At 41.3% G+C, this 125,290-nt stretch overlaps 8 protein-coding genes across 15 annotated transcripts; 5 read left to right on the plus strand and 3 right to left on the minus strand.

Annotated features, from left to right (window-relative positions):
* The first annotated feature begins 3,578 nt into the window (after positions 1 to 3,578).
* LOC138952895 (uncharacterized) lies at positions 3,579 to 8,060 on the plus strand. The gene is made up of 2 exons (XM_070324645.1): positions 3,579 to 6,519; positions 6,987 to 8,060. The coding sequence occupies exon 1, from the start codon at positions 3,843 to 3,845 to the stop codon at positions 6,177 to 6,179; it is 2,337 nt and encodes a 778-aa protein (XP_070180746.1). The 5' UTR covers positions 3,579 to 3,842; the 3' UTR covers positions 6,180 to 6,519; positions 6,987 to 8,060.
* Positions 8,061 to 9,094: 1,034 nt separating this feature from the next.
* LOC138952890 (calmodulin-like) lies at positions 9,095 to 22,545 on the plus strand. The gene is made up of 5 exons (XM_070324640.1): positions 9,095 to 9,238; positions 18,756 to 18,786; positions 20,017 to 20,160; positions 20,621 to 20,863; positions 22,475 to 22,545. The coding sequence occupies exons 1-5, from the start codon at positions 9,236 to 9,238 to the stop codon at positions 22,501 to 22,503; spliced, it is 450 nt and encodes a 149-aa protein (XP_070180741.1). The 5' UTR covers positions 9,095 to 9,235; the 3' UTR covers positions 22,504 to 22,545.
* A 1,361-nt stretch (positions 22,546 to 23,906) lies between these two features.
* On the minus strand, positions 23,907 to 47,385 carry LOC138952888 (NAD-dependent protein deacetylase sirtuin-2-like). Of its 2 annotated transcripts, XR_011451450.1 has the most exons (15): positions 47,194 to 47,385; positions 45,048 to 45,120; positions 42,974 to 43,171; positions 41,408 to 41,514; positions 40,908 to 40,964; positions 37,334 to 37,402; positions 36,327 to 36,450; positions 35,930 to 35,995; positions 35,392 to 35,447; positions 34,740 to 34,816; positions 34,017 to 34,071; positions 32,985 to 33,052; positions 31,566 to 31,632; positions 26,732 to 27,704; positions 23,907 to 26,680 (listed from the first exon to the last, which is right to left on the minus strand). XR_011451450.1 is itself a non-coding variant. In XM_070324638.1 (14 exons), exons 1-14 carry the CDS (start codon positions 47,230 to 47,232, stop codon positions 27,507 to 27,509), a joined length of 1,254 nt encoding a protein of 417 aa, XP_070180739.1. In that variant the 5' UTR covers positions 47,233 to 47,385; the 3' UTR covers positions 23,907 to 27,506. The 2 variants fall into 2 exon arrangements, 1 of the variants encoding a protein (XP_070180739.1); XM_070324638.1 differs by having other exon boundaries at positions 23,907 to 27,704.
* A 151-nt stretch (positions 47,386 to 47,536) lies between these two features.
* On the plus strand, positions 47,537 to 56,983 carry LOC138953781 (thiosulfate sulfurtransferase-like). Its single transcript, XM_070325689.1, has 8 exons — positions 47,537 to 47,651; positions 48,334 to 48,519; positions 48,997 to 49,198; positions 49,779 to 49,874; positions 50,153 to 50,297; positions 53,435 to 53,533; positions 53,921 to 54,045; positions 55,660 to 56,983. The coding sequence occupies exons 2-8, from the start codon at positions 48,362 to 48,364 to the stop codon at positions 55,714 to 55,716; spliced, it is 882 nt and encodes a 293-aa protein (XP_070181790.1). The 5' UTR covers positions 47,537 to 47,651; positions 48,334 to 48,361; the 3' UTR covers positions 55,717 to 56,983.
* A 1,756-nt stretch (positions 56,984 to 58,739) lies between these two features.
* LOC138952767 (uncharacterized) lies at positions 58,740 to 72,928 on the plus strand. 6 transcript variants are annotated; one of them, XM_070324486.1, is made up of 7 exons: positions 59,134 to 59,447; positions 66,736 to 66,928; positions 67,526 to 67,641; positions 68,012 to 68,097; positions 69,294 to 69,527; positions 71,967 to 72,078; positions 72,494 to 72,928. In XM_070324486.1, the coding sequence occupies exons 1-6, from the start codon at positions 59,407 to 59,409 to the stop codon at positions 72,056 to 72,058; spliced, it is 762 nt and encodes a 253-aa protein (XP_070180587.1). In that variant the 5' UTR covers positions 59,134 to 59,406; the 3' UTR covers positions 72,059 to 72,078; positions 72,494 to 72,928. The 6 variants fall into 6 exon arrangements, with proteins under 6 accessions (XP_070180589.1, XP_070180587.1, XP_070180588.1 ...); XM_070324487.1 differs by having other exon boundaries at positions 72,511 to 72,928; XM_070324492.1 differs by lacking the exon at positions 72,494 to 72,928 and adding an exon at positions 70,273 to 70,296.
* Positions 72,929 to 77,511: 4,583 nt separating this feature from the next.
* Positions 77,512 to 82,518, minus strand: LOC138953658 (small nuclear ribonucleoprotein Sm D2). The gene is made up of 3 exons (XM_070325539.1): positions 82,383 to 82,518; positions 81,720 to 81,899; positions 77,512 to 78,477 (listed from the first exon to the last, which is right to left on the minus strand). Exons 1-3 carry the CDS (start codon positions 82,385 to 82,387, stop codon positions 78,303 to 78,305), a joined length of 360 nt encoding a protein of 119 aa, XP_070181640.1. The 5' UTR covers positions 82,388 to 82,518; the 3' UTR covers positions 77,512 to 78,302.
* Positions 82,505 to 89,236, plus strand: LOC138953657 (peptidyl-prolyl cis-trans isomerase FKBP2-like). Its single transcript, XM_070325538.1, has 5 exons — positions 82,505 to 82,598; positions 85,161 to 85,373; positions 86,469 to 86,581; positions 87,030 to 87,112; positions 89,014 to 89,236. The coding sequence occupies exons 2-5, from the start codon at positions 85,212 to 85,214 to the stop codon at positions 89,073 to 89,075; spliced, it is 420 nt and encodes a 139-aa protein (XP_070181639.1). The 5' UTR covers positions 82,505 to 82,598; positions 85,161 to 85,211; the 3' UTR covers positions 89,076 to 89,236.
* A 4,016-nt stretch (positions 89,237 to 93,252) lies between these two features.
* LOC138953656 (AN1-type zinc finger protein 3 homolog) lies at positions 93,253 to 106,890 on the minus strand. Of its 2 annotated transcripts, XM_070325536.1 has the most exons (6): positions 106,739 to 106,890; positions 103,516 to 103,556; positions 101,679 to 101,708; positions 100,813 to 101,386; positions 98,450 to 98,580; positions 93,253 to 96,808 (listed from the first exon to the last, which is right to left on the minus strand). In XM_070325536.1, the coding sequence occupies exons 1-6, from the start codon at positions 106,789 to 106,791 to the stop codon at positions 96,657 to 96,659; spliced, it is 981 nt and encodes a 326-aa protein (XP_070181637.1). In that variant the 5' UTR covers positions 106,792 to 106,890; the 3' UTR covers positions 93,253 to 96,656. The 2 variants fall into 2 exon arrangements, with proteins under 2 accessions (XP_070181637.1, XP_070181638.1); XM_070325537.1 differs by lacking the exon at positions 101,679 to 101,708.
* Between the last annotated feature and the right edge of the window lie 18,400 nt (positions 106,891 to 125,290).

The following is a 125,290-nucleotide window of genomic DNA, read 5'->3' on the forward strand; positions in this document are numbered from 1 at the left end:
TCGGTACAATGACAGGTAAATTATAAAGTGACACCTAATGATACCCTGCAGGTAAATCTGGCCTCATTTACCTTATTACCCCCCTCATGGGGTTCGTTGACATGTTATTAGGGAGGAACATCGTACTGATCGACGTTACAGCAAACGATATACCACGATAGCGAACAACTAAAATTGGACATAGTGTTGATTAGCCTGTTGATAAACATTGTTTGTTTATTTTTTTTTTGTTATCTGTATGCTGTTTTTCATTAAAATTCACAAGAACATAAAAAACCTTTTAAAACAACAACAAAAATTGGCCATAATTATTACAACATGACAAGCAGGACAGCCTAGCTGCCTTCAAAGCGTTTAAAGCTATATGGCTGCCTAAATGGCGGGGGGAAAACGGTCATGCTCACGAAAACGTGGGCGTTTTATCCCAGGAATACAGAAGCAGAAACATAGACTTGTCAAAGCTGTAACGTGGGATAAGAACAAACATCCGTTCGCTAGGGTTCATACCAAGATTCTTCAGTTTGGCTGGTTCCTGTGCGGAGTGGTAATTCTTTTGCTGAAGTAATTATTCAGATTCAGTATTCGTTGCAGTTACGAATTTAATTCAGCAAAACAATACAACATGAAATAAAATAATTGAAAAAAATGACATCCACTCTGCACAGAATGCAACAATGCTGTTAACTTGTACATGTAGTAGGTATTTAAATAGAAGCATGCACTTTTTTTTCGTGTTAAAAAAACACACGCTGCTCCATGGTTGTGCACATATCGCTTTACACGAGAAGAAATATACGTTTAAAACACACACACACACACACACACACTCACACACACACACACACACACACACACTCTCTCTCTCTCTCTCTCTTTCTCGACCAACAAGCCAGCAACACCTCAGTGTAGACCATAATCTGGGTTTGTTTCTGAGAATTTGCTGCAGACTTTGAAAGAGGTCGACCAGTCAAGAAAAACTAACAATGTACAATGCAGATCATTTTAAATGGGGTATGTGGTTAGTCATCCTAGATTACCTGTGTTCCAGTGAAATTCTCAAGTCGGCACGGGTTTCCTGGCATTGCATTTTTATATTACGACCAAGGAAGTCGTGTGTGTGTGTGTGTGTGTGTGTGTGTGTGTGTGTGTGTGTGTGTGTGTGTGTGTGTGTGTGTGTGTATGTATATGTGTGTGTGTGTGTGTGTGTGTGTGTGTACGTATGTGCATGTGTGTGTGCATTTAAATGTGTGTGTGTGTGTGTGTGTGTGTGTGTGTGTGTACGTACGTGCATGTGTGTGTGCATTTGAATGTGTGTGTGTGAGTGTGTGTGTGTGTGTGTGTGTGTGTGTGTGTGTGTGTGCATTCTCTGCACTGACAGACACGCATGCTTCTTTGTGTGTCACCGTTCTATCAAAGCAGGAGGGCCTGAGTAAATGCAGAAAGAAAAATAATACGTATAACAAAATACGGAGCAAAAGAACAAATACATTTCTTTCACTGTGGCTTCCCGGTTCGTTGTGCTTCTTTCTTATCTGTTTACGCTCCTATATATACGCAAATATGCCAAAACCATCTCTCCTCGATGTTACGATCAACACTGAGGGCGACAGTTTCTATACGTTTGAAAAAAGAATAAGTATGAAATATGTGTCACGTAGTGGTGGCAAGTGTTTGACGACTGTTGTCCTTGGTGGCAATGTTGCGTTATTTTCGGCGCGATGTATTATTGTGTGTTTGTTGATGGGTGCATTCCGTGCGATTTCCCTGTGCCAGTTGCTATAACACTGTCAGCGAATTATGCACGCTTAGATGGCGTATTTCGTGCGCTACCTGCGGACCTCGCGTTGCAGCATTTTTGCGCAGGCCTTGGGTTCTGTTTCGTGTGTATGAGTACGACAGAACTGCGAGAGTTCACGGTTGGATGGCAGAGAAGCTGGACAGAGTCTGGACTGTGTGGCGGTGTTGGGGTTTTGTTGGCAACTACCAAGAGCCGCTGGGGTAATTGTGTGTTGGAATGTGTCTTGTTTCGTTTGTTTATTGGTTGTAATTATTGTCGTCTACTGTGGTGTCGTTGTCTCAGTTGTCGTGTGAAATGTTGTGTGAACTAACACTAGTTGACAGTTGTCAGTGGACAGAACGATTAGTGGTCAAGGTGACGTTTAAACCAAGTTCAAAACAACTCCAGCTTTTGTTTGACGACTGTTATTTTATCAAGGGACGTTAACGTGTATTACAATCAAGAATGCTTTCCGTTCTTTGGAAATTGATTATAGCATTCAGGGCTATTGTAAAGATTTATGGTTGTTGTAAATATTGTTGCCGGGTGATTGACAGCTCGCAAGACAATATTTCCTGGGGGTAATATTATTGTACACACCTAGGGCTGGGGGCAGTGGGGGAAAGGATATGTTTCGCCGACTCTGGTACTCAGTGGTTATCGAATGTGTTGCAGCTTCTTTCTTCTTGATGTTCTTCATCAACCCACCTGTTGCCTCGTCCTTGTCACCGGTGTTGTCACCGTGGCAGTATCCTGCAGCGCTACTGTGTCCCACTCTCAGCTTGGGATGTCCGCCCGCCTTCGGAGCTTGATTTGTGCACCGTCGAGGCCGGGTGGGTTCGCCTCCACCGTGCTTCGTCTCCACCGCCGTCCGTCCTCGTTGTCGCCGGCGCTGATGGTGGTGACGTAGGGGGCTATAACTACGCTCTCGCATGAACTGACGCCGAGACCCTGGTTCCTCACCTTCAGGAAGCCCGCGCTGCATGAGCCGAGCTTCAAGTTACCCCGTCGACACTTCCGGGAAGGACCAGCTTACCTGCTTAATTGCAGGCAGTCTATCGTCGTCGTGACGTCACCGTCAAGGAACACTTATCTTCGCCGACAAAGAGCTAAGTCTTCCATCTTTTCCCCTCTCTTGTTCCCGGCCCGACGGTGTCAGTCATTTTTTTGTGTATACCCCACAGAGAGGAGAAACGTGTAAACATATGTATCGAGACAACGCAGGCTCGTCTCAATAACTCTTGATCTTCGGGAGGAGTCCCAAAATATGCATCAGGGAGTAGTCCCTAGACTTTCTTTGAATATTTGTTTCCTGCGTTTTCCCTGTTAAATGTACAGGGTCAGTCTTTATTCTCTTAAATCTTCAATTCATTTTTCCTGTTTCTTGTGAATTTCATGAACGATTACTGTGGCGAAGACCCTTGAATTATTATTGATCGCAATCTATCGCAGGTCCTTTTTCCCGTGTGTTTGATTGCCTAAGGCTGCAGCCGGACGTCTGCCTTGCCTTGTGTATACTTGTATGTTGTCGTGATCTAGCACAGGGGTGCTGAGTAACTATTCCCATTAACCCTTACTAACCGCTTAATAGTTGTGTGCGTGTGCATGTGTTATAAGTGTGCTTGAAGTTGGAAACAGAGTGAATACAAATGTGAATAATAACTTGGAAAAGGATGCAAAACGGGCTTGGTTATTTCTTTTATTAACACCAACAACACAAGTGACGTACATTTCACGCCTTGACGTGACATATTTGGTGGAGATGCAGGGTACAAAACACGGTTGACATATAAAGCTAACTTATACTTGATTTTTTTTTTTTTATAAGTTCATAAGTTGTTAACCCTCTGTTTTACTTGTTCCCGTCCCTATTTGTTCACTTGTGTGGTATATAGCCTTGTCCTCTGTTGTGGGTGTTGGTGGGCTTCCAACACATGGTTGGCTAGTTTGTCAGCAACAACAACCCCATAACTCAGTTTCCGAGCTATTTCATCTTTGCGATTTGATTCACACTCGTTCTTCGTTTCGGGTTTCGGTCTTGTTTTCATGATGTCATGCACAGACGATGTCTAAGGACTCGTCTCCAAGGAAATTACGTTCTTTACCACGTGTTGATTATTCCGAACAAACAGTCACTGACGACGATAATTCTTCTTCCTCTGACGTAGTTGATACTTCGGAGTATTCGCTTTCTGATACCTCTTTTGTTGCCGCTCCTGCTCCTCCGCTGGCTGCTACTCCCTCAGGTAATCCTTCTGCCACCATGGACTACCTTCAGTTAGGTAAGGAGGCCGGTCTTACCGGACGTGATTTGTTGGATTTTGTGGTTGAGGCCGAAGAGAGGAAACGTAATTTTGAACTAGAGGCTGAGGAAAGGAAACGCCGACTCGCCATGGAAGAAGAAAGCCACTCATACGCTTTAGCCAACCCGGAACAAACGCATGCTCACCAGGTTGCTTTGGCGGCCGCCTCAGTCACGTCCAAGAAATCAGACATTGGCATTATTGCCGACAAAATTCGGTTGCCTTATTTGGACGATGGGGATGATGTGGATACGTACCTGGCCAAGTTTGAGCGTATTGCTACGCAGATGAAGTGGGAGGTCTCGACTTGGGCCCTCAGGTTGAGTGGTCACCTCAAGGGCAAAGCTGCCGAGGTTTATACGAAGTTGTCAGTTGAAATAGCTGATGACTATGATGTTTTAAAGGATGCTCTTTTGAAAGCTTTCCATTGCACGGCAAAGACGTACAGAGAGAAGTTCCGCGCTGCCAAGCGTGTTGGTTCCGAGACATACGAGCAGGGGTTGGAGCGCAGCAAGATGTATTTGGACCGTTGGCTTCATCTTGCCAAAGGCAATCGTGATTTTGACAGCCTCTATGACCTCATTCGTCTTGAGCAGTTTATCGACGGTCTGCCCGCTGATGTCAAAGCATTTGTGAAGGAGCGGTCACCCGTATCGGCTGACGCTGCTGCTGCCGCTGCCCAAGCTTATTTAGAAGCCCACGAGCCGGATTGCAAAAACCCGTTCTCTCGTCGTCAGACCGAGTCTGTCAGTGCCGTAAGTACTTCCGGTGCCAAGAAGAAGCATAGACAGCGTCGCCAGGCTGCCAAGTCTGAGGAGAGGGAGAGTCAGGTCAGTTCTCCTGCCTCTCAGGATAATTCTGAATCGGTGGCCACCATTAATGCGCCGCCCGGGGAAAAGAAACATTGTAATTATTGTAATCGGGATGGCCACGAGGCTGATTATTGCTTCAAGCGTGCTCGTGACGTCATAGCTCGCGAAAAGTCGTCGGTTACCGGTTCCGGGCAATCGTCCGCGATTTTTGGATGTGTTCATGTGATCTCCGCTGACGATTCTGTGCCAAAGTTGCGTTCTCGGTTGTGTCCAGATTGTCAGGCTGCTACCGCAGGCGATAACTACATGGTCAAGGTGAAAATTTGTGGCATTGAGACCGAGGCTCTCAGAGACACGGGTTCTAACATATCGCTGGCTCGGCGTGATATCGTCCCTAAATCATGTTTCACAGGCAAGACCCGCGATCTCACCGGTGCGTTCGGCCCGGATAGTCGCGTCGCTCAGATTGCCCACGTGGATGTAGAGACACCTTATTACTCCGGAGTTATCGAGATCAATGTCGTGAATGATCTCAACACTTCTGTTCTCATCGGGAATCACTTCACTCTTCCCTCCGGTGTGGTTGTCGAAGTCCCGACTTACGGCCCGCGCGATTCGTGTGCCGCTGTGACTCGTGCTCAGGCTAAGAAGGACGCCCGCGGCGATCTTCCCCTCGATCCTAAATCACAAGGTCTTCAGAAGACTAGGCAAGAACTGATTGATGCCCAGGAATCTGACCCTTCTCTCAAACGGATGCGTGATTTGGCTCGCGACCAGCACCCGTGGTCCTCCCAAGGTCAAGGCCGTGTGCGGTTCATGTATCGCGCCAACGTTTTGTACCGCGAGTATTGTGGTTCTGATGGAGTGTTCCACCGCCAAGTTTGCGTTCCTCACCCGTTCCGCAGCGAGGTCTTAACTCTAGGCCATTCTTCACCGATGGCCGGCCACCTAGCTGCTAGACGCACGTTGAGCCGGATCTGGTCGGATTTTTATTGGCCGGGCATGTGTGCCGACGTTCGCCGGTTTGTCGCGTCTTGCGAGTCGTGTCAGCGCACGGTTCCCCGTGGCAGTTTGCGCAGGGTTGCTCTCGAGAAAATGCCGCTGGTGGATGTTCCTTTCAAACAGGTAGTGATTGACCTCATCGGGCCCATCCATCCTCCGTCCGGCATGTCCCTAGTGCTTCAGTTATCTCTTTATAGACTTTTCCATGTCATACACTCTGGCATAGCCATCTTCGGTGTCACCTGTCACCCGCGGTTTCCTCTGGGATGGGGGTTTGTCACGTAGTGGTGGCAAGTGTTTGACGACTGTTGTCCTTGGTGGCAATGTTGCGTTATTTTCGGCGCGATGTATTATTGTGTGTTTGTTGATGGGTGCATTCCGTGCGATTTCCCTGTGCCAGTTGCTATAACACTGTCAGCGAATTATGCACGCTTAGATGGCGTATTTCGTGCGCTACCTGCGGACCTCGCGTTGCAGCATTTTTGCGCAGGCCTTGGGTTCTGTTTCGTGTGTATGAGTACGACAGAACTGCGAGAGTTCACGGTTGGATGGCAGAGAAGCTGGACAGAGTCTGGACTGTGTGGCGGTGTTGGGGTTTTGTTGGCAACTACCAAGAGCCGCTGGGGTAATTGTGTGTTGGAATGTGTCTTGTTTCGTTTGTTTATTGGTTGTAATTATTGTCGTCTACTGTGGTGTCGTTGTCTCAGTTGTCGTGTGAAATGTTGTGTGAACTAACACTAGTTGACAGTTGTCAGTGGACAGAACGATTAGTGGTCAAGGTGACGTTTAAACCAAGTTCAAAACAACTCCAGCTTTTGTTTGACGACTGTTATTTTATCAAGGGACGTTAACGTGTATTACAATCAAGAATGCCAAGCCTGGGCTGCTTTCCGTTCTTTGGAAATTGATTATAGCATTCATGGCTATTGTAAAGATTTATGGTTGTTGTAAATATTGTTGCCGGGTGATTGACAGCTCGCAAGACAATATTTCCTGGGGGTAATATTATTGTACACACCTAGGGCTGGGGGCAGTGGGGGATAGGATATGTTTCGCCGACTCTGGGACTCAGTGGTTTCGAATGTGTTGCAGCTTCTTTCTTCTTGATGTTCTTCATCAACCCACCTGTTGCCTCGTCCTTGTCACCGGTGTTGTCACCGTGGCAGTATCCTGCAGCGCTACTGTGTCCCACTCTCAGCTTGGGATGTCCGCCCGCCTTCGGAGCTTGATTTGTGCACCGTCGAGGCCGGGTGGGTTCGCCTCCACCGTGCTTCGTCTCCACCGCCGTCCGTCCTCGTTGTCGCCGGCGCTGATGGTGGTGACGTAGGGGGCTATAACTACGCTCTCGCATGAACTGACGCCGAGACCCTGGCTCCTCACCTTCAGGAAGCCCGCGCTGCATGAGCCGAGCTTCAAGTTACCCCGTCGACACTTCCGGGAAGGACCAGCTTACCTGCTTAATTGCAGGCAGTCTATCGTCGTCGTGACGTCACCGTCAAGGAACACTTATCTTCGCCGACAAAGAGCTAAGTCTTCCATCTTTTCCCCTCTCTTGTTCCCGGCCCGACGGTGTCAGTCATTTTTTTGTGTATACCCCACAGAGAGGAGAAACGTGTAAACATATGTATCGAGACAACGCAGGCTCGTCTCAATAACTCTTGATCTTCGGGAGGAGTCCCAAAATATGCATCAGGGAGTAGTCCCTAGACTTTCTTTGAATATTTGTTTCCTGCGTTTTCCCTGTTAAATGTACAGGGTCAGTCTTTATTCTCTTAAATCTTCAATTCATTTTTCCTGTTTCTTGTGAATTTCATGAACGATTACTGTGGCGAAGACCCTTGAATTATTATTGATCGCAACCTATCGCAGGTCCTTTTTCCCGTGTGTTTGATTGCCTAAGGCTGCAGCCGGACGTCTGCCTTGCCTTGTGCATACTTGTATGTTGTCGTGATCTAGCACAGGGGTGCTGAGTAACTATTCCCATTAACCCTTACTAACCGCTTAATAGTTGTGTGCGTGTGCATGTGTTATAAGTGTGCTTGAAGTTGGAAACAGAGTGAATACAAATGTGAATAATAACTTGGAAAAGGATGCAAAACGGGCTTGGTTATTTCTTTTATTAACACCAACAACACAAGTGACGTACATTTCACGCCTTGACGTGACAATATGTTTCTGTCCGCAGACCATGATGTTTGCATGCAGCTTAAATGTAACGGCAGAGTACGTATTGAAACCTGAAATTAGGCCTACTTCAGAAGTGTTTACAAGAAAAGAATAATAAATCCCGGTGACGAGTGACGCACAACACACATACACACACACGCGCGTGTACGCAGACGCGCGTACGCGCACGCATACACACAGACAAACGCATGCACGTGTACACTCACACACACACACACACATACTGCACGCACGCACGCAAACACACACTGACACACACTGACACACACACACACACACACACACACACACACACACACACACTCATAAGCACACACATAAACGTACACTTACACATACACACACACACACACACACACACACACAGTGACACACGCGCGCGTGCGCACTCACACGCATGCCTGCATGCCAAGCATGAACGCAAAGCATGCACAAACGCGCAAACCGGCCAGCACGTTGGTGACAAAGTTGATGACATGATTTTCGATGAAGACTGAAAAGAAATGAAAACTGCAATGTTTCAGAGAGACTGAGTAATTAAAAGAGGAATACGACGAAGTAGTAAAGCGTTTGAGATAAAACTGAGAACGAACAACAAATCAGATCACAAAAGCAACCACCGCCAAGCAGCTAAACCTGTATATATGTATACGAATAAGTACAGTGCCAGGACGCAATTAACCTGTTCAATATACCTGGCACTTGGGCGTAAAGGTGATCAAGCGGAAGATACAACAGGAGAGGGGGGGGGGGGGGGGGGGGGGGGTCGCGTGGTCGAGTGTGGAAAGTTGGCACGGAGGAGGTGGGGGGGGGGGGGGGCAAATGCGCAGGGGCTAAATCCTCGTAAAGATATGGGGTGTCCCCTTTATCCACTCGAATATTTTCTACCTGTTAGGTCAGATTGATACTGAAGTGTTCCCTTTCGTCTGCCCCCTCAGGTTTCCCGCCGACCCCCCAAAAGGGCCGAGTGTCGCATTGCGACAAACTTGACTAGCCGAGTGTGTTCCCAGTGACGACAATTGTAAACTATAAATAGACCGCCTACCTTTCCGCGCGTCACCTTCAACAACCACTATCACTTCACTCCACGTTTTCTGCTCTCACCGTTCGTTTCATCCATACGACGCTCCCCCGCGGCTACTTTACAATCCAACATGGTAAGTCTGTCAAAGTTTACCATCCGTTCTTCAAAAGTTGGTCTGATGAAAGTCCGATTGTTGAAGATGTTTACCTTGTTGATATTTTTGTTCAGTAAGTGTCTTTTGACGATCATAATGATGATGTTTTGAAAGGCTAAGGATAGGGGTTTTCGTCTATTCTTGCGCGCTATTCTACCTGTCAAACCTGACCTACTGGAGAAAGTGTAGTGAAAAGTAGGTCTCTCAGTCGCAATCATTTATCGGTAGAATTTTGTATCGTCTGCTATGCAACTTATTTTGTCTTAGTGTGTATGCAAATGAATACACATGTATAGGGTATTAACAAAAGCAAAACTGTAACTAAGAATGCCAAACAAAACAAATAAAAGTTCTGTGAATTGTTGCGAAGTGACATCACTTAAAAACTTTTATGCAGGCAGCATAATTATAATAGGCTTGTAATGGATCAGTCGCATTTTCTAGTTTGTGTCAGCTTTCAGTTTTCTTTCATAATTTTTTTGAGATTGTCCTTGAATGTGTGGGAATGCAAGCTTATCTTTGCGTCACACGCACAATCGCCACAGGTATTACAATCTTGTCAAGAATCTGATATGAAATAGTCATTCTTCTTTGCACGATTATAATAATAATAATAAATGAGCATTTATAAGCGCAATATCATAACTTTACAATTATGCTCTTTGCGCTTGACACATTTAAAATTAAAACACAGTTATACAAGCATTTACATCTACATTCATAGTCAACAACGCTTAATTAAAAGCATACACCATCAAACATACATTACGAAAAATTCTTCCACTAACTAAGTAATAAAAACATGAATAAAATAGGTAGTGAAAACAAGGAAAGATTACGATAAAGTAAGCCTATAACTCCCGACTGCATTGCTATTGGCTTTTTTGAAACTTCCTTTCCTGTGAATGAGAAAGAACCACCCTAACAATTGCATAACGTCTGATAGTCACTTGATAGTCACTTGCGCTGTCAGCAGTCATTGACAACGTGAACCGTTGGAAATGAAACGGACTAAATCAATACTATCTCGTCTTTCGAACTGCGTAACGTTTTGATTTTTCCATTATCATTATTGACAAAGGAAGCCGCTGGGAATGATTTGCGGCATTATAAATCTTTCGTTGGAGCAACTTTGCCAGCAATGTAATGTGTAAACAAGTCGTCTGCTGAAACAGGAAAGCGCGCAGCAACCCCACCCAATGTAAGCACGCGCGCTCTTTTCAAACCGTCTTTGGCACACTTTCAGCTCGAGGATAGTTTTGCTGCTGCAACGGGAAGGAAAGATATCGATTTTTCACAAGGAAAGACAAAACTCTGATGCTTCCATTGTCTTGGTGCGTGTTGAACCGGTTTGGAAACACTTCAGCTCTCGTGAATTTTTCAGGAAAAATGATTGTGAGCCTCGCAGGTCGATCACGGTAAACTACGCGAGATGTTAGTAAACGTGCGTAGGAAGGTCGAAACTCATTTACCGTTTGTATCTTTTGATGCCCATCCTTTACTTTATCGGTTTTCCTGTACGAGAGGTGGTGGTGTTTAAATACTGATGTATGAAGTTATCAGTAATTAGGCCTACTTGTTTTAGAGCAAACTGACGTTATCGTGATTGCTTTCCACCCAAGCCTGTAATATTTTTTTTTTAAAGAAATGTACGGGCATTCTAAACGCAGCAGGAGTAAGTGGGATAGATCAAGTTTTTATCTCCCAAAGAAATTGTTAACGTGGTAAATCCTGTGACTTGATCCTTCCGCAAGCCCGCACACGCACGATAGCTTCACACAAACATGGACACATTCCCAGGGCAAAAGGCGGCCGGGTGATTGTCATCAAACTTACATAGCCATACCTTTACTAAGTAACAATAACATCAGTACTGCATAGAAATACAGAAACAAGGCATATATATAGCCTACTCTCTATATAACGCAATCCACAGCCAAATTGCCAGTAGCTTACAGGTTATCCAGACAAAATATTGATACAGGTTGTTTGAGAAGACACAGGGGTTGTGACGGTTGCTGACTAATAGTGTGGCATTCAGTATGTATGACGGCTTACTAGTGCCAAAACCTCATAATTGTAATTATCAAGGGAAGATAATTACCGTTTTCACGTGTTTATTACTAATTTTCCCGGGAAAATTACTAACTTTCACCTGTTAATTACTATTTTTTAGTTTGGGCTCACTTCCTGACGGATTGCTAGTGCCAAAACTAAAAATTAGTCATTTACCCTTGAAAATTACTAATTATTCCGTGAAAATGAGTAACTAACGAGTGAAAACAGTAACTGACAGCGTTAATTAGTAATTATCACGTGATAATGGGTAACCCCAGGTTTTGGCACTAGTAAGCCGTCATAAGTATGCCCCGAGCAACATCTCTCTGATCTCTCTGCTCACTGTTGACGTTGCCACACAAAAAGTCCCGGGCACAGGCACTTAAAAACAAAATTTATTCAAAAAAAATTCGTTCAAACCAAAGACTGTGTATATATATATATATACGACTAGTGTCTGTCTGTCTGTCTGTCTGTCTGTCTGTCTGTTCGCGATGCACGGCCAAAGTTCTCGGTGGATCTTTTTCAAATGTGGACACCGTATTCAGCTACACCCCGGACACAACCTCATCGATGAGATATTTCAACACGTGCTCTCAGCGCGCGCGCTGAACCGATTTTTGTTGTTGTTGTTTTTGTTGTTGTCGGGATCCACTACAAGTAACTCTTCCTTATCTTCTCCAGTGTTTTCAGCCGCGATTATCTCCCTTCCCCCGTGTAGCGTCAATCCATATTCCAGTTACTACGTTACTATTTTTAGAAGGTCACTGCACGTTACTATTTTTAGAAGGTCTTCAGTGTTTTGCGCGTTTATCTCCTTTCCTTCGTGCGCCGGCCAAGCCGGCGTACACCCGGCAGAGCCGGGTCCCAGGCGCAGCCTGGTATTCGGCTCTATTTCTTCCCGGCCAAGCGGGTAATCATCTAGTATATCTATATCTATATACGGCTTGTGTGTGTCTGTCTGTGTGTTCGCTATGCACGGCCAAAGTTCTCGATGGATCTGCTTAAAATTTGGTGGGCATATTCAGGTAGACCCCGGACACAATCTGGTCGATGAAAATTTTCAACACGTGCTCCCAGCGCGCAGCGCTGAACCAATTTTGGTTTTTATGTTTTTTTCTGTACATTCATTCCCAGTAACTCTTCCTTATCTTCTCCAGTGTTTTGCGCGTTTATCTCCCTTCCTTCGTGTGGCGTCAATCGCGTACGGTGCGCCACTCACCCCGGCGAAGCCGGCGTACAGTGCGCCACTGCGTACTGTGCGCCATTCACCCGGCTCTACTTCTTCCCGGCGAAGCCGGTACCCGGCGAAGCGGGTAATCATCTAGTTGTTATATTATATATGACGTGTGCTAAACTCACTGAAACGTCACATAGTGACCACCAAAGCTTTTCAAAATTCAGGTATGTTGGTGAGATTGATTTTATGACAGTTTGGGCAATTTTCGTACGTTTTTTTCAGTCTTTGGCGTCACATTTGGACAAATTCGGCTTACGTCTGCCACAATGCATATGGCGGGGAAGTTTTCAACGATCCAAAATAAGTTTTAGGGTTTCGCCGACTGCAGAGGACAAGCGACATCCGTGCATTTTCATAGGCGCTTGAACTGAACGTTTTAACAAAATTGCTTTAGGGCCAGAAAAAAGGTGTGTTTGCTGCAACATTCCAACAGGCAGTGATATGTCATAGTTGCCACTCAAGTCTCGCACTGCTACAGGCGCTTGGGCTGAACGTTTTCAACATACTCCTTTTCGTTTACTTTTTATACCAGAACTGACCTGAAGATGTGCTTTCTGCAATTATCCGACACCCTGCAGTCGATATGTCATAGTTGCCAATCGACGTCTCTCAAAATCTCAGGTGCTAGGACTTATCATTTTCAACAAAATCCTTTTGGGCAAGTGAAAGTATGTTTACTGCAGCGTTCCAACAATGAGTGATGTGTCAATAGGTCATGGTTGCCACTCAAGTTTCTCCCACCTATCGTGAGCTTTTGAAAGCGAATTCAAATAAATTCTCCTGCAGGCAAAAAAATACATGAATGTTAAAGCCCCATAGGTGATTGAAAAAATGCAGGCAGGCTGGGGGATAAGTTTGGGTCCGAAGTTTATGTATTTGTTTGTTCTTCAATCAATCAATCAATCAATCAATATGAGGCTTATATCGCGCGTATTCCGTGGGTACAGTTCTAAGCGCTGGGATTTTTTTAATTTTTTTTTTATGCAATTTATATCGCGCACATATTTAAGTGGGGATATGGACGTTTAGGGTTGGTGTATAAAAAAAACTAAAACTAAAAGCGGTCGCGTTGTGGAATAGTCTGTGGTTTTCTCTCTAACTTCTCCTTTCCGTTTCTTTTCTTTCTAGTTCTTCCTTTAATTTTTCTTTTCAAGATCCCTTTTCTCAATGTTATTCACCAGCAATGTTTTCAACACCTGCTTGCTGAAATCACAGCTGAATTGAAAACCAATCTTCTGTCTCAGTTGCGTCCTTTCATTCTCTCACATTCAATGATTCATTTGCTTGTCACATCCAAGCGATCCGACTTGAATGGAAGCTGCGTTTACCGATGCATTCAGCGCGCGGTGCGGAATCAGATGTCGTCACAACTACACAGTGACTAGGATGACTGAGGAGTTTTCTGCATTGTTTCAATTTATGTCACTTGGCTTGTGTCATTCTTCCTCCTCCATCAACTGTTCCGTGTCTTTTTTGCATTCTTGCGGCATTATCGGATTGTAATGGTAATTCCAGGGCCAGTAATGATTTACGCTCGCAAGCACATGACTGTGCACTAACACACGCGCACACACACACACACAGGCGCACGCACGCGTGCACGCAGACACAGACACACACACACACACACACACACACACGCGCGCATGCACAAGTGTGCGTGTACAGCGATATCAAGATATATATTGTCTTCTTTTTTCAAGTAAAGCTGGGCCCATGGGATAGGCCAAATATCAGATTAACTTGACTTGGAAAGTCTATCACTCTGTGATAGCTCACAGGATTAGTGTTTTTACATTTAGTCAAGTTATGACTAAATGTTTTAACATAGAGGGGGGAATCGAGACGAGGGTCGTGGTGTATGTGTGTGTGTGTGCGTGCGTGCGTGCGTGTAGAGCGATTCAGACCAAACTACTGGACCGATCTTTATGAAATTTGACATGAGAGTTCCTGGGTATGATATCCCCATACGTTTTTTTCATTTTTTTGATAAATGTCTTTGATGACGTCATATCCGGCTTTTCGTGAAAGTTGAGGCGGCACTGTCACGCCCTCATTTTTCAACCAAATTGGTTGAAATTTTGGTCAGGTAATGTTCGACGAAGCCCGGACTTCGGTATTGCATTTCAGCGTGGTGGCTTAAAAATTAATTAATGACTTTGGTCATTAAAAATCTGAAAATTGTAAAAAAAAATATGTTTTTTATAAAACGATCCAAATTTACGTTTATCTTATTCTCCATCATTTGCTGATTCCAGAAACATATAAATATGTTATATTCGGATTAAAAACAAGCTCTGAAAATTAAATATATAAAAATTATTATCAAAATTAAATTTTCCAAATCAATTTAAAAACACTTTCATCTTATTCCTTGTCGGTTCCTGATTCCAAAAACATATAGATATGATATGTTTGGATTAAAAACACGCTCAGAAAGTTAAAACGAAGAGAGGTACAGAAAAGCGTGCTATCCTTCCCAGCGCAACTACTACCCCGCTCTTCTTGTCAATTTCACTGCCTATGCCGTGAGCGGTGGACTGACGATGCTACGAGTATACGGTCTTGCTGCGTTGCATTGCGTTTCATTCTGTGAGTTCGACAGCTACTTGACTAAATGTTGTATTTTCGCCTTACGCGACTTGTTTAAACTTTAATAATTATTTTCTATTGACTCAAAATTAAACGCAGTCGGTTTGCTTTTCTTTAACACTGGTCGTGTGAAATCTAAAGTAAAACATGCCACTGAGTCACAAACACCGCAGTTGTGTATACAATGATAAAATTGTGTGGGCGGATGACTGACTGCCTGGTGAAACACCTGAGTGTGCAACAGGGTTGTCACAGCAAAGAATTCATGGCAGGTATGTTGTCATGTCTGTCTCGGCAGCCTTTTACACCATATACGCATGAATCGGAATTTTAGTGCGACTTGTTTTAAAAAAAAACCTTTTTTTTAGAATAGCCTTGCGATATCATAATAAAAAGAAAACGTACCGAATCTTTCGTTTGTCATCTCTCTCTCTCTCTCTCTCTCTCTCTCTCTCTCTCTCTCTCTCTCTCTCTCTCTCTCTCTCTCTCTCTCTCTCTCCCCCCCCCCCCCCCCCACTATACTATACATTACACTGCCGGAAACAGCAGTACCCTACTGGTTTATGGACAGTTTCGTGGTCTCTTTTCTATCACTCAAAATGTTCCTTTCAAAGGAAGCATTTACTTTATCCTGCAGTGAGGTTTTGATTGTGTCAATGTATATGGCGCTTGGTTTGCAGTTCCGTCTTTTTATAAGTTTTCTTTTCAAGCTTTCAAATGCGTAAACTTCACAGGAGCTGAATAGTGAATGTGCCTACATGGTCCGTTGCTAGGTTGTTTCTGCATGGTTTCAGTTACGGTTCGCCGGTTTTGTCGCTTGCGGTGAAAATATTCCGCCATTGCTATATGATCCGTAAAAGTCCTCTTCACACACAGTGGAAACCCCATTTTAAGACCCTCCAATTTAATAATCACTCCCTTTTAAGATCCTGTTTGCTCAGACTTTCTGTTCATAAACCTTTGTAAATTTACCCCGATTTTAAGAGTCCCTCCTTTTTAAGACATGATTTTCTCAGATTTTTGGAGTTCTTAAAAAAGGGGGTTCCACGTCTGTACTGCTTGTGGTGAGACTGACTGTTCTGAAAAGGGCCTCCAGTTCAGCCATGCCTTTTCCCGTATTGACTTGCAGTGGAACTCTTCTGAGAAGGGCTTCGAGTTCATACTGCTTACACTGACACTGTACTAAAAAGGGACCATGGTTGACCTATGTAAAACATGATTTTAGAGAGACTTTGCCTGCACTGTCTTGACATTGACCTGTTAATTGAACTCCCACCCCCTTCCCGGTTTGGATTTCCCAACCTTGTGCAGTCACCCAAACAGGTATATGACGCTGGTTTTGAGAAGGGGAAAAAGGGTGGGGGTGGGGCCGGGGTGGTATGACGACTGTTCATCTTGAGAAGGTTCCTCAGTCATACTCCATTTTTACATTTAGTCAAGTTTTGACTAAATGTTTTAACATAGACTGATAGAGGGGGAATCGAGACGAGGCTCGTGGTGTATGTGTGTGTGTGTGTGTGTGTGTGTCTGTGCGTGTGTGTGTGTAGAGCGATTCAGACCAAACTACTGGACCGATCTTTATGACATTTGACATGAGAGTTCCTGGGAATGATATCCCCGGACATTTTTTCTTTTTTTCGATAAATACTTTTGATGACGTCATATCCGGCTTTTTGTAAAAGTTGAGGCGGCACTGTCACACCCTCATTTTTCAATCAAATTGATTGAAAGTTTTGTAAAGCAATCTTCGACGAAGGCCGGACTTCGGTATTGCATTTCAGCTTGGTGGCTTAAAAATTAATTAATGACTTTGGCCATTAAAAATCTGAAAATTGTAATAAATTTGTTTTATATAAAACGATCCAAATTTACGTTCATCTTATTCTACATCATTTTCTGATTCCAAAAACATATAAATATGTTATATTTGGATTAAAAACAAGCTCTGAAAATTAAAAATATAAAAATTATGATCAAAATTAAATTTCCGAAATCGATTTAAAAACAATTTCATCTTATTCCTTGTCGGTTCCTGATTCCAAAAACATATAGATATGATATGTTTGGATTAAAAACACGCTCAGAAAGTTAAAACGAAGAGAGGTACAGAAAAGCGTGCTATGCAGCACAGCGAAACCACTACCGCGCTGAACAGGCTCGTCAGTTTCACTCCGTTATGCACAAGCGGCGGACTACGGTCATTGTGAAAAAAATGCAGTGCTTGACTAAATGTAGTATTTTCGCCTTACGCGACTTGTTTCTCTGTTCCGAACTAGTGTTATGTGCCTGTGTTGTTTCTCTCCGTCTGTAAAGGGGGATCTGACGACTACCGGTCGTGAGAAGAATTATTCCCCTTTCCCAAAATGCGTGTCATGTGCCTATGCTTTTCCCTCTCTCTTTGCGAATTATTCGATCTGTCTTTTCAAATTATGGAACTTTTGGAATGTAACCCTACTGCATGGCTGACTTTTTCTGAAACACTGGCAAACCACTTTTGAACGAAGAAAAAAACAAGTCGCGTAAGGCGAAAATACAATATTTAGTCAAGTAGCTGTCGAACTCACAGAATGAAACTGAACGCAATGCCATTTTACTCGTAGCATCGTCAGGCCACCGCTCATGGCAAAGGCTGTGAAATTGACAAGAAGAGCGGGGTAGTAGTTGCGCTAAGAAGGATAGCACGCTTTTCTGTACCTCTCTTTGTTTTAACTTTCTGAGCGTGTTTTTAATCCAAACATATCATATCTATATGTTTTTGGAATCAGGAACCGACAAGGAATAAGATGAAAGTGTTTTTAAATTGATTTGGACAATTTAATTTTGATAATAATTTTTATATATTTAATTTTCAGAGCTTGTTTTTAATCCGAATATAACATATTTATATGTTTTTGGAATCAGCAAATGATGGAGAATAAGATAAACGTAAATTTGAATCGTTTTATAAATTTTTATTTTTTTTTACAATTTTCCGATTTTTAATGACCAAAGTCATTAATTAATTTTTATGCCACCAAGCTGAAATGCAATACCGAACCCCGGGCTTCGTCGAAGATTACTTGACCAAAATTTGAACCAATTTGGTTGAAAAATGAGGGCGTGACAGTGCCGCCTCAACTTTCACGAAAAGCCGGATATGACGTCATCAAAGACATTTATCAAAAAAATGAAAAAAACGTTCGGGGATTTCATACCCAGGAACTCTCATGTCAAATTTCATAAAGATCGGTCCAGTAGTTTAGTCTGAATCGCTCTACACACACACACAGACACACACACACACACACACACACACACACACACACACACACACACACACACACATACACCACGACCCTCGTCTCGATTCCCCCCTCTACGTTAAAATATTTAGTCAAAACTTGACTAAATATAAAAAAGGCTTTACGATCCTACTTATTGCTTCACCACCTCCACAAAGCGCATTCATGACCGCTCACTGACACACCGCAAACGCACGCACACACACACAAACGCGCACACACACAGAAAAAAAGGGGGGGGGGGAGGAAATTGAACCAGTTGACCTTGTGACGATAGCAGGCCAAATCAAACTAAAGACTTTGTTGTTTTTGTTTTTGTTTACAGGCAGATTCACTCACAGAAGAACAGATCGCTGGTAAGTACACTTCAAGGGGGTGGGGGGGGGGGGGGGGGGGGGGGGGGGGGTGGGGGGTTCTGGGGTTTCCGGGCCCCCCCCCCCCCCCCCCCCCCCCCCCCAGCCAAAAAAAATATTTTTTTTTTTGTTTTTTTGGGTTGAGTTTCAACTTTTGGGGTATTAATCAGTGACAAAATCTTCTGCCTGAAACTGGTAATGATCATCCTCAGAATGCACCAGATTGCACTATTTTGCATCCTTTTTTTCAAAATTTTCCGGGGGGGCATGCCCCCGGACCCCCCTAGCAAGCTGGGCGCTTCGCGCCTTCACACCTATATCTTCACAATATACTTTTGGAACCCCCCCCCCATAAAATGAACTGATCCGCCCCTGCACTGCGTAATCGTCACGAGCATGTCACTCAAACTCTCGAGCTTTCTTAAGTTTTAAACGTCTCCTCATTAGCGCACGCACGCACACTTACATGAACAAACACTCCATTTCTGTTCATAAGCTAAGAAAATATACGTCCATTTAAAATGTAAGACTACCACCTGATTTTCTCAGAGTTGAGGTCTAAAAAGCGGTTGGGGTTGGGGGCACTTACAGGACCCCCCTCCCCAGCAATGGACCACCTCCAGCTTCTCGGCATTCGCACTCCCTTCAAATCAACGCCAGGGTAATGATGATGAAGGATGGGATTATGTAAGGCGAAGGGTTTAGGTTGGTTAATGAAGGTGTGGATCCATGATTCGTACCGAGGTATATTGGCACGGTGCTCTGATGACATAGTTATGCCATTTACGGGGGTGTTAGAGACACGCAGTGTACATAGATGAAAGTTGCCATCAGGAAACCAGGGGTACGATGTGAAAGATTACTTCCTGACACGTTTCCTGAAAGTTCACAAATGCTAGAAGGGAAAGTGTTACCCCTCCTCCTGCTGCCTCCCCCCTCCTTCTTAGTTAGCTTTTTTCCATTTCTACCCCAGTCCTGTCCCTGTACGTGGGAAAATACATGTGTGAAATATATAAGAGCCACGCTTGATACCAAACTAATCGCTTAACTCTGTATTATCTACACATACACAAATCAATGTACTCACGTGTGAACGAAGAATACGGAACAAACAACAGCAACGTTTCAACCCTAGGATCTTCTTCAGGCACACAAACAAAGTAGAACAAAGAAGACAGACAATAGAAGAGAAAGAAGAACTATAGATGTAACTATTTCTTTCTCTACCCGCAGAGTTCAAGGAGGCGTTCTCGCTGTTTGACAAAGACGGGGACGGCACCATCACCACCAAGGAGCTGGGCACAGTCATGAGGTCGCTGGGACAGAACCCCACGGAGGCCGAGCTCCAGGACATGATCAACGAGGTGGACGCTGACGGTGAGTGACAATCGAGAAGATGTTCGAAAAGTACTCTGTCTAGATTTGTAATGGGTACAGAATTAGGTAAACTAATGTCACTAATAAATTGTGTAAAGCGATTATAAGTGTGTCACAGTTAAAAATGAGCTTCGATGTACTTTTTGTAAAACGTCCGCTCGATTTGACTCCATTGACTCCCACAATACGTGCACCAGACCTCACAATCACTGCCACCACAATCGCTTGCCTGCCGACTGTACTGTCAGTCCATGGGGGAATTACACTGTAATCCAAGAAGAAAATTGCACAGACCATTTTTCCTTGGGACTGAGTTTCAATTGTCTTTACCATGTTTGATAATTGATCGATGTCTTGGGGTTTTAGATTTTGGTATATTAATCAATCCCTTAGGACATCAGTTTTGTATTGGCTCTGCCATGTTCGATTCTAAACCAGTTTCTTGCATCACCATCTGCAGGCAACGGGACGATCGACTTCCCCGAGTTCCTGACGATGATGGCGCGCAAGATGAAGGACACGGACAGCGAGGAGGAGATCCGCGAGGCCTTCAGGGTCTTCGACAAGGACGGCAATGGCTTCATCAGCGCCGCCGAGCTGCGTCACGTGATGACCAACCTGGGCGAGAAGCTGACGGACGAGGAGGTGGACGAGATGATCCGAGAGGCCGACATTGATGGCGACGGTCAGGTCAACTACGAAGGTTAGTTAGTTAGTTAGTTAACTGTTGCTTAATGGGTCCAGCGGACCATTTAGGCCAAATCAGGACCCCAACTACGAAGGTAAGAGAGATGCTGCCGTGTGTATGCTTAATAGGCGAATTCCAGAAATAACAAGTCGGAGATAGCACTCAAGACCGAGTCCCTTCTACAACAGCTAAAGACAGCAAGGTTCCAAATAGACAATGTTTGAAAGTAACTCTGTCGGCTTTGTATGTGTTGTGAAAGAGTGAATTCTCTTTCTTTTAGTGAGGCAAGCTTTCTACACATGCTGCTTGTCCTTGTGTTTCAGACGCACCCATAGCTGGTGACTGGCCTATATTGTCACATGGGAAAGTTTGACTCACTAAAAGCAAGAGTATTCACTCTTTCACAACCCATACAAAGCCGACAGAGTTACTTTCAAACATTGTCTATTTGGAACCTTGCTGTCTTTAACCGTTGTTGGAGGGACTCAGGGATGGTGCTCTCTTTTCAAGCTTGGACATGTTGTGACATCTTCTGGCATGAGATTTTTACGTACATTTAGATTTTCTATAAATTTCAAAGCCCCAGCTGAAGAGTAACTGTGATTTTTTCGTTCAAAGTCAACAATAGAAAGTTCGTACGAAACTAAGCTTTTGCTGCACACTAGTCATAATTTTAGTTAAAATGGAGGTTTCAGAGTCCATGTCTGAGAGTCCTTCCTAAAACCATTATTCTCTTGATAAATGTTTGCTTAGACATGTGCTATTTGTGTGCAAAGCGTGTATTACACTAAACTGCAGATCATTTAACCAACACTCACTTCAAAATCAATCAATCAATCAATCAATCAATATGAAGCTTATATAGCGCGTATTCCGTGGGTACAGTTCTAAGCGCTTGTCGAAGAGTTGTCAACACAGGACTAACAAAGAAACTAACATCTACAGACGGACACGAACCCTATCACACACTAGCAAACCCTGATAAACATACAACAAACAACAGTTTAACAACAATGTACACATCAATAGCTAGGTCCAAACAAAATAATATTAAACACAAAGAAAACACCTCTCACAGAGCACAGCATAAGAATGTCTTTTGGGGCACAACACATCACGTCGAACATGAAAGTCGCAGCCAGCTACGGGAAGAACTGAGTCATAGCCAGTTGGGTCAATCATATGGGCGTTAAATGCAATAAAGGAATTAAACTCTTTGCTTCCCAGTTGAGAAATAAATATAACTGCAAAATAGGCCAATACCTCTCCCTGAAAGTGCCTCTTTGTTTGCCTGTTTTCCCCTGAAATAGTGTGCCAATCTAAATCGTGCAAAACAAAGTTATCTGCTTTGTTTGTGTGTACAGTGGAACCCATGTTTTAAGACACCTCCCCCCCCCCCCCCCCCCCTTTTAAATGTAAGACTTTCTTCTGTATTAAGACCATACTGTTTCGAATTCTCTGTTCATAACCTCATTAAATTTACCTCCATTTTAAGACTCCCTTTGTTTTAAGATCTGATTTTCTTAGATGTGTCGAGATCTTAAAAAAGGGGTTACCACTGTACCTTAACTATCACAGATCATGGTGTACATGCAGGTCAACTCATATTGAATGTTCATGTTGCAGAGTTTGTCAAGATGATGACGACTAAGTGAGGCGCTGACACAACCCACAGCCAGCAGTCCGTCAGTTTGCAGGTTTGTTGACTTCGTTACTCTCAGGTTGTTGGGTTTTTTGGGTGTTTTTTTTTTTTTTGGGGGGGGGGGGGGGGCGGGGAGAGGGGGGAGGGGTGGTCCATTTAAAAAAAAATGTAATCCCACAAACTCTAGCAAATTAAAACATAATCTCGTTTTTAAAAAGAAATTAAATCCTGCATGTCTGTGTGCACTGCAGAGAATGTGCAATCAAGTACACACACTTTCAGAAGGCAGTTTATTCACGCCTAGAAAACTTTTGCAGAATTGATGTGTAGTTTGATATTTTGTTAAAGTCAGGAGTAGTTTGAGTTGTTAGTTTGTCTTTTTTTCAGCTCTTCCATTGTTGCTGATTTGGTGATGTGATTAGTACCCACAGGATGAAAAGGGATTTGTTTAATCACACATTTTCTTTGCATTTCAGAACACACAAGGGCAGCAACTCCCAAGGACACCAGAAATGAAGCAGACGCACAAACCAGTCAAGCCTTTCAACGAATCAAAACATGCAACTGTGTGGATTTTTGTGCCTTTGTTTTTTGTGCTGAAGGAACTGTTTGGACTGAAACTAGAAATCTCAGTGCCTGCTACTCAACTATGCATTCCAGGAACCATCCATCATATCCTCATTCCAACGTCACCATCCATTCCGACCCATCGCCATTGGCAACCAACATCCAATGCCAGTTCTTGCAATGTCTCTGAGGAGGTGGAAGGTGTTAAAGACTTGGGTGATATTTGTCTACTGTAGATTTTGACAGGGGAAGGATTGTCCACCAGACGTCAAGAGTGTCTTAAACACGTATAAAAAAAAACCTTAGGGCTGACAAAATTAGGGCTGTTCTGAGATAGGTTTGAGTCCTTTTGAAGATTTCCCACTTTCAAGCTATGAAGAATTTAAAATTAGAGTAAGTTTTCCTATCAAGGGCGTGCCATGGTTGAATCAAGGGTTGCACTGATCTCAGAAAAAGGAGAAAAAAACGCCTAAGCAAAAGAAAAAAAGTCTACTCTGTTGTTCAATTTCTTCTTTGTTAGAAGCATCCCACACAAAAGACTTAATTCAGGAAATAACCATAGTTTCAAGCAAACCTTTCCTCCGTATCATGATTTACCTATCTCTTAATTGTTAAGTAAAAATTGTTAATTCTATTTAAACTGTTTATTTGTTATTTGTTTTTATAAAAAAAGAAATGGGAAGAAGAAAAAACTTGTTTTTGTGTGTGTGTGTGTGTGTGTGTGTGTGTGTGTGTGTGTGTGTGTGTGTGTGTGTGCTAGAAAGCCTATATTTGCATATTTGCACAAATTAACACATGATTGTGCTATCATACACACACATCCAAGGTAATTGAAAAATAAACAAACTATTCACACTTGGCAATTTAATTGCTCCGACAGAAGATGTAAACTTTGGTTGTAGACTTTCCTTGAATTGCGTATAAATTCATGCATATAAGTTCATTGTGGGAACACAAGAAAACAAACTAGTGAAAGTTCCTCTACATTTACAAACACATAATCATTAATGCTACAATAAAGGTCCTGTGGTAAACATCAAACAGGAACCTTGATGGTTAAGGGGGGGGGGGGGGGGGGGTCAACCTGCCTAAATGTGAAATAGAAATGCTCATGTCCCAGCATGAACAATAATAAACAAACACAAAACTATGTACTATTACCTTAAATAAGTTATGTTGTTAACAAACCCTCAAATCATATGAGTTTGGAAACAAGTCACGTGAAGCACAATTAATACATGTAGTCAAACTGTCGAACTCACAGAATGAAACTGAAAGCACTTCATTTGACAAGGACAACAGCTTTTTTGATACACTACCCCGAGAGAGCCCGGACACATTCACGTAAAAAGCGCACCGGTCCATTGATCGCTTGAAGTGACAAGACAGTATACTTACTGAGCTTGTTTTTTTAATTTTTTTAAGACGAGTCGCATTATACTTGTTCGAGTCTAAATATCGGACCCTATTGCTACGATGAAAACACAATAGCGTTTATATAGCTATTCTGACATTACATTCTGTGTTAAAATCGTGTTTTTGTCAGCAACAAGTACCAGAATGGTCCATGTCGTTGATTGCAGACGACGGTTCCCTTTCCGCATGAAGCCACGGAAATAACCGAACATTGAAAAACCCACAGACATGTATTACGGAGAAAACTCGAGATAACCGGATGTTTAGCATTACGTCAATATGCTAGGAATCATATGACGTCATGACGTATCATGCTTGCCTACGTATATTGTATGTTCGAAAGTCTGACTTCTGTTGGGAATTCGCGTGGTGAAGACTGCGGTAAATCTGTAGATGATAAGAGAACAAGGATTGTCTCAGAAGAAACGACTAAATGTTTCAGACCGGTAACTTCATTTCAACATTGCACTATACAATGGACGTTCTATGTGACAGGAGAGTTTGCTGATTTTTTGTTAAACATTGGAGAGATCGTCTGCTAGAATCAGAGATAGGTCGCTTCAGATAGCAGCTTCTGGAAATTTGCAAGGTTTGTTGCCTGTTAAAGAACTGGATTTTACACGTAATGTATGTCATGTACAGTAAGCAACAACAAAAACACACACAAAGCAAATGGCATCATCTGTCGACTAGTCACAGAAACAAACCTGGCGAGGTATGCGTGTACTTTATACACGTGGAAGAAACCGGAACCATGCGTCTTTGTTATTGACAATATGCTTTTGGATATTGAGAAAAATGGCCGACTTTCGCAGCATTATGCTTTGATGATCGGAAGAGACCATCCAATCACAGCCCCCGAATTCCCCCACGTGTTCATCAGAATAGCTATATATCTATATCTTTTTGGATTCAGGAAATGATAGAGAATAAGGTCGGATCATTTTTTGATCAATCACTGAAATTTTAATTTAAACTAAAATGTTTAGATTGTATATGTCCAACTCACTAATTAATTTTTAAGCTTCCAAGCTGACATCCAGTTTGATAGCCAGGACTTCGTCGAAGATTACATGACCAAATGTCAATCAATTTGATCAAAATATGAAGGCGTGACAGTGCCGCCTCATCTTTCACTAAAAGCCGGATATGACGTTCTCAAAGACATTTATCAGAAAAAGGTAAAAACAGTCTGGGGATATCATCTGGAAGAATTTGTACGTAAAATTTCACGAAGATCGGTCCATTGGTCTTTTCTGAATCGCTCTACACACACACACACACTCACCACCACCCTCGTCTCGATTCCCAGTCTGTGTTAAAACATTTAGTCAAAACTTGACTAAATGTAAAAAGTAAACAAGGTTTACATCCCTTTTCATCTGACATCAAACACGAGATCATTCAATTTGGTTGTGCTGTTCATTTACTAAATAAAGACTGTCTACTCCAAAAGCAATAATCATTCAAATACAAGCAAATTATCAGGGCTCCAACAGAAGAAAAAGCAAACATTCTTGAAAAGTAAGGGGGTGCAGAAAAAAGTTGCAATTGCATACAAACCTGAGCACATTTATAGGTTTCTCATTGTAACATTTCTCGGAAAGTGGCAAATTCACAGAAAAGTAGGAGCCCTGCATAATGAGTAGCAGGAGGTCACGTTCATTTTGAATTTATTTTTTGTCTGCAGTAAGAACAGAAATATTGAAACCAAAGCAGATACAGTCACACAAAAATCTCCAAACCTAGAATCACTGGATCAAGATATTTTTGACGGAACTGCAGAATCAACACAGCTTTTACATGAAAGATGTCATTTGTATGGCCATTTGTAAAGTCTGCAATCTCTCCCCAAAGCTTCAGTTAAAATAACTTACAGGTTAAAAACAAACTTCATAAATTATTGCCTGAAAAATATACATGCACGCTCATCCAGTTTTCTAAATTTAAGCCCTGGGCTTTTCCATATTCACATGAGTAATGCTCAAAATCACTCAAACTTGTGGAGCGTACCCGCGCTTCACACTTACAGGGCCACTTGCTACAGAAAATGTGACCATCATCCAAATGGAGGCGTTTTGTGCACGACCATTTTCTAATCGCCCCACCACATCGGCAGCCTTTTCCGTCTTTGGAGGCATTCTAACTTAAAGAAGGAGAAACAATCAACAAAAGCGAAATGCAGTCCAAACTCCCCATGCAGCCACCTCTCACAAGCAGCCACCTCTCACAAGCAGCCACCTCTCACAAGCAGCCACCTCTCACAAGCAGCCACCTCTCACAAGCAGCCACCTCTCACAAGCAAGCACCTGTCCACAAGGACCACTCCCAGGGATCCCAGACATTGGTTTCTATATAGTTCACCTTTGCATAGCAAGCACTTTTATTGGGTCCCTTGGGTGGTGGTGATAGCCAGGTACGCCTGTACAAAGTTGGCCTCTTCGCTGGAAGCCTTCCAATCACAGATGAGAGGGACCCATCAGCACAACAATTCCCAGTCTCCACAAATGCAACTTGAACAGTTAAAGGACAAAAGCAACGACTACCTGCACAATTAAAACACTTGCACAGCAAGATCAAATTTCAATTTTGGACATTTCATTCACTCCCTGATGTGTTATGTCATCAATCAGCAAGTGATTATTGTCTTAATTCTTCAGTTCAAACATAAAGTTCAAACTAATCACAGAGCAATTGCAATGGCATACATACAAAGATTTCATTTGTTTCTCAGTCCTCATCAACTTGTTAGAATGTAGGTGTGTGAAAAAGAGTAGGATAAGATAGAGGCAGTGGAAACGATGATAGGAATATTTGCTATAAAAAAAAAAGCCAATTAATTCACAAATTTAAAAAAAATTGATAAAATATGGGACTTTCATATTCTGCTGCTCTAAGTCAAAAACATAAAGAATTGCGTAAGATAAAAGAGTGCACTGACCAATATTGCCATTAAGGTAGATTCACTTCATGATCAACAAGGAGAAAGAGAGTAACAAATCACAACCTCCACCGACTTGCGCACAATCCTGTTCATAGCTTTTGCTCTGGGGACTTTGAACTTGGGGATTTGCTGCCATCTCTGGTCGGGGAGGTGCTGTTTTTCCTTGGTTTTCCCGCAGGGGAAGGTGAACGTCTTTTATTCTTATGTGAAGAAGCTGCATCCTTTTTCGCCTCCATTTCTTTGTCAATTCGCGCATGTTCCTTTTCTACAAGCTCTCGCAGTTCATCCTAAGTGTAAAAGTAAGAAAGGAAACAATTATAAACATGTTAACTACAAGATAGTTGAATTATATATCCAAAAAGTGTCACACTAAAGTTGCTTTCAGTGAATGTCCCTCCTAACCACCACATTGTCACAAGTATAAAACAGTCATTGTCATAATTAGAAAACAGTCATTGTCACAAGTATAAAACAGTCATTGTCACAAGTATAAAACAGTCATTGTCACAAGTATAAAACAGTCATTGTCACAAGTATAAAACAGTCATTGTCATAATTAGAAAACAGTCATTGTCACAAGTATAAAACAGTCATTGTCACAAGTATAAAACAGTCATTGTCACAAGTAGACAACAGTCATTGTCACAAGTGGAAAACAGTCATTGTTACAAGTAGAAAACAGTCATTGTCACAAGTGGAAAACAGTCATTGTTACAAGTAGAAAACAGTCATCGTTACAAGTAGAAAACAGTCATTGTCACAAGTAGAAAACAGTCATTGTTACAAGTAGAAAACAGTCATTGTTACAAGTAGAAAACAGTCATTGTTACAAGTATAAAACAGTCATTGTTACAAGTAGAAAACAGTCATTGTTACAAGTAGAAAACAGTCATTGTCACAAGTAGAAAACAGTCATTGTCACAAGTAGAAAACAGTCATTGTCACAAGTAGAAAACAGTCATTGTCACAAGTATAAAACAGTCATTGTTACAAGTGGAAAACAGTCATTGTCACAAGTATAAAACAGTCATTGTCACAAGTATAAAACAGTCATTGTCACAAGTAGAAAACAGTCATTGTTAAAAGTATAAAACAGTCATTGTTACAAGTGGAAAACAGTCTTTGTTACAAGTATAAAACAGTCATTGTTACAAGTATAAAACAGTCATTGTCACAAGTATAAAACAGTCATCGTTACAAGTGGAAAACAGTCATTGTCACAAGTGGAAAACAGTCATCGTTACAAGTAGAAAACAGTCATCGTTACAAGTGGAAAACAGTCATTGTCACAAGTAGAAAACAGTCATTGTCACAAGTAGAAAACAGTCATTGTCACAAGTAGAAAACAGTCATTGTTACAAGTAGAAAACAGTCATTGTTACAAGTAGAAAACAGTCATTGTTACAAGTAGAAAACAGTCATTGTCACAAGTAGAAAACAGTCATTGTCACAAGTAGAAAACAGTCATTGTTACAAGTAGAAAACAGTCATTGTTACAAGTAGAAAACAGTCATTGTCACAAGTAGAAAACAGTCATTGTTACAAGTGGAAAACAGTCATTGTCACAAGTAGAAAACAGTCATTGTCACAAGTAGAAAACAGTCATTGTCACAAGTATAAAACAGTCATTGTCACAAGTAGAAAACAGTCATTGTCACAAGTAGAAAACAGTCATTGTCACAAGTAGAAAACAGTCATTGTCACAAGTAGAAAACAGTCATTGTCACAAGTAGAAAACAGTCATTGTCACAAGTATAAAACAGTCATCGTTACAAGTGGACAACAGTCATCGTTACAAGTAGAAAACAGTCATTGTCACAAGTAGAAAACAGTCATTGTCACAAGTATAAAACAGTCATTGTTACAAGTAGAAAACAGTCATTGTTACAAGTAGAAAACAGTCATTGTCACAAGTAGAAAACAGTCATTGTTACAAGTAGAAAACAGTCATTGTCACAAGTAGAAAACAGTCATTGTTACAAGTAGAAAACAGTCATTGTTACAAGTAGAAAACAGTCATTGTCACAAGTAGAAAACAGTCATTGTTACAAGTAGAAAACAGTCATTGTTACAAGTAGAAAACAGTCATTGTCACAAGTAGAAAACAGTCATTGTTACAAGTAGAAAACAGTCATTGTCACAAGTAGAAAAGTCATTGTTACAAGTAGAAAACAGTCATTGTCACAAGTAGAAAACAGTCATTGTCACAAGTAGAAAACAGTCATTGTCACAAGTAGAAAACAGTCATTGTTACAAGTAGAAAACAGTCATTGTTACAAGTAGAAAACAGTCATTGTCACAAGTAGAAAACAGTCATTGTCACAAGTAGAAAACAGTCATTGTCACAAGTAGAAAACAGTCATTGTCACAAGTATAAAAGTCATTGTCACAAGTAGAAAACAGTCATTGTCACAAGTAGAAAACAGTCATTGTCACAAGTAGAAAACAGTCATTGTCACAAGTAGAAAACAGTCATTGTCACAAGTAGAAAACAGTCATTGTTACAAGTATAAAACAGTCATTGTCACAAGTAGAAAACAGTCATTGTCACAAGTAGAAAACAGTCATTGTCACAAGTAGAAAACAGTCATTGTCACAAGTAGAAAACAGTCATTGTCACAAGTAGAAAACAGTCATTTTTTTCATTTTTTTTCATTTCATTTTCATTACTTTATTGTCCCATCGCTGGGAAATTCGGGTCGCTTCCTCCCAGTGGAAAGCTAGCAGCAACGGAGTCGCGCTAGCCAGGTGTCTGCGTGTTTAGGTGTATTCAGCCACCTGCACTTATGGCAGAATGACCAAGGTCTTTTACGTGCCATTGTGATGACACGGGGGTGGGACATGGCTTCCGTCTCTGGGTCTGTACATAAAGTTGACCCGTGTCCGTCCCGGCCCGAATTCGATCCTGCGACCTTCCGATCACAAGTCCAGTGCTCTACCAACTGAGCTACCGGGCCATTGTCACAAGTATAAAACAGTCATTGTCACAAGTATAAAACAGTCATTGTCACAAGTAGAAAACAGTCATTGTCATAATTAGAAAACAGTCATTGTCACAAGTATAAAACAGTCATTGTCACAAGTATAAAACAGTCATTGTCACAAGTAGAAAACAGTCATTGTCACAAGTAGAAAACAGTCATTGTCACAAGTATAAAACAGTCATTGTCACAAGTATAAAACAGTCATTGTTACAAGTGGAAAACAGTCATTGTCACAAGTAGAAAACAGTCATTGTCATAATTAGAAAACAGTCATTGTCACAAGTATAAAACAGTCATTGTCACAAGTATAAAACAGTCATTGTCACAAGTATAAAACAGTCATTGTCACAAGTAGACAACAGTCATTGTCACAAGTGGAAAACAGTCATTGTTACAAGTATAAAACAGTCATTGTTACAAGTGGAAAACAGTCATTGTCACAAGTATAAAACAGTCATTGTCACAAGTATAAAACAGTCATTGTCACAAGTATAAAACAGTCATTGTCACAAGTGGAAAACAGTCATTGTTACAAGTAGAAAACAGTCATTGTTACAAGTGGAAAACAGTCTTTGTCACAAGTGGAAAACAGTCATTGTTACAAGTAGAAAACAGTCATTGTCACAAGTGGAAAACAGTCATTGTCACAAGTATAAAACAGTCATTGTTACAAGTAGAAAACAGTCATTGTCACAAGTAGAAAACAGTCATTGTCACAAGCAAAAAACAGTCTTTGTCACAAGTACAAAACAGTCATTGTCCCCAGTACAAAACAGTATAATTGTCACAAGTACAAAACAGTCTTTGTCACAAGTACAAAACAGTATAATTGTCACAAGTACAAAACAGTCTATGTCACAAGTACAAAACAGTATAATAATTGTCACAAGTACAAAACAGTCTTTGTCACAAGTACAAAACAGTCTTTGTCACAAGTACAAAACAGTATAATAATTGTCACAAGTACAAAACAGTCTTTGTCACAAGTACAAAACAGTATAATAATTGTCACAAGTACAAAACAGTCTTTGTCACAAGTACAAAACAGTATAATAATTGTCACAAGTACAAAACAGTATAATAATTGTCACAAGTACAAAACAGTCAGAATTTTGAAGGTCTTAAAAGGGGGGTTCCTCTGTAAAATAATGTCTTCCAACTCACCCCCCATCCAAGCAAGTCTGCCATAGCAGAACAGCCCGTGTCACATGTTGCTTGCTGGTAGACATCCCTGTGGAAACACATGAAAAACAGGAATGAACTTAGTGGTGTAAGTTGATAAAACAAAGTGACGGGCGCAATGGCCCAGTGGATAAGACGCGGGCATACCAAGTGGAAGCTCCTGGATTCGAATCCCGGCCACTCCTGGTGGGTTAAGACTTAAGGGTGGAGATTTTTCCGATCTCCCAGGTCAACTTATGTGCAGGCCTGCTAGTGCCTTATGCCCCTTTGTGTGTACACACAAGCACAAGACCAAGTGCGCACGGAAAAGGTCCTGTAATCCATGTTAGAGTTCGGCGGGTTATAGAAACATGAAAATACCAAGCATGCATCCCCCGAAAACGGCGTATGGCTGCCTAAATGGCAGGGTAAAAATGGTCATACACGTAAAAACCGTGGGAGTTTCACCCCATAAACGAAGAAGAAAAAGAAGATAAAACAAATGGGAAACATTATCTGCTTCCATAAAGAAACTAAGACAAAAGACAAAAAAGTAAATGCAAACTAAATTATGTCCCTTGCATCAAACAGCGCATAACCTTCTCACTGGTATTTATTTCGTCTATCTTACTTTATCATCCTTCATCAACTCTCAGATGACACTGTATTTCATCTATCCCATCTCAAATCCATGAGACAGAACCACGTACAACTGCTCTTAAAGACTAATGCTTCTTCTTCTTCAGTGTTCCAGAATTTTTCTGGTTACGTGTGAGCTCGTTTGCCCATTTGGGTTCCCCACACAATACTCTGAGAGCATAGTCAGCTCACTGCGCTTTCTTTGAGTAGGCATGCTGGGTATTTTCGTGTTTCCATAACCCACCAAACTCCGACATGGATTAAAGGATCTTTTCCGTGCGCACTTGGTCTTGAGCTTGCGTGTACACACGAAGGGGGTTAAGTCACTAGCAGGTCTGCACATAAGTTGACCTGGGAGATCGGAAAAATCTCCATTTTTAACCCACCAGGCGGCAGCGACCGGGATTCGAACTCACCACTTCCCGATTAGGAGGCCGACGTCTTACCAACACGCCACTGTGCCCGTCAGACTAATGCAAAGCAGCAAGTGCCTTACTCCATCTGACTTCAACTACTTCACATTCAAACAGTGTAACTCAACAAACATTCATCAAACAGTTAATTACACAACAACCAATTTCAAGACAGTACATTGTAGAATCCCCCTTTAAAGAGCACCTATAATTTAAGACTACCTTCTTCTTTGAAGACCTAGCTTTCTCATATTTTCAGTGTGTAACATCGTTAAGTTTACCCCCATTCTAAATCTCTCTCCATTTAAATTAAGACCTGATTTTCTCAGATATTTTGTAGTTCTTAAAAAAGGGTTCCACGGAAACATACCTGACGTTGTCTTCAGCGTCAAACCTGAAGCCTCCACCTCCACCCATCAGCATAGCCATCATGTCATCCTGATAAACACAAAAGTTCAAATGATTCTAAAAATCAGTCTCCCAACTGTCAACAAGCATTCAAGAAAAGAAGGTATAAAAATCCATTGCCTTTACGCTTGCTCTTGCTGTTGCATTAAATACTAGAGCTACTGTCTAGTGTCGGCAGTCAGGTAAAACGCCTAATCTCCGCTAAAAATTTGCCATAATTTCAGCAGAGGTGGTAAACATTTTCAAAGTGGGAGGAGAGTTGACTTCTAAGGACTGCCTCCAAACTTCAGAAATTGCTAACACTTTTGTGACCATCTGGCAAATTTCCAAAAGAAAAAATCCCAGTAACAGCCCTGAATGAATCTTTTACATCCTTACGGTGTGAGTGTTTGTATTCAGCAAGACGTTTGGTTATATAAGAATTGTATTAGTAAGTACATGTATTTTAATGTTAATAATGTTGTAGTGTTCCGTTTGTCTTCATGTTCATGCGACACCACTGTAATTTCTCAGATTTGAAATAATAAAGTTAATTTGATTTGATTAAGTATATCATAATATGCCTTCAATAAAAGAAGAGGATAATGAGGATTTGTATTAACTTTTGCATGTCTCAAAGTGCACATAACATTTTCAGAGGCAGCAAATTTACATTCACCAAAAATCAAGACCAGCTGGGACATTTGGATTCCAGGACATCTCAGCTAGACTAGACAGAGGAACACTTCAATATTCAAATGAACTTATCACAGCTATTCCCAGTCTCTACAAAGTGTTAATTGTGAATAACAAATCATGCACACAAGAGGGGTCACACTTACTACTGTACACTACATAAGTTAGGATACTACTTGGAGTGAGAACTTAACGCTCATGTTACCTCACGCAAAGATGCTTCCATTTGTGCCAGCCTCTAGGGCCTACACACACTGATCACACAAAACCTTATCTGTTAACTATAAGAAGCAAAACCTTTGAGAGAAAAGCTCATCACCTCTGGCGTTGTCTTCTCAAGGTTGATATACAGACGTGGTATGGACCGTGAAACTCTAGACAACAAAGAAAACTAGGAAAATAAAATTAACCTCAATCCTGATAACTTCACCACAAATATAGAACTTTCAAACATACAAAAGACACTCCCTAGTGGGGTGCCTTTCCAAATGCAATTTCTTAACTGGGTAAAATCGTTGTGCAAATTAAAAGGAGTAAAATAAAATTAATGCAACTTCAATGCTATTAGTGCCAAAAAAAAAGGATACTATCAAACTGGGAAAAAAACACCTGAGCAGAACATGGACATAGACAATAATTAAACATCATGCATATATTTCTAATCTAAACCAAAAATCTCACTTTTCAACCAAACAGTAAACAAACCAGTCTAAAGTTGCAAAACACCAAAAAGCATGACAGTGTTTGCATAGATTGGAAATTTCTGGTATTTTACCCGTTTTTATGAGGAAGTACCAAACAAAATTTGACAAAAGGTTGGTCCAACACATTCTGATCGCACCTCACCGTTTTTTATTTTATTTTTACATTAGCACCTGTAGAGCACCTGCTATAATATTTATACCTCAGTTTGACTGGTTTCCATGAACAATTGACCTGTTCTTGTGGAATGCAATTTTCTGGAATTCTAGTGTATATAATATAATGTAATAGATTACATCATGTGATCACTGGCATTAGCCAGGTAACCTTGTGAACTTACCTGTTGGCAAGGGAGGCAAACGGCTGTACAACAAGTGATGTCCCCATGATTATCAGGAGATCACACTGTTTCATGTCCTGCACATTTTTTTTCATTTTTTAATATATATTATACATATAATAAATTATATTATCATAATAAACTAATCAGTCAATCAATCAATCAATCATTATCTTGCTTTCTTTCTCCATCTCTCCCTCTCTCATCCTCGTAAAATAGAATAAACAATAAATTGTCTTGTCTCTTTCTCAAGCTCTTGTACGTGAATGTCTTTTCTTTGGTTATCAAGCATCACATTCCTTAAAATAACTCTGTTTTTGACATCTTCACTCAAGCAACGTTGGCAGTTTGCTTGTACATGTATCAGGTGGGGGGGGGGGGGGGGGGGGGGGGGGGGGGGGGGGGGTTTCATACTTTTCAAAAGAACAAATTCTAAATATTTTCATGTGTGGCTGTTGCATTTAATTTTCAGTGGTAAAATAAAAATACTCGAGCATGTCAACAACATTTTAAACCAGATAGATTTTTGTTTCAATTGTCTGTGGCACTTATCATTTTACTTTGGGAAGAAAAACTGCTTCCAGAAGGTGCATCCACGCTTGTGTTGGGATTTTTTTCTGACTTCTTATGGAACATGTAAGAAATGTCCTACCTTTGCTACACATTCAGAAAAGCGGTCCGGAAGACTCTCCCCAAAGAATACAATATCTGTGAGAGAAAAACAACAATGAAACACACACTTCAAGTTACATTAAAAAAACAACCACACCATTATAATCATCAGCACAGACGGGTAAAAACGCAAAACAAACAAACAAGCAGTGGAGTTGTAAATAATGACATTGTATGCATGAGATTGGAGGTTGCTTTCATAAGTCACTCAACTTTACACACATTCTTGTTTTTGTTTCCTGTAAAACTTGTCTGGACGGGGCACACAGAGTCCTAAACACAGAGGAACCTGTTAATAATATCCATCCCATATAAGGACCAAGCAAACCTTCATGTACAGTCAAACCAATTACGAAAAGAAACCCCAGCACCCAAGAATATTCAGCTGAGGAAAGGAACGAAAATGAAAGGAAGTGTGAGATGCTCTAACACCACACAATTTATTATTTGTTCACGCTGATTTAATATGTGGGAAAACATTGTGATACAAAAAGCGTGCACACAAAAAACAACTGTACCTGGCTTGATAACACCTACACAGTCCTCTTCTGTACACGTTGGTATTTCATCAGCAAAGATTTTTTCTGTAAAAAGAACCCATATATAATATATAATGCATTATCAAGAAAAAAGAGTAACTGGTAAAAAAGGACACAATCAACAAATATCCAAAGCTGAGATGTCACTATATGTATGTGCAAAAACATACCCTGGTACCCACCAAGCACAGTTCCAAATCACACTGCAGACAATCTCAGGAATGAGATCATAAAGTTATAACAAACCACACAAAAAGCCTGAAAGCATTTTTAGACTCTCTACGTTTTAAGACATTATTTTCTCAGATATTTGGAGGACTTATAACGGGAGGGGAGGGGGTCCACTGTATGTATATCCAAGCAAAACCAATGTTACCTTTCATCCAAGGCAAGGAATACTCAGCACCACACTCCAAGCAATGTGACGTCTGGAATGTTCCGTGAGCTTCTACAAGTTTATCTAGGGGAAGAGCGGATACCCTTTCCAGTGTGTCGATATTCTGTGAACACACCAACAGAAACCTGCAGTCATAGCAAATGATATTTGAAACTAAATGCCTATTTATTGGAAGATCACATTTACAGTCAGCAAGAATCCAAAAGTGCAAAACCATCTGGTCTAATATAAGGCTTGTTATGACGCAAACCCACCTACACACACAAATTTACTTGTAAGTATTTGAATACAAACATTAGCAATCCTATTTTCGCCAAATAGACATCAATTTCTTTGCTCTTCTTTTCTTGCTTCAGTTTTAAAGAGATATTACATTATCCTACATACGTGAGAGAGACACCCGTGAGATAATAATCGTTCAAATCACACGTGTGTAAATGAGGTCATGTCAAGCAAGTCTGGCAGGGACCTGTTTTTCCACTGCTTATTATGCCTAAGTCACCGAGACAAACGTCATTGACATTATAGAAACAAAAATTGCGCTCGCTAATTACCCTCGATGAATCTTTAGAACTAACACGTCACGCCACACTTTCAGAGTGACGTTTCTTTGCTTTGACGTAATAGATTGCACGAGGCTTTAGAAGAGATCGAGGTTCCAAAAACAAGCGTCTTCAATTTAGCTGCCTCGACTGCAAGATATTTTCAGTAAAATACACATAAGTACAGAATGTAGGATAAACAGAATACTACATGGCTTGCTGTGTCATACCAGATTTACACTGGTTGCTTTTTCAAATAGTGAACAGCTCGCTTTCGCTCGCAGTTCAATATTTTAAAAAACCACTCGTGTAAATCTGGTACTACACAGCAAGCCATGTAGTATTCTCTATTTAGGTTATCAATAAATGGGCAAACGTCCAACTTTGATTAAAAACGACATCTTTCAAGTCAGCTTTGGCAGGACACTGCGGTTATAAGTATACCTGGGTGTAATGTCGAAGCAGAAGTCCCTTTTCGTTCAGCAGTTTGATAAAGTAATGGCATATGGTCGGCTGCAGAGAGGAAAGAAAATTTCATTCAACAGTGCAGTTTTAAATCGGTGGCCAAGTTCATAAATTGCTACATTGGAATTCCCCTGATATGATAACCTCCCCGATAGGACCTTGTTTTCTCAGATTTTCCGTTCTTTCTTTCTTTCTTTATTTGGTGTTTAACGTCGTTTTCAACCACGAAGGTTATATCGCGACGGGGAAAGGGGGGAGATGGGATAGAGCCACTTGTCAATTGTTTCTTGTTCACAAAAGCACAAATCAAAAATTTGCTCCAGGGGGTTGCAACGTAGTACAATATATGACCTTACTGGGAGAATGCAAGTTTCAAGTACAAAAGACTTAACATTTCTTACATACTGCTTGACTAAAATCTTTACAAACATGGACTATATTCTATAGAATCCGTTAGTCGCCTCTTACGACATGCTGGGGAGCATCAGGTAAATTCTTCCCCCTAACCCGCGGGGGGTAGATTTTCCGTTCATGACCTTAGATTTTTGGAGGCCTCAAAACAAGGGTTTGACTGTATAAGACTAAATATTATTGAATCTACACTACTCACAAAAAGTTAAGGATCACTATGAGAAAACAGGTGCTCAATAAAATCAGTTCGCTACTGTTATTTATTTCTCAGTCAAACCAAATTGTTATGAATTCTTGTTCAGCTGTAAGTGGGCGATTTTGTGTTAGTGGGAAAATTGCACGGGAGTCTCTACTACTGAGCTTGGTAGCAAAAGAAAAAGCGGAAACTTGCGAAAAAGGACCTTGTTTTGGACCGTTCAGCCCGAACACATTGCACAAGCCACATGGAAAAACCATGATGCACCTGCAAGCACTGCTGTTTATGTGTGATATGCTGTCACTTGCTTGGCTTTTTGAAAAGACGTACCACCAGTATTAGGCATTATCTGACAATGCCTCCACGACGAAAATTGAACGAGTTTGAGAGGGGACGAGCTGTTGCATGGTTCCAAGATGATGTCCCCAAGCGAGAAGTGGCCAGGCGACTTCACGTGTCCATCTCGGTCATTGTCAGACTGATTCAACATTTCACAGCCACTGGGAGGGTCCAGGAAAGACGCAGACTTGGGCGACCAAAGAAGACAACTCCACGTGAAGATCGTCTCATTGAACGACTAGCCTTGCAAACAAGAACAGCCTCTTCCAGCATTATTCGAGGGCAGCTGAGGGTGGCTACTAACACCAACATCCAGCAGACCATACGGAATCGCCTTCATGGGTTTAACCTCCGTTCTCGTCGCCCAGCTGTACGGCCACGCTTAACTCCAGCCCATAGGGCAGCACGCCGCGCCTTCTGCAGACGTCACGTGAGGTGGACACGTCAGCAATGGTCCCAGGTCCTGTTCAGTGATGAATCACGCTTCACCCTGAACCACAACGACGACCGACTGTGGGTCTGGAGGCGCCAAGGGGAACGCTACATTGACGCCACTGTCCAAGAAAAGGTGGCCTTTGGTGGAGATTCTGTAATGGTCTGGGGGGCCTTCAGCCTTCACCACAGAACACCCTTGTTTCATGTACAGGGTAACCTGACTGGCCTCCGATACCGGGATGAGATCCTTCGACCGCTGGCTGTACCTACACTGCAGCAGATGGGACCGCAGGCTGTCTACCAGGATGACAACGCTCGCCCTCACAGGGCAAGGGTGGTCAACGACTTCCTGCAGCAGTCTGGAGTCAACAGAATGGAGTGGCCAGCATGCAGTCCCGATCTCAACCCGACTGAGAACCTCTGGGATGAGTTGGATCGCAAAGTGAGGAGCAACCACCCCCCCTCCCAGGGATGTCCAACACCTCTACCAGATGCTGCAGGCTGAGTGGCAGGCGCTTCCACAGAGGATCTTCACCACCCTGGTCAACTCAATGAGGACTCGCTGCGTCGAGTGACAGAACAGCCAGGGCGGTTACACACATTACTGAACTTTTGGGAGCATCTGAATGCCATGTCTTGTGATTTCAACGACTTTGTGAAATTAAATTTCGATACGTACACACTTTGATAAAATGTACAGACCAAACGATTGCTCGAAATTGAAGGAAATGTTGTATCGTTATCACTAAAGCATTGAATTAAACGTTTGCCAAATACCAACGCATTGGCTTTCTTATTTGGAAAGTTATGAATTTGTGTGCAAGTGATCCTTAACTTTTTGTGAGTAGCTTACGTAAAGCAAGGGGTTGACTGTATAAGACTAAATATTATTGAATCTACTTAAAACAAGGGGTTGACTGTATAAGACTAAATATGATTGAATCTACTTAAAACAAGGGTTTGACTGTATAAGACTAAATATGATTGAATCTACTTAAAACAAGGGTTTGACTGTATAAGACTAAATATGATTGAATCTACTTAAATCCTGACAGCACAGAGACAGGCACACAAAAATTCACTTACCCGCATGTGCACTCACATGTATGTTCACAAGCACATTTGCAGACAAGACATACTCACACACTCTCACACATTTTCAGATAGACAGACAGACTCATCATTCACAGACACTTAACCACAACACAACACAAAACACACACACAATGACACACAACACAACACAAAACACACACACAATGACACACAACACAAACACACAATGACACACAACACAAAACACACACAATGACACACAACACAACACAACACAAAATGACACACACACACAACACACACAATGACACACAACACAATACAAAACACACACACATGCACAAACACACACACACACAATGACACACAACACAACACAAAACACACACACATGCACAAACACACACAAACACACCACAAAACACACACACACAATGACACACAACACAACACACACACACACACACACAATGACAAACATCCAACACAAAACACACAATGACACACACACATGCACAAACACACACAATGACGCACAACACAACACAAAACACACACACACAATGACACACAACACAACACAAAACACACACACAATGACACACAACACAACACAAAACACACAATGACACACACACACAATGACACACACAACACAACACAAAACACACAATGACACACAACACAACACAAAACACACACACACAATGACACACACACATGCACAAACACACAATACAAAAAACACACACAATGACACACAACACAACACAACACAAAATGACACACAACACGACACACACAATGACACACACACATGCACAAACACACACAATACAAAACACACACACAATGACACACACCACAACACAAAACACACACAATGACACACAACACGAGTGACGACACACACACACACAATGACACACACACATGCACAAACACACACACACAATGACACACACACATGCACAAACACACACAATGACACACACACACAATGACACACAACACATGCACAAACACACACACACAATGACACACACACAAAACACACACACACTCTCCCTTTCCTTTAAAATTAGTTTAGAAACACATATAAAAAAATGGGTTGACCTTGAATGAGCCTGGGTACAACTCCTTGGCCAGAACAAAGAATGGCTTTGGGTTTCCCTGGAAAAAAAAGTATGTAGCACCATAAGAACAATACTAATGCTTGTTAAATGTAGAAGTATAACATCTACACTTCCAAAATGGCAATCAGCTTAAAAAAAATACGAACAATAGAAAAGCTGTATGTCAGCAGTGCTAATGCTATACATCTGCCCAAAGATACTCTATTTCTCTTTGCGTTCAGTTGTCAAACATTTCTGAGTTAAATGTGGTATCCCTCATTTTGACCAAGGCTGAATGTCAAAAGGTATATTTTACTTATTTCATTTGTTTTGCTGAGAAAAAAATTCTCATTTCAAATCACTCTCTCGCTCCCTCTTTGATCTCAACCTCATATAACTATTTTACCTCTCTCTCTCCCCCTCCCTCTGTCTCTCCCTCTCACGCCCCCTCTCTCTCTCTCTCTCTCTCTCTCTCTCTCTCTCTCCCTCTCACTCTCTGACCTTGAAGAAATCTATCATAAAGATGGCCTGTGGGTGAGGAAGGTTATACTGATGCAGGTTGTCATAGAGACCTGTGCCAGGAGAGCGAAAGTCAGGGATCCCAGCAGCTAATAGAAAGAAATATGCATGACGATGATGTACATGTGATGAAAGAATGAACAGGTAGCAACTGTGGAGCAGTAACAATTGTAACATTTGGACTCATGAACGAATTGCCCCTTTCTTTAAGCTGATCATTGAGCTTTCCAATCAAATCAAATTAAAGGCACAGTAAGCCTCCTGTAAACCATCACAGATACTGTCAGGCTTTTACACATAGTACAAACACCCTTTCATTTAAACACTCACCGCTTGAGAACATCATAGGTGCCCTCTGTAAAGAGCGAGCAATTTTTAAAGAATTTATTTTTGTGTGGTTTATCTTACCCCTGAGCCATCGTGAACCAGTGTGACCCAGTTTCCTTTTTTTCACAATGTAGTCGTCAGTTTGTGATTTCAATGCGACTCGCTGTAAGCTTATCTGCAACAGCACGTTATTATGTACCTCTGAATCTAAACGCAACAAACGGCTGCGATTCACACGAACTCTAGTGATGGCTTTTGACCGTCGTCTGCTACGAGAACCACGACCTTGCGTGATCCTGCTTCCGGGCTTTTCTTTTTGCAAACTTTCAAATTGTACTGATCTTGTCTTGATAAAAAAAGAATTCTTTTATGATTTAAGAATGTTTGTGTAAGAAGCTGTCAATTTATTATTTAGATTTTAAAAGTTAGGTCTAGCGCCAAAACGCACCGTCCGATTGTCTGAACAGATTAAAATCAATTCTTTGAAAATTGCTCGCTCTTTACCTAGGACGTTCTCAAGCGGTGAGTGTTTAAACGAAAGGGTGTGTGTACTGTGTGTATAAGCCTGACAGTATCTGTGATGGTTTACAGGAGGCGTACTGTGCCTTTAACTTTATTATCTTCTCCATAGTTCATTTAATTTGATTTGATTTGACTGTAAAGCTCCATGATCAGCTTAAAAAGGGCATTTCAACATTCTGTTCATGAGCCAAAATGTAAAAATCATGTCTTCAGTATTTCTTCTGATGTTGGATAGCCAGAGATGACCACCTGTCATTTTACTGTGCCTGGAAATACAAAGAAAGCTTTTGGTGCAGTCGAACCTTCCTTGGCAACTACCTCTATAAATGACCACCATGAAGGAATCCTTCTCTATATCATTCGCCTTTCAAAAGTAACCACCTGTCTTCAAGGACTATTTTAGGTTGATCTCTCGGGTGGTCGTTATAGACATGTTTGACTGTATTTGTTTGTCCCAATGATGTTCTTACTATGCCTGGCTAAAACCTGTCCACAACTGGGCAAAGTCGACTACATGAAATACATATACTTCGCAAAGCTGGCCGCAAAAAGCTTTAGCACTGAATTTTCGGTCAAAAAAACTTCGCAAAGTCTTCGTGAAGTCGACTTCGGGCTGAATTCAGGACCACCTTGATAGCTAACTGGATTTAGCAAAACCAGCCTTCGCAATCAACCAAGGAACAAACGAATGCAACTCACAGGTAGAAATTCCAGCGCCGACCATGGTGATGATGTTTTTGCACTTTCCGCTGCGCATGTAGCGACAGACGCCCTCGAAAGTGACCTCCTCCAGTACCTGGGGTACCTCCTCCTTCTCCTTGTCATCCAAGTGGAACGCCCGCGTCATGAACTGCTGCAGCTTCTCCATCACTGAGCTGTCCTTTTCTTCGTCTGCAGCTACAAACAATAAAATAATATAAATAGAAGCACACAGCTGTGAACTGCATATTGGATTCGCCAATATAAGCTATGTGCTTGAGTACGAATCCCAAATGCCAGATATTGTATATAATATGAGTCATTATGTCACGATAATAACATTGAATAATGTTTTGTTTAAACCGAAACTGCATATACCGCGTAGAATATGCTTATTCTGGGTTTAGATTTGTTTCAAGTTTTAACAGTTCTGGTCTTTTGCGTATCCTTTACTTTGGGCGATTGGTAGGATAATACCTTTTATCTTGATCTGTGTGTGTGTATGTGTGGGTGTATGTGTGTGTGTGTTCTTTTCTTCAATGTCAGATTTGGGAGTTTAATCAGCTTTTGACTAGACCAAAAAAGCAAAGTATTCTCTCTCTCTCTCTCTCTCTCTCTCTCTCTCTCTCTCTCTCTCTCTCTCTCTCTCTCTCTCTCTCTCTCTCTCTCTCTCTCTCTCTCTCTCTCTCTCTTTCAAGGTTGCCTAGGTATTTCACAAATACTCAAACACATAGCTTCAAGCTTGATGGGGTCCATATGAGTTACAAAACACAAGATTTACACACACACACACAGCAAGCACTATCAATGGTAATGTATTCAGGTTATGGCCATCATCCAAAGCTGAAGCACAGTAGTGAGTCTGCCAGCAATTACCGTGGCAGCAGAGCAACTCCACAGAGTTTTGACACTGGGAGAAAACCCCACGAGAATCATTTGCCTTCCATCAATATTAACAGTGTCCTAGAGGTAGACAGTTACCTCATCCCTGGGATGCCGACCAAACCGTTAACCATGCAGGTTTCTGACTTGGCTCAGTATCCTAATGAAAAGAACTAGCATGGGACAGCTAGGGTACAATGGTGGCAAATTATGCACAAATCTTTGGTCATTACTGAGTTTGACTGCCACTCCCCCCCCCCCCCCCCCCCCCCGACACACACTTCTTCATAACTCATAACTCATAACATTTTATTGATCCAACAAAGGAAATTAAATTGGTCATCAGCACATATAGGTCATTAATTAATAATTATAAAAGAATAAGAGAAGAAAATTCATAAAACCCATGATATCTAAAGTAATATATGTACAACTACAATACCCTTTTTTCTTGCACACATGACACACCGACACACCAACACACATGCATACATACCTACATACATACATACATACATACATTCCATGTTAAAGTGTAGTTAAGAACATCACAGTAAGTATATCATTGTTTGGATTAACAGATAAGTTTTTATGTAAATGATGATAACAACAATCCATAATTAACGCTATTGCACTACCAAAAGAAGAGACCAACCAAACACATAAAACCAATCCCAGTAATCATCATCAGTTATCACAGGTATCACAGTAGATTAGCCATCAGGTAGTTAGACTCAATTGGGCAAAGTATAGTGTCAACACCATCACAACAGTGCTAAAGCTCATTATCACAGCACTAGTTATGTTCCTCATCACACACACCCCTCCCCACCCCACCCCTTACGCACCCCACCCCTTACAATTAACTCTCCAAGGGTGTAGGTTTGTAAATAACTTAGTAGGGCCGGTGGAAAGTTCAAGTTGCTTGAGACGACACATTTAGGGTAATGGTTTACACTTCACATACAGGACAAGAAATACTTTAGAATTTGCAAGGAAACTGAAACCAAAATAATCTTGTTTGTCTGTGTGTGCGTCGGTGTGTGTGTGTGTGTGTGTGTGTGTGTGTGTGTGTGTGTGTGTGTGTGTATGAGAGAGAGAGAGCTTTAAAAATCTGCAAATAAAATTGGCAAAAACATCTCATGCCTGTTTTAAATACAAAGGGAAAATCACCATGCTATGTCTCACTCACCGGCACCTTCACTCTCAGCAGGAGATGATTGCTGTTTGCTACTGGTGGCTGTGCGACTAGAACCCTCTCCCACCTGCACAAAATGACAATCATTTTAATAACTGATGTCTACAACACAGATGAAGGTAAATTTACACAGGTTATGAACATACATCCTGAAAAAGCTTGCTTTCTTTCTTTCTTTATTTGGTGTTTAACGTCGTTTTCAACCACGAAGGTTATATCGCGACGGGGAAAGGGGGGAGATGGGATAGAGCCACTTGTCAATTGTTTCTTGTTCACAAAAGCACTAATCAAACATTTGCTCCAGGGGCTTGCAACGTAGTACAATGTATTACCTTACTGGGAGAATGCAAGTTTCCAGTACAAAGGACTTAACATTTCTTACATACTGCTTGACTAAAATTAAATCTGTACAAAAATGGACTATATTCTATATTACAAGAAACACTCAACAAGAGTAAAAAGAGGAACAGAATCCGTTAGTCGCCTCTTACGACATGCTGGGGAGCATCGGGTAAATTCTTCCCCCTAACCCGCGGGGGGTCCTGAAAAAGCAATGTCCTGAATTGGGAGGTCTTAAAAAGTGGGTTCAACTATGATATGATTAGGCCAAAAAAAAATATAGGTGTGGTTAAAGTAACATAGCCAAAAACAATAGGGTAGGAAGGTAGGCAATCACTTTTTTTTTTTAAACTTTTTTTGGGACCAACACTTTATTATAATCATATCACATGAAAAAATTACTTTTACATTGATAATTGACATTTATCTGCTCATGTCTATAATGTTTCATTCGGTGCGGTAGGGGGTGAACTTCAAGCATATATACTGCTGGGTACAATGTTTATTGTTTTCAGGTGGTTCTTGTTTTCAAGTAGCATACATGTGTCAAGACCGGCATGGTTGGCCTAGTGGTAAGGCGTCCGCCCCGATATCGGGAGGTCGTGGGTTCGAACCCCGGCCGGGTCATACCTAAGACTTTAAAATTGGCAATCTAGTGGCTGCTTCGCCTGGCGTCTGGCATTATGGGGTTAGTGCTAGGACTGGTTGGTCCGGTGTCAGAATAATGTGACTGGGTGAGACATGAAGCCTGTGCTGCGACTTCTGTCTTGTGTGTGGCGCACGTTATATGTCAAAGCAGCACCGCCCTGATATGGCCCTTCGTGGTCGGCTGGGCGTTAAGCAAACAAACAAACAAACAAACATGTGTCAAGCTCTTCATTTTTGTTGTCTTTTTGTTTACCATAATTTACATAATATAGTGGCACATGTCCCAGCAGTGTCATGCCCCTCTAATGAGAACACCTCCCATGAAAGGACACCTTCTATAATCTATTGTCCCTCTTTCAATACCTGTCATAAAAGGCACCTGGACACTAAATAATTTGACTGATCACAAGGTATCCTTTCATTGCAAGTACCACTGTAACTTTGTCCTCACATGGCTCTTACTTTACATTATTTCATAGTATTATCTATTTAACAACAACAAAAACAAAACAACAAAAACTTGAACTTGCTGTACCATGCATTTATCATGTCATGTCATCACCATGTAACTAAAACTGGATCTCATACACAGTTGAACCCAGCCCCCTTTCAAGGCCTCAACAAATGTAAGAAAAGCAGGTCTCAAAAATTTATGGAGTCTTAAAATGTAGGTAAATTTAAAGAGGTTATGAATAGGACATCTGTAAAATCAAGGTCTTACAAACTTGGACAGGGCGAAGTCTCAAATTAAAGGGGGGTTCTTCCTTCTTTATATTTCAATCTGATCATTCAGTGATTCACAGGAGAGAGAATGCCTAACATAGATTGCATTTTTCTGACCAACCAGCTGATCATCTCACCCGCTCTCTCCCTCCGTCTCCTGGTATTGATCTTTTTTCCTTACCCATTCATATGCTTTACATCTAATTTTTGACATTTCTGGTAAGAAAATGGACCTGGAAGAAATCAACTTAACACAAGTCAAATGGTTTTGCCTGCAGAAACCATCTCACTTACAATAAACCCTGATGCATGTGTACTGCACTTCTGTGCACCTCTAACACGACCACAAACAGTAATTGCATGACTCATTTAGACTTCACTAGGTCAAGAGAAAAGTGACAGAAAAAAAGGAGTCCATTGCACAAAATACCTCATCTTTTGATGATGATGGTGACGGATTCTCTGACATTTTGAACACTCGGAGCGGAACAGACTTTCTGCAGAAAGGCTAACACATGTCAGGCCGACAGCTACAAGTGTTCAGACGCTGAACCCAAGACTGAGTTGATCAGCTGAAACTGTTCTGTGGATAAAGCTAGACCGGAAGAAAATTACATTAGGGGAGGCAACTCCTTTTCTCTCGAGGCGCGATTGAAAAAAATCGTCATTGTTCTTCCCGTCTCCACTACTTTTAACTTGAAAATAAAAGGTCTATCTTTCAACGGGGAGGCATGTTTGAATTTATCCGCAAAATGGTTCTTTTGACGACAGTAATGCACATACATGTATGAAGAACACATGAAAGCGAAAGTAACGAAACCGGAAGTAGTTTTGAGTTGAAGGTCATCAGTTCAGACTGAAAGTTGTGAGAACTTTGGAAAACATAGGGTTGGTTTTATTGTTTGAGCATTTCTTTACAATTCCACATATGTTTAGCATTGTGTTAACATGCATACACTCGTGGTTTTTGCATAAATGTAGTTGTGCGTTGCTGCAGTAGTTCCTAATAGTCGGTTCAAGATGCAGAGTATTAAATGTGTGACTGTGAGCCGTGTAACGTGTTTCTGGCTTTTTGCTGATTCACCCTTGTGACCTTTTTTTCCGAAGCGATTGAACTTCTCTGTCTGCATGCAATCGTATTCATCGTTTTAACCGTTTCTGGTGATCAGGTCTGTACATGTTACACCTGCTGTCACGGGCAACAAACTCAAAGTTAAGGGGTTGAGTATGCAACATGTATTTGACACACTGTTTCACGCAGCCGCATGCGCAGTAAGGAAGTTAGGTCACGAATCTGTTGCCTACTTTCGATTTCTGCCATTGCCAAAGCAGAAGGATCTCATGTATAATTTGTGACTTGACACAGCGTGCAGAAGATATGGATGTTTCATTTTCACTGCTATTGCTATACAATGTATATTATTTTGCCGGTTCTCTAAACTTTGTAACAGTCAAAGTTATATTGTGTGTGTGTGATGTTTGTTTGTACGCCTGTGTCTGGTACTTGTGTGTATGCCTCTGTCTCTCTGTCTGTGTTGTGTGCCTTAATTCTTTGTTTAATTTTTTTCAGATTTCTTTCTGGCAAAGCTAATGAGAAGATGACGGTGACACATTTTCGCACACTAGTTCACACCAGCTGGCTAAGGGAGCAGATATTTGCAAAAGCAGCTGGCGCCAAGCACCCAGTACTTCGCATTCTAGATGCTTCAGCCACACCAGACCCAAAAGTGGATGGTTACAAAGAATTCTATAAACAGTGAGTCCATTTTTTTCAATTCTTCCTCATCAATTATTGTGTGTGTTGTTTTCCTTCCGTGTTTATATTGAAGTAAATTATAGGAAGAGAAGGCACCATGCTATTTAGACATAATGATGGATATAAAGTCAGTTCAAATTAAAGATGAGCCAAGAAGACACGTACAAAATTACTGTGGGGTAGCATACCTTGCACTCCATTCTTCTGCCCTTTGTTTAGTTGGTTTTGATGTTCTTTAACATTGTTTGTTGTTGTTGTAATGTTCAAAAGATAGAACCCATTTTATGAAGGCCTTGCTTGACAGGTTATAAAAACAATTTAAGAAGAAAAGTTACTTTAATTCTAAGAGGGCTTTCAGTTTTCTTGGTAGGTTTGACAACTAACAAACAGGGGTAAAATGATACAAAAGAAACAAAATTCATGGTCTGGCATAAAATTCAGTTTGTTTTGTCTTGATTTTTTGCTATCTTCTTCCAGGTCCCATGTTCCAGACGCCTGCTACTTTAATCTCCATGGACTCTGCCCATCATCACCACCCTCTTTCATCAAGTACCCTGTGCCTGATGTAAACCGTTTTCAAGACTATGCTGAAAGTCTTGGACTAACTAACGACACACACATTGTCACCTATGACAGATCCAACACTATCTTTGCTTTGAAAACATGGTGGTTGTTTAGGGTAAGTACAGAATGATAATGCTGCAGTGGAGAGGAGTGAACAGTGACTGTTCAGTCAACATCATGAAGTATTGCAGTACAGTCAAACCTGTCCATAACCAAATATGGTTATATAATTAATAACAGGTGGTCGCAATAGAAGCGTGAATTATATGGAAGAAAACTTCTCGGGGATCCTTTCAGGAGGTCATAATAGGCATGTGGTTGTTATAAAGAGGTGGTCGCAAGGGAAGGTTTGACTGTATTGTGTGACTTGAAACCAGAAAATGAATTTGTGTGTGATCGGAAGCAATCCGTGCCACACATATTCTCTTCAGGTTGCCTTTGCAGAGCTTCAGCAGATCTCCGTCGTCAGCTGAAAAACAGTATGTTAAACTGCAGTCCCTTAAGTCTCAATGGCTGCATGCTTCTTGCAGAACATTAATTTGAGATGGCTCACTAACAAAGGGAAGCATTTTTGTCTATACTTATTGCAATAATTGTTTAAATTGTCACATACTTAAAACATTTTAGTATTTTTATTTGACAAAGAACTCTAATTTAGTCATGTCTAATTTTGGCAACACTTTGTATTGTTGTAGTTGTTTGGACACACCAAGGTGTCTGTGCTGGATGGAGGGTTCAGAAAATGGCTCATGGACGGCTTTGAAGTCACTGTGGAGGAGCCAGTCATAGAGGTGAGCCAAGTCATAGAATCTGATGCATTTTCGTTATGATCAAGTAATCTTTTTTGTCTTTACTGAAACAACTAGACAGGCTTTGAAGTGACTTGACTTATGCATGTTGAAATTAATTATATTCAGAAGCCAGGTTTTTGTTTCTTTGTTTGTTTGTTGTTTGTTTTCCATTGACAGTGGTGGTAAGGGTGGTAGGATGTATAAAGAGGAGGGGAAGTTGTGTGTGTGTGTGTGTGACCAACTCTGATCCATCTTTTTCTGTTGAAACCATGTTTCAGAGATCCAGTTTTCAGCCCACCTTGAATCCGAGCCTTGTACGTAGTTTTGAAGACATGGTGGAAAACATCAAGACAAAAAAAGACCAAGTGATAGATGCAAGAGGGGCTGCTGCATTCTTTGATGATTCTAATGTAATGCCTCCAGGTACGAATCTTTGTAGGTCGAGCAACAACTTAGACAGGAGTTAACACTATTGTGACTAGCACTGCCACGGCGTTAACGTCCTGCCTGCCCAAGCTTGCCACCAAGAAACTTCCCAAAAATCAGTAACTGTAAAGAAATCTGTCTAGCAAGCTTGAATTAAGTCCAATCACCACCAAATTTTGTGTACTAATTCAAAAATGGATGCCCAGTTCAGTCGTGCTATTTATAAGTTTGTCACGCGATTTGTTTTAGCAAAGGGGGGTGAAAGGGGGATAATTTGTGTTTTTTAAAGTTTTTTTGTGTGTGTTTTATTTTCCACTGCTTTTTTTAAAAGTTATTTTTTAACAGAAAGTATTATAAATAATGTTATAACCAAACAAGGTATAAAACCTATGAATTAGCTGAAATATTGTTAACATTGTACACAGAAATAAGGAGACAGTACAAAGAAAAAAACAAGCAAATCACGCATTCACTCACAGCATCCTGACTCAAATGAAACAAAACTGTGACACTCACCAAATGATGTCTAGGTAATCCATATTGAATATAAGTCACATTTTCACAACAAAGTACCAACTGTACACCTATGAACATTTCCAAAAGGATTAGAAGGCTCCAGCCATCCATTGTTATCAGTGCTGCCACGCCCCCATAGCTCCTGCACGATTCCGAGATACATGTTCGTCTAGCAGTATCACCCCCTACCACGTGTAGTTTGCCGACTCGTACTAGCAACAACAGGACTGTTTCTTCCTCAATATCACTGCTATTATCGCTTTCTTGAGGCGAAAACGACACGATGTATCATGATCTACAGGATCCTCAAGATCCAACATCCGGAGAATCTCCTCCCGTGACAAGGCTCGCCTTCGATTCATTTTTTTTTTTCGAAAACACCACGCAAATCTGCACTAATTTGATCAAGCCGGAAGAGAAAACCACGTGTATCAAGGGAAACAACTCAATTTATTGCAATCTTCAAAAACATGGAAGCAATCACGAGTCTTGTACCTTGTATGACTGATACTGAAAAATGCGCGTCCCGTCCATGGGCGTATCAGCGCGGTTACTGATTTACCAGCGTCCCGTCGCGAAAGTGTTAAGGAACTTTGGACTTTGGAACTATCGTGGATTGTCACCGACACCGGGACCATGCTTAGAGTGATATGTAATCACAGAATCAAAGAAACTGGAATCACTTTTTTTTATATATTTTTTTTAAGCACTAGATTCTTTCTTTCTTTCTGTTACGTGGATAGATGTTTTGCGAGTATGAAACATATTGTACATTTGGAAGGTGTAAACTGAAAGACCTGTGGCAGTTGTTCCCCTTTTCTCAGAAGCTCTGTAGAGGTTGTTTACCTTTAGCACTAACACCTGTGGATTTTGGAAAGCTGTATGTAACAGGGTCGATTGCTGTGTTTTCCTGTTATGCTGTTGCTAATCTTTGTGTTAGCAAAGCAGATTTTTGAAGGGAATTAATATGTAACCCAAACTCACCCTTGATTTGAATGCCTTAAAGGCACTGCTTTGGTTTCCAGATGTTACAGATATAATTAAGAGACATAATAGTGTAGTTGTTATAACAAGTACAACTTATTGTGGTTTCCAGATGTTACAGATATAATCAAGAGACATAATAGTGTAGTTGTTATAACAAGTACAACGTGTTGTGGTTTCCAGATGTTACAGATATAATCAAGAGACATAATAGTGTAGTTGTTATAACAAGTACAACGTGTTGTGGTTTCCAGATGTTACAGATATAATCAAGAGACATAATAGTGTAGTTGTTATAACAAGTACAACGTGTTGTGGTTTCCAGATGTTACAGATATAATCAAGAGACATAATAGTGTAGTTGTTATAACAAGTACAACGTGTTGTGGTTTCCAGATGTTACAGATATAATCAAGAGACATAATAGTGTAGTTGTTATAACAAGTACAACGTGTTGTGGTTTCCAGATGTTACAGATATAATCAAGAGACATAATAGTGTAGTTGTTATAACAAGTACAACGTGTTGTGGTTTCCAGATGTTACAGATATAATCAAGAGACATAATAGTGTAGTTGTTATAACAAGTACAACGTGTTGTGGTTTCCAGATGTTACAGATATAATCAAGAGACATAATAGTGTACTTTTTATAACAAGTACAACGTATTGTGGTTTCTGATGTTGCCTTTGCCTTTATGAAAGTTTGTTGTGCAGAAAATAGGATCAGGAGGATTTTTGTTACAGCTGCAAGGATGTCGTTAGGCGTCGGACATCGGACATATAACGATGAAAATCCCCAAATGTCCGATTCACATTGCCGCATGTCGGTCAGAAGTCCTATCGTTTTAGCCTGAGCGTGGTCATTGTCTGATAATTATGTACTCCATTCCTTCGGACAGCGCGATATTCGTTAATTTTCATTTCAAGATACAAATCTTCTAAAAGACCGAACGCTCTCGTGTTCAGCTGACACTGAAGTTGCCAGTGCCGCGTGCGGATCTTTTATTTTGTCGGGAATTCCCGAACCGTTTGCGGTATGCGCCATTTGGGTATAACCGTCTCGGTGCAGCACACTGATCTAAAAATAGTGGATTATTTTTAGATCAGTGCATGCTACAGGAGTACGGGAGACAACTCCAACTGACTAAATTTGTCGTCTGCTTTTGTTTTTGATACGAGATGAAGCACTGAATTATGCCGCCGAAAAAAAACCTAAAGCCTGCAAAAGATCAGCATTAGATCAAACCGATCATTTTGTTTTTCAACTTTTATCCAAATCATGCAGTTTGTAATCAAAGTAAGAGCTCTGAAGTTGTTCATGTTGGTTTCTTTTTTGTGGTTTCTTTGAAACTAAAGAAATACAACATTATATGCACACTGTGTTGATGTATTTACTATATTATGTATGTGTGTGTGTGTGTGTGGGCGCATGACTTTGAAACAATTCCATGGAATGTGTTATAAGCTGTTTGGCGCAAATTCATAATGTCCTATTACACTTTCTGAAAGCGGTCAAATGTCCTATTGATGCTGAAGAACTCAGGACATTTGTCCTATAGGTATGAATTTGTAGCAACATCCCTGCAGCTGATGTGATACATGTAGTTTTTACAGCTTGAATCTTTTGTTGCAGGAACAATTGGTGGTCATATTCCTGGTTCCAAGAATGTGCCCTATCCAGTATTGTTCAACGAGGATGGTACATTTAAATCGCATGAGGAACTGAGATCAGGTATCAAATTTATGCTGTACCACTTGGCTCACTCTCAAATTGCTCTGTCTGCCCCTCCCCCCCCCCCCCCTTCCCTCTCTGTCTTTGTCTGCTCTCTCACTCTGTCTCATCTCTCTCTCTGTCTCTGTTCTCTCTCTCTCTCTCTCTCTCTCTCTCTCTCTCTCTCTCTCTCTCTCTCTCTCTCTCTCTCCAGACCAAGGCACGTACATCAGTGTCCTCTCTTAAGAGATGTCTTCTTATCCCAGGTGTCTTACATTATTAACTTGAGTAAACATTTAAATATATACCGACATGACAGGCCGCCTGCAATGTAGGACACTTGACTAGTCCCAAGGGTGTCTTGTCATCACAGGTACCACTGTTTTTATGGGCTTTGATGTGTTTCAGTGTTTGAGCAAGCAGGTGTGGATCTGGCACAGCCAGTGGTGGCGACCTGTCTGACAGCTATGACTGCCTGTGGCCTGGCCGCTGCTGCACACATCCTAGGCAAGGAGACTGTCGCTCTTTATAATGTAGGTGCAGGTGCTGCTTTGATTTGTTGATTGATTATGTTTCAGTTATATCAAGTTGTTTCATGTTAAAACTTGAGCCTTTGATCTCTGTCAGTATATTTCTTCATAAATATATTGCCTTTTTGCATGAGATCCCAGGCTTTTCCTTACTCTCTTTCTTTGTTCTTGTTTTTTGTGGGTTTTTTTTCAAGTATGAGAGAAAACATTTCTGTACAAAACAAATATTTAAGACACAGACTCAAAACACTCACGCACCCCTGTGTCCACAATGCAAGGACATACATAATCATGCACATCAAGGAATTAACACACACACCTACACACACACACACACACACACACACACACACACACACACCTACACACACACACATACACGTACACACACCCACACACACTCACCTGCACACACACACACGCACACCTACACACACACACACACATATGAGTGGGCATTCCACAAACATCTGCAGTGTTAATATCTTGCAGGAAAAATATAGGGATGTTCTTTTTAAAACAGCAGACTTCTTGGTCTTACATTAATTGTATAAACAGCAGACTTCTTGGTCTTTATTAATTGTATAAACAGAAGACTTCTTGGTCTTTATTAATTGTATAAACAGAAGACTTCTTGGTCTTACATTAATTGTATAAACAGCAGACTTCTTGGTCTTTATTAATTGTATAAACAGCAGACTTCTTGGTCTTACATTAATTGTATAAACAGCAGACTTCTTGGTACCGCAACACGGTGGCCTAGTGGTAAGGCGTCCGCCCAGTGAGCGGGAGGTCGTGGGTTCGAACCCCGGTCGGGTCATACCTAAGACTTTAAAATTGGCAATCTAGTGGCTGCTCCGCCTGGCGTCTGGCATTATGGGGTTAGTGCTAGGACTGGTTGGTCTGGTGTCAGAATAATGTGACTGGGTGAGACATGAAGCCTGTGCTGCGACTTCTGTCTTGTGTGTGGCGCACGTTAAATGTCAAAGCAGCACCACCCTGATATGGCCCTTCGTGGTCGGCTGGGCGTTAAACAAACAAACAAACAAAAAAGACTTCTTGGTCTTATATTAATTGTATAAACAGAAGACTTCTTGGTCTTATATTAATTATATAAACAGCAGACTTCTTGGTCTTATATTAATTGTATAAACAGCAGACTTCTTGGTCTTATATTAATTGTATAAACAGCAGACTTCTTGGTCTTATGTTAATTGTATAAACAGAAGACTTCTTGGTCTTATATTAATTGTGTAAACAGCAGACTTCTTGTTACAGTGGAACCCCCCTTTTAAGACCTTTATTATTATTATTATTATTATTATTATTATTATTATTATTATTATTATTATATTATTATTATTATTATTATTATTATTATTATTATTATTATTATTAAGACCTCCAAAAATCTGAGAAAATCGGGTCTAAAAAAGGAGGGAGTCTTAAAATGGGGGTAATTTTACAGAGGTTATGAACAGAAAGTCTGAGAAAACGAGGTCTTAAAAAGGAGGGAGTCTTAAATTGGGGGGTCTTAAAAGGGGGGTTCCACTGTATTATATCTATTTTATAAACAGCAGACTTCTCGGTCTTATATCTTGTTGACTTGTTCACCAGGGTTCTTTTCAAGAATGGAGCCAGCGTGCAGAGCCAGACCAGATAGACGTAGACTGAAACCATTCAGTGACACCACATCTATAGAGTTCTAGTATTTCTGAAGAACATTCTGATCTGCCTGCTTGAGGGAAATCTCATTTCTTAGCACTGGCGCATTCTAAGAAGGGACTGACATTTGTTCAAGAATCCGAGGGATTGAGATCAGCGGTGTAAGAATGAATTCAACAATTGCAAGTGATTTCATCCATTGAATTAATAGTTTTATGAGTACATAATTGACGTTTTAATTGTTTAAAATGATGATGCTGGGTTTTTTTAGTGACTGCACCGTTGAGACAAAATGTATGCTGATTGTAGACAACAGTTTTACGTTGTGTCTTTGATCAAGGTTATGTGATTTGGGTTGTAATATTCATGTATTCAAGTAGTTCATTGTACTCTGACTGAAAACAGAACACTTTTTGTGGAGTCAGTGTTGTGAACTCACAAAAACAAGCACAAACTCAGCTTGTCTCTCCCTTTTTTGCTTTTGTGTTTTGTAAGTAGTCTGCCACTTTGACTGTTTGAGAGATTAGCCCTGGATTTGTCTCAGCATTTGTCAATTCTGAAGACAAAGTCAGAAAGGTTATTGCGTTTGATTGATCTTTGAATGCATCCACATGTGTGTGGGTGTAATAGTCTATAACTTGTTTAACTATCTACCTTGTTGTTGTTATACATCCCCCATGTGCTTATAATGTATTGAAACAAGTTTCAATGGACTGTCACTTATATCATAGACCTATATTAGGTCCCTGCTTATATTTTTAAACTGTAGAACACCAGGAGTGTTCATTGAAAAGTTTGTCCTTGCATATTTCCAGTGCCTTTGTTGATTGATATTATTGATGTTTTGCTACACCACAACATGAAGATGGCTTAATGGATTTGTACTGTGCATTTGGTGAGTTGTGGGTGTAGCAGGTGTGTGTGTGTGTGTGTGCGTGTGTGTGTGTGTGTGTGTGTGTGTGTGTGTTCAAATGGAGGTGTATGTGAGTGAGCACCTTAGTAAAGTTAGCAATTAATGATCCCAATGCACAACTACCAGCATGCATATATTTAGAATTATCTATAATATTACCTTGTTTGTAAGGGCATGACAAACAGCTTTAGGAGCAGACATTTTTGTTGATGTTCAAGTCTTCCGTTTGTTACAATTGCTATGCACAGCCAAGTCCCTATTATTTACACTATTGTTAGAGGCTGCGGAGTTAGTTGTCTCAATCCATGCAGTCATCACAATGCAGAAAAGAAAACATAATCTAATAAACTCATTTGTATAGTGCTTTTGCTTTCTGGTTATGTTTGATGTATGATTGCTGCAAGAGAAAATTGAAACACAGAAAACACAGCTGCCTCAATCTGTTTCTGTTTATCTGATGGCATTTTGACCATACATTCTATAGAACCAGTGTTCAAGCCGGACATTATATAATTGGTGGTCAGCAATTTATGCTCCGAAATGTAAAGTAGTCCCCAAATTATGAACATTCTTTTAAATCGCTAAAAACGTTGTGGTTATTTTGACAGATCTCTCTTCTTTTTTTTCTTTCTTTTTTTCTAAACAATGGGGAAAAGAACACTAAGGACGGCCTGACATTTTTTTTTTTAAATGCCGAAACTTTCATGGCCTTTTCAGTAAAAAGATATTCAGTGCTTGCAACATCCCCAACATCAGCAATTGTTTTTGCGGGGAGTCAAAGTGACTTGCAGTCATGACATGTCCCTTTTGTGCTGGTTCTGACCTAACACTTGTACATTGTACCTGCACTTTCTGCTAGCTGTGAACTTTTATAGCTTTCTGTGTTGAACTGTCTGGCGTTGCATGTTTCTATACAATTAATGCAAGCAAGTTAGGGGACAGCATGCATATGTGCACAACTTGATTTGCCCTGCCCCTTACATTCAGAACTTACGACATCAAACGCTGTTCCCTACAGACCTATCCCACTGTGGTCAGCGTGGTGTAAGCTGCCTACACTTCACTATTAATCGTAAGGGCAACAGGCCCAAGAATCCACAAAACAGCTTTAATGCCTTCTAAATCGTCCATCGCTACTGTTTGTTTCACTATTGGGAAGGTCGTCATCAAATGAAATAGCGCATCACAAAAACGGAGAAAAAGTACATCAGCATAATTATGCCCTCAGAAATGTGTACATCAATTTTCATAAAACTCCGTTGGGTAGTTTTTGAGATAAGCTTTGCACACACAGGCAGACACAAACACACATGGCTTACCTTAGGGAGACAAACCTTGCTCTCCGCTCTCCTTAAAACATCCAGTGATTCCTTGACTGTCTGCTCTATTTTCTTTGAGACATTGTTTCATCCCAAATGTCCCCTCTTAACTATCAAAACTTACATTGACACTCACTCACACTGTGACACACACACACACACGAACACAGAGGAGACACTATTTAAAAATTTTGGATCTACAGTAAATAACTCCAAAAATTAAAAAAAAATCATAACCATGCGAGACAGGCCTTGGCGTGAATGACAAGATCTGATAAAAACAAAGGGAAGTAAGCTATCTAAACATAGACGACAACAGTAAGTGAGCGTTATGGAGGAAGCCAGTCTCCTGGTAACTTACCTGAAAGAATAAAAAGCATTAAAATCAACAAAACGGTTTTCATCCTCAGTTAATCTTTTAACTTTATACAGGTATCAAGTCTTTCTTATTCTGGCGCCTTATTGTGGAACTCCATTCCTGATTTAATTAAAATGCAATTCAGTGAAACTTCCTTCAAAGAACTGTACATGCTGTTTCTCTTGGAAACAAGTAAATAATTATGTGATAATATTACATCATTGCTTGATATTCATAATGCATTTTGAAATGTCTTTTTTAATTTGTTGACATGTTAATTATATAAATTGTATTGTAATTAACTTAACTTCTATTTCTTCTTGTTATTAATCCAGTTACCCTCAATGGGTGAGGGCCGGACGAAAAAAAGCATGCACATGTATACTTTGCTTATTCTGTTAGCCTCAATAAATAAATAAAGTTCTCTCTCTCTCTCTCTCTCTCTCTCTCTCTCTCTCTCTCTCTCTCTCTCTCTCTCTCTCTCTCTCTCTCTCTCTCTCTCTCTCTCTCTCTCTCTCTCGCTGTCCCTCACCCTTTCTCTCTGTTCATTGCACTTTAAACGATCTTCATAACTACTGGTTGAATTATTTCATCAGTTAAATATATATGGACAACAATTTAGACCACCTTCTTGATTTATAAGACGAAAACTGGAAGCAGCAATGCATGATTAATTGTAGGCAGGCGGCTCCTACTACTTTTGGACATTTCTAATCAAAACTTTGGCACACTTGCCATAAAAAATAACAACCCCCATGTATCACTAGCAAGTGATACTTTCTGCTTGACTGACACAACATAGGCCCCCACCCTTTTTTTCAAACAATGGGCTTCGCACTCGTTAATTAAGCGAAGGGCGAACCAAAAGCGAGGTAGACTACGCTTTAAACAATTAATAAAAGTGGTTCCGCCTTGTTGGCACTGTTCGCTCAGTAGGAGATTAGAAACACTGCTACTTAGCAACAACCGTCGTGGCAGGGACACGTGAACCGAGGAGTTGCGGCCCTTAGCGAGATCTGGGTAGCGGAGCAGACGATCAGAGGGCAGGTGTTGTAGCAGACGACACACAAACAAGTCTGGAATAAAGCAATAACAGACATCGTCTCATCATGATGCAACGGGCCAGAACTTCATACGACTTCTATGGAGAGTAAGTCAAATTTGTGAAATCCTTGATTTGTTGGTTTATTTTATTTTAGTATGCTCTCTCTCTCTCTCTCTCTCTCTCTCTCTCTCTCTCTCTCTCTCTCTCTCTCTCTCTCTCTCTCTCTCTCAGTCTCTCTCTCGGCTCTCTCTCTCTCGGCTCTCTCTCTCAAGTTCTCTCTCTGTTTTTGGGCGGAGCTCCAAAATTGTGCACGGCTCTGTGACGGTATCTGAGAGTAGTTTTTTTTGTGTGTAAGTGTTTTCACTTATGTTTTACCGTGACAACATCTGACTAATTCAGTTACAAGGTTGGAAGAAAAAAAGCGCGTAGTTGTGCTGGTTGTCTTTTTTATTTTTAAACATTTACATTTGGACCTTCAGAGGGATATGTGTATGTTAACAAATAACCATTAAGAGGGGGGGGGCGGGGGCACTGGGACACGGATTTTTTGTTTTTAAGACGAATCAAACAAGCGTTGATTAATTCAGTAAAACGCGTGCTTGCCGCGTCGTGCAATTAAACTATTAACTCGTTTGGTATACCCTGCAAAGAACCTCTTCTTGTCTTAGCCTGAAGGAAAATACAGTTTGAACTGAAACCAAGTGAAAAGAAAAAGGAAAGAAAAACTAACTTAAACACACTCAAGACAAAAAAATGAAAAGAGCAACGCACCTCTCTCTCTCTCTCTCTCTCTCTCTCTCTCTCTCTCTCTCTCTCTCTCTCTCTCTCTCTCTCTCTCTCCGTCTCTCTCTCACTCTCTCTCTCTCTCTCAACTCTTTGTCTCTCTAATATTGCATGTAGCGCTAACAAGGTCTGCTTGCATATTAAATTAAAATGCATTTCACTAAGGCACCTACACTCAGCAATTTCGTGACGAAAGCTTCAAAGGACACTGCTTCTGACTTGCTGTACTCGGAGAGATTGCTGGTTATGATTCGATTGTGATTATGCCAGGAACCTGCAGACTGACACCTGTCAAATTGATTTCTGTGTGTTTGAGTGTTTCTGTGTGCATTTATGTCTTCAGACGCACTGCATGAACTTGTTCTCATAAAGAAGGTTCACAAACATTTTATTTAGGCCATTCTCCCTCTTGTTCTCGGGTATATTTGAAATTTAGGCGGTATGCTTTTGAATTTTGGTTACTATTACGACTCAGTGAGATACCCACAGTATCTTATGCTCACTCACGCTCACACAAACACACACACACGCACACAATCACGCACACACATACACACGCACGCACGCACAACTGACTGGCACACACACTGACACACACACACGGCACGGCACACTGACTCACACACCAGGTAACAGTTCTTGAACCTAAAACTTCACACTCCTGTCTGACTCCTGTCGTTTCTATTACTCAAGCAAGTGTGAATACATACAAAAACTAGAATACAGTGCAGTAGAGTTTCCAGAAGCACAATAAACGCTGTGAAAACAGTGCGTGACAAGGTACGGGTCGAGAGAGATTACGCATAGTTTCAAGTTATATCAGCATGGGGTAGGCCTTACTCCCTATTTCTGCAAGCTACCGAATATTATCGAACCCGCTGTAGACTGACCTGCTTAACTGTGAGCATATACACACACTGAACACTCGATCAACTCTCAAGCACTTGTTACCCCGAAAGCATGCAGGGTCATCACAATCCGTTTGTTATTTAAACAATCACTTGCACAAGACTTTGTATACTGCAGGAAACTTGTTGAAAAGTTAGCTGTTGTTCACACCACACACACACACCTACGTAAAAAACCACACACACACACACACACACACACACACACACTGCACACACACACACACACACACGACTACGACATTGAATCAAATTAATGTTAAAACAATTCACCACCAGAAATATTTGAAAATCCTTTCCTGCCTTCAGTCTTTCTTGCATTCCATCAGATCAGACTCAAGTTCTTCGTATTTCAGGCAAAGTATGCAAGTCACGAACTTACAGGTACATGAATTGACGCTTTTGTACATAACTTGATTCAAACCCGCGCGGACTTTGTGACAGTGTAGACCTACAACGCGTGTCATGGTAAGTCAATTTTAAAGAGGAAATTGCCCGCGAACAGAAGTACGGGTCTAAAAGTTAAATGGCAAGTCGTGGCCCTCTGCCCAGTGGGGTCGTCGGATACCTATTTCTTGTCCACAAAGGAAGGATTTTTTCTCGTATAACATTGAAAACCATAAAGCTAACAAATATTATGAATCAACTCTATCAGTGTCTATACATTGGAACCCGCCTTACGACCTGCTTCTATTAATCATATGTCTTAGGTTTCCTATTTTTCCCATGAAAGACTTTGTTTAAACAAAATATTTAAAAAAGAAAGAAAAGTACATTCTTGGTAGAGCAATTTGTTTTCAATAACAGTGACACGGTTGTCACTTTCGCTGATGCAGTCTTCGGTTTGTCACTTGAAATCCAAGCTGTTGTGAAGTTTTGTGTTCGGTTCAAGGTGTAAGTTACACATGACTGAGAAAAAAATGTTTTAACGGACCTGTGCTTTGTTTACAAAATAGTTGGTAAAACTCGGAAAGCAGGCTTTGGAATATCATAAACGCCAAATTAAGTTAATTAATTTGGGGCAAAAGTAAACAAATTGACTGATAAAACCTCTCTTGTTTTTGGCCTGCATTGATGATTGCAGCAAATTAAGTTGGATGTCTTTGTGGAAAAGGTAAACAAATTGACAGATAACATATCTCTTGTTTTTGACTTGCATTGATGGATGTAGCCAATGTACAGAAAAGGGCGACTCCCCCACAACTGGTAGTGTACGCTGACGGTGAAAAGTGTCCAGTTGATACGACTAGGGACCAGCCCATGAGCATGAGCAAAATCAGTTCTTCAACTTCAAGAAATATTCTAGGCGTGAGAAATCTGTTCCTTAAAACTTCTTGAAAATAACATTTATGTCACTTTGGATTCCAAAACCGTCCTCTTCGAAGTGTTTACAACTTTCCCGACCACGATTTACTCTAAAAAGACAAGGACACCGGCAGGCTAACTTTATTTACAAGACAGGACTATCTGAACTCGTAGATTGTCGCTGCATTTACAAGCAAAACCTTACAACTACCAACAACACTTAACGTAAAGGGTTTCATCTATGGCAGACTTTCACAACGTCGTCTTCATGTAGAAGTAAGCCATAGGGGCAACTCTCGCGTCTTGTGCCATTCTTTGTACACGGTCTCAGCATAAACCAAATTAACGGTGTATAGTAGAGAGCTTCCCAGGTGTACGGTTAGTCACGGGAATAACCTCTTTCCCTTCAATAATTGAGCACAGGTGGGCGTCTGCACCAAATGACTGAAGGTAGCTTAATTACAGATGCTGACCAAGATATGATGTGACAACAGACTGCCTTGACCAGTCCGGTTTTCATAGTGTATGTATGCGATGTGTTTGATGCCGAGGTATCTACTAGAAAATGATCTGTTCCCTGTGAGTCAACATGGTGTATGCGGTCTTGATTCCACTTCGGGGTTTATTTCCTTTTACAATTTTTCATTTGTTCTGTTTGGCATAGTTATGCACGGTTTACTCCTAGCTGTCAATGTAATTATGTTGGTGTGTAGTGGGTGGGTGGGTGGGAAGGGGATGAGGAGTTTGATGATGGCTATTGTTTGTTTGTTTGTGTGTGTGGGTGGGGGGAGGGAGGGAGGGGGGTGCAACCCCCTATCTCTCTCTCTCTCTCTCTCTCTCTCTCTCTCTCTCTCTCTCTCTCTCTCTCTCTCTCTCTCTCTCTCTCTCTCTCTCTCTCTCTTCTTTGCACAACACTTCAAACCAATTTCCTGTGGTACATACGTTCTGTGAGACGTCTATAAAGGTCTCAGGCGAACAACCAAGGCTAGTCTGCATGTTCGGCCATTCGTCTACCAACCTCGGACACTCGAACTGTCTATCGATTTATATCGATCAGTCTAACCCCAGAGGTGTAAAGAAAAGGTAACCCAACGAATCCACCAGGCACAACTCTGTGTCATTGCTAGCATGTTATCAAACCGGAGATCAGCAGAAACTTCTCCATATCCCTACAAGAAACAAAAGCATTGGCTTACACGGTGTTACCCTGTGAATTCGTTGTGTGCCTGCCACCTCTCGTGTCCGACTTAACACAATATCAAACTGAAAGGCACACTGCTGACAAGGTTGAATTGTTGCTGGGTGTTTTCCTTTTTTTATTTTTTTATCCCATTCTGTGTGCAAGTCGTGTCAAAAACAACGACCACACAAAAACTGTTTTTCTCGCCGAGGCTGCCACTGTTGGACTCAGTCAAACCTCACAAGGAGATTACATGCAGGGTTTCACAGACAGACCGCTCAACGAAGCAGATGATCGATTCAGTTCATATGCGCGGGATCAATCAATAATCTTCACAAATCCGGTGCTCATTTGGGATTAGCCTCTCACTTTCCATAACATTTATAGTCACTCAATACCCTCGACCGGGCCTCCAAATCCCCTGCGCCTAGTACATGCATGTACAGCTGAGCGGAGTTTTATTGCGTTCGTAAAAGACAAGGGATTTGACGTCCGCGCTTTATAGCCCACGGCACTGCAATAATTATGCATGATCGAAGAAAACAATTAACTTTTTGAGCTTCACAAATCTCAGTCGGGGTTTATTTGTTAACCTGGATGTATTTGGCAATTATTATAGTTTTATGTTTGAGATATTCTGGGTGGTTTCATTTGTGAAATACGTCATAGCCGGTGACGTCAATCATGGTAACAAATCAGCCTTGTGTGTTTGGAGAAAATAGAACAGCGGCCAACTTGTAATGCCATACATTTAATGTTATATATAAAAAATTAAAAAAAGGCTGAACATTTGATTGTTTTACTGATTTACTCACACACACAAATTGACTTCCAAGTATCAGAATTATGAACACATCCCACCATAATGACGCAAGAAATAGTAAGAGCTGAAAAACAAAGGAAATTATAACACTCTAAATATAGACAACAACAGACAGAGGGATTTATGCACAACCAGTCTCCTGATAGAATGAAAAGCAATGAATTGAATGAAGACTGAAACGATGTTCGTCCATGAAAAAAAAGTAACATCAACTACTACGGCTTCATATATTTGCTGTGGACATCTTATCTTTCTTATTAGGCATTCGCACACATTATATGGTACACATTTTGCAAATATCGACAATCTCTTTAAATAAGAAGATAACAAGTAAGGTCGCCTTAATGCTGCCAGAGGTTAAACTGTGGGTGACAAAAGTTTCCACTTAGTCGTCCCATGAAAGCTTTACGTCGTCCCACTCGGAAGATTAAATCAAGCTTTAGAGTACTGTACTGCAAGGCAAATCAGTAATCACGTGTGAAAAAAAAATGTCATCGAGTACTAGCTAGGTTGTTGCACAATCTATTGTTGTAAATACCCGTGTGACTTGGAATAATAGGCCGTGAAAAGTAGGATATGCGCCGAAATGGCTGCGATCTGCTGGCCGATGTGAATGCGTGATGTAGGCCCTATTGTGTAAAAAAAATTTCATCTCACACGGCATAAATAAATCCCTGCGCCTTGAATATGTGCGCGATATAAATTGCATAAAATAAAAATAAAAAAATAAAAAAATAAATCCCTGCGCTTAGAACTGTACCCACGGAATACGCGCGATATAAGCCTCATATTGATTGATTGATTGATTAAATGTGAACTGGGCAACCTTTGTAGGTTCTTCTGGCCTTAGCCTGAGACAGAAAGAAGAACAATAGAAGTAAGTAATCATAAAAATGCCAGGACAGCAGCAAACCCGTTACCACCGATCGGAACAGCAGCCTGGGTTTAGGATCGTTAGTGCCTTTAGTCAAGACAGAAAAAAATCCGGCGTATGTGTTTGTTTTGGGTATGATATATATTGAGTATCACCGGTGTGAATATAACTCTCCAGCGTATACAGTTTCAATTCGTCACGGCTATATATATATTTGTTAACGTGGCTTGTTTGTTTGTTTGCTTATCACTAACCCCATAATGCCAGACGCCAGGCGGAGCAGCCACTAGATTACCAATTTTAAAGTCTTAGGTATGACCCGGCCGGGGCCGTTCGAACCCACGACCTCCCGCTCACTGGGCGGACGCCTTACCACTAGGCCACCGTGTTGCGGTGTTAACGTTGGTTAAACAAGATCGAATTCTTGAATTAAAAAGAAACTGACCAGTCACAACTACCAGTATCATTTAGTCAAACCGCACAGTAATTTAGTAAATAATAGGTGTGACCAAAAAAACACACCTCTAAAACGAAATATCAGCACTGACCACAAAACTGTGTACATCTTGACATCACCCCAACCCTCACCTAAGCGCCCTACCTATATTCCCTTTCCACTCCGTCCATGTTCAATGTTCACTTGATGTCCCGTCGTTTCATTCCTTGTCTATCGACTTCTTTGTTTGTATGATGTTCGCTTGGCGTGCAGTCAATTTGTTTACCTTGTGCTGGATGTTGTGTACAGGACACAGATACTCACCACTCAGTAAAACGAGAACAATTTGCAGCATAATGGGAAAATAGTATTTTAACCAAGGAGATTGCGGCGAGAGGGTAAAGCCGCACGTTGCCTCCAACGAAAATGCTCATCCATTGGCTTGCATGACAGAGAGAGAGAGAGAGAGAGAGAGAGAGAGAGAGAGAGAGAGAGAGAGAGAGAGAGAGAGAGAGAGAGAGAGAGAGAGAGAGAGAGAAGAGAGAGAGAGAGAGAGAGAGAAAAAAAAGAGAGAGAGAGTGAGAGAGAGAGAGAGAGATAGAGAGTGAGAGAGCCGAGAGAGAGAGAGAGAGTGAGAGAGAGAGTGAGAGAATGAGAGAGTGAGAGAGAGAGAGTGAGAGACAGAGAGAGAGTGAGAGAGAGAGAGTGAGCGAGAGATAGAGAGTGAGAGAGAGATAGAGAGAGTGAGAGAGAGAGAGCTAGAGTGAGAGAGAGAGAGAGTGAGAGAGAGAGATAGCGAGAGAGAGAGAGAGAGAGAGAGTGAGAGAGAGACTGTGAGAGAGAGAGACTGTGAGAGAGAGTGTGTGAGAGAGAGAGAGAGAGTGTGTGAGAGAGAGAGAGAGAGAGAGAGAGAGAGAGAGAGAGAGAGAGAGAGAGAGAGGGGTGGATGAGTTTGTTGACTGCATACAGGACACGCCACAGACCACACACGCCCCACAACCGATGTGCCGTTCAATTTGCAATGATCAAAATCAGCCTGTCTCCCTACATCTTTCAGTTTCTCTTCTCCATGTTTTGCGTGCAGACGTCTGCAGCAGGATCAGTTCGAGGACATGCCGGACATGCCCCTCGCCGGACGACAGACCCCCATGGGCATGGTGCGCCGACCCTCCTCCCCCGGGGGTCCCGGGGGTGCCGGTGGTCACGTGTCCCGACCCCGCTCCCGCTCACAGAGACCCCCCATGACTGCACGCTCCTACACAGACATGGGCATGCAGGTACGTTTATATTTAAAAAAAAAATTTATTTTTGTATTAAGCTTATGCTGTAATTGCCCAAGCCAGCTAACTCTGAGCGTTACAATTAAGCCAGAGGTTCATGACACAATAAGATTGAATGCAAACTGGTACACTGAATATGCAACAAATATAGACTTAAGTCCAGGAAACGTGTGACGTCGTATGCAGCAAGTGGCGCACTGGGAATGAAGGGTGTTGGTAATTAGAGTTAGATTAATTAGCTTTGATGGACCAATTTAGTTTAAGAACGAGAATGATAGAACGAGTTAGAGTTTTCATGCAGGACTTGGCTATATTAGACGATGGCTATTTGATTCAATAGTTCTGGGTACTGATACGCCAAAGAAAAGTAGCAGCAAGCCTGCGGAGATGAAGACGAACAGACAGACATATATCCCAGGCCGCTGAAACTGAAATTGATGAGAATTCACGTAATTCATGTAAGGTCATGTAAGGTACTTAGTTTAGATGCATTCTTGTTTTTACTAATAGGTATCTACCCAATAGTTGTCACCGTTATGCTCGTGTCCGTTTTGCCAACAGAACTAACATCCACTGACTGTTTTGTCTGTTCAGTGTGAGCCCGCTAGACACAGCTACGACGACAACCCCTTCACAAACATCGACCCCATCAACAAACAGTACTACCACCGTCTATGGAGGAAAGACCCACCCAGGCCACAGAAACCCATGTAAGGGCTGTATACAGAAATTGGCAAAGAAATCGGTCACATAAGTAAAAACACGTTCGTACGCATAATGATGTACACACAGCTCATCACTTACGCACGCACACTCACAAACAGAAAAAGACATGCTGAGCCCGGGCACGGAGTCTCACAGACAGACGGATGGACACACGAGCACACACACACACACACACACACACACCAACACACTGTGACAACTTGATCTGCCTATCTTCTTTCTTCGTCTGAACGTATTTTGTCTCTCCGTGTAACACAATATTGGAGCACAATCTACTTTTGAGAAAAGTTAAAAATTTTGGAACATGTGTCTTATAATGTTGCTGAAACTGTACTGTGTGTATGTATGTTACAGCTACAGAGAAGGCCGTCTGGGCAGCCCATGGAGACACGTGAAGGCGTGCATCAACAATGCAGGACACCACCTAGTCTTTATTGATGGTAAGTCATAGTCGATCATTACCCCATGAGGCAGAGCTCTTATCTCAAGGTCTGAGAAACAAGTGTTGGCAACAGTGAGAGTTTGTGGAACAATATTAGCTATTGATGTGTACAATGTTGTTAAACAGTTGTTAGTTGTATGTTTATCAGGGTTTGCTAGTGTGTGATAGGGTTCGTGTCCGTCTGTAGATGTTAGTTTCTTTGTTAGTCCTGTGTTGACAACTCTTCGACAAGCGCTTAGAACTGTACCCACGGAATACGCGCTATATAAGCTTCATATTGATTGATTGATTGTTTGATATATAACTCGCATTCAGTGTTGTTCTTGTCTGTTTTGAGAGCGCTTACGCCCCTTTTTGTCTTTAGTCATTTTAGCAGGCTATTGTGAGATTGATCCTTGAACAAAAACAAAGAAAGATTTTATCGTTGTCTTTTACCTTGGCAGCTAAGTCTTGTTTTGCCGCGGTTTAGTTTCAAACTGATTCAGTCTTTGCAATACTGCTAGCCATATCTTTTCTTCCCATGTAAGCAATTACTCGGCCTTACAAAAGTGACTTTGACTGTCACATTATGAAAGCCATTCAAACGCACTTGTTTGAGTCACTGACTCAGAATTTACCTGACTGATGTAAAAGCAGCAACAGATTTAGTTCAAGTAGTTTTCAAAGGTTGGCTGCGAATATAAAACTGTACATATAGTTTGATGTTTGTAGCTTTCGAGATCTGGTACCAGTATGTAAGCAAAATGCAGCCTCAGGAATTGCTTTCTCTTTCTTTGAGAAAAGGCACAAATGGCATTTATCGCTGTTCTTTTGAGCTTGGTGAATTTCTCGGGAGGTTTTGTCCTGTGTAGACATCCCACAGAATCTGTTGGTTATTTAACCTTGCGTTCATCGACCACACACAATGTTTATAAAACACTGGATTCGGAAATCGATACATTTTCCCCCAATTCAAACTGAACAAGAAACAACTCGGAAAATTAGCACCCCTCTGTGTGTGTGTATGTGTGTGTGTGTGTGTGCGCGCGCGCGCGTGCCTGTCAGTGTTGGCGTGCATAAGTGAACGAATTCGTGGTTTTGTGTGCGTCTCAGTTTTGTCTGTACGTGTCTCCGGAGTGTGTTCTCCAAAGGAAGAGTGTGTGTTCTGTAAAACCTGAACCATAAACAATTGTTTTCTGTTTTTTTGCCCGACAGGAACCATCAAGTCAGAAGAGAACTACCTCTACCCGCCAGAGACGATGTTCGAGCCCCCCAACTTCTCCCTGTACGTCTCCCCCCGCCTGGCCCCCGGCCCCCGCCGTCAGTCCGCCTCCGTGCCGGCCACTGTGAGCAGGCGAAACATGGCCAGCAAGCTTAAGGACAGCCCCTTCAACGAGCGTGCCAAGCAGGGCTTCCAGTACTGGCCCCATGAACAGAAGCCCATTAACTGTAAGTATGCTGATGAGTTGACTTCTTCTTTTTATTTTTTTTAATAGGAATATTGAAATAGTATATAAGGATAGAATGAACATGGAAATATCCAAGTCTAAAGATGAGCAAATTTGATCGAGAAAAAAAGGAGAATGAAGTACATTTTAAGAGAATGTTAAAATTCATAAATTACACATTTCTCCTCGCTTCTGAGGAATATCTGGGACATAGTGAAATATTTTTTTGAGTTGAGAATGTAAATCAGTGTGGTCAAATACAAACCTTACGTAGATTGATGTGGCTTAAATTGGTGATGGCAACTGTTGTATGAAAATAATAGACGAACTATGTACACCGAACTTTGAAGAAATCACTTTTTTTTTACCCCTTTAAAAAAAAAGAAAGTTTTGGTTCAAACACGTTGACAGCAAGGAAAATATGCCAGAACAGAAAAGTGAATTGTCAAATGTTAAATCAGTTGTCGCCGTTTAAAGCACTTTAGGGATGACTGGTAAACGCCTGTGTCAGTTATTTTGTCTTTATGTGTTTGAATTAACTGTGTGTGTTCACCTGTTTGTTACACTCCCCATGTTCCAAGTCCACTGAAAACGTACCTTTGTTTAAAACAAAGACCTCTCTCTCTTTTCCTGTTCTCTGTTTCAGTTGATAAAGTTACAATAGCTTCTGTTTTATTTTCTCTCCGTTCTAATTTCGTTTTATTTAAATTCAGTTCTTGTGTTTAATCCAACCATTTGGTGTGCAGACTCAAGTTATTGAGGGTACCTTGGTATGCATTGTTATTTTCAGTTTTTTGTTCTAAGTATCAAACTTATATACTCCTTTTGATTTGTGTTTCTTTGACTTGGATATACTCATATGGGCGTGTCTGCTTACTTCTTTCTCTAAAAGTAAAACGTGACTTTGTCTTCATATAAGAGACTAAAAACATAATATTCGTGAAGATATAGGTTTCATAATGTAGTCTGTTTGCAAAATTACAGGAGTACATGTACTACTACCTTGCACTAACGAGGTTATTACGTTAACTACTGTACGCATGTTCAAAAGTAAAAACATATTCCTATAATTTTTCAAGTATGACGGATTTTCTCCTTGTAAAGAGGTCGCACTGTGCAAAGCAATGAAGCACACATTTCTACTAATCACTTACTGACGATCTAATATTTGTCAGCAGAAGACAAGGAAGGAGTTATTGTGTGTTTCTTTTTTTTTCAGCTGCACATGTTTGTATAGCACAAAGCAGTTTGCAGCATAATGTACAGGGCCGGACTACCGGGGGGGTTATGGGGGTTGCGCAACCCCCCCCCCTAGCCTAAACATGTACCTTACTTATTTAATTTTTTTTTTTATTATTGCTTATTTTATGCCGTTTCATGCAAGGAGCGACCATTTTCCTATCTCAGAATATGACCTACCCGTCAGCTTCAGGGGGCTTCGCCCCCTGACCCCCACAACGAGGGGGGGGGGGGGGGGGGGGGTTCTAGGGTTTCCGGACCCCCCCCAGCCAAAAAATAAAAATATTGAATGAGGTATGCATTTCTTTATTTTACATTGAGTTTCAATTTTTGGGGTATTAATCAGTGACAAAATCTGCTGCCTGAAACTGGTAATGATCATCCTCAGAATGCACCAGATTGCATCCTTTTTTTCAAAATTTTCCGGGGGGGCATGCCCCCGGATCCCCCTAGCAAGCTAGGCGCTTCGCGCCGTCGGCTCGGCGCTTCGCGCCTTCACACCCATATCTTCACAATATACTTTTGAAAAAAAACAGTCATAAAATGAACTGATCCGCCCCTGCCGCCAGGGGGGACATCCCCCTGGGCCACCACTGGCAACCCCCCCCCCCCTCCTCTTTGCCTAGTCCGGCCCTGATGTAACAAAGATTTGAAAAGTCAGGCAGGATTTCGAACGCATAGATTGAGAGGGAAGTAAAAAACATTGTATGTAAATGCCTACTTTTCAAGTGTGAACTTTACTTCCCAGCTATTCACGAAGAACGACCAGTTACGACCAGACATTATGGGTTGCATCATTTTGAACAGTAAATGCTCAATAAAATTCATCAAGTTCTTTCAATGCCATATCTTTTCGCATATTGTTTTCATCTGTCTGATTATCGACTTACGTTATATTTCCCAAAGGCAAATCACAAACCATTTTAACTGCAAACATACATCTCCATTTCAGAATAACATTTTTATTTGACTGTTAGCAAGCTGTATAGGTTGTGTAAACAGTTGCTGCTCAGTTTATTGTTGAAATAATCTGAATGATTTCATCATGAGGCAAAGATGGTCAAAGTGCAATCTACGTGCATTTCCCGCGTCAGTACTCGTTCCCAACTTTTGTTAGACACTTGCACAGTGCGCATCGTTTCTCTATACCTAACAACTCCGGCTTTCCTAATCTTGCCTAACCCTAACCATTCTTCTTCAGACTCTGCCAAATATAGCTTTGGTGCCAGTAGACGTTGGCTCGGCTTGGGCAGCCCTGCCCTTCCCGCCTTAAGGGGGAGGTTTGTGGCCTGAGTGTTACTCTGTACTGCAAGGTATTGAATCATTGCATATTATATGCATGCTTATTTATTTAATTTTTTTGTATATTACTTGCAGCTTCATGTTTGCTTTTTATGCGTTTTTGTGAGTGTGATGCACCAGGTACTATAACTGACCACTTAAAAGCTATGTTGACTATAGAACAATAGGTTTATTACAGACATCATAACAAGGTTTTAAGTTGATGTTTTACAAATTAGTTGTGATCGAAATCAAACTTGATTTTTTAAATGTTAACATGCTACATCTGAGAAGGAAGGTATCTTTAAATGCAAAATTATAGCTCTGAGTGAACTAATTTGTTCTGTGTGCGCTTCTGACGTTCTGGCTTTCAGAATGGCTCATTTGTAACCAGAAGATTACATGCAGAAGAAGAGCAGTTCTTAATCCTGTGCTTTAACTTTTCAGAACTGTTCTTTCCACAGTGGCTTCACCTTATATCGCCAGAAGGCCAAGATGCTGACCATGGGCATTTCCTGTTCCAACTGATTGACCATCTAGGACATCACCGTGACCTTGGGTTGCCAAGCAACTTGGATCCATGGCAACCGTCTTATTAATTTGAAGACATCATCTTGGCTGAAGTTTTCAAGATCCGCAGCATCAAAACCGCATCAGTATTACGTTTGTTCCCGTTGATGTCAACTTCTCGATTGTATTCGTTTTCATTTTGAACTTCTGTTTATCTTTAAACTTGCATGGGTGGTTTAGTCAAGCCATCAGACATATTTCATATTTAAAAGAAACAAGTTCTTGAGTACATGACTGAACTGTTGACTTTTTGTGAAGATGAAATTTGTTTTCAGCCATTAAAATTGAACAAAATATGAAACATGTTTGTGGGCATTTTTCTTGGCAGAATGTTGCACGTGTTAACCATCTTGTAAATCAACACAGATCTGTACAAGTGTTATAAGTGTGATGAGGCCATCCCTCCAATAGGACACATACCAAACACCAGCCAATAGGACTCACATACCAACAACCAGCAGCTTGACTGCTTTCTGTGCAGAGTGGACATTTTTTGCTGAATTAACTTTGTGACACCTATGTAACAACTTTAAGTGACACCTGTGTTAAGGGCGGGGACGTAGCGCAGTTGGTAGCGCGCTGGCTTTGTAGCCAGTTGGTCGCTATCAGCGTGGGTTCGATCCCCACGTTCGGCGAGAGATTTATTTCTCGGAGTCAACTTTGTGCAGACTCTCTTCGGTGTCCGAATACCCCCGTGTGCACACATGGATGCGCTAGAAAAGATCCCACGTTCACAGCGAAAGTCTCAGGGCTTGGAAAACACGAAGACACGCATGCATCATCTCTCGTCTCTGATTATCATGATCGTATTTTCGATACTTTGACGAGACAAACCCAATGCTGGTGTGTCGAAGAAGACAGCCACAGCGGGCTTGTTCGAATCAAAGTAGGCTATCATACCATATCTTCAGCGTATTACCAATACCTGTCCCAATATAGACCAGTTGGTCTAAGAGGACGTTAACCCCTATTAGTCACCTGTGTTAATCAACCAAATTAGTTGTGTCTTACTGTGCACTGACAGCAGTCAGCCTGTTGATTATTGGTACGTATCCAAGATGATTGATGTGCAACTTCTTATCCCATGTGAAAGGGCAGCTTTGCAGTGGTGATTGCTGATTATTGGTACGTATCCAAGATGATTGATGTGCAAGATCTTATCCGATGTGAGAGGGCAGCTTTGCAGTGGTGATTGTTGATTATTGGTACGTATCCAAGATGATTGATGTGCAAGTTCTTATCCGATGTGAAAGGGCAGCTTTGCAGTGGTGATTGTTGATTATTGGTACGTATCCAAGATGATTGATGTGCAAGTTCTTATCCCATGTGAAAGGGCAGCTTTGCAGTGGTGTGTACATGATCGTTTACTCGGGAACGGAGATACAGTGGTGCCTGCAATGTGTTGCCCCTCCGATGAAAGAACACCTCCCTTAAAAGGACATTTTCTGTTGTCCATTTGTCTATTAGATAATAGTATTATCTCTACCAAAATATATCTGTCATGACAGGCCACCTGCAATGTAGGGGCGCTTTTAGCTGGTCCCAAGGGTGTCTTCTCATCGCAGGCAGCACTGTATTTTAACTAGTAATGACTGCTGTTCTTTCTTTATTTGGTGTTTAACGTCGTTTTCAACCACGAAGGTTATATCGCGACGGATGACTGCTGTTAGTGCCATTTAAAATCATTCAGACTCCGCTGCATGGAAATACAAGTTTCAAACTTTCTATGCAAGTTTTTTCCTCCAAATATCTTGCTGAAGTGTTGAAATCAAAGAATACAATATATGTAGCAGTTCACATCAATCCTGACTCAGAAATGACTTGGATATGACTTAAATACCTAAAAAAAAAAGTGTTTTGCACCACTACATGCACATTTACCTCAACCTGTAAAAAGAGAAACGTAGTAGCTAAATTAATTGTGCCGATTCACATAGATGTCTATAATGAAAGTAATTCAGCAAAGAAGTACTTTCTGCGCAGAGAGTAGCTAGGTTGTAGATTGTTGGTATGTGTGCTTGGGCAAGGACGCTCCTAGGTTATTCAACAGCTTGGGTAGATCTGTGGTGGTATACATGTTATTATCCCTGAGTACACTAGTACTTGGGCTCAGCAGACTTTAATTGTGTGTCTGTCTGTGTGTGTGTCTTTCTCCACTTAACAGCTTATTGCTGGGAAACTACTGGGCGCAGTTCGTTCAAAAGTTGATACACTAACTTGATAATAGGTCCGATTGATCGTGTTAAAACTTCATAATGTTACCTGGGACCTAAATGCGAAATAAACCACAAACACGACTTGGCCGTAGGAGGAGTTCACACCGGCGGGGCAACACGCAGCCATTGAGCTGATAGAACAGCCGAACGCGTCACACACTGACGAGAAAAGCCGAACGCGTCCCACACTGACGAGAAATATCTCTCATAAAAAGCATGCGTCTCGCATTCGAGACGATTTGCCAGGCTTTGCGCGTTGTGTGTTTGAATAATTTGATTTGTTGTGTACCCCATTTTCTACCAAGCGTTGGTTGCTCGGTCGCGACTGCGGTGGTTTAGAGGTCGCGATTTTGTGTTTTGATTCTTATCATATTAATTTGTATTTTTTTTTATGGTTTCCTTTGTTTACATATGTTTCAATCTTTTACCTTCACTTTACATTAAAGAATTTGGTAAAACTACCTGGGGCGTGATAAATGCAAGAATCCGCGAGCCAGGACAGTAAAAGAACTTCGTGGGCCACCAGTTCACCAGTTATGAAGAAGGTCGGCAGTATATTTTTCACTGTGATCAAATAAAAGAGAAAGGCCAGTCACCACGCACATCCTCGGCTCGCATGCAATGTACTTATATAGCAAAGGGAATGCCTGTAATTCACACAGAGCAATCACTTGGTCTTAAACGTGCACAAGACAAACACTTTCATACTGGGGGAGCGAGCCAGTCTGAAGAGTACTCGGGTCCAGCGCGAGCGTATTTTATTATTATATGAAGTCTTATATCGCGCGCGTATCTCCAGACTCGGACTCAAGGCGCAGGGATCTATTTATGCCGTGTGAGATGGATTTTTTTACACAATACATCACGCATTCACATCGACCAGCAGATCGCAGCCATTTCGGCGCATATCCTACTTTTCACGGCCTATTATTCCAAGTCACACGGGTATTTTGGTGGACATTTTTTTATCTATGCCTATACAATTTTGCCAGGAAAGACCCTTTTGTCAATCGTGGGATCTTTAACGTGCACACCCCAATGTAGTGTACACGAATTGAATGCTTACATCAGAAGTAAGGTGCCACTAGGTGATCACTATATCACATGCATTGCAGTAACACCTGTCATTTAAGACCAGCAAACCTGGATCAAGGACAACCCAGGGTCTCTTATTAGTGTCTGCATGTCTGAAACTACATGTATTGGTAGTTTTTGCTGGCGACTTCCCGCAACCTTCAAACACCACAAGTTCTTCCCACTGACCACTTTTCAAAGGATTATGTTTGTAAACAAAAAAATAAATAATGGCGTCACTTGAAATACACAGTATGGACGATATACTTTATAAAGGCCATGCACAACCCATATGGAATTTAAGAAAAGACTTTTAAATTTGTGTATCTGTATTCAGACAGCAAGGGTCATGTACGAACCACATTATGCAAAGAGGAGGGAAAATATTCATACCTATGCAGACGGCTGTAGGTTGTTTAATTATGTCCATAGCGTGACCCCGCCCCATCCCCTTTCTCTTGAAAGTAGCACATGTAAACAGATTAAAACATTAATGATGGGTACTCCCCCAATGTAAACAAAGTCTAGCCAAAGTAGCATACACTTTGCTCACATACACCTTCACCGCATCACGCTTTGGACTACACAGTCCGGATGATGGTTGTGTACGACCCATACTTTTTAAAGAAGGACTCAACGTATGGGTCGTATATGACCCACGCTATCCCAATAGGGATGAACACCGTATAACAGCAGGCATGAAAACTGAAAAAAAATAAATACTGATAACAAAATTCGAAGGCGCGTAGCGCCAAGTTTCACAGGCGCGTAGCGCCAAGTTTCGCAGGCGCAAAGCGCCAAGACTTCTAGGGGGGTCCTTAAGGCGGGAAGGGCAGGGCTGCCCAAGCCGAGCCAACGTCTACTGGCACCAAAGCTATATTTGGCAGAGTCTGAAGAAGAATGGTTAGGGTTAGGCAAGATTAGGAAAGCCGGAGTTGTTAGGTATAGAGAAACGAGGCGCACTGTGCAAGTGTCTAACAAAAGTTGGGAACGAGTACTGACGCGGGAAATGCACGTAGATTGCACTTTGACCATCTTTGCCTCAATGCGACTGGCAACTTCAACATGTATTGAATACATGCACAAACTTCACCCTGCTGGGTGCAATTTGGTGCAATCTGGGGCTATCTGAGCCTTAAAATTGGATTCAAACATGGCCCCAAAACTATTTTACTATAACTATGACTAGGAAAAAAAATAAATAAATAAAAAAAAAAAGAGGAAAAATACGGAAAAAAAAAAATACGGTTTATTTTTTTCAAAAATACGGAAAATACGGAGAATTTTCATGCCTGTAACAGTTAACACCTTTCATTCCATATGGGTCGTCCATGAACCACAGCATCTGGACTGTGTAGTTCAGATGACGTCATCGTTTATTTACAAAGCTAATCCTTTACAAATCGGTCGATAGGACGGTTCTATTGTGTTTGAGGATTATATGAAGTCTCGATCAAAAACTCTGAATAGTTTTGGAGATAGACACTTTTGTCAGGCTTTGGGTCGTCCATGACCGAGGAAGCACGGTGAAGATTAACACTGGTTGTGGTATATTCATTTTCATTCTCTCAAACACAAGAAGCATTCTGAAGAAAAAACGGCAAATAAATATCAACATATAGATTTATTAACATTAAAAAACAACTAAGATTAGGACTTACATTGCTCCCGAAAACTGCTTGTGCAGAATACAATTATCATTCACACGAACAGTCACACCACAGCCGCTCAGAAAGTCAGCATGAAGTTTCTCTTTGGATGGAGAAAACAGTCTTCAGTTATGTTTGCGTGATAGTTTTTTGTAAGTAAAAAAAAATATTAAAAAAACAGCATTGGAAATAAACAGTGGGTTTGCAGCACTGTATCTAAATTCCTTGAGACAAAAAATAACAAATGTTCAATCATACTTTGAAGAAACCAACATTTTGTTTTGGGTATGCTGCAGAATTTGCTAGAAATATCTATACATTTTATTATATCCTTCAAAACTACTGTCACAATCAGTGTGTAAACATTAAAGAACAGTTCATCAACTGAGAACACCAAGACTCGTACAGAGCATTAAAGCAAACTTTGCCCACAGTACACTTCTAGTTTTATTGCTCAAAGCTCATAAAAGGGTTTCAAATGCTACTTTCAAGCAGACACACATGCACCTCAGAGTCGTACTTCACTGTTCATTCATCATTTCTAATGTTTTTCCAAGCCTCCCGCCAGAAAATCATTTCACCCAAAGTCAGCCACACTAACAAAGAGTAAAACTAAAACAAACAGTTCCATGAAGATCCACATGAATCTCACGATGATGATGATGAAGACCTAGACAACAGCAATATGAAAATGGCAGCTGATGAAAAATGAAACGACGATGGTATGTCAATGAATAAAGTTCTATACTACTTTGCAGAAGCCAACGGATTCTTCAGCACCAGAATCACAGAATCTCCCCTCAAGAACATCTTGGAAATGAAGCGATCTTTGTTGACTGGCTTTGACTTCTTCTTTCCTTTGCCTGTCTTGGGAACCTCTGTCCACATCTCTTTCACATTCTCCAACACCATGTTGCAATGCCTGAAACACACAATTGAGTTGTCAACTGAAGCAGTGCCCCAATAACAAGATTAAATAAAGTAAAGAAGTACATGCTCTAAAAAAAAAGACTGTCAGACAACAACCTTAAGACTGGTGTAAGACTATTGACAAGTATTACTATTAGTTTTATTCTTGCTGTTGATAGATAATGTTCAATAATTCCTTGACCCAAACCAAACTTTTTTTAAATGTTAAATGTATCAAAAAAGAAAAAGAAAAGAATGTTATCCAGGGATGCTCAAACTACCTGAATTTCCACAACAGTAATTTTATCAAATGTATAATGAATGTAATGGACGGCCATTTCAATATGGCAAGAAGGCTAGTTATTATGCTATGAGTAAAGGAGGCTATCTTGTACACTGATCCCAGCAAGGATGGCTAGAATTTGGCAAGAAGAATCTGACACCTATCAGTTTCATTCGCACTTTCAGGAGATGCTCGCAAATGAGAAACAGTGGAAGCTATGCACCTTGTTACATTGATACTGATAGTTTATCAGCGACAACTCTTTCTTCCTCATGTTTCCGTCTAGCGAGCAAGAAAATCTGGCTGGAGAACTGACGAGTTGGGTTACTTCTTCTTCTTCTGCGTTCATGGACTGAAACTCCCACGTACACTCGTGTTTTTGCACAAGTGGAATTTTACGTGTACGACCGTTTTTACCCCGCCATTTAGGCAGTCATACGCCGCTTTCGGAGGAAGCATGCTGGGTATTTTCGTGTTTCTATAACCCACCGAACTCTGACATGGATTACAGAATCTTTTCCGTGCGCACTTGGTCTTGTGCTTGCATGTACACACGAAGGGGGATAAGCCACTAGCAGGTCTGCACATAAGTTGACCTGGGAGATCGGAAAAATCTCCACACTTAACCCACCAGGCGGCCAGGATTCGAACCCTCGACCGTCCGATTAAGAGGCCGACGTCTTACCACCCCACCACAACGCCCGTTGGGTTATTGAGCCTCCAGGCTTGAGAACCGACAAGCTACCTGTTTTTGTGTGGACCGATGAGTCATTAATAATAATAATACGAGAATTTATAACGCGCTCATATCTCACCACAAGGCGACTCAAGCTTTTTATTTTGAAACTGCTAAGCAGTGTGTTTGTTTTTGTCATTTGGGAGTAAGATTTATGTAGAATAGTTTCAGACTCAGAATAAGTAAGACTGAGATGCTCTATATTTTGGAGTAAGATTTGACTGACCATGCTTGCTTGCTGATTCAGAGATGGTTGACTCGGAATAGAATTGGTGTCGTAAGCTTCAATCTTTCATTTAGCCACTCAAACACTTTGTAATATAATAACGAAGAGAACAAAATAAATGAAAGGCTGAAAGTGACAGAAATAGAAGCAGTGACTTGTGAGATTTGTTGTTGAAATAAAGGAGAGAACACAATTAAAAAAAGGAGCGTTTGACAAGAAATGTAGAAGGTTACAAGAGTGGCACCCCTCATCCCACTCCCCCCCCCCCCCCCAAACAAAAAGGCCGTGGCTGGAGGTTCAGCGAGCCGGATCCAGAGCTTGGGGGCTCAAGCGCCAGCGAGTCAGTGCTCAAGCCCCCAGGCTCAGGAACCGGCACTTACATGGCTGCTCACCCTGTAAATCATTATTTGTGTTTGTGTAGGAGTTTCTAATCGCTGTTCAATTCAAAGAACTGTGGAGAAAGATTGATAATGATCAGTGTCGGATTCAGAAAGACTTGTCTTTCGGCAACAGCGCTATCACTGATTAGTGACTGACCGTAGGCAAGAGATGCGGTTCGTTCGCAGGTGTCAGCAAGATTCTGTCGAAGTATCTTGATACAAAGTAAATCTATCTTATCCCATAAATAAACCTTTTATTTTGTTTGTTTCCATGTTAAGTATCTATTTACTGAATTTTGTTTTAGTGCTTCAGTCTAGACTCCGGGCAATGCCGAATCACTCAGTGATTCGTAAGCTGCTTTGTTCTGTGATCTCAGTTCAATCACCGAAATGCTTGGAATAAAGAATAGAGCAAAGGAAAGTTAAGAGGGGGGGAAATAAGTTAAACAGATTATCTTTTTAAAGAAAAATGGACCGACAATGGCAAGGCTCGAACCGGCGACCTCATGATCTCCAGCGCATTTCACTAACGACTGAGCTAAGAAGGCAAGCTGTCTGCCAGGTGAAAAATAGGAAGGTCTATTTTGTAAGATACTGGTTACTGCCGGTTACCTGGGGGCTCTGCATCGGGGCACCGGATCCCACACCCTTCAGAAAAGGTTAGGATCGAACCCACAACCTCCCATACGTTATAGTCCAAAGTGCTAACCACTATGCTATTCACAGTCCACTGAAAAATTTGGCTAAGAAAGAAGGGTCTATCTTGAAAATCTTTTTGTAGACACTCTTGGTCTCACACTCAGTCTCATCTTAAAGCCCCTGTCCGTCCCAAATGGTTTACAGAACGATTTAAACCTTCTCATGAAAAAAGCAGTTCTACTTCTAACCTTATCGAACACACTTGCAATAGCATTTACTGAATAGCATTAAATGACACTGTTCGTTTGAATGGCTATTTAGCTCGCGTGGTTTCTCTAACCCCTGAGCCATCGTAAACCCGTGTGATCCAGTTTCCTTTTTTTCACAATTTAGTCGTCAGTTTGGGATTTTAATGCGACTCGCTGTATTTGCAATAGCACGTTATTGTGTACCTCTGAATTTAAAACGCAACAAACGGCTGCGAGTCACACAAACTGAGCGGTGGTGGTTGACCGTTCAAAGAAACTGGCGACATGCAGAACATTTGTCTGCTACGAGAAACACGTTTTGCGAGACACGTTACCGGGCTACCTTTTTTTAAACTTTCAAAACTTCGAGTTGTACTGATCTTGTCTTGATGAAAAAAGAATTCTTTTATGATTTAAGAATGTTTGTGTAACAAGCTGTCAATTTATTAATTAGATTTTAAAAGTCAGGTCTAGCGCCAAAACAAGCCGTCCGATTGTCTGATCAGACAATCTGGCTGGCCACACAAAAATAAAATCTTTGAAAATTGCTCGCTCTTTACGGAGGGCACCTAGGATGTTCTCAAACGGTGAGTGTAAAACAAAAGTTTAGGATGTTTGTACTGTGTGTAAAAGCCTGACTGTGTCTGTGATGGTTTACGGGAAGCTGAGTGTGCCTCTAATGGCAGTAGAGAAAGATGCAAGATAAGCATCATAAGGGCAGATAATTCACACAACACACTGACCTGTCAAAAGCCTTGACTCTGGCAAGGAGTTTCTTGTTGTTGCGGCAGTTGATCAGAACCTGTGTGTTGTTTTTGACGGACTGTGTGAGCACTGACAGCGGCCCTGTGTTGAACTCCTCCTGCTCCCGAGCCTGCAGCTCCTCCGGTGTCATTTCGCTCTTCGGCTTTACCATCAACGCCCTGCACATACATCAGCAGTACAACTAAAAATACTAATAAAGCGATATGATAACCTGAGTTAAAGTAGGGCAACAAAGCTAAAATACGGGCCTATGTGTACGTATCTTTTTTGTGAGTTTGTTTCTTTCTACGACTCCTTCACTTTGAATCAAGTAAAATCAAAGGTTTGAAATTGAACTCTGACTGAGCGTCACGAACTGTTAGTGTTTAGGTTTCGTCCTTAACACAGTCACAAACAGCAACAATAAGTTATATATATTTATTCTAACTCTATTCATTTTCAGAATCTTGCATTATTAGATTCATAACACTTATTCGTCCCAATTTACATCAAAATAGATTTTGTCATTGTGAAAGTCGGCATCACAACAAAGAATCAAATAAAAAATACTACAACCAAAACATCATATTTTGCACATATACAAGCACTGATTAAAAGAAATACATGTACATTATATGCACATCGATCAAAAGTATACTTACGCCATAGTGATTACGGCAGATGAAGATGATTATGTCTCAAATAATAATTCCGGACGCCAAAACAACGCTGAAATTTCGTTTTTGGCGGAAACGGAAATTCTTTTACCTCCTTCACAGAAGAGTCAACCTATCAAACTTCAACGCGTGTGACTGTGAGAGGATCAGACATTGTTTACGGCAAATTCACTCCTCTCCAAGACTTGAACACTCCTAAAAGTACGTATTTTGTTTGCTTTGTATTAGAAATAACGCATGGTTCGCCAGATCTTGAGCTCCTGAAAGCAGCAGCAACCAACATCTCCAAGAACATCACTGCTCTGTATGCAGAAGGTGGCGATGTGCATGCCCTGTGGGACCTCTTTAAATCAGAGCTCAGTGAAACAACAGCCGCCCACATCCCCTCCCGCACCTCCTCCTCCAGACGCAAGCTACCATGGGTAACGCGCAAGCTGAAGAAAATGCTGAAAAAGAAAGAAAGACTATACAAACAAGCAAAACGCACAAAGAACTGGACAAACTACCGTCACCTCCAAAAAGACTGCCGTAGAGCATTCCGGAAGGCTGAATGGGAGTACATACAAAACACCATTGAAGATGGACTGTCCAAAAATGACTCCAAACCCTTTTGGCGTTACATCAAAGCCAAACGACAGGACAACATTGGTGTTGCACCATTAAAGTCAAAGGGGTCCTTGGTGTGCGAAAGCAAGAACAAAGCTGATATACTGGTCAACCAATTCCGATCAGTCTTCACCCAAGAACAGAAAGGAAAGCCTCGTCTCCCAGAACTCCCACAACACAACCCTATTGAAGACTTACAAATCAGGGAAGAAGGAGTGAAGAAACTACTTCAGAACATCAAGATAGCAAAAGCACCAGGACCAGACCAGATCCCAAACCGCATACTGAAGGAGTGCGCCAATGAACTGGCCCCTGGACTCACTGCCATCTTTCAGCTGTCTGTCGACTCAGGCTGCCTACCGTCCGACTGGACAAATGCAAATGTCTCCCCCGTCTACAAGAAAGGCGATAAACACCTTGCTGAAAACTATCGCCCCGTCTCCCTCACCTCCGTACCCTGTAAGCTCCTTGAGCACATCATCTGTAAACACCTCCTCAAGCACTTAGAAAAGAACAAAATCCTCACCAACCTCAACCATGGCTTCCGATCAGGCTATTCATGTGAGACACAACTCGTCGTCACACTTCAAGACCTCTGCAGGAACTATGACAACGGTAAACAGACCGACATAGCCATCCTGGACTTTTCAAAAGCCTTTGACACTGTGCCACACCCAAGCCTGCTGTATAAATTACAGAGTTATGGTGTGAAAGGCAACCTGCACAGCTGGCTGCAAAACTTCCTGACGAAAAGACTGATGAGAGTGGTAGTCGACGGAGAGGAGTCAGTTGAAGTCCCTGTAGATTCAGGCGTACCACAGGGTACCGTACTCGGACCAGTCCTATTCCTCTGCCACATCAACGACTTGCCAGCGTCTGTGAAGTCACAAGTGCGCTTATTTGCAGATGACTGCCTCCTGTACCGCACCATCAACTCCTACAGTGACCACCACATACTCCAAGCCGACTTGAAAACCCTGGAAGAATGGGCAAACACCTGGGGCATGCGCTTTAACGCAAAAAAATGCTACATCCTTAGCATCAGAAACAAGTCCAGCTTTTTCTACAACCTGGACAACCACATTCTCCAGAAAGTCAATAGCAATCCCTACTTAGGCGTCACCTTTACTGATGACCTCAGCTGGACCACACACATCAACAAAATCGTCAAAAAGGCAAACTCCACCCTCGGCCTACTTAGAAGAAACCTCCGTTCCTGCCCACAAAGCTGTAGACGTACTGCCTATGTGTCCCTCATCCGCTCAACCCTGGAGTACAGCTGTCTCGTCTGGGATCCGTACAAACAAGGCGATATAGACAGCCTGGAAAATGTACAGAAACGAGCAGCCAGATTCATTACCCAAAACTACAGGGACCGAAACCCAGGATGTGTCTCAGAGATGCTCAGCAGACTACAGCTTCCCCCACTCCAGGAACGCCGGAAACAACAGAGACTCACATTTCTGTTCAAAGTGGTCAGAGGGCTGGTCCCCGCAGTACCCCCTGAGAAATTCATCCAGCAACAAAAATCAAAAAGACAAGTGAAACAACGAGTGAACAAAGACTTTACATCATCAGCCACAGTCAGAAATATCACAAGAAACAACAGCCAGTGCTTTACTGTGGAGTGTACTAAAACACCAGTGTACAAGTACTCTTTTTTCACAAGAACAGTTATTGACTGGAACAACCTTGATGACAACACGATCCAGTCGTCAACGGTCAACGAATTCAGAGGAAAGCTGCCAACCGCTGACTAAAACACCAAGTGCTCTCCCCAAATTCCGCCAACGTATATTCCCAAGCTTGGGACCTGTTGGCGTAACTTATCAAGATCAAGATCAAGATCTAAACTAATGCAAAGGTAGTAGCGTTCAGTTGTCAAAAAAGTACAAAACAAGCAAACCGACAAATGTCGTCTGCTACATTCGCTTTGCGTTTTCATGATGTCCTTTCACGATTCCATTATTTCTGCTGTTAAACGTAACTAGCATAGTACTAATACTGTTGTGTGTATATTTTGTTGGACCTTTCTCATGCATATAAATATAATTTACGATTTTTCTTGACCTGTGCGTTTCAGGTGATCACTTGAAAATACCTCATCATGAAGATTGAAGTTCATGATAAATAATTCTGTTGTCCATTTATTTTCAGGGACGGAACAAGTACTACTTCAAGTAGACGTTGCACTGACAACCAAACAAAATGAATTTGCTAATCGTCTTTTTCTGTGGTCTGCCTCTGCTTTTCATCTATGGAGCTGAAGCAGCAGAAAAGAAGCTTCAGATTGGAATCAAGAAAAGAGTGGACCCTGCACTATGCACCACAAAGTCAAGAAAAGCAGATACACTGCACATGCATTACACGGTATATTTTTTTCTTTCAAGTCTGTGTAAAGATGCTCAAACTTTTTTCTAATGCTTTTGTAGTACACCTAGCAAAGGCGTGCATCACTGGTACAATTTTTTCGGTAATCTACAACTTTAGCGTTGTAAATTCATAGCTCACCATCCAGTGGCACTTGGGACTTATTTTTTAAACAAATCCCTGTAATCAAGCCAAAGAATATATACTGTGAAAATTAATTGACCGATTGAGCTCCAAACTTAAGCAGAATTAATTAATTTGGTCATTTGATCAACGAAAATAATGAGAAAATGAATACCTAATATCAACAGTCAGAGAGAGTTGCCTCCCTCCCCTCCTTTGTTATATCAACAGAGTTGGACAGAGTTGCCCCCCTCCTTCGAAATGGCAGCTTTTCCTTCCATAACGCATGTACTGGGTGGTAAAAAAAAAGAAAAAAGGGTCCTATTTTCTTCCTAGCTTATAACATTAACAAGGTTATGTCCCAAATAGACATTAGTTCTGGGGATAGAAAAACCAAGTTAGCATAGCATAGCCTATTTTCTTTTTGATCTCATTTTTGACTGCGAAGAGAGATTCAGAAAATGTGTTCACCAAACAATAGCAGAATGATGGGTGATTATATCTTGCAAATTTGGTGGAAACTGGTCTGTCCTTGGTAGTTGATAATATGCTCTATCCAGGCTCCTCTTTGTTGAAGAACTGCTGCAACACGAACGTTGAAATTGTCTGTGACTCGTCCAATCATGTCAGCTGGTATGCGCCTGATTTCCCTTCTGATGTTGTCCTTCAGAGCTGCCAGGGTCTGGGGATTGTTGCCGTATATCCTGTCCTTGAGGTACCCCCACAGAAAGTAGTCGGGTGGGTTGAGATCAGGGGAGTAGGATGGCCAAGGGAAGTCAATGCGTTGTAAAATGAGTCTATCACCAGGAAATATTGGCGGAGGCATTCCAAAGATCTGTTTGAACAATGGGGCAGTGCACCATCTTGTTGGTAATTAACTGTGTTCATATCATCTCCCCTTTTTCTCCTTAGAGCAGGTGCATACCAGTCGTTTGAATCCTCTCACCATTATGCTGCTATTTCTTTTTCCAGGGCAAGCTAGAAGATGGCACTGAATTTGACAGCAGTTTGACCCGAGACCAGCCTTTTGTCTTTACCCTGGGCGCTGGTCAAGTGATCAAAGGATGGGACCAAGGTCTTCTAGGGTATGATCACTTCATGTTATTATGGTGATAAAAGTGGTGTGTGGAAATAGTGCAAGAATCAATGTGAGAGGACGGCTTAAATCTGGTTGAATGCAGAGGTAATGTTGAGAAAGAAGAGTAGGCCAGGAAAAATATCAGGCTTAATCCATATTGATAGCAAAGTGCATGCACACCCCGAAGGACGCATAGACAGAAACACACACACACACACACACACACACACACACACACACACACACACACACACACACACACACACAAGACTTTACAAAATTTAAAAGACATTTCTTCTTCTACACTACACTATCCATTCCCAGTTAAGTTTAGTAAGTAGTGGTACATGTACCTTTAATGGCTGTCAATGTAAGGAAGAGAGTACGATATCCTAAAATCATGAATTAGAATTGCACGAGGCCCTCTACATTTTTTCACCCTTTTCACCATACAGGATGTGTGAAGGAGAGAAGAGAAAGTTGGTCATTCCTTCAGATATGGGATATGGTGATAAAGGAGCACCACCAAAGATTCCAGGTATGTATTATCTGCAGAAACTCCTTTTACATGTTATATAGCCCGCAAACTGGCAAAGCGTTAGCACATACATACATATCTTACTCTCTACCCAATCTTCTTATTATTAAACACATACAGAGCAAAATAACAAAATTTGCCTGCTACGCCTGATAAAAGTCATCAGAATTTAACCAAAAAAAATTGGTAAACCTTCCACAGGTTAACATTTTGTTTAAACAATATCTGACCTTTCACAAATGAAAGCTGTGATATGGAGTGTCTCATGTAGGTGTGACACTGTTCAGGCATGGGAATTGTCCGCCGAAAGGCAAATTTCCGCCGATTATTTTTTTGTTCCGCCAAAAAAGCAAAAGTGTCCGCCGAAAAAATAAATGGGGGAGGCAAAAATGGTTCTAAAAGCTAAATTTAATGGCAAACTTGGAGCTTAGATGACACCAAATTGCACCATTTGGGTTCTTTGGAGAAAAAAAATTCCGGGGGGGCATGCCCCCGAACCCTCCTAGCAAGGCTAGGCGCTTCGCGCCGTCGACTTTGCCATTACTTACAAAATTTTCAGCCTTTTTTACATTTTTCAATTCCCATGTCTGACTGTTAGATTGTAATAGGTACCGTAAAATCCCTAGCATAAGCCCACCCCCCCTGTGCACAGATTTAGGGCAAAATTGGGGGGTGGGCGTTTGCTAGGGATAGACCCCTTTGCACAAAGTAAGTTTTGTGCTCAACCGTGTAATTGAGTGAATACAAACCCCGAAAGCATGTAAGTTAGGTCGTGTGAGTAGAAGTGAAGGAAAAAAGAAAGAAAAAGGACTTTGAGGCAAAGAAGGCCAACCGAGAGAGAGAGAGAGAGAGAGAGAGAGAGAGAGAGAGAGAGAGAGAGAGAGAGAGAGAGAGAGAGAGAGAGAGAGAGAGAGAGAGAGAGAGAGAGAGAGAGAGAGAGAGAGAGAGAGAGAGAGAGAGAGAGAGAGAGAGAGAGAGAGAGAGAGAGAGAGAGAGAGAGAGAGAGAGAGAGAGAGAGAGAGAGAGAGAAAAGGACTGGCTCTTCTGAAAACAACCCAAGCATAGTCATTCATATAAATTTATAAAGTAAAAAGAAAATCACCAGACCTTTGCAAGGACAAACAATAACAACACAATTCCGGGAAAAAGAAACTTGATGAAATGTCGAAATGTCAACACCAATGAAGCCCTTTCTTTCTGTACAGGGAAGAAATTACACGATCGTCTTTGGAAATGAAACGTTAACTGAACTTGGATTTTGTCTTCAAAAGGCCCAATCTTTCTGAGAAAGAAAAACCCACAAACTTAGGAAAAAAAAGAGAAGAGAAACTCGAAAAAACATGAACGATGGGTGGGAGTGAGGAGAGGGGACAAAGAATAAGAAAAAAGGAAAGAAACACGAAAAGGTAAAGAAGGGGAAAAAGATGACTTTTAGAACAGGCTGCACAAATCCTAGTCAAAGTGAGCCTATAGTCTCTTTGAAAAAAGCAGGGTGGGCGTTTGCTAGGTAGTTACCCCTGTGCACAACTTTTGGCCCAAAGTGGGGGGTGGGCGTTTGCTAGATGGTGGGCTTATGCTAGGGATTTTACGGTAATGGCAAAAGGTTATATTACTTATAATTCTAATTTGTGGAATTTAATGTTGTGAACTTCACAGCAGGATAAGTGTGAATAGATGTTCAGAAATAACTGTCAAGTTTTTATGGTTTGCAGAAGAGTTGCTTTCTCTTGTTTCCATAGAAACACTGAGGCAAGTTTCAGGGCAAGGAAAATCAAGGGAAAGCAACTCTTCCAGAACCCATAAAACCCCGATAGTTATTTCCAGAATTTGTCTATTAAGCCTCAGATGTGAAATATCTATTGTGCTTGCATCCCTCTTGATTATTAATTGTATGTGTGCAGGTGGAGCCACATTGGTTTTTGAAGTGGAGCTCCTGAAGATTGAAAGAAAGGAAGAATTATAATGCCTGGACATGAAATAGTGCCATCTGATCACTGAAGTGGATCCTTAAAATTACCAAAGTTTGAAGACCAAAAATATGCACCAAAAGAAATACCAGACGGCTGTTTTAGAGGTTGAAGATTATGTTAATTGAATTAAATGAACCAGTTCTTTTTCTTCTTACCTAAGATTTTTCTGAATACATATCTTGTTTTAGACCTCAAGTAGGTAAACAAATGCCTGGGAGTATTTTAGAAGCGAGATAAACAGCACATAGATGCATCAAAGTTGCATACGAATATGAGACAACATTGTACATGTATCTCTTATTCCTGTTTTATATTGTTGCTTTGCTAGACTACAACAAACAAGAGGCGAAGCCTTCAAGGCTCACGTAAGAAATTGACAAACAGTAACACAAACTCAATCACTCCGTCACACATACACACACACACACACACACACACACACACACACACACACACACACACACACACACAGTAAGCATAGGTGAAACTGTGCAAGAAAGCGAGACCCTGGATCTGCCAATTAGTCTCGGCCCGCTCACAATAACAATGACCGAGACTTTCAGTAATTCCTTTGCGTGACGTCTAACCCTCTTACGTCATAATGTGACGTCTTCAAATAGTTTCTATCACACACGTCAAACACTTTTGACCGAGACGTAATCTTCTTATGCGAGCTTTATCCATAGACTCGGAAATGTTAAAGTTTCTATCACACACACACGCACGCACGCACGCACGCACGCACGCACAGACAGACAAAGTTTATCATCGCATAGGCTACACTTACGTGAGCCAAAAAGTCAAACTTTTTGCACTGTGACCTGAATTGCTAAAAAAAAAAAAATTTAAAGGTGAGAGTGCACTTTTTGCAGTGCTATGCTTTCCTTAAACTACATTCCAAAATAGCATGTGTCCGTAAAGAGAACAGTACATGATACAGCTTTGTAGTCTACAACTGGTTGGATGGAACTGATACATGCAATATTTGACTGTGATCATCTTTGGTCTGCTGCTGCATACCTATGCAGGGATACAGTCTTTTGTACAGAGCTGTTCTGAGTTGCATTCTGACTGAAGTATTTCATCTTGTGAATGTATGCAAAGAGATCTTTGTATTTTGTTTTGAGGTTGAAAACAACTTACACAACATGGGATTTCACAGCACTGTGCAATGTGTTTCATACAAGCAGTTGCAAGCAACAAAAACTGTATTATGTATTTGATCCGTAAGATGCCTGTGTTAACTGTGGCATCCAACATCTCGCCTTGGGTTCATGCTGGGGGAAAAATCACCCTTGCAGCCAAATGAACAATTATTTCTGAAATGTTTACATTGATCAGCTGAAAATGATGACTGCATGTTTGGTTCTGTGTAAAATAATAAGGTCATGGATCTGAAAACTACAGGATACTTAATAATAATAATAATAAAGTGTATTTATATTGCGCCTATCCCTTACAAAAAACAAAAATATTTGGCTCTAAGCGCATTACAACATGTGTAGGGACTTGGTACAATCAAGTCTGACAAATACAATAACACAATATACAGTCGGTCTCTTGGGTAAAAATGGGAAAAGCAGCTTCGACATTTAAACACTGCTACTAAAAAATCCTCTAACAATGCATACTGCTTTACAATATAAAATATGCATTTATGTATAAATAGGAATTTGAAAAGGTTCTTATGATAAAAACTAACTAGCGAACGACGAAGAAGAAGAAGAATAAAACTATCAATGTCAATGTATAACAAGTCATTCAACGTAAATGGCTAAAGAACAACAAAGCAATGATGATAAAACAGTTATACTCAATGGCTAATAACGAGGCAGAACTAAATAGTATCGACACAAGATTAAAACAAAACATGTTCCTGGAGACACATTTATACATGTATCAAATAAAAATATACAAAATACAGCCCTCGCACACTCGCACACACACGCCAAGGCACGTGTAGTCGCACTCATACACCGCGACAGCTATCGCGCGCACGTTCAAGGAACAAAAACACGGAAATAAACAAAACGTTGAAAACGTTAAGTAGCTTTTTTCCACCTACTTGTTAGTTAATGTCAATCAATCAATCAATATGAGGCTTATATCGCGCGTATTCCGAGGGTACAGTTCTAAGCGCAGGGATTCTTTTAAAAAAAAATTTTTATGCAATTTATATCGCGCACATATTCAAGGCGCAGGGATTTATTTATGCCGTGTGAGATGGAATTTTTTTTACACAATACATCACGCATTCACATCGGCCAGCAGATCGCAGCCATTTCGGCGCATATCCTACTTTTCACGGCCTATTATTCCAAGTCACACGGGTATTTTGGTGGACATTTTTATCTATGCCTATACAATTTTGCCAGGAAAAACCCTTTTGTCAATCGTGGGATCTTTAACGTGCACACCCCAATGTAAGTGTACACGAAGGGACCTCGGTTTTTCGTCTCATCCGAAAGACTAGCACTTGAACCCACCACCTAGGTTAGGAAAGGGGGGAGAAAATTGCTAACGCCCTGACCCAGGGTCGAACTCGCAACCTCTCGCTTCCGAGCGCAAGTGCGTTACCACTCGGCCACCCAGTTCACTATGTCAACTTCAGTTGTTGTTTATTTTCAGTGTTCATGTTTCTTTGCTTGTGTTATCCTCTGCAAAAGAGTGCAGAGTTTGTCCAGTATTGCTTTCATGTAGAAACTCAGATTTGTTGTAGTAAGGTAACGCTGTTTTTCATAAGCTTGTTTGTTGTTGATTTGATGTTATCTGTTTGACTGTGTTAATGGGGAATTTTTATTTGTCTTCCTCTTTTCCTATCTGTTTTATTATTATATACTTCTTCTCTAGCAATCAGACATTTTACTGTCGCTACCAAATATGCATGTTTGGAAATGCAATGCTGAGTATGTTTGCCATCAGACTTTGATGATGTAAGCTTTAAATAGCTCTGTCCCAAAAATGTAGTTGTATGTTTCAACCTGTACTTTTAGATGTTGTTATTCATTCCAAATCAAATCTGCAGTTTGAATATTCTGTGAAGTTGTGTCTGAAAATGTGTTCATTAAAAAATTAGAAATTGTGTACACACACACACACACATATTGACGTCCCAGTTTTACCTTACTTTTGCGTTATTTTTGTTGCCTTTGTTTCCTCTTATGTATCTCAGATACCCCATGCGGGTTAGGCGGAAGAATTTACCCGATGCTCCCCAGCATGTCGTAAGAGGCGACTAACGGATTCTGTTTCTCTTTTTACCCTTGTTAAGTGTTTCTTGTATAGGATATAGTCAATTTTTGTAAAGATTTTAGTCAAGCAGTATGTAAGAAATGTTAAGTCCTTTGTACTGGAAACTTGCATTCTCCCAGTAAGGTAATACATTGTACTACGTTGCAAGCCCCTGGAGCAAAATTTTGATTAGTGCTTTTGTGAACAAGAAACAATTGACAAGTGGCTCTATCCATCTCCCCCCCTTTCCCCGTCCCGATATAACCTTCGTGGTTGAAAATGACGTTAAACACCAAAAAAGAAAGAAAGATGTATCTCAGATGTGAGTGTGAGTGAAACGGTGTAAAAGTAATGCATGCCCTGTGTCTTATTCCTGTTTCTATGCAGTGTCAACATTTCCTAATAGAAATAAACTTTTCAGATGTCTTGTATTATTCACGGTGTTATTCTGATATTTTTGATGAGACAAGGATGACATACATATACACAAACACACATATCAAAGATTATTTTCTGTCTTATACAGTACTTGTTAAAGTGACCCTCAGGAATAAAATTCAGGATTGCTATATGATTGTAAGTCATTTAGCAGAATGTTAGGAAAGTACAGCAAACTGAGGAATAGAATAAAGTGAAGATAAAACATTTACTTGTCAGATTTGATGGAGCTTCTGTAGCTTTTTTTCAATTTTGATTTCAGTCTAAATGTGTATTGTAGCATTCCTGTGGTGCTTGTCTCTGCACTAGAAATATCAGAGACCTTTCTTTGGTGTTTGCCACCTGCACCAAGCATGTATATAAGTATAAATGCTAGTGTGCTAGATGCATCTGAAGCAGAGTGAAAACGAGTTCATAATTTGTAGAAAAAACACGCACAAAAACAACCAACCACAAACAAGCACACAACCTTTACATACACAGCAAAAAGTCCAGCAGTAGTTATAAATGTGATGTTCTTTATTGTGCTTGACCATACAAATCATAAATCTCACATAAAAAAAAAATGAACATGGGGCAAAATCAAGCTTGATCAATTTACATCATACATATGCCACACTCCCAGTCATTGCAGAAAACTGTACCTTTTCAGTTGAGAAATACACATATTCTGAGAAAATAAATGAGTTCTTTACTTTCAGAGGCTAAAGTATGTAGGTTTTACATATGTTACTACTAAGGTACCACCCTGACTCAAATTATTTTAAATGACAATGCATCTTTGTGCTCAACATTTTGAAAAGTTCATCAAATTTTCACTCATAGGCTGTACATTGTAGCAAAATCTGTTTCTGTGTTTTGCAAGGAGGTGGGTACAGCAAAAGAGTAAATCACAAAATGCACTGATAGAAATGCAAATGCAATATAATCACCTGACAGTAAGTATTCTCTATACCCATATTATTTTTTCTTCTTTAACTTTGATAAAACCTCAGAATCTTTCGATTTTTTTCTTAAACTTAGACTTGCATTCAATTGTTCTCAAAAATCGCCCTAACAACGGTTTGCAATGCTTCTTTGCGATCTTTACACTGACTACTGCCAAATATTAAAGTTATCATTATGTACATTTTTCTGCAATGGCCGGTCATATGACACCAAACAGAAACACATTTGTCGCATCATGCTCATGATGCATTTTACCGAATATGCCTGCTTGCAAAGACACATGTTGGTAATGCCATGCAAGTAGTCATGTCTGAACAAAATTTAATGTCATAAAAGAGAGGTAAACTATGATAGGCTACATTTTTATTCCCAAAGTCTGGACTGTTTCATCCCACAATCGCACCAAAACGCCATTTGCCAAACTCACAAGAACACACACATTTTCTCTTCTTCCATCACTCATAAACATGAATATCATCAAAAGCACAGCACACACGGAATCTCTGCTCAGCTCAAATGCACTGTCTCATAATAAATCACACACGCACATCACCACACAAGCATTCTCAAACTTACGATTACACACACACTGTACACTTACTGTATATAAGATTATATTTTTAGGTTATTAACCTATGCATTGAATCGGGACACAAAGGATATGTACAGAAGCTACCTGCTTCACAATGAAAAGAAGACACACCAAGCTATGCAAGAAGATCAAATTGCTCGTCTACATTATGTTCCATCCACAGAAAGTTCATTAAACTGACTCTCACACAATCGTAGCCAGCAGTCTTTTTGACTCAAGTATCATACCTTATTGTAATCATCATCCGCAACATAATAAATAAGAACAAAATATTTTTTGAAAGAAAAGAGAAAATCTGCTGCAGAGAACTCCAGAGACCAAGAAACTTTTTTTTATATTCCACAAGTGACATTCTCACTTTGCTCCATCAAGAATGGACAAGTTTGTCTTTCACATCCTTTTTTCAAGAAGGGTTTGAATTCCTCCTTTTATTTTTGAATAAAAAAAAAAAGCCAATTTGAGGTAGTTTTCCACAGGTACAAACCCATTCAAAGAAAAAGAAACCCAGAAGCTTCCACACACACGCACAAAAAGAGGAGAAAAAAAAAGAGAAATACCTTCCTTACCTCACAACATTTGTGAAAATCAAAGAGGCAAGTAAAGCACCACTTTCTGTATCAAATTGTTGCAATCATTTTGTGTTTTTTTCAGAAATTTTAATCAATGTAACAAAAGGAAGCACAAAAACATCAGTCTGTATGCATCTTATTAAACCGGTGCCATATTTCCAGAATGATGTTAATAATAAAATGATACTAACCCACAGTGTATGCTATTCTACAAAGACTGTTATAAATGCCACATAAAATGCATCTTTTTTACTTCAGTTTATTATCACATTCGTAGAACCTTAAAAGTGTGAACATTTCTTTTCCTGTAGGTCGAATAACAATAGTGAATACCAACCAGCTATAAAAGAAAAAAATAAGGAAAAAATATTAACAATAACCAGAAGAATGCATACTGTACTGTCAATCAAAGTTGTTAATCAATTCAATTTGAGTTTGTTTTACTTCCACAAAAAATAAATAAATAAAAAGCAGAAAACAAAACAATTGATGATTAAGCGTGTAGACACAAGACCAGTAAATGTAGCATTTCTTCTAGTTTTATGACACAAACTGGATTTCCATTGCATAAGCAGCATGGATATTAGATGTAAACTTTTCTCAACAGATTTGCTAAAGCAAAGCTGTCAGATATGTTCAAACAATGAGTGGGCTAGTTGATCAGAAACTTTTTTTTCTCACTGCTTTCCATTTTTTATTTCCTGTCAAATATTGCTGTTATTGCCATGGCAGCAAAATGAAAGCAAAGCCAAGAACACAAATACTTAACCATATCTACGTATTATGACTGGCACAAAATGTGTTACACTGCATACACAATGAAAAAAAAATGCATGAGAACATGTGCCCCCAATTCTTGAGGTATATAATTCACTGTTTCACATTCATTTTTTCTGTAAACTAAATAAGAATTCAAAGATAAGACATCTTCTATCCCCCACCCCAAATAGAAAAGTTTCTGGAATTGCATCAGGGTTAAACAGTTTATGGAAGAAAAATATTTCAAAAGAAAGGTAAAAAAAAAAAAAAAGGAGGTTAAAGAAGAATCAGATATCTTACAGAGTACACACATTTCTATTTTTTTCTTCTCCAATTTTACCTGCATTCACTGCAAGCAGTCCAGAAATAGATTCAGTTCAGTGTTCCCCCTTAGCCTACAGTCATATACACAGACTTCTCAGAACATAAACAAAATCTGATAAACATTAATGGTCGCAGGACAGATCCCGCAACTTGTATGCACGTTATATATATGTGTTTCTCTGTGTCTCTATCACAATGACACTAGCTTCAGCCGAGGCATACACGCTGACACTCCCAGTTCACAGGGTTGCAAGATCTATTGATGCCAAACTTTTTATTGATGACATTTCAAATGAGAAAAACAATTATTTCTTTTAGCAGTACAACTTTTTTTTTAGTTTTTCTTCTTTTTGCAAGATCATGCAAACACTGCAAAATCCAAAGCAAAGACTCTGCTGAGCTTGACAGAGAGAAATGGACTTGCTTTCTCTCTGTCCAAAGGGGGAAACACTGTCTATCTACCAGGGGAAAAAATTCCAATGGTTGCATTATGATCTTGTTCATGAGCTGAAAGCCAGCAAATTTAGCGTCCACTCCCCAAGTACAGCTACCACGACTGACCGCCGAGGCCAGAAGTCTGGAGACCGGAAAGATTGTGAAACAATGAGAAGCTGTAGTAGGAGAGATGGTGGAAGTTCTGGGAAACTTTGGGGAGGGAGAGGGGGAGGGGGGAACGGGGGACAGGTGGGCAGGATGTAGGGGCCGGACGTCCATCAAGAATTCTGGTCCAGACGGCGGAAGGACGTGCCCAGATGGCGGGTGGGCTTGACCATTTTCTCTCTGGCGTCCCGACGCCCTTCCTCCTTGTGATCAAAGTCACAGCCATGCAACTCCGGCAGTCGATGCAACGAGCAGAACACACGATCTGAAAGGAAAGAAAACTCAAAACATAAAATTCTCTCAGAAGATGACTTTTGTTCTTGGATGGGTATGTGTAACTGTTTGCCTGGCAAATGGAGTAAAATAGAATGAATACCCATTCTTACAGCATACTTTCCCCCCTCTTTTTCAAATTACACTGCAGTGAGCAAATGCATGAGCCAACAAAAACGCAAATGCTTATACGACTCAACAAACATCAAATGTGTTACATGTAACAACAAGAAGAGCAAAGCCCATACGACTCACATGCTTGACCTTGACCTTTACATGACCTTGACCTTCAGCTAAACCTAGCAATGACATCATACACTAAGAACTGCTTTACACATTTTTCCTACCAAAATACATGTGATCTTGACCCAAGGTCAAGGTCATCCAAGGTCATGCAACACAAAGCTGTTAATTCAAGACATAGGAAGTACAATGGTGTTTATTGGCTCTTTCTACCATGAGATATGGTCACTTTTAGTGGTTCACTACCTTATTTTGGTCACATTTCATAAGGGTCAAAGTGACCTTGACCTTGATCATATGTGACCAAATGTGTCTCATGATGAAAGCATAACATGTGCCCCACATAATTTTTAAGTTTGAAACAGTTATCTTCCATAGTTCAGGGTCAAGGTCACTTCAAAATATGTATACAATCCAACTTTGAAGAGCTCCTGTGACCTTGACCTTGAAGCAAGGTAAACCAAACTGGTATCAAAAGATGGGGCTTACTTTGCCCTATATATCATATATAGGTGAGGTATTAAATCTCAAAAACTTCAGAGAAAATGGGAAAAATGTGAAAAATAGCTGTTTTTTGACAACATTTATGGCCCCTGCGACCTTGACCTTGAAGCAAGGTCAAGATGCTATGTATGTTTTTTTGGGCCTTGTCATCATACACCATCTTGCCAAATTTGGTACTGATAGACTGAATAGTGTCCAAGAAATATCCAACGTTAAAGTTTTCCGGACGGCCGGACGGACGACTCGGGTGAGTACATAGACTCACTTTTGCTTCGCATGTGAGTCAAAAAAACAGTATTTGCTGTTCTAGCTTCATTTAATAATGTTTAAGAGAATGTTTATTTCCAACATATTGGCCCAAACTTGATCCTAATGCAACATTTATCAATCCATTTAGTTACTCAATCCTAAGAATATCCCACAAGTACAAACCCTTCCCGCTACTATCACTAGCCTAAATATAAACAGAAATAATAAAACCTCCTTCTGTAGCGCTATTTACCGCCAAATGGAAGTCTCAGTGCGCTTTACGAACATAAAAAAGCAACATTGGACATTATTGGTTCACAACCAAAACCTCCATTAAAGCTGAGATCTCTGTATGCCTATCCAGGGGGTGAGTAGCTGAGGATCCTGTATCAAATTATGTACAGTAAAGGTGGCCTGAAATCCTGAACTACACAGCACGCACACACTTCACTGTCATTCCAAGCTTGAAATTCAAGTCGGTATTTTTCTGTCATCTCTCTCCTTGTCAAGGTTTAGAAACTTTTGTAAGAAAGGCCAAAGAAAAAAAGAACGCCACGACTGAGATTCAAACCCCGGACCTTAGGATTAAAGACCACTTCTCCAGTAATAACATTTCTTATAAAATCACTACACTCACCACATCTGCAGCGACCAATTTCTCGTTGAGCCAGCTCCAACTTGCAGCTACACTTGAAACAGCGCTTTTTGTTTTTCTGTTTTACAGGACTTGGGGTGCCAGCCTCCTCTTTCTCCATTTCATCATGTGACCTGCAACGGAAATATTTTTGTATTGATGCTAATTTTCTTCACATTTTTGCTTTTTATTCATTAACTTCTCAAAATATGGTAACAAGCAAAACCAGATGCCTGAAGAAAAATTATTAAATGGTGTTTGTATGTACACAGGACATAAACTGTATTTCACTGAACAAAGCTGAAACAGAATTCAAATAAAAAGCACACAACTACATCAAACGGTAAAGGTACACAGTAAGCAGTAAAGGTATGAAAACATACCTCAATGAATTGACTGACTGCTCAAATGAATAGTGAAAAGCATGTCTGGTAGTGGTACATATGCGTAAATATTCAACCGGAAATAAAACACAACAATCATCACATTCACAGTAGAGCTTACAGCTCTGCGCGTGGCTACAGCACTTCATACAGTTCCTGCAAATCAGGGCTGGACTGGAAACAGCAAATCTTTGTGTGAAATCCACAGCCAGTCTCGTTGTGGACTGATATTGAGTGATAAGGTGTCTCGGTTCACTCGTACTACTGCCACCTGTACAATAAATAATGCTTTGCACGAAACAATGAGCACGAAATAAAAATTCTGCTGACCAAATCACTTGCATGAGTAGAATGTAGAACGTTTCCTTCTCTTTTGTACTTTGCTAGACAACTTGACTCCAAATTCTGAAAAAGAAAAGTAACCAACAAACAAAACAAAAAAAATGTGGCTTAGAAGAGGTATGAAACAATGACCCTGAAGTTCTCAACAAAATGATGAATGACACCAGTAGATTCAGCATCACTTTCTGAACGATCTTCTCCGAAATAACTAAATGACTTGGTCACCTTTTAATTTTTAAAAGACTGAAAGTGAAATCTCAGACATATCTCAGATACATCGGAAGTCAAAAGCAATGGTAATTGATACTGACTCAAACATCTAGATCTTGTTTTCTTGCTCTCAGCTACGTCTTCTATGCCACACTAAAAATGCCTGCAAATGCAATAAGCGTTCAGCCAGTTGTTCAATTTTATGCAAAACTCAACTGTCTTATCATTTTTTTTGCAGCAGGAATCATCACATTTACACATGCATATTTAATCATGCATGCTTAGGCAACAACCCGCCAATGGTTCATATGCTATTTATTCATGCTGAGACAGTACATAATATGAAAGTCATCACCGGAGTCAATCATATTCTTATGCATTGTCAAAAAATTAATTTAATGCAATAAGGCCAACAACAATAAAATATTTGCTTCCGATGACAAGGCAAAACAAATTAGGGTCAGTAGGTTGGTTACTTCTGTTTTTTTTTGTTTGTTTAGTATTTTTATATAGGCACACATGGCTTGGTAATGGCTGGAATCATAACAGCTGTGTCCCCGGATGTCAGGAAAGAGCAACTTTCCTTGATGCAAATAGGCAAAATATTTTTTTTAGTTTCAATTAATATTTTTTTGGAAGGCTAAAAAAAAAAAGAAGGTTCTGACAGGAGGAATCAGAAACACTGAATTTTCTTTTCAGCCAAAGAGCCATCAGTGGGGTTGTAACCTTTCTATCCATGAGAAAAAACATGTCATCTACAGTGAACTATTTAGAACAAAATGATTGCTACAGACCCCCCCCCCCCCCCCCAACCATGGATTACATGGTTTATTTCAGAAGCAAGGATATACATGCCCAGAGAGGTCAGTGTCCACAAGAGACTACAATTTGTAGTGTGCACGCATTTTTCCAGTTCGCAAATACAAAAAGAAATATATACACAGACAGAGGCAAAAAGCAGCTTATGCCTTTATGGGATATAGTAAAATAGTGTGCTTGCATAATAAACAGACAAAATGGGTAACAAATTAAAAATACATAAAAAAGAGCTTCTTTGATCTTTCCAGTATTGTTCCTAGACTCTGAGAAGAGTCTGGATTAAAAATATGTATAGGGCCAAATATCCTGGCTACAAAAACATTGTTCAGGCATAAACACCTCCTAGTCCTACATCATGTACATGTCAAAAGTATCCTACGGTCCACAGACAAGGTGTCAGAACAACCAGTAAGATCAAAAAAGTATGCGCTAGTGACGGAAGATCATAGCCTGAGAGTGAGATCAGCATATATATATATATATAAGACAATTTCTTGTCCATACAAATAAACAATGGATGGAAAAGTGTGGTTCATCTGCTCTTAAAACAACCAAACAACACATGACAACAACCCTATCCATAAAAACACTAAAAACACTGAGTTTCATTACCTTTTGGTGCCTCGAGCTGTTGTTTCGGGTTGACTCTGTGCAGCAAGGGCGGAGGCCTCGTCCTTCGTGTCCACGCTTTTCTTGTCAGAACCAGAGGCAACCGCCTGAGGGGACGGAACATCACTGCCGGACAAACGTTCGTTAGCACAACTTTCCCCACCTACACTAGGAGGGGGCCCGCTAGAGGCCGTAGAAAGTTCAGAGGGCCCACCGGTGCGATCGACAGTTTGTAAGGTGGGGATGGCAACAGAGTCCTCCTTCCCCTTCTTGCCTACCACAGCAGCACCCTCGGTCATGGACGCTGCGATCTCTTCCATCCCGCAGGACGGGGCCGCTGACTGACGGTTGCCGCTGGCCTCCACCCCTGGGGATGGGGTTCGATCCTCGGCAGTGGAGCTGGTGGCGCACGATGTTGGAAGCGTTGCTGGATCTTTCTGGTCCTCGGCACAGGTAGGCTGCTTGGACAGGTTGTCTGCTGAAGAACGGGAGGGGCAGTGTTTAGAGTTGGAGTCCATCTTGCTGGACCGCCCTGCCTTGGTCTGCGTGCAAGAAACCGGGGAACCTCGCACTAAATCTGCAAAGCAAACTTGAATAAGTACATGTGTTCTCAATATCAAGTATACCAAATTTTTAACACATGATGAAAATCACCTGCGTAACACTTATTTATAATTTTTGCTCAATTCTTAAAAATGTGACTTCATATTTGTCTCTTTGCCATGCGGTACTTTAGGTAGGTAACTTGGCTCTTAAGCCCCTCCCTTAGGCCAATTGCTTAAAGAAATAAATAGCATTAACCAAGTTACAAAGGGAAAACAGCAAAAAAGAAACACAATATGATAATTGTTATTGAGTGAGAATCTTACCTGGGCCATCAAGTTTTTGTGCAGTTTTCTCTACAAAAGAAAAGATAAAGCCAAAGATATATAAAAAATTTTAAATTTCACCCTCATCCCGTGGGGATTCTATTTCTTAACTAAAATCCCACCCTTAACAGAGCCAAACATATTATATTATAAAAGTATCACTAGCAGAAAGCAGAAGTTTAAACTGTGGGGGAATAAACAATTACATTTTAACAACAACATAACATGGCCCATTTTTATGACCTGCTTGAAAGCTTGAAAGAGATATTCTTGAAGGGTGTCTTTGAGTTTGATTTGACTTCGCCCAAACATAAGGTTAGTAATAGTATTTAAAAGTTAATTCTTACCTAAGATAAGCATTCACAAGATAAATGTGAGAAACAAGGTTTCATAAAGCACTAATACCTGAGTATATTGACGAAAAAAATAATTATATTATAGACACAGGAATTGTTTAATGTTTGACTTAAAAGTGATAAATTGAACCAATGTATGGCGTCACATACAAAAAGCGTAGTTACCACTGCCAGGAACAAATAATTGCTTCCAATTCCAGTTTCTCAAACAGGGAGACTTGTGAATTTAAAAATGAAAATGGCTGCATATTCAGGGGTGGGACTCTTTGTGATAAAAAAAAAAGGAAATCCCTTATTTCTAGGTGTTTTTTTTTAAATGGTACATTAAAGGCATACTAACGCACTCCCGTGTTTACAAAGTGTAGTTTGCCCACAATCGATGTCAAACGCACCATAAGACCATATAATGACGATACGTCACCATGCGCGGACCATAATACATGCATTACAGCTTGTTCTAGCCTCTGAAAAAGTGAGGATGTCAACAAAGCCGCGGTGTTCTCTCCCTTGCATCAACGTTACATGTGTTGCCAAATCTATAAATAGGACGATCCAGATCAAAATGAAAATTCAAATATCTCAACATTTAAGGGGTCCTAGACCACAATATTTTGCAGGGAACTTAATTTAGTCTGTCTCCAGCTGTTGGTAAAGCAATTAGCGTGTATAGTCATCAAGTACATATGGCTTTAAAATCTGTGCAATCTGGTGCATTCTGAGACTAAAATTCAACTCGTTTGGATCAGATAAAAAAGACATTCTCCTCACTCCCCCTCAAAAAAAACCAAAAAAAAACACTTTCACACAACAATGGTAACATTGTAATGGTGCATACTAACGTAATGAACCATGTATCCATAATCCAATACTGGCAATAGTATGATCCAAGTGACGCCCCAATGCATTGAAGCTCAAAATGACTATTAGTTATCAGGAGTTTTCAGTCAGCACAATTTAACTCTCAAGCCTCCAGTGTTCTGTTCCATCTTCACTTCTCTCCATATCATTCAGTCAACAAGTTATAGATACTGTGATGAAATGGGACACGAAAAAGTAGATTACTCCAGCGGAATTCGTAAGTTGTGTCCGCGGAAATCCGCGGAAAAGTCCCACCCCTGATATTGTCTGTATCAGCAGCACAAGAATATTAGATCGATACATTTACCCCGTTAGATTTGGTGAGGTGGGTTATATTCAGCCGTTTTAGGTCTCACAACTTTTCAATATTATGTATTATAACAAACTTTAACGTGACAATTACAAGCATTCAAAGTGCCAAGTGCCACCGATTAATTTCCCTTTTAGATGCATTCCAGACACTTATATCTCAGAATTAAACCAAGGAATAATGCTTAAATACATTTGGTTCAATTTTCCTGTGGAAAGCTACCTGTACTGGAGAATGATTCACTGCCAAGCATGATTTCATATATCAGAGAACAGACAAACCAGATGTGTTTATCAACCGCAGGAACACTTACCCTGATAGCACTTTGAACACAGCCCCAGAGTCTTGTCAGACCTGCACAGAAATGCCACACATACTAAACATAAATCATATTCTGGAGTCCACATTATCTTTTTTAAGTGAAAACAATCTCAGTTTATAATATGTACCGGTACTATTTCTCGTTTCTGAATAAATTTATTTTTGACAGTTTGAAAAAAGTTACAGGGTCGGCAGCATAAAGTAGGGTTGGTCGATCCAGATTTTTTTCCTCTTCGCCTCAGCACCTACTGACCTAAGCTTTCTTTCTTTCTTTATTTGGTGTTTAACGTCGTTTTCAACCGTTCAAGGTTATATCGCGACGGGGAAAGGGGGGGGATGGGATAGAGCCACTTGTTAATTGTTTCTTGTTCACAAAAGCACTAATCAAAAAATTGCTCCAGGGGCTTGCAACGTAGTACAATATATGACCTTACTGGGAGAATGCAAGTTTCCAGCACAAAGGACTTAACATTTCTTACTATACTGCTTGACTAAAATCCCCACAAACATTGACTATATTCTATACAAGAAACACTTAACAAGGGTAAAAGGAGAAACAGAATCGGTTAGTCGCCTCTTACGACATGCTGGGGAGCATCGGGTAAATTCTTCCCCCAAACCCGCGGGGGGTGAGCAGCACCTAAGCTAAGCCTGTCATAACAAATCCAGGTACAGATCTCAAATGCAGAGCTCTATTAATCTGAAACCAAGCAAAATACACCTACAAGATAAGCATCCAAAACACATAAATATAAACTCTAATTCTATGATTTAAAATAAAAACAAGTCACGTGAAGCGATATAAAAACATTAACTGATTTAGTCAAGCCGTCGGCATCAAAGTAACAGATAAACACAATAAACAGTCATCGCCGAGACTATATTTCAGATAGTCTCGACTAACCACACCTCATATTAGAGACGGGGTCACGCTTGTCTCCGGGTACTGGGTAGCGTGGAAACGCAGTACTTACTCAGGGATGTTGCTACAAATTCATACCTATAGGACAAATGTCCTGAGTTCTTCAGCATCAATAGGACATTTGACCGCTTTCAGAAAGTGTAATAGGACATTATGAATTTGCGCCAAACAGCTTATAACACATTCCATGGAATTGTTCCAAAGTCATGCGCCCACACACACACGCACACACACACACACACACCCACGCGCTGTAGAACACACACATAATATAGTAAATACATCAACACAGTGTGTGTATAATGTTGTATTTGTTTAGTTTCAAAGAAACCACAAAAAAGAAACCAACATGAACAACTTCAGAGCTCTTCCTTTGATTAAATACTGCATGATTTGGATAAAAGTTGAAAAACAAAATGATCGGTTTGATCTAATGCTGATCTTTTGCAGGCTTTAGTTTTTTTTCAGCGGCATAATTCAGTGCTTCGTCTCGTATCGAAAACAAAAGCAGACTACAAATTTAGTCAGTTGGAGTTGTCTCCCGTACGGTACTCCTGTAGCATGCACTGATCTAAAAAGAATCCACTATTTTTAGATCAGTGCGCTGCACCGAGACGGTTATACCCAAACGGCGCATACCGCAAACGGTTCGGGAATTCCCGACAAAAGAAAAGATCCGCACGCGGCACTGACAACTTCAGTGTCAGCTGAACACGAGAGCGTTCGGTCTTTTAGAAGATTTGTATCTTGAAATGAAAATTAACGAATATCGCGCTGTCCAAAGGAATGGAGTACATATCGGACAATGACCACGCTCAGGCTAAAACGATAGGACATCTGACCGACATGCAGCAATGTGAATCGGACATTTGGGGATTTTCATCGTTATATGTCCGATATCCGACGCCTAACGACATCCCTGCTTACTTAACCTATTTTCTGTCATTCTGAGCACAGTTTTAGAGTAAACAAGACATATGTATATATTTTTGAATTCAGGAGAAATTGAGGAACACGATGCAATCATTTTTAAATCTGTTATTAGTGTTAGTGAAAATTCGATTTTAATGACAACTTTAATGAGCAAACTCATTAACTAGTTTTTAAGCCTCCAAGCTGAAATGCAATACCATAGTCCGGGCTTCGTGGAAGATTACTTCACCAAAATGTCAACCAATTTGGTTCAAAAATGAGGGCGTGAAAGTGCTGCCTCAACTTTCACGAAAAGACAGATATGACGTCATCAAAGACAATCGAAAAAATTAAAAAAACGTCTGGTGATATTATATATACCCACGAACTCTCATGTGAAATTTCATGAAGATTGGTCTAGTAGTTTTCTCTGAATCGCTCTACACACACACACACACACACACACACACACACACACACACACACACACACCACCACCACCCTCGTCTCGATTCCCCCGCCCAGTCTATGTTAAAAAGCAAGAATTTACAATGACATCACCAGAGACACGAAGGTGAAGGTACAAAATTCCCAAACAGTAACCGCATGGGGTTCCTGGCCTCAATCAGCCTGAAGATTTGCAGTGTCACAAAATCAGTACTTGTAGTTTGTGAGTGAACATTGACAATGACAATGACAATTGACATACTCTACTTTTGTCACATTCATGCTTATGCCTACAAAATCAAAGCACCAACCGAACTGTTACCAGCAAGCACAAAAGGAGAGATTAATTAAATGAAATCCTCCCCGCGACGACAACAAAAGCTAGCTTGCGCTGTACGACTACGAGAACCCGACAACGCTGAAGACGGCACTGCTGACCCTCCCCCGTCACACTCTTCGCAAATAAGCTCATAAAGTAAGTGTCGAGCTGCAGTGAACAGTTCTCGGCGAAAGAAAAGCCTTCGTTACGCTAAAAACAACTAACGTCATGGATACTAAACGCCTGCTCGGCCTCTTTTGTAGACGGAGCAGGGAAAACCTTTTGTGCATCAGCTCGGGGCAGAAACGATTTTTTTCACTTGCGTGACGTGATCCGACAAGCAACGTCCCGTTTCATCCCATCTCTAACCTAATCATTTCCCATAAACAGTGTCTAAACTGCTTCTTCTATCAAAAACAAACCAAAACGCACGTACAACGTTACCTTATACAACCGTATGAAACGTCAACAGACTTTTTTATCTGTTCCTCAGGCAACAAAAGCGAAGCCCGATGCCATCTTGGATGGATGGGTTGGTCCGATACGACCCAACCTACCTTGCCGACAATTGTCCGTTATGAGCGTTTTAAAGCCTCTTTACATGCTCATACTCACCCCCAAAATCCACACGGGCACAGGGGAGGTTCACCGCTGCTCGAATCTTCCATGTACCAACATCCAAAAAAAGTGAAAATAGGCAATTTGATGGAAATAAAAGAAGTCTTGTTTGTGAAGGAATGACAGAAACACCAGCTGGTTATTTTTTTCTGTCCAGAACGAGGCTTGGAGAGATATCCGGGTCAGAGGTCAAATGCAGCAGCGGGTCATGTAAGAAGGCGCCGAGTGCCTGGCATCCAAGCACAGTGAAAACTGTTCATGCATCTCAGTCTCAGACATGATCAAAACTGATTTTTCAAGGAAGCATACTAAACAGCAACAAGGAGGAATTAGTGGAAAATGGCAGACTGCTTCAGTCTTGGCAAGCGGAATAATTATTCGCATATTTTTTAGGACCGCAGTGCTGTAGCACTGTCACTGAGTTGTCCGTGACGTCAGTCAGTCAAGTAACATCTAGATTCTACAGTCGTCAAGGCGGGCTAAAATGAGGCAAGGTTGTGGCATCCAAATAACAAAACAAAAAACAAAGGAACAGACACACAGACAAACAAAGAAACAAAACAAAACGACAGTAAAAATATTTTAAAAAAGTAAAAGAGAAAAAGAGAAACATGCCGTAGGATAAATACTTGACTCGAAGTACGGATAGGAAAAAACTCAGTGACTTGAAGAACTTGCACGCACAAGCGAAAGTTGGGTTTGGTAGCAGAAAAGAAAAATCGTAGTAGAAAAAACAAGTCGCGTAAGGCGAAAATACAACATTTAGTCAAGTAGCTGTCGAACTCACAGAATGAAACTGAACGCAATGCAATCAGTTTCAGCAAGACCGTATGTACTCGTAGCATCGTCAGTCCACCGCTCATGCTCATGGCAAAGGCAGTGAAATTGACAAGAAGAGCGGTTTAGTAGTTGCGCTGAGAAGGATAGCACGCTTTTCTGTACCTCTCTTCGTTTTAACTTTCTGAGCGTGTTTTTAATCCAAACATATCATATCTATATGTTTTTGGAATCAGGAACCGACAAGGAATAACTGAGATGAAAGTGTTTTTAAATTGATTTCGAAAATTTAATTTTGATAATGATTTTTATATTTTTAATTTTCAGAGCTTGTTTTTAATCCAAATATAACATATTTATATGTTTTTGGAATCAGAAAATGATGGAGAATAAGATAAACGTAAATTTGGATCGTCTCATATATATTTTTTTTTTTTACAATTTTCAGATTTTTAATGACCAAAGTCATTAATTAATTTTTAAGCCACCAAGCTGAAATGCAATACCGAAGTCCGGGCTTCGTCGAAGACTACTTGACCAAAATGTCAACCAATTTGGTTGAAAAATGAGAGCGTGACAGTGCCGCCTCAACTTTCACGAAAAGCCGGATATGACGTCATCAGACATTTATCGAAAAAAAGAAAAAAACGTTCGGGGATATCAATCCCAGGAACTCTCATGTAAAATTTCATAAAGATCGGTCCAGTAGTTTGGTCTGAATCGCTCTACACGCACGCACGCACGCACGTACGCACACACACACATACACCACGACCCTCGTTTCGATTCCCCCTCTATGTTAAAACATTTAGTCAAAACTTGACTAAATGTAAAAAGTAAAAAATAAATGCCAGGAAATAAAACCTTAGACACAACCAATGTGTTTATCAATGCTCTCTCGATGCCAAACTAGAGCCGGATAAAAACTGGGAAGACCGTGGCCGGACAGGCTGAGACAAATGAACACTTTCTGTTTGTTCCCGAGTCGCCATTGATTCAGTTTCCGAATGTGAAAGGTTCGGAAAACTCTGATGTTTCGTTTGATGTCAGTGTTACGGACTCTCTCTGGACTATCACTCACTGACGGACACACGTACAAAGACATAGGCTACACATCTTTCTCTTCATTTCGCCGTCCACAACAGAGTGACAGTGTGACAACAGCAGAATACTGGCATGGGCGGCATACTTTATTCTTCGCAGTGTTCGCTTCCCTCCTCATCTTCGCCTACCCAGCTGAAGCCGGGTGGTCACTGACAAGCCACAACATACACCGGTGACACTGTGACGGTTCCCCTACGCTCTGTGTTCGGTGCCCTGACCCTTTGTGTTCGGTTCCCACTCGGTTCCCACACGCCAAAATTCGCGGACAAAACATCCATTTATGGTAGTATTACGCAATGTTGCTCTCTGAGAATGGTCTTGTTAGATCTGTGAGTGTTTACACTACATGCCTAGGTGCTGTTGGATTGAAGGTTTTTGATATTTTAGCCGTTATTAGGTAGAATGCCTTCCACTTTACTGCAAAACTGCATAATTCGTAGCATCGGCAAGAAATATCCTACCAAAAAATGCCTGCTTGGAACTGTCGTTGGTCCAGCAAAAAGTTCAACATGTCTGTAGCAGACAGCCCAAGTTTCAAGATTGTAGGGCCATCCAAACAGCCGTAATAATAAAAACAACAAAAGTAGTCAGTGAAATTGGCTGTGTTCGGTCCCCACACACTTTTGTGACGTAGGCGTGACGGTTCCCATAATTCATTGTGTCGGTCCCCACTTTCTGTGTCGGACCCCACTTTCAACCTAATTTCTCTGTGACGGACCCCACAACCAGCCTATTTTGTGTCGGTCCCCACACCTTCTTGGATTTATGACTTGCCGGTTACTTGTATCATTGTATTCATTGAATCTAATTGTCTCGGAGTTATTTTTCAGCAACAACCGGCAAGGCAGCACCTTTTGTGATACCAAGTAAGTCAGATGACATCAGTATGTGTGTGTATGTGTGTGTGAGAGAGAGAGAGAGAGAGAGAGAGAGAGAGAGAGAGAGAGAGAGAGAGAGAGAGAGAGAGAGAGAGAGAGACTAACTTTATTAGTTTATGCCACAAATAATATATAACATTATTTATCTCTGGGACGGTTCCCAGTATACCAGCAAATTATGTGTTGATCCACCCACACCTTCTTGAACTGGCCTTCCCAATATCTACTCTTAGTCTTACGGCCTTGGAGATATGCAATTTGGCACATTTTTAAAATAAAAGATCCACCTGTCGTATGTGAGATTCAGTTTTCAGAGCAAAATGCTGCCCAGGGACTTCTAGTGGTGATTGGAAAAAAAAAGAGTACTTGCCTGTGTCAAGTATGTGTCTTTATCCATGCTTGTTGTAAGAGGCAACTTTTCCCAGCTCCTTGTGTTCATGACTGCTTTCTCTTAAAATTAATTACTTTATGACAGTCAGAATACAATGGAACAAGGCTACATAAACCCTGACAGCCTACGACAACGGCCCGACTAAGGCTCAACACCGCGCCAATAAATTCAGCATTGGGCCAATGTTGGGCCATGATTGCTCCGTTTTCGTAGGCTATCAGGGTCAAAGATACATATTGGTAAACTAGTAAAATACATGTTCAGCATCATCAGCAATACCACAAAAGGATTAAAACAAGAAATTCCTCCGATAGGAACTACACCCCCGTCAAAGGGAAATAACCTTCTCAGTTGGTGGCAGTGAGAATGGTTATTTCCCTTTGACCAACGGGGGTGTCCGTCTATACCAGGCCTTGTATAATTTTAATCCACCAATAACTCCCTAACCGTGTGTTTGACTGGTCCCAATTTTTGTAAGGACCGTCTCGGGAATGTATAGAACCTGTTCACCAAGTTTCGGTCCGTTCATTCTTGAGATCTACTTGCGAACACAAACACATCGAGTGAAACCTATACACACCCCTATACCGGGGGTGTAAAAATCCTATTAGCTGTATGTCAGCGGCACAATGCAACCAGAACCAGCGTTTATGTGGAGTGATCGGGTGCTGGTCACTACCGCGAGCGTCACTACCGCGAGTACCACTACCGCGTCTCACACTAAAGTTGTGTTTCCGTACCCGCGATAGCGTTTTTCCAGCGGTGCGACGAAAATCAAGCACATAGAAAATGACCAGGAGTGTTTCCACACGCGCGACGCGTTAGCGGCGCGACAAGCGGCAAGCGACGCGATTTTTTTGAAAGGGTCCTGGGGCGATTTTTTCGCGTTGTCGCGCGGCAACGCGGGAGTTTACAGATTTTACCGCATGTTTAAAACGCAAGTACGGAAACACGTCACGCGTTTGCGCGCGTTTTCTTTTGTCGCTGCCGCTGTCGCGGGTACGGAAACAGAACTTACCGCGAGTACGACACTACCGCGAGTACGACACTACCGCGAGTATAACACTACCGCGTGTCACACTACCGCGAGTATAACATTACCGCGTGTCATTTTATGACTTCCATGGCTGAAGGCAAAGGTTGAAATGTTTCCTTGAAATATAAAACAAAAAGGCCTGGTCTGTTCTCTGAACACTAATTCAATGTTTGTCATGCTAACCAAGAACTCAAAACGATCAGAACACACTATCAGAATACATATAGAATGGGTTGCTTCCAATCAAAGCCGTTAGAACACAAACTCACAAGAAGTAAGTTTGCATGCGTTCTCTCTACGGTTATGGTACTCGCGGTTGTGGTACGCGCGGTAGTGTGACACGCGGCAGTGTTATACTCGCGGTAGTGTCGTACTCGCGGTAGTGTGACACGCGGTAGTGTTACACGCGGTAGTGTCGTACTCGCCGTAGTGTGACACGCGGTAGTGACGCTCGCGGTAGTGTCGCATAACCGGAGTGATCTGGAAAGGTGTCAATCTCTCTCTCTCTCTCTCTCTCTCACTCTCTCTCTCTCTCTCTCTCTCTCTCTCTCTCTCTCTCTCTCTCTCTCTCTCTCACACATACACACACACACACACACACACACACACACACACACACACACACACACATACTGATGTCATCTGACTTACTTGGTATCACAAAAGGTGCTGCCTTGCCGGTTTTTGCTGAAAAATAACTCCGAGACAATTAGATTCAATGAATACAATGATACAAGTAACCGGCAAGTCATAAATCCAAGAAGGTGTGGGGACCGACACAAAATAGGCTGGTTGTGGGGTCCGTCACAGAGAAATTAGGTCGAAAGTGGGGTCCGACACAGAAAGTGGGGACCGACACGATGAATTATGGGAACCGTCACGCCTACGTCACAAAAGTGTGTGGGGACCGAACACAGCCAATTTCACTGACTACTTTTGTTGTTTTTATTATTCACACCGGTGACACTGTGACGGTTCCCCTACGCTTTGTGTCCGGTGCCCTGACCCTTTGTGTTCGGTTCCCACTCGGTTCCCACACGCCAAAATTCGCGGACAAAACATCCATTTATGGTAGTATTAGGCAATGTTGCTCTCTGAGAATGGTCTTGTTAGATCTGTGAGTGTTTACACTACATGCCTAGGTGCTGTTGGATTGAAGGTTTTTGATATTTTAGCCGTTATTAGGTAGAATGCCTTCCACTTTACTGCAAAACTGCATAATTCGTAGCATCGGCAAGAAATATCCTACCAAAAAATGCCTGCTTGGAACTGTCGTTGGTCCAGCAAAAAGTTCAACATGTCTGTAGCAGACAGCCCAAGTTTCAAGATTGTAGGGCCATCCAAACAGCCGTAATAATAAAAACAACAAAAGTAGTCAGTGAAATTGGCTGTGTTCGGTCCCCACACACTTTTGTGACGTAGGCGTGACGGTTCCCATAATTCATTGTGTCGGTCCCCACTTTCTGTGTCGGACCCCACTTTCGACCTAATTCTCTGTGACGGACCCCACAACCAGCCTATTTTGTGTCGGTCCCCACACCTTCTTGGATTTATGACTTGCCGGTTACTTGTATCATTGTATTCATTGAATCTAATTGTCTCGGAGTTATTTTTCAGCAAAAACCGGCAAGGCAGCACCTTTTGTGATACCAAGTAAGTCAGATGACATCAGTATGTGTGTGTGTGTGTGTGTGTGTGTGTGTGTGTGTGTGTGTGTGTGTGAGAGAGAGAGAGAGAGAGAGAGAGAGAGTGAGAGAGAGAGAGAGAGAGATTGACACCTTTCCAGATCACTCCGGTTATGCGACACTACCGCGAGCGTCACTACCGCGTGTCACACTACGGCGAGTACGACACTACCGCGTGTAACACTACCGCGTGTCACACTACCACGAGTACGACACTACCGCGAGTATAACACTGCCGCGTGTCACACTACCGCGCGTACCACAACCGCGAGTACCATAACCGTAGAGAGAACGCATGCAAACTTACTTCTTGTGAGTTTGTGTTCTAACGGCTTTGATTGGAAGCAACCCATTCTATATGTATTCTGATAGTGTGTTCTGATCGTTTTGAGTTCTTGGTTAGCATGACAAACATTGAATTAGTGTTCAGAGAACAGACCAGGCCTTTTTGACTCACATGCGAAGCAAAAGTGAGTCTATGTACTCACCCGAGTCGTCCGTCCGTCCGTCCGTCCGTCCGGACGTCCGGACGTCCGTCCGTCCGTCCGGAAAACTTTAACGTTGGATATTTCTTGGACACTATTCAGTCTATCAGTACCAAATTTGGCAAGATGGTGTATGATGACAAGGCCCCAAAAAACATACATAGCATCTTGACCTTGCTTCAAGGTCAAGGTCGCAGGGGCCATAAATGTTGCCTAAAAAACAGCTATTTTTCATATTTTTCCCATTTTCTCTGAAGTTTTTGAGATTCAATACCTCACCTATATATGATATATAGGGCAAAGTAAGCCCCATCTTTTGATACCAGTTTGGTTTACCTTGCTTCAAGGTCAAGGTCACAGGAGCTCTTCAAAGTTGGATTGTATACATATTTTGAAGTGACCTTGACCCTGAACTATGGAAGATAACTGTTTCAAACTTAAAAATTATGTGGGGCACATGTTATGCTTTCATCATGAGACACATTCGGTCACATATGATCAAGGTCAAGGTCACTTTGACCCTTATGAAATGTGACCAAAATAAGGTAGTGAACCACTAAAAGTGACCATATCTCATGGTAGAAAGAGCCAATAAGCACCATTGTACTTCCTATGTCTTGAATTAACAGCTTTGTGTTGCATGACCTTGGATGACCTTGACCTTGGGTCAAGGTCACATGTATTTTGGTAGGAAAAATGTGTAAAGCATGTGAGTCGTATGGGCTTTGCCCTTCTTGTTGTTTTATATTTCAAGGAAACATTTCAACCTTTGCCTTCAGCCATGGAAGTCATAAAATGACACGCGGTAATGTTATACTCGCGGTAGTGTGACACGCGGTAGTGTTATACTCGCGGTAGTGTCGTACTCGCGGTAGTGTCGTACTCGCGGTAAGTTCTGTTTCCGTACCCGCGACAGCGGCAGCGACAAAAGAAAACGCGCGCAAACGCGTGACGTGTTTCCGTACTTGCGTTTTAAACATGCGGTAAAATCTGTAAACTCCCGCGTTGCCGCGCGACAACGCGAAAAAATCGCTCCAGGACCCTTTCAAAAAAATCGCGTCGCTTGCCGCTTGTCGCGCCGCTAACGCGTCGCGCGTGTGGAAACACTCCTGGTCATTTTCTATGTGCTTGATTTTCGTCGCACCGCTGGAAAAACGCTATCGCGGGTACGGAAACACAACTTTAGTGTGAGACGCGGTAGTGGTACTCGCGGTAGTGACGCTCGCGGTAGTGACCAGCACCCGATCACTCCACATAAACGCTGGTTCTGGTTGCATTGTGCCGCTGACATACAGCTAATAGGATTTTTACACCCCCTATGGGTGTGTATAGGTTTCACTCGATGTGTTTGTGTTCGCAAGTAGATCTCAAGAATGAACGGACCGATCGTCACCAAACTTGGTGAACAGGTTCTATACATTCCTGAGACGGTCCTTACAAAAATTGGGACCAGTCAAACACACGGTTAGGGAGTTATTGGTGGATTAAAATTATACAAGGCCTGGTATAGACGGACACCCCCGTTGGTCAAAGGGAAATAACCATTCTCACTGCCACCAACTGAGAAGGTTATTTCCCTTTGACGGGGGTGTAGTTCCTATCGGAGGAATTTCTTGTTTTAATCCTTTTGTGGTATTGCTGATGATGCTGAACATGTATTTTACTAGTTTACCAATATGTATCTTTGACCCTGATAGCCTACGAAAACGGAGCAATCATGGCCCAACATTGGCCCAATGCTGAATTTATTGGCGCGGTGTTGAGCCTTAGTCGGGCCGTTGTCGTAGGCTGTCAGGGTTTATGTAGCCTTGTTCCATTGTATTCTGACTGTCATAAAGTAATTAATTTTAAGAGAAAGCAGTCATGAACACAAGGAGCTGGGAAAAGTTGCCTCTTACAACAAGCGTGGATAAAGACACATACTTGACACAGGCAAGTACTCTTTTTTTTTTCCAATCACCACTAGAAGTCCCTGGGCAGCATTTTGCTCTGAAAACTGAATCTCACATACGACAGGTGGATCTTTTATTTTAAAAATGTGCCAAATTGCATATCTCCAAGGCCTTAAGACTAAGAGTAGATATTGGGAAGGCCAGTTCAAGAAGGTGTGGGTGGATCAACACATAATTTGCTGGTATACTGGGAACCGTCCCAGAGATAAATAATGTTATATATTATTTGTGGCATAAACTAATAAAGTTAGTCTCTCTCTCTCTCTCTCTCTCTCTCTCTCTCTCTCTCTCTCTCTCTCTCTCTCTCTCTCTCTCTCTCTCTCTCTCTCTCTCTCACACACACATACACACACATACTGATGTCATCTGACTTACTTGGTATCACAAAAGGTGCTGCCTTGCCGGTTTTTGCTGAAAAATAACTCCGAGACAATTAGATTCAATGAATACAATGATACAAGTAACCGGCAAGTCATAAATCCAAGAAGGTGTGGGGACCGACACAAAATAGGCTGGTTGTGGGGTCCGTCACAGAGAATTAGGTCGAAAGTGGGGTCCGACACAGAAAGTGGGGACCGACACAATGAATTATGGGAACCGTCACGCCTACGTCACAAAAGTGTGTGGGGACCGAACACAGCCAATTTCACTGACTACTTTTGTTGTTTTTATTATTACGGCTGTTTGGATGGCCCTACAATCTTGAAACTTGGGCTGTCTGCTACAGACATGTTGAACTTTTTGCTGGACCAACGACAGTTCCAAGCAGGCATTTTTTGGTAGGATATTTCTTGCCGATGCTACGAATTATGCAGTTTTGCAGTAAAGTGGAAGGCATTCTACCTAATAACGGCTAAAATATCAAAAACCTTCAATCCAACAGCACCTAGGCATGTAGTGTAAACACTCACAGATCTAACAAGACCATTCTCAGAGAGCAACATTGCCTAATACTACCATAAATGGATGTTTTGTCCGCGAATTTTGGCGTGTGGGAACCGAGTGGGAACCGAACACAAAGGGTCAGGGCACCGGACACAAAGCGTAGGGGAACCGTCACAGTGTCACCGGTGTGTTATTACGGCTGTTTGGATGGCCCTACAATCTTGAAACTTGGGCTGTCTGCTACAGACATGTTGAACTTTTTGCTGGACCAACGACAGTTCCAAGCAGGCATTTTTTGGTAGGATATTTCTTGCCGATGCTACGAATTATGCAGTTTTGCAGTAAAGTGGAAGGCATTCTACCTAATAACGGCTAAAATATCAAAAACCTTCAATCCAACAGCACCTAGGCATGTAGTGTAAACACTCACAGATCTAACAAGACCATTCTCAGAGAGCAACATTGCGTAATACTACCATAAATGGATGTTTTGTCCGCGAATTTTGGCGTGTGGGAACCGAGTGGGAACCGAACACAAAGGGTCAGGGCACCGAACACAAAGCGTAGGGGAACCGTCACAGTGTCACCGGTGTGAACATACAAAGTTGACTACATCTCCTGAGTTAGTGGAGCACACAGCTAAATACGTCCACACTCTTCCGATGTTCTCAAAGTTCTCTCTCACACCGGCCCTAGCATGTACATGCATAATCAAACTTTGCGGCTAGAGTCACAAACATCCAATCAACATCCTAGTAACCACCCGTAACCACGACACTCTAAGCAACTTCCGTGTTACATTGCTTAAAGTGACGTAAGACAGGAGGAAGGGGACTGAGAACACAAAGGGAGGGGGGGGGGGGGGGGGGTTAAACAACTGACCACCTGCCAGCTGAGCTGGCATTCGATCCAACCGATCCGCCAAAGGAACAAGAAAATTGGTTGATTAAAATCAACATGGCCGAAGCAATGTTTTCATAAAAGAAGCAGTATTGTACGGGCACATGTTGTATTTGGGTTACATGTGTTGCAGAGTAGGGGAAAGGCTCCCAATATGGACCACTTTTTGTTTTATGCTGATAACTAGCTTGTTTTCTTGCGAAGAAGTTTCATTGTGTGCCAGTTTGGTAGTTCTTCTCTCTTAGGTTAGCCGTTAGGCCTAATTAGAGTGAAATAGCTTTGATTGACATTCAGCAAAAATTAAATACAGAAAAAATCACAAATGGTCCATATTAGGAGCCTGGGCGCCTAATATGGACCAGTGAAGCGGCCTTCGCGAATCACTGTAAAAAGCCCCCTATACTTCAAAATAACATGATACAACTTAGTGTGCAAGTCAGACTAATTCAAATATGCTTTAGATTTATCTGTTTTGGGTTGATGAGAGCATTATTTGAAGCACACCGGAAAACTAAAAAAGCTTATCAAAAACAGAGTGAAAATAAGTAAAAATATCAACTTCCACGAAAAGAAGACATTTTTGTTATATTTTTTTTTAAATCTCGAGGGCTAGTTAGGCCCTATAGGTTATTTCCAGCAAGCTTCTTAATGAATTAATAAAAATAGCCTTTAGCTTTTATTTTCTTCGATTTGTTGAAGGTGGTCCATATTAGGGGACTCGCCACATACTTTGAGATTTTGCTATTATTTTTTGTTTGCAGTAAAAACTCAGGGTCAACACTGATAAAATGTAACAAATGCGGTCTTAGCTGTCATAAATAGCAATTTTTGTGTGATAAAAGCTTTGGCTGTGGACAGAAACGAGTCCGTTTTAGGCGGCAAATTTAGAGTGAACGCTGCCAAAAGTGAAAAAAAGAGAAAAAGCCTAACGGTTTTGAGATTTGTGTTTCTGAAACTGTTTTGACATGTGCAAGTTATCCAGAGAGGGTGAATACAGCGAATAACACTTTTTTGAGCGCTCTAGCGCCGTTAGTTTGTCAGAACAGGAGGTGGTCCATATTAGGAGCCGGTCCATATTAAGAGCCCTTCCCCTATTTGAAAAATCGTTGGCATAAAAACATGCAAAGGAGAGTGATGGGTCCCTGTTGTGAATATAGTCAAGTGGATAAATTGATTATTTATGTATCACACTAGTTTTACTGCTACAGCAGCCCCTCTCATGAACGGACACCCTAGGGCCAGAGCAAACCTGTCCGTATATATTGCAGGTGCCCGGCCACGGGAGAGCCCCCCCCCCCCCCCCCCCCCCCCCCCCATCACACACACTCAGACACACTGACGGACTGAGTGAGTCTTTGCTACCGGTGAACGAGCTCTACTTGTTCTAAAACAATAAGGTCAAACTACTACAACTTATAACTGAAAGGAAAAACAAGTCGCGTAAGGCGAAAATACAACATTTAGTCAAGCTCAGTCGAACTCACAGAATGAAACTGAACGCATTGCATTTTTTCCGCAAGACCGTACACTCGTAGCATCGTCTGTCCACCGCTCGTCGCAAAGGCAGTGAAATTAACAATCCAGAAAAGCGCGGTAGCGGTTGCGCTGAGGAGAATAGCACGCTTTTCTATATCTATATTCTTTTTAACTCTCTGAACGTGTTTTTAATCTAAACATATCATATCTATTATGTTTTTGGAATCAGGAACGGACAAGGAATAAGATGAAATTGTTTTTAAATCGATTTCGAAAATTTAATTTTAATCATAATTTTTATATTTTTAATTTTCAGAGCTTGGTTTTAATCCAAATATAACAGATTTATATGTTTTTGGAATCAGAAAATGATGAAAAATAAGATAAATGTAATTTTTGATCGTTTTATAAAAAAATAACTTTAATTACAATTTTCAGATTTTTAATGACCAAAGTCATGAATTAATGTTTAAGCCTTCAAGCTGAAATCCAATACCAAAGTCCGGCCTTCGTCGAAGATTGCTTGGCCAAAATTTCAATCAATTTTATTGAAAAATGAGGATGTGACAGTGCCGCCTCAACTTTTACAAAATGCCGGATATGACGTCATCAAAGACATTTATCAAAAAAATGAAAAAAACGTCTCGAGATACCATACTCAGGATCTCTCATGTCAAGTTTCATGAAGATCGGTCTAGTAGTTTTCTCTGAATCGCTCTTCACACACATACACATACACACACACACACACACACACACACACACACACACACACACATATACCACGACCCTCGTCTCGATTCCCCCCCTCTACTGTCCTGTTTAAAATGACGTTAAATCAACGGTGTCAGAAAAAGAGAGATAAAAGAAATCCTCAAAAACCTGAGGATACATGCACCCCATGAAAGCAGCCACGAACACACTCACAGAGGCACACAAGCTTGTGCAGATACTTTGCAAAAATATGATTTGAAAACCTGCATGTCGTAATTTCTTTTTGTGTGTGGTTTTATTGAATGCTTCAGGCAGTGACTTTTCTTTGTCCAGTTTCCTCTTTCGTCTCTCTTACCCACCCCCCCCCCCCCCCCCACCCCTTTCCCCTCCACTCCCTTTACCCAGCCCCGACAGCACAAACTTCTAATCTGCAAAGCAGAGTACACATTTTCTAAAAGGAAGACTACTCCTCTTTAATTATGTCCAGAGATCTTCCAGCTGTCTCCACCATAAGCCAAGTGGTCGAGTCTTATACCACCATTCCACACAACCGTTCTAGGTCCCGTTCCCGTACCGACCAAGGAACGGTGCGGGCACGGGAGGGATCGGGAGAGAACCGCATTGGAACGTAAATGATCGTTAACGGATCTGCTTTGAACGGTAGGGACGGTTGAGTTTGGGCTGCACATGATGTTCAAATTTTTAGCCGTTCCCCTCCCGATCAGAATGAACGGTAATGGAGCCTCAATCCATCGGTAACGGAACGCTTGGATCGTTAAAGGAACTTAAAACAACGGTAACGCAACGGTAGCGCTCTCACACATCCGTTCTAGGTCCCGTTCCCGTACCGAAGGACGGCTGCCACTATGGTCAGACGCTGTTAAAAGATGCCAAAAACGGCCGTTTGCGCAGCGTTCTATTGTTGTGGCAGCTGTCCTTGGTTGGTACGGGAACGGGACCTAGAACGGTTGTGTGGAATGGAGGTATAACTTTTGACACCGACAAACTGAAGAATGAACAGATCTATGCTGAGGTAACCGTCTCAATGGTCCAGGCTCAGGAAACAAAGAGTATATATGGCCTGTGGCGATTGTAGCTTCCCTTCTTCGTGTCCGATAGACAAGGACAATAAATAGTAGAGCATAGTGCAATTTCATGTTGGCATCTTCTCCACTGAAAGCGGCAAGAACCCAAAGACTGAAGACCAAAGTGCTTACCCCACTTCTGACCCGAATCATCCCCCTCCTGCTGGGTACACGTGCACTCAAGTTAACACACGACTGACACCTCTGCTTTGACCTGTGTGCCAGGAGTCGGATGAGAGAGAGAGAGAGAGAGAGAGAGAGAGAGAGAGAGTGAGAGTGAGAATGAGAGAGAGACAGAGACAGAAAGACAGAGACTAGACAGACATAAAAAGACAGAGGCGGAGAGACTCAGAGGGAGACACAGACAAAGACACACAAACAGAGACAGAGACAGAGAAAGAGAGAGAGACAGACAGACAGACAGACAGATAGACAGAGAGTGACTCGAGACGGAGAAACAGATAAAATAAACACCGGGTGAGAGAAAATGACTCGAGAGAGAGCGCATGAGATCGAGAGAGAGACAAAGCTATGACGGCTTACTAGTGCCAAAACCTGGGGTTACCCATTATCACGTGATAATTACTAATTAACGCTGTCAGTTACTGTTTTCACTCGTTAGTTACTCATTTTCACGGGATAATTAGTAATTTTCACGGGAAAATTACTAATTTTTGGCTCACGTAAGTGTAGCCTATGCGATGCTAACTTTTGTCTGTCTGTGCGTGCGTGCGTGCGTGCGTGCGTGCGTGCGTGCGTATGTATGTGTGTATGTCTGTGGTAGAAACTTTAACATTTGAAGACGTCATATTACATTGACGTCACATTATGACGTACGAGGGTTAGACGTCACGCGATGGAATTACTGAAAGTCTCGGTGATTGTTATTTTGAGCGGGCCGAGACTATTTGGCAGTCGTGTCCATGTAAGTAGGCTACATGCAGACAGACAGATCTAGATCTAGTGTCTCGCTTTCTTGCACAGTTTCACCTATGCTCTTTCTGTGTGTGTGTGTGTGTGTATGTGTGTGTGTGTGTGTGTGTGTGTGTGTGTGTGTGTGTGTGTGTGTGTGTGTGTGTACTGTGTGTGTGTGTGACGGAGTGATTGAGTTTGTGTTACTGTTTGTCGATTTCTTACGTGAGCCTTGAAGGCTTCGCCTCTTGTTAGTTTTGGCACTACCAATCCGTCAGGAAGTGAGCCAAAACTAAAAATTAGTAATTAACAGGTGAAAGTTAGTCATTTTCCCGGGAAAATTAGTAATTAACACGTGAAAATGGTAATTATCAAGGGAAAATTACTAATTTTCCCTTGATAATTACAATTATGAGGTTTTGGCACTAGTAAGCCCTATGACGGCTTACTAGTGCCAAAACCTGGGGTTACCCATTATCACGTGATAATTACTAATTAACGCTTTCAGTTACTGTTTTCACCTGTTAGTTACTCATTTTCACGGGAAAATTACTAATTTTTAGTTTTGGCACTAGCAATCCGTCAGGAAGTGAGCCAAAACTAAAAATTAGTAATTAACAGGTGAAAGTTAGTAATTATTCCGAGAAAATTAGTAATTTTCCCGGGAAAATTAGTAATAAACACGTGAAAATGGTAATTATGAGGTTTTGCCACTAGTAAGCCGTCATACAAAGCCGGAGAGAGAAAGATTGAGAGAGAGACAGATACACACACAGACACTAAGGCAGAGCGAGGGAGAGACGGAGAGACTTGCATGGAGTGTACGTGACAGACGGTGTGTGTTGCTATAAACAGACAGACGAGGTGCAGCTCATTTCCGAAACAGCGCAAATGGGACAACAGTGACACGATACTGTTTGAATTCCAAAAAAGCGCAGCTCATTTCCGGAACAGCACAGATGACAAAGTTGGTTTCAACAACTGATCTCGTGAGAACGGTAACAAACGACTCATGTCACCTCTCCGAACGCATTCCGACCAATAGATAGCCGCTCCTGCGGCCATCAATTAACACCCAGTCTTAACGAGGCTTTGATCGGAGCGCGTCAAAAGACATGGCAAGAACATCCTCCGGGAAGCTACTCCCGGTTAGGCTGTTGCGACCCATCTCGTCATCGGCGCTTTTCCGGAAATGACCTGCGCTTTGTTGGAATTCCAACAATGGCCGCCATTGTAGGAATTCCAACTTTGCGCTACGCGATTCTAGAAATGTACCGCGCGCATAGTGAGAATTCTGCTCTTTCTTAGAATGCGATGTAAAATGATACAAGTCATGATGGCCTATGATGATCCTTGTGTTTTAAAGTGATCAATGCTTAGTCTTGAAAAAGCAGATGCATTGTATAACGCACCAAACCAACCGAATTACAAAAAGCAAAACACTTTTGATAACTTCGGCTGGCTGTAACAACACAGTTCAACGACCCATCCCACTCGACCAAAACGCACCAATTTTACGTAATTTTTAACGTTTCAGATCTTACATTTTACAACAACAAAAACACAACAAGAGTGTTCCGATATAACTTTTCACTGGTAACTATCGATTGTAATAATATTTTACTCAGTCTTAACTGATTGTATATTAAACCAGAGATCTGTAAACTCACACAGTCTCTCTGGGCTGCAGAGACAGCATTACGTCCCTTTACTGAGTAGGCTCTTGTCACTGCATGGTAATCTAGGCTCTTGAAACGTAATGTGCAAGTCAGTCTGTGCGCTATATTGATGTGATTGATTGTTGCAAAATGTTGATTCAAATTAAAGATGATGTCAGCCTGTTTTAACAACAAAAAAAATCATTGTGTTCAAAAGGGGTCGGCCCGCTATTGCGCGGGCCGCTATTGCGCGGGGCTGCTATTGCGCGAATCTTTAGGGTTAGGGTTAGGGTTAGATTCGCGCAATAGCGGACCCGCGCAATAGCGGACCAGCCCCGTTCAAAATAGATCGAGACAGCAGCAACTAGCTAGCTGCATGCGCTGAGTGTCACTGAGAGAATTGTTACACAGTGTTCCCCCACACCCCCAATTCAAGACTTCCCCTGTATAAGACCTTGCTTTTTCATATACCTTATTCATGACCTGTGAAAAGGGTATACTTTTTTGTGCCAGTCGAAGGGTTGCCATTTCTAGAACGAGGCAGCTCGTTTCCGGAAATGCGGCGCTTTGTTGGAAATCAAATGAGGTTTCGGGAAATCCCGATTATTCCAACTCTGCCCCGGATTCTTACTTTGCGCCCAACACCGCCATAAAAGTTACACAACTGACCACCTGCAGGCCAGCGGCTACCCGTCTCTTCGGAGAGCGGCTTAAGTTCAAAGGATCAAAGACTAGTCAGAACATGGACACAGACGGCTAAGCCCGCGTAGGATCTACTGGTGACTGGACATGTGCATCTCAAAATTTAACTTATTAGAACAGATAATGGCATTACACACAAGGAACTTAGAGTCGATAAATATCGACAGGGGGCGGACAAATGGTTTACATGTGAAATGTGTGTATATGGGTGTGGTTCTGAAACAAACAAACCATGTGAACCCCCCCATCCCACCGCTCGCGGGCTGAACGACTGACGTCACATGTCGCTTCGGTCTTTTCCTGAGAAGAACACCGCGTGTACATAATGCACAATTCGATCGCGTAGCACTGCCAATGCACATTTTCGCAACGAAAACCGTGCTACTGTTTCTTGTGTGTTAAATCTGAAAGCAATATAAGTGAACGAACAATTGAAAACTGATATCACGTTACTAAACTCCCAAAAGTAATAAATTACTTCTGACTGCGGTACACAATACGGCAGTCACCTCTGCGAATGCTGTCGAAGAATCTAACCGAAAGTAAACATTCTGGGAATCTACGCGCATCGGCCTTGACGCAAGTTCAATACTTAGCCAATGAGCGCGCCGCGGCGAAGTTGGCCGCTGTAAGTCTCGCAGCGCTGGCTGGCTGAGCGAGTTGCGTGTCCATCCTTTTTTGGTCCAAGCCGCACCGAAGACCGGATTAGTAGGTGCTTGATTTTGGTATTTTGATTTTACATAACATTAAACCTTTCTTGGGGTTCATGGTCATGGCAACAGCCATAATAATATTATATCATGTATAATATTACATTTCAGCATATTTGAATTACATGTCATCATACCAAACTGTCATACATTTTTATTCCTACATCATTCTGATTGATCACAACCAAACCTACTATCAGTGGACACATCCAAATGTAAGCGCCTGTTCTTGACAACTTTTAATCGATCTAAAAATAGCAACTTGCTGGGCCCTCTGCCGCCAACAGACACTGTTTGGCCTGTAGGTAAAATGTACAATGTATTTTCTGATTTGTGCACAAAAGCTTTATTTCTTTTTTCTTTTTTTTAACATAACAATGTTTAATGTCACTGTATGTTTAAAAGACCATGGTCATATTTGTAAAAAAAATGTTAAATTAGAAAATAAATAACATTTTGGTTCATGATTTTTCCTACACCTGTGCTAAAAATAAGAAATAAAAATGTCGGGTATATAAGTCTCTCAAATACAGCTAGGTATGAATGGCTCGGTTTGAGTTTGTTGCAGTTGACCCTGCACAATGCGACATAACCTGTTTTTGTTGAACAATTTTGACGTCACCCCTCCCATAGGGTGACGTATTTCACAACTTCCTGTGTTACACAAACTCTGTGATGACCAATTTTGACGTCACCCCTCCCATAGGGTGACGTATTTCACAACTTTCTACAGATGAACAATGTTGCCTTCACCCCTCCCATAGGGTGACGGATGTCACAACTTCCTGTGTACACAAACTGATGACGTATTTCACAACAAAATGGCGCTGCCCATGGTCAACCTCTAAACTATCCGTATAGAATGGGGGCGTCCTCGCCCCCATAAAAACATAAAGCGATCGGCAACATGAACTACAAACACTAGACTGGACAATGACAAAAAAATTACTCTATAATTGGTGACTTGTCGCCCTGTCACACGAGTGTTAGACACTGTTCTGAGCGGCAGAGCGGTTTGAATGAGAGGATCGAGCGGGTTACCTATAATACTGATGATGTGTAATTGATAACATCAAGAGAAATGAGAAAAATAAAGAACGCTCATCTACTCACCCACTGACTCACTTGGGCCGTGGCGGGTCGTGGCCGGGCAGCAAAAAAAGAATAATGACAAGAAAAAAATACTCCCTCCTCCAAAG

The sequence above is a fragment of the Littorina saxatilis genome, linkage group LG17 (genome assembly GCF_037325665.1).
Source record: "Littorina saxatilis isolate snail1 linkage group LG17, US_GU_Lsax_2.0, whole genome shotgun sequence".
In the NCBI taxonomy this organism is placed as follows: Eukaryota; Metazoa; Mollusca; class Gastropoda; order Littorinimorpha; family Littorinidae; genus Littorina; species Littorina saxatilis.

Bases quoted from the DNA above. Each gene is read 5' to 3' on its own strand.
- LOC138952895 (XM_070324645.1), top strand. From the start codon at position 3,843: ATGTCTAAGGACTCGTCTCCAAGGAAATTACGTTCTTTACCACGTGTT.
- LOC138952890 (XM_070324640.1), top strand. The intron at 20,161-20,620 runs GTGAGTGACAAT...CACCATCTGCAG, and splicing joins CAACGAGGTGGACGCTGACG to GCAACGGGACGATCGACTTC. The intron at 20,864-22,474 runs GTTAGTTAGTTA...TTCATGTTGCAG, and splicing joins CGGTCAGGTCAACTACGAAG to AGTTTGTCAAGATGATGACG.
- LOC138952888 (XM_070324638.1), bottom strand. From the start codon at position 47,232: ATGTCAGAGAATCCGTCACCATCATCATCAAAAGATGAG. The intron at 35,996-36,326 runs GTAACATTGGTT...TTCTTTTTACAG, and splicing joins TTCCTTGCCTTGGATGAAAG to AAAAAATCTTTGCTGATGAA. The intron at 31,633-32,984 runs GTATGTTTCCGT...GTGTTTCCACAG, and splicing joins GACGCTGAAGACAACGTCAG to GGATGTCTACCAGCAAGCAA.
- LOC138953781 (XM_070325689.1), top strand. From the start codon at position 48,362: ATGACGGTGACACATTTTCGCACACTAGTTCACACCAGCTGGCTAAGG. The intron at 49,875-50,152 runs GTGAGCCAAGTC...ACCATGTTTCAG, and splicing joins TGGAGGAGCCAGTCATAGAG to AGATCCAGTTTTCAGCCCAC. The intron at 53,534-53,920 runs GTATCAAATTTA...GATGTGTTTCAG, and splicing joins GCATGAGGAACTGAGATCAG to TGTTTGAGCAAGCAGGTGTG.
- LOC138952767 (XM_070324486.1), top strand. From the start codon at position 59,407: ATGATGCAACGGGCCAGAACTTCATACGACTTCTATGGAGA. The intron at 66,929-67,525 runs GTACGTTTATAT...TTGTCTGTTCAG, and splicing joins ACACAGACATGGGCATGCAG to TGTGAGCCCGCTAGACACAG. The intron at 69,528-71,966 runs GTAAGTATGCTG...ATTCTTCTTCAG, and splicing joins TGAACAGAAGCCCATTAACT to ACTCTGCCAAATATAGCTTT.
- LOC138953658 (XM_070325539.1), bottom strand. The intron at 78,478-81,719 runs GTCAGTGTGTTG...TGTGTGTTTCAG, and splicing joins AGAGTCAAGGCTTTTGACAG to GCATTGCAACATGGTGTTGG.
- LOC138953657 (XM_070325538.1), top strand. From the start codon at position 85,212: ATGAATTTGCTAATCGTCTTTTTCTGTGGTCTGCCTCTGCTTTTCATC. The intron at 85,374-86,468 runs GTATATTTTTTT...TTCTTTTTCCAG, and splicing joins CACTGCACATGCATTACACG to GGCAAGCTAGAAGATGGCAC. The intron at 86,582-87,029 runs GTATGATCACTT...TTCACCATACAG, and splicing joins TGGGACCAAGGTCTTCTAGG to GATGTGTGAAGGAGAGAAGA.
- LOC138953656 (XM_070325536.1), bottom strand. From the start codon at position 106,791: ATGGAAGATTCGAGCAGCGGTGAACCTCCCCTGTGCCCGTGTGGATTT. The intron at 98,581-100,812 runs GTAATGAAACTC...TTTCCGTTGCAG, and splicing joins ACAGCTCGAGGCACCAAAAG to GTCACATGATGAAATGGAGA. The intron at 96,809-98,449 runs GTGAGTGTAGTG...CTTTCCTTTCAG, and splicing joins AATTGGTCGCTGCAGATGTG to ATCGTGTGTTCTGCTCGTTG.